General features: G+C 39.3%; 1 protein-coding gene and 1 long non-coding RNA gene across 6 annotated transcripts; both read left to right on the top strand.

Moving 5' to 3' along the window:
• The first annotated feature begins 36,639 nt into the window (after positions 1-36,639).
• SLC36A4 (solute carrier family 36 member 4) lies at positions 36,640-119,402 on the top strand. Of its 5 annotated transcripts, XM_084507246.1 has the most exons (12): positions 44,275-45,676; positions 46,898-47,010; positions 50,090-50,213; positions 50,934-51,024; positions 52,256-52,344; positions 53,277-53,372; positions 55,728-55,812; positions 62,999-63,226; positions 64,361-64,459; positions 75,655-75,824; positions 81,232-81,401; positions 115,244-119,402. In XM_084507246.1, the coding sequence occupies exons 3-12, from the start codon at positions 50,101-50,103 to the stop codon at positions 115,543-115,545; spliced, it is 1,443 nt and encodes a 480-aa protein (XP_084363372.1). In that variant the 5' UTR covers positions 44,275-45,676; positions 46,898-47,010; positions 50,090-50,100; the 3' UTR covers positions 115,546-119,402. The 5 variants fall into 5 exon arrangements, with proteins under 5 accessions (XP_084363373.1, XP_084363370.1, XP_084363372.1 ...); XM_084507247.1 differs by lacking the exons at positions 44,275-45,676; positions 46,898-47,010 and adding an exon at positions 36,640-36,669; XM_084507244.1 differs by lacking the exons at positions 44,275-45,676; positions 46,898-47,010 and adding an exon at positions 36,924-37,419.
• LOC311430548 lies at positions 39,759-43,356 on the top strand. The gene is made up of 2 exons (XR_014688867.1): positions 39,759-41,473; positions 43,223-43,356. It is a non-coding gene; the product is annotated as an uncharacterized lncRNA (long non-coding RNA).
• Positions 119,403-144,179: the final 24,777 nt, after the last annotated feature.

The raw sequence follows: 144,179 nt of genomic DNA, 5'->3' as shown, positions 1-144,179 counted from the left end.
CCCTCTCCATGTCTGTTCTTTTGCTTTAAGATCTTTTCATGTTGCCTTTTGCTTATTTATTGATGCCGTGTTTTCAGCAAATCTGAATCCCTACACAAGACAAAAGGAAATAAAATTGACTACTATGGTACAGTAAACAGCTTGATAGGACAAGCTATCATAAGCTTACCTCAAGGGAAATAAAATAGGTAATATCTGGCCTGTTAAAGCCTCTCAGAAGGGCAGCTACTTGCTTTTCAGTAGGAACTCAAAAGAGCATTTCAGACATCAAATGTGACGTTTTTAGTAGAGCTTGCACCACTGAAGCACAGCTGTGCTCAACAGGCAGAGCAGCCAGGCTTGGTTCTTTCATTAAGTCTGCTTCTTTGCACTACTTGCTGAGCAGATGAGTTGGTCAGATCAAAGGTCCATGGCGCTCAGTATCCTTCCTCATAACATTTCCAGAAGTACATCCACAGGGAGTGGAGAAAGCACGATGATTATTTGCCGAAATATTCTTCTGGTCGACAGCAGTTTGCAGCTTGGGGACTTCCTGAGCCAGCAATGATATCTAAGTTTTAAGTCATCCTCTAAGGCTTCTTTTCCATAATTGTATCCGTCAAGTCCATGTAAGCCTTCAAAAATATTCTAGAAAGGAATTTTGCAGTGAAACAATTTTTTTTTGTTTTGAACCTGCTACCTGCATTTGATATTTATTGGCTCTAATATTATCAGAATCAGAGGACAACTGAACCCAGTTCACAACCTCCATTTTACTCCTCATTTTGCAGAAACCTGTATCACTCACTTTTTTTTTTTTTTTTTTTTTTTTTGCCAGGGCCCCTTCTTACAAGAAGGACATGGAGGTGCTCAACTGAGTCCAGAGAAGGGCGATGAAGCTGGTGAGGGGCCTGGAGAACAAGTCTTACAAGGAGCGGCTGAGGGAGCTGGGTTTGTTCAGCCTGGAGAAGAGGAGGCTCAGGGGTGACCTTATTGCTCTCTTTAAGTACATTAAAGAGGCTGTAGCGAGGTGGGGGTTGGTCTATTCTCCCATGTGCCTGGTGACAGGATGAGGGGGAACGGGCTAAAGTTGTGCCAGGGGTGTTTTAGGTTGGATATTAGGAAGAACTTCTTTACTGAGAGGGTTGTGAGGCATTGGAATGGGCTGCCCAGGGAAGTGGTGGAGTCACCATCCCTGGAGGTCTTTAAAAGACGTTTAGAGGTTGAACTTAGCGATATGGTTTAGTGGAGGACTTGTTAGTGTTAGGTCAGAGGTTGGACTAGGTGATCTTAGAGGTCTCTTCCAACTAGATGATTCTGTGATTCTATGCAGCAGATCCAGTAGGTAGATACTGGCCACTTTTTTCTCTGAGGATTAGAAACTTTGTGAAAATAGAAAATTTCAGTTAAGCAAACTGTGAGGTCACATCAAATCTGATAAATAGTTGCGACTGGGAGAGAAAAAAAAAAAAAAGGATAAATTCTGGAAATGCCAAAACATTTTGTTTTAACATCATCAGAATTAAATATTGTGTATTGCTGAAATACTCTGTTTTGACATTATCTATCTGAAACCTACAAAGTTTTGGATTTTTTAAATGGCATTAAAAAAGTCCTTCTTTTTCCAAACAAGAGCTTATGAAAAGTAGATAACAAGACCTATAAAAAGACTTAATAATAATAAAAAATAATAAAAAATAATCAAATTAAACACTTCATTTAATTCATAATTAATTACGAATAATTAATTCATAATTAACCAAATTATGAATTAATTTGATTAATTCATAATCAAATTAAACACTTCTTTAATAAGATTCCCACTTAGACCAAAACTTTTCTTCCCATTTTATGTAGTAAAACCAGTTGGACAGAAATGCTGTTATATTTTGTTTCAGACTAAATTATAGTTGTGATTTTTCCATATGGCTCCGGAACAGAGAAGTTTGCCATATGCCCATCTCTATTTACAGGGCTCTCGGTGGCTTTCCTTTTTTCCCAGTAACTCTGATCCTTATTTTCAACTATCATTTTTTATGTCTGATTTATGTGTGTGCAATGGAAGGTAAGTACATTCTGGTTTTATATTACTAATGGAGAAAGATGTGGTAAGACTGAAGAATTTGGGTTCTTTAATCTTATAAACCAAAGGTCAACAAGAAATGCAATTACTGTGTATAAGTACATCAGGACAAACATGTGAGAGAAGGGAGAAATATTCACTGAGTGCAGATGATTTAAACTGAAAGACAAACTTGACAAAATAAAAAAAACCAACAAACCAACGAACATAATATGAAATAATTTAGGGAGGAAAGTTTCTAAGTATTGGAGAAGCAAATTTATGGAAACTAAAGGGAACAGAGAGAAGTGAATTTAGGATGGAAGCTGACCAGTTTATGAAAGATTTAGGATTTATGATATAGCAGCCCAAAAAGCTGTTATATGATACATAGCAGAATTAGATATATCTAATGATATATATATAACTTTATATATATAATATATATATAAAAGCAGAATTTGGTAACTTTTTTGTGCCTTGTACCCATTTCAAGGAGGTGTAAGGGTTCAATTCTCTCGGTGCTCAACATTTGCTACAAAGCCAGCATTGAATGGGTCAAATGATCATAGCAGTACTGCCATGCAGCATGTCAGTAATGGTATGTATGAGTATTTTGCTGAAATGTATATTTATGCTGGACTGAATCCCTGATGAATTGAATCCAGGACAAATATGAAGCAGAAAAGCTGTTCTGGTCTACTTGCACACGTTGGCTGATGTCCAGAAAAGATCTTCATGCAATTTTCAGTCCTTAAAACCATGTTTTCTTCTTCAGTAGTGGCAATATATAATAAATAATAGTATCAAAAGTCTAAAAACCAGAATCATTATTAAATAATAATAATAATAATAATAATAATAATAATAATTGCTAATTCACAGATTTGGGGTGAATGTAACTCTTGTAGCACACAGAAACCAGCCAGGCAGGTCTCCACATGGTACAAACGAGCAGAGAAGTTGCACTCTGCACGAATAAGGTGAGGTAGCAGAAATCCATGTGCCCAGAGGGAGACAAAGAAGATGAAACACTTGGTACTGCTGGTTCGAGCGCCCATGAACACGTTGCTGCAAAGCAGCTCAGCTTCAACCCACCACCATCACCCCACAGCTGCTCCTAGACTGACACCAGATGGCTATCTCAATCTATAGGCAATTTTAGGTGTGTTCATACGTACACATAAGGAATGACCCTCCCGACTTGAACTTCTCTCTGATGATGACACCCTTTGCCCTTAGGTGCAGCGTTTCTGGCGAGCTGGATTCAACATCAGCCACAAAGGACATCTGCTGACTGCACCCTGCGGGGTCTCCATTCTTAGAACCACTGTCCCACAACTGAGGCTGGGTAAGGGTGATGAGTTCTGAGCCTTCACGTTTGCTCTGATTTCCACTTGATGGCAGCAGAGCCCGCAGCACGGGAACGGCTGGGGCCGCTCCGGTGGGCATCCCACAGCTCTCCTCTATTACACACGCTCAGAATTATCTTAATTTTGATACTACAGTTTTCTGTTCATTACTGATGACAGAATGGAAACAAATTAGGCCTCACAGCGATGAAATGGCTTTTAAGAAGAATAATATAGTGTAAATATATTTCAGGCTCAAGCACCAGAGTCCTGTTTCCCAGACTGGGACACACAAATATAATGCCTTTTACAGGTGATGAAATCTCCACCACTGACACATGAGACCAGATTTATGCTAACTCAAGCCCATGTTCTTAAAAAAAAAAAAAATGGCTTGAGGAAATATTTCAGATTTCAGGTGAATTTTGCCTGTTTTCAGTACAAATGATATGTACAAATGATTCAGTACAAATGATTTGCTTTGAATTCCTATATGCTATTGTAAATAGAGAATAGCCAAATGTTTATCATTTCTGAGAGAATAAACAGAGAAGTGCAGAAGCAGTGTTTTCTGAAAGATAATCACTGCTCTGTATGCAAGCCGGTGCTTTGATTAGGTCTATATTTGCAGGTGTTTCCTAAGAGACAAGTCAGCTTTTGGAAGAAAACATTATCTGTTGTAAACCAGAGCAGTTCTACCAGCTGCCGTGACTTTTTCAGCCCCATCTCCTGCTCAGCACCTGCAGGTCACCCGGCAGCCATGGTGTGGACAGAACTGACCTGGCACGCTGCAAGAGCTGCAGTGGAGGCTGCCCTTCTGCCTTTGTTCCAAGGTTTTGGTAAGAGAAGTAGTGTAAGTGTTTTCAAGTCTTGTCAGACACCCATCTGAAAATGGGACTTACATGTAAGCATTAGTGTCATCTTCTTGGAAATGTTTGCTCTTGCTAATTAGGTGCTCTCTGTTTTCTTGCCAGGTTAAAGGATAGTTTTTAAAAAGATGGACTTAGTCTTCATTGTAAATATGTCTATTCTTGTGAACTGAAAGAAAAGGACAAAATGTCAGCTGCACTGGTCTCTGCTTGACGCACTCTGATGTCACCTTTTCAGGACAGAAACATCCTGGTGGACAAAATCAGCCCTTCCCAGAAAGCCCATCTACTGTTTTCCATGGCAAGCCAATCACAGAATCACAGAATCACAGAATTTTCTAGGTTGGAAGAGACCTCAAGGTCATCGAGTCCAACCTCCAACCTAACGCTAACAGCCCTCCACTAAACCATATCCCTAAGCTCTACATCTAAACGTCTTTTGAAGACTTCCAAGGATGGTGACTCCACCACTTCCCTGGGCAGCCTGTTCCAGTGCCTCACAACCCTTTCAGTGAAGAAGTTCTTCCTAACATCTAGCCTAAAACTCCCCTGGCTCAACTTAAACCCATTCCCCCTCGTCCTGTCACCAGGCACGTGGGAGAACAGGCCAACCCCCACCTCGCTACAGCCTCCCTTGAGGTACCTAAAAAGAGCGATAAGGTCGCCCCTGAGCCTCCTCTTCTCCAGGCTGAACAAGCCCAGCTCCCTCAGCCGCTCCTCGTAGGAGTTGTTCTCCAGGCCCCTCACCAGCTTCGTCGCCCTTCTCTGCACCCGCTCAAGCACCTCGATGTCCTTCTTGTAGCGAGGGGCCCAAAACTGAACACAGTACTCGAGGTGCGGCCTCACCAGAGCCGAGTACAGGGGGACGATCACCTCCCTAGCCCTGCTGGTCACGCTGTTCCTAATACAAGCCAGGATGCCGTTGGCCTTCTTGGCCACCTGAGCACACTGCTGGCTCATATTCAGCCGACTGTCCACCATCACTCCCAGGTCCTTCTCTGCCTGGCAGCTTTCCAACCATTCCTCTCCCAGCCTGTAGCTCTGCTTGGGGTTATTGCGCCCCAGGTGCAGGACCCGGCACTTGGCCTTGTTAAACTTCATGCAGTTGACCTCAGCCCATCGGTCCAGCCTATCCAGATCCTCCTGCAGAGCTTTCCTACCCTCAAGCAGATCGACACACGCACCTAACTTGGTGTCATCTGCGAACTTACTGAGGGTGCACTCGATGCCCTCGTCCAGATCATCGATGAAGATATTAAAGAGGACCGGCCCCAGCACCGAGCCCTGGGGGACGCCACTAGTGACTGGCCTCCAACTGGACTTGGCTCCATTCACCACGACTCTTTGGGCCCGGCTATCCAGCCAGTTTCTAACCCAACGAAGCGTGCGCCAGTCCAAGCCAAGAGCAGCCAGTTTCTTGAGGAGAATGCTGTGGGAGACGGTGTCAAAAGCCTTGCTGAAGTCAAGGTAGACCACATCCACAGCCTTTCCCTCACCACCCAGCGCGTCACTCTGTCATAGAAGGAGATCAGGTTCGTCAGGCATGACCTGCCTTTCATAAAGCCATGCTGACTGGGCCTGATCGCCTGCTTCCCCTTCAAGTGCTGAATGATGACTCTCAGGAGGATCTGCTCCATGAGCTTTCCTGGCACTGAGGTCAAACTGACAGGCCTGTAGTTTCCCGGGTCTGCCCTCCGGCCCTTCTTGTAGATGGGCGTCACGTTTGCTAGCCGCCAGTCGATTGGGACCTCCCCCGATAGCCAGGACTGTTGATAAATGATGGACAGTGGCTTGGCCAGCTCCTCTGCCAGTTCCCTCAGTACCCTTGGGTGGATCCCATCCGGCCCCATCGACTTGTGCACATCTAAGTGCCGTAGTAGGTCACCAACCAGTTCTTCATGGATAATGAGGGCCACATCCTGCTCCCCATCCCCTTCCACCAGCTCAGGGTACTGGGTATCCAGAGAACATCCGGTATTGCCGCTAAAGACTGAGGCAAAGAAGGCATTGAGCACCTCCGCCTTTTCCTCATCTCTTGTAACTAAGTTTCCCCCCGCATCCAGTAAAGGATGGAGATTCTCCTTAGTCCTCCTTTTTGTGTTGATGTATTTATAGAAACGTTTTTTGTTATCTTTAACGGCAGTAGCCAGATTGAGCTCCAGATGAGCTTTGGCCTTCCTAATTTTGTCCCTGCACAGCCTCGCTACTTCTTTAAAGTCCTCCTTAGTGGCCTGCCCACTTTTCCAAAGCTTATAAACCCTCTTTTTCCTCCTAAGATCAAGCCACAATTCTCTGTTGAGCCAGGCCGGTCTTCTTCCCCGCCAGCTCGTCTTTGGGCACGTGGGAACAGACCGTTCCTGCGCCATTAAGACTTCCCTCTTGAAGAGCGCCCAGCCTTCCTGGACCCCTCTGCCCTTCAGAACCGCCTCCCAAGGGACTCCACCAACCAGTGTCCTGAGCAGCTCAAAGTCAGCCCTCCGAAAGTCCAATACAGCGGTTTTACTGGTCCCCTTCCTGGCCTCGCCAAGAATAGTGAACTCCACCATTGCGTGGTCACTCTGCCCTAGACAGCTCCCGACGATCACGTCCTCCACCAGTCCTTCTCTGTTTGTGAAGAGAAGGTCTAGCGGGGCACCTCCCCTGGTAGGCTCACTAACCAGCTGCGTCAGGAAGCTATCTTCCACGCTCTCCAGAAACCTCCTAGACTGCTTTCTCAGGGCTGTGTTGTGCTTCCAGGATATGTCAGGGAAGTTGAAGTCCCCCACGAGTACAAGAGCTGATGATTTTGCAACCTCTGTCAGCTGCCTGTAGAATTCCTCATCCGTCTCCTCATCCTGGTTCGGCGGTCTATAGCAGACCCCGACCAGGACACTAGCCTTGTTGTCCCTGCCGATCCTAACCCAAAGGGACTCGACCTTGTCATTCCCAATTTCCTCGAGTTCTACAACCTCCAAAGACTCTCTAATATAGAGAGCCACACCACCACCCCTTCTATGCTGCCTGTCCCTTCTATAGAGCTTATAGCCAGGCATTGCAGCACTCCAGTCATGAGACTGGTCCCACCACGTCTCCGTGATGGCAACCAAGTCGTAGCCTGCCTGCCGCACGATGGCTTCCAGCTCCTCCTGTTTGTTACCCATGCTGCGTGCATTGGTGTAGATGCACTTCAGCTGGGCCATTGCCTTATCCTCCGGCCTTGCCATTGTTCCCCCTGGCACAGCCCCAACAATCCTAGCCTCAGCCCCATCCCCCTTCCTACCTAGTTTAAAGCCCTCTCAATGAGCCCTGCCAGTTCCTGGCCCAGGATCCTTTTTCCCCTAAAAGATAGGGACCCGTCTGCGGCCATCAGGCCAGGTGCTGAGTAAAGTGCCCCATGATCAAAAAACCCAAGATTTCTGCGTTGGCACCAGCCCCGGAGCCACGTGTTTAACAGGTGGGCTTTCCGTGTCCTCTCTGAACTCCTCCCTGCCACCATAGGGATGGACGAAAACACCACCTGCACTCCCGCTCCATCCACTAACCGACCCAGCCCCCTAAAGTCCCTTTTGATAGCCTTGAGGCTTCTCTCTTCGATGTTATCACTGCCCGCCTGGACTATCAAAAGGGGGTAATAGTCAGAGGGGCGTACCAGGTTAGGAAGCTTCCTGGCAACGTCCCTGACCCTGGCCCCAGGGAGACAGCAGACTTCCCTATGGGTAGGGTCCGGCCGACAAATAGGGCCCTCTGTTCCCCTAAGAATCGAGTCACCAACAACAATAACCCTCCTGTCTTTTTTGGTGGAGGCAGTCCTGAGGCGCGGAGTCGACCTCCTCGCTCCAGGCATCCTCCTGGGAACATTTGCTACCTCTTCCTCACACACCGGCCTCTCAATCTCTAGGGCCTCAAACCTGTTGTGTAAGGGCACCTGGGAAGGTGGGGCCGGAAGGGAAGAGCATCGCCTGCGATGTCGAGCAGGGACCTGTTTCCATTCCTCCTCAGCTCCCAGATCCCCTCCCTCTGCCCGACGGGGACAGGGCAGGGGGTCCGCCCCCATTTGGGGAGTCTCACCTCGGCACCTCCCCTTGAGGCCCTGCAGGGAGTTACTCCAGAAGTCTATCTCCCGCTCACACTCCCTGATGGCCCTCAACCTCTCCACCTCCTCCTTGAGCTCCGCCACCATGCGGACCAGGTCATCCACCTGCTCGCACCTCACGCACGCAGTTTCTCTGCCTCCCGCCGATGGCAGCAACAGGCTCAGACACTCCTTGCATCCGGTGACCTGAACTGCGGCATTTTTTAACGGGTAGTCGGTCTGCGTGTGCACCGACTTTCTGGAGAGCGCGCTGTGCCTGGTGGCGACCATTATCGCCTAGTTACGGCTGAATTTTTGAAGATGCTTACTCCTTGTGAAGTTAGATTCAATATGCCTCTCTATTATCTTGCATTTTTTCAAAAACACCCAAAACCTAGGAAATAAAGCTAAAATAAAAAGGACTTTCTTAAGGAAATCAATGAAGTAAATAGATGGGCATATAACTCCTTGTCCAGTTATACCTCTGTTTGTAGCAGGTCTTTGGTGTTTCACCTGTTGTAAGGGCCACAGAGGGAATTAACAGGAATAGCAGTGACATTCAGGACTGTGAATTATTTGCTTTTAAGGTCTTTATTTTTAAAATTATTTTTACTTTTATTTTTTTTAATGTTTATTTGTGGTTTAGTAACTTCAGCACTCTGAAGGTACCTGCTGTGCTAGTCACCAGTAACTCTGAATTGCTTATTCACTCCGTTGAGACAGGGTTATGAATAGGTTTCTGTGTGAGAAAATCTGTCCGTGGTCTCTTGGACACAGTTTTTTGACCTAAAAGTATTCTATGACTGCAGCGCACGATGAATTTTTAAAATTCCATGAATCATGATTTATTTCAGTCTTTGGGGAATCTGGAAAATATGTTACAAGCCTTTGGCGTGACTATCATAGCCAAGAGTGTCTGAGTTTTAAACTTGCCTAGGGCTTCAGATTCTCTTAATTGAGGGCTTATTAAAGGGTTAATACATTATTAATTGCTACAAATATATTACAGCTGTAAATCGAGCACAGGCACATCAAAATTGCTTATATCCTGTAGTCATGGACAAGCTGTTCACCTACTGGAGTCACAAAACCCCCTCCCTTTTGGCTGAAATAACCAGTTATTGGGAAATTTATTACACACGTAGTAACTTTTACAGCCATGCTTTGCAGGCAAGTTTGATCCAGGTTTAGCTTTTAAAGCCTGAACTTTCTTGGTAACAGCTGCTGTGAAACTTTGCATGAGGAAGTATTAATACAAGAAGTATTAACAAAATTAATGTGAGACTGCAGAAGGCTGTGCTCGTTAGGCAGCTGTGCTGGCTGTAGAGTAATGGGTTTTTCTAACAAACTATCCCCTGGAGCAGTGAGAGGCGTTCACCTTTGAAGGAAAGCTGGTGGTGTGTTCCAAAGGGTTATACCTGGAAAAGACATGTTTTTCTCCTCTGCTCCACTGCCTGGCTTGGTCTGTTGTATATAAATGATTTTTTAATGCTGCTGGCTCTATTGAAGTGTTCCTCTCACATGAATATCTCTTGCTAATTGGTGAATACCATCCTATTGTTATAAGTTTAATTACGCGTTAAGGCATTTAAGAGTTTTTCCTGGGAATAATCTGACTGTTATTTAAATCAAAAGAATGATATATTAAAGCTTCCCTTTGTTATTTAGAACAGGGTGCTTTAAACATAATTATTTCTCCTTATATATTATTGCAGTCATTAATTTAATTAGACCCTTCTGTATCTTCATTCAGGCATTTATGTGATCTTTGATATTATTTATAGAGTGGCAGCAGTCAGTAGCATGGCTAGATTTTAGTTACTGTTACTCACAAAGATTTGAAATTCTGGCATGAATTGGAAATGCCGAGGCATTCAGGTTAGATGCTGCTCTTCTAATGACTAAAGAAAATCTTATATATATATTTTAAATACATACAATAAATCCACAACTTTTTTTTTCCACATTAAACACTCAGGTCTCTTAAACCTTGTACGGTGTTTTATGGTTTTCAAATTTGCAAAAATATATTGAGAGGTTTTTTTGTTTGTTTGTTTTTCCCTAAATTCAGTAGAGGAATTTAAATTCAGCTCGGGAACTGGGAGAGGCTGCCCTGGATCTCTGGGTCCAAGTTCTCATAGCACAGGAAGCCATCAAGCATCATCCTGGTTGTACCTGGCAAAACCAAAGGCTCGTTTTCCTTTCCTTCCATTATTAATCCTAACTGTGGGTTTTTACAGCCTCCAACATTCTTTCAATCTGAAGACTAAAACTTATTCACAACCAGTTACAGCTACACATCCTTTCTTTACCTTAAATATTTCTTCTGCTCTGCAGTTTAACTTCTAAGCCAGCTCTGTCTTATCTCATTGTGTTAATTAAGCAAGCTGAGGGCAAAACAAATTCTCTTTCCCTCTGAGTGAACTGAACAGAAATAAGGAGTCTTGAGGAGTTGGAAGAAGAATATAGTGTATGAAAATGTGGCAATCTCAAACTATCAGTCACACAATTCAGCTTTACTGCTAGAGCAATTCAAGAATAAAAGGGGAAGAGACTCTTTACCTCCTCAGTTGCTCGATAGGACCTGTAAATGGTTGATAAATAGAGCAATACAAACACCAATGCCTAATGCAGACTGAAATCCAGACTGTATATCCCTGCTGTCTCAGGGAACAAGCAATGAAATGGGACAAGGCAAGATGAGAGTAGCTCTGACTAATGGCAATAGTTCTTATCCAGGGCTCTGACAGGCTGTTTTCTCATAGATGGGCAAGATCTGGACCTCACTGTCTCACAAAATTATATACTTCATGGCTTTCAAAACATTACATATGACATTCAGCTTTTCAGAACCATTCAGCAAGGCAAGCCTTGTATTTTTTAAGTCTTTCTTTGCCAAGTAAGCAATTTTCTTGTCAGATGGGAGTCTTCTTCATGCACACACACTTAGAAATCTCCTGCTGTGGGGTTACTTTCTGGAAAGAATTCTTGTTCTGTTTTCAGGAATAGCCTAAGTAGCCTAAACACTTTATGACTTACTTATTGTTATGTGGGAAGTATTAATCATCTACCAATTCCAGCATATAGGGCTGAAAAGATTTTGAGGTGGCTTTACAATGAATAACTGAGATATGAGAAACACCTAAGTTACGGCTAGGAAGTTTTTGAAACTAAATTTCTTTTATTTGACTGCTATATGGGTTTTTATGCTCAAAGCCAGTATTTAATAATTTCTTGGTAGATTAAATGTTGAAGCTACAATTAAACACAATATAGACTATTTTCTGCTGATTGAAAGTCCTTTGCAAAGTGACTTATCTTTATATTACTCTAGCCAGAGAAACAGAAAGACTGCAAAGAATCCCTATATCAGCCTAATTTCTTATGGAAATTCTCAGCTGGATTCCTTCAGATCAGGGTGCTCTATCTCTCCTCAGGCACACTTCTATTGATATTTTAAATGAAGCAGACACTTATTTGTCCAACTTTTAAAAACAGACCGTGTTAGTAGTTATAATAGCTTGGATAGTATTTTCTTTCTGTCCTTCCCCTCTTTTGGCATTAGATCCAATAGAATGAAACTTTACAAGTTTTCAGTTTTCTCTTTTGCACTTTTTAACTTCAAAGAAAATAGAAGGAAAACAAAACAAAACACCAAAGCTTGGCAAGAGGGAAAGAAAGTACTGTGTGCTCTTCCAAGTACAGAGATTATAAAGTTATATAAATGAAAAAGAGAACAAGGAGAAAGAAAAACATTAAGAAATCCTGCACAGCTTTATTTCACTGGATCTTTTGGCCAGAAAACCAAAAATCTTGTCTTTCCCCACCTTCCCATGAGTTAAAAATGCTGGAAAAGAGAGTAAGGAAAAAAAAAAGGCAGATAAATTAAAAAAATACTTGTTCAGAAACCAGATATCATAAATGAATATTATCTTTCCATGAATAGTTAGATCTCACTTATGTCATTGGAAATCAGAAGGTGCTTAACTGAAGTCTTGTACACTGCCACAAATATTTTGTAGCACAGTTAATCTTGAGATCAGAGATCATTCAAAGATATTTGTCCCATCGTCAGTGTCTGGATTTTCTGTTAGGACCTAGGCTTTGTCTGCTAGAAGTAAAAGCTGAAATTCTCAGTGTGCATCTCAGTCTTTTTTCTACCTGTCGTAACTTCCAGATTTTTGTTTCATACATAAAGGGTCTCCAATCAACACACAAGAAACAGGACTCAGAAGGAATCTCTGTCCTACTTTTAGTGAGAAAGCAGGAACCCAGGGCTTCCAATGGTCTCAAACTTTCAAAACTGGGATATCCTTCTGACCTCCAGCTGCACTCATGAAAAGCAGGAGAGCCAGAGGATAAGATCCTTTGCCACTAGGTTAAAAAAGCTACACATGTCAAGAGATGTCCTGAGAAAATTATTCTCAGGCAATTCTAATTACCTACATTTTTAGATCATTATTAGCTTTTAAATCTTAATTGGTGCCTGATGTGTCCATCATGTTGCCTGTAATATCATCATGATGACAATTTAAAAGTAACATAATGGGGCATAAAAGCCTAAGATTAGAGAATACTTAATGGTACTTACTGTATTGATCTAAAAATAAGAAATCACAAGGAAGAAATAGTACTAGATGGGCTAGTTCATAAAAGACCTGTACTATCCACCATGGATATGTCTAGCAAATTGCTGTACTTCTACAAATGGATGAAAGCAGCAGCTGGTGTACATTAGGACAGGTCCAATTACTTCAGGGGAATGAATGGAGCTTTCCAATGGCACAGAATCTGACCCTGGAAACTTCACCAAAAACAAAATGAGAGGTGATTGCTACTTAGCTTTATTCATAAATGATACATTAAATCAGTAAAAGTAAAGGGTGCTACTCTCAATGTTTTATTTAGTTTATGTAATGCTACTTTTGATCTTAGAGTCCTCTCTCCAAACATAACCAAAACAATCCTCTTTGCTCTAGAGAGCTCTACCACCTGAATAAGGAATAGGTTTGAAAATAAAAGCAGTTAAACAGTGCAGAACTCCAAAACTGAAGCTGCAACCTTAACTTGGCAGTTTTATCATGCTTTATGATTCAATTGTTGTAGATCTTGCTCCTGCATTTCTTTTTTCCAAGTACTAACTAGAGAGTACACATCAAAGATGTCCTCAGGCTGTGAATAAAGCTGAAGTCTCCAGACCTAAATCTTGATGCCATCCAGACTGAGTGGTGATATCACATCTACGTGATTAGATGAGAGTGGGCCTTGACCTTGGGCCAAGTCCACACAGCTTGAGGCAAATTCTCCATCTGCATCCACACTCCCATGCATTTGGGCACAGTCTCCTCTGAATGCTATTTGGTGCCCCTCCAGCCCTCCCTAGAGGTTGATTTTCTGTTTATACAGACACCTTTTGTGTCTGTAATGTTGTAAGAGCTGTTTCTGAGCCCACTGGTGTGTGTTTTTTTTATTCTTGGGAAGACACTTGGGAGGTGTTTCGTCATTCTGCAATAGTGCTGGGCAAAGGCAGAACTGGTGTAGTCTCACCCATGCTGTGTTTTGGGAGCTGCCCTGTGAGTGAGGTCGTCCCCAGAACAGACTCGAGTCTTGCATTGGAGAGAGCTAGCTGAGATTTTTCTGAATGTTTTTGGCAGCCCAGAATTAGCTCCATAATCAGAGAAATAACACTTAAAGCTTTGATCTGCAGGAAAGACATGAAAATAAACAGAAAGATTCAAAAAACCTCTGCACTTGAGATGCACCCAAAAATACCTGAATATGTATTTTGAGCTTAAAGGGAAGTTAAGTTATTTTGAAAGTCTGGTCTTGTGTGCTAGATAATGTGTAAGTTTTGTGTGCTGGTCTTGTGTACTAGATACTACACAAAACAAAAACTGTTGGGTATTCACACTTAGAGTGACCACTATGACATTAAAATGTACGTTTTTTGGAAACTCCAAACCTCTCATACTCAAACTGTCTTCTTATCTATTTACTTGCTCTGCCTTTTGTTATTCCAGGCACTGGTGACTGAAAACCAGAAAATTGTTATTGATCCTGGGAGAGTTAGGTCCCATCATATTCTAATGGGAACTGATTTTAAAATTGCCATTAATTGTATTTACTAATTGGGTGACTTTAGTTAAAAGTGAAATTGATATTTCTAATTGTGTTGGTTCCAGTCTTAAAATGAAGTTTCTTAAACAGTTTTGTTAGGATAATAAATGAGGAGAAGAGAACTGCAATAATTAAAAAGACAGTCACTATGTAGCAGATGAGTCTCATTATCATTCTTAGTATGAACTTGACCACATATTTGCATCTGGAAATATTGCAGCTATCTTCATTGCATTTATCTTCTGATAATCAGCAAGATAACCCTTTTCCAGAACCAATGTTGGAAGAGTTTTAACCAAAAAAGAAGTATTAAAACCAGGTTATTTGCCAAGGTAATTAGGTGCTAATGGCTGTCCATTCTGGGATGATGCTCTGTGGAAACAGCAGCAGTAGACCCATCTAGCCAAAGCCAGGTGAAAAAATATAACAAATTTGCCTGTGGTATTTGTGCTATGCAGTTTCACTGTTGCGTAGCCTACAGTAATTCCAGGTTCAAATGGGCTTAACGTGCCAGAAACCTAAATCTCAAAGCACATTTTCAGGTGCCTGAAAACAGAAGCAAATAACTATTGGGATCTTCAGCTGCTCTCAAATTCCTTATGCCTCTTTATTGACATGATAGCTGCAAATAGCTAGATGATATGTAGATGTATCTGTACCATATGGAATATTTAGTGTAGTGCAAAGTATACATTATATAGTATATATAATGTAGATATACTATACAGTATATAACACATATATAGTATGTATTATACACATGCAAATATATGCTACATATGTATATATAAAAATATAGAATCATAGAGTGGTTTGGGTTGGAAGGGACCTTAAAGATCATCTAATTCCACCCTCCTGCAGGGACACCTTCCACTAGATCAGGTGGAAATATATATGTATATAATCTAAACTGTTATATGATCTATATATGTATATATATACAAATCTCTCTATATTATAAAAGTAAGAGAATGGTTGCTAAGACAAGTAGCAATGCACTTGCATTTGAGCATGGAAGATTGACACTGAAGTTAAAAAGAAGTATTTTGCTGGTGAGGAGGGTGAAGCACTGGGTGGGCTGGCAAATTGCCTTTACTCAAAGCCTGTAAGAACGAGACAGGTGAGCCCCAGGACTATCTTCCAACTGCATGATTCTGTGTTACTATAAATGGATGCTTTTGAGTTTGATTTTATGATACTAAATTGCATACAAATCATTTTTGATCGATTTACTCTAAAATATACTGCTAAAGTACAAATGTATTGAAATAGAAATTTTGCCAAAAGTGTTCACATAAGCAAAACCAATCTTTAAAATAACCCAACAGTTTCTGACTCAAAGTTAAATTTGCTGTGTTGTGAGAATTTTTGAATGCTTGATAGGATCCATTTTTTAGTGGTTATTACTGAGGGAATATGTTATTTATGCCCTTCATTTTTGTGGATGGGTTTTCAACATCATATGGTGAATAATAACATAAATATTAATTGCAATAGGAATATTAGGTATATTTTTGTTTCTTTTTGGCACGTGTATAGCATGGTTAACCATAGGCAAGGTTGGATTATTCTTATATACATATATACATATACATACTTATATACATACAAGATAAGTACAATTTTTGTCTTTTTAACAAGTCTAAATCTGACCAGGATAGTCATATTGGTGCTTTTCCTCAATGTAATTCTTTCTTCGCTAAAGATGATCTCTTGCATCTCTTTCTATGATATTGCATACATTTTTTAGTATTATTTATTGACTTACAGAAGTGTTTGTAAGCAAACAAACATGCTGTGCTGAAGAGGGTGGGACTGTGAGACAGAAGTGAATAAAAGGCGCTCTGGAAAGAAGTACAGCTGCGAGTGGGGAGGGTAAGCAGCTCCTGCTCTCTACAGACACGAAATCTCACCCAGCTGACATTTTTATAGCTGTGCTAGGCAGACTAACATAGTTTCTGGCAATCGTTTATTGTGTAGGAGGCCACGTGCTAAAAAGGGCTGTGACGTTCAGAGGGTCTGAACAAAACAACTGACGTCGATGTTCAGGCGAGCCAAGGGAATTCTGCTGATGGATGTTGGTTCTGCCATGAGAAACTGAGCTCGCTTAATGGATGGGCTGGGAACTGATTATAGTTATGGCTCTGCAAGCCATCAGGAACCACTGCCTGCAGCTGACACAAAGAGCAGAAGGCATCACACTGACTGTGGAGTGCCCGTTGGTACAGGCTGTACTCGTGTCACAGCGCCTGGGAAATGCCAGGTATCTCAGAGGGCTTTCCAGGCCATCCCTTGCGGGCAGTCTTCCACAAAATGCCTGCTAGCTTTTTGTTTATGCAGCGATTTGTGGTAAGAACAACTTGCAGCCTCTCGCAGTGCTCTGGGGTGCTGCAGGCAGCCCCAGGTCATCCGGGGTGAAATGCACAGGACCCTGTGGAGACGGGGCTCAGCCTTCCCACACTTGACTCTGACACTGTGAGCCTTTATTGTCGGCCAATTTCTGCCATTCATCCGCACTAGCCAGGTATTGGCTTTGGTCAATCAGACTATTTTTGTACAGCTTTTTATTACAGAATAGATATCAGAATTCTTTACGGCCTGTTAGGCTATTATGAGATATATTTAGAAACACAATTAGTGATCCTAATTCTCCATTCCTCTATCCCCAGGGAAACTCCATTGAAATTGTTTCAGGTTTAAGCCTGTGCAGCAAAATAATATGGCTTATCATATGAGAAAAACATTTTGTGAAAATAAACAGAAATTTAAATATTTCCAGTGAAAACTGCATTCTTCTTGGGTACAGAAAGAGAGATGATTATGTGGCAGGTGTTGTAATAAATGCATTGTTCTCCATAAATGAGGCAAGAACAGAACAGAGTTAAGCTACATGAGTACTTGTTTCCCATTCCACATAACTGAAAAATTATATTTTAAAAATAATTTCTGTCCAACTGGTCTTTCACCTAATTTCTAAGGAGTGTTTTGACTACTTCTAACATATAAGTAGTTTCCAAACATAATGCTGAGTGCTGAGTAGCACAGTGCACCACTTCAGTCCTCTATTATCAGTAATCTCTGACTTGTCCCCTCTGCCCTCTTTAACTCCAAATTGAGTCACAGAACAGAGGCAAAAGCTAGGTTATCAGGACCGATCTACTGCAGATCTGTTGGTGGACAACAAATTCTGTCATAAACCCAAGATTTATTTGTCCCATTTAATTTGGAATGACCGTTCCTGCTATTGAGAGTAGATTGGCGGAGTAGATTTCATTTTCTGTCTCTACAAAGTGTGTGAAAGACCCACCAGGGAAACATTTTTTCCAAAAGAATTTTTCTGTGTCAGATTTACCACAATTACAGCTCCTGGAAAGTTCTTTTGGAAACACAGAAGAGGTGGGATGAGCTCCATGAAGAAAGGCAGCACAGGAGCAACCTCTTCCCTCACAGCAGAGATGTTGGAGACATTTGTGATGCCTTAGACTGGAGAGCTCAAGATGGAACTAGGGACCTCCACCTGTAAAAATTCAGGAGCACTTGGGAACTGGGAGATTATAAGTGGTGGCATTTTTTCACAAATTTTTCATATTTTGAATGATCTTGAGGTCTCTTCCAACCTAGAAATTCTGTGATTCTGTGATTCTGTGTGTTGCATTGCTGCAAGGTTGCCGGGTAAGAGTAATATAAAACATTATCTCTGGAAAGCCAGCTGGGATTTGTCACCTATTATGAAGTCCCTTACACAGCAGTGGCATGTGAAAGCCAAGTATGTAAAAAGTCTAAAATTAGTTGATTAAAGTATCCAGCTAATATCCCAGTCATAAAGCTATGACTTGAGCTGGTCATATGGGCTGGTGTATGTGTTACGCAAATTGCAAATTAGTTGAATGTTTGAAGGATAGACAGTTCCTGTGGATCATTCCTCAACAATATTTAACTTACCTCTTGTGTTTGAAATTCAGCCGTGTAATAGCTGTTTCTTGATTACAACAGCTAGCTTATCCTTACAGGACAGACTTTAACCATCTCCACACACAACCGTACACACATCTTACATATACGAAATCTCTCACAGGACATACTGCCTGCAAACACAAATGTTAAAGTTGATAATTGATGAAAAGAACTGTTTTTAAACAACAGGGTTCTGTTTTTATTTTGTTGTGTTTTGTTTTTAATGACTACTTAAATCCACCCCTCAGCTGCTTTTCCCAGTCATCTGAGGACAACTATTTATAGTGAAGCTGACTCTGGATGTGAGGACATGAAAACTGTAGATTAATTGAAATCACATAAATGACTGAAACTAATTATTAAATGACTTAACATCCTCTCCTAGTGTGAGGATGTGCATGCCAGGAAAGCATTCTATGGAAAACTATCTTTGCCACAGAGAGTGCTGTGCCTGTCCAGGGTGGGCTAGGCTGGCCAGAGCACTGGGCAGGAGCATAAATCAAACCATAACTAATATAAGTGACTTTGCAAGAGTGAAGCAAACTGAGGAGGGACCATAAGTTTTGAGATGTTATATGTTTGAGAAATTGAGGCTTTCTATTGAAAATTACTAATTAGCCATGTTTCTATTTAATGATCTGTTCCAGCAGGAAGGCAAGGATAAACAAAACTTCTGCTTAAAGGTTAGAAGGGAGAAAGGTGCTACATGAATGCAGAGGGATGAGATGAATTTGTATTTCTTGCTAGCTAAAAATACTAGATTAGTCCTGGCATTCCAAACACGAGCCACTCAGAAGTACTTTGCAGGCAGTAGTACTTTGCAGTCTGAAGACAGGGAATAGTCTGTATAAATCCTTGCACTCTGCACCTGTGCATGTGGAAGGCACCCATGGAGATCCTGACATTACTGTGAGTATGTGAGAGAAAAATGCGCAAAGTTAATGGAATTCAGAGTCAGGAAGAGTTCTTTCTAGTCTGCATGCTAAATATACCATCTTCACATTTATGGAGGAGATATTTTGATTTAAAAGTAGATTCTTCTACATTTTCATGAAAAAAAAATGCACAAACGCTTTTCCTTAATGAAATAATATATATATATATAAACATGTATATATATATATATATTTTCAGTACACTAAGTATGAAGCTGAAAAGATGTTATCTTACCGTGGGTATTGTTTCTTTCTCTATTTCTGCTGATTTCACTGATGTAAGAGATAAGTTCCTTTCATTGATTTATTTGATTTTAGGGATCAGATCCTTGGAAAAGTTGAGGATCCTTTTAGACACTTTTAAGTAAAAATTCTGAAGTTGTGCAATGCTTCTATGCTCTCACACATGCAGTAAGATTTCCTTCATCACTGAAGTTTGCTAAAGCCTAGTGGAGCAATCCTCCCGTGGGACTAGGGAGGAGAAGAAATCTAACCAGTTTATGACTGAAAATGATGATTTTGGGAATGGCATTAAATGATATGTTTGTCCCATGATTGCAGGCAGCCCAAATGTCCTGCTGGGTCCCCTAATCCATAAATAAATAAATAAATAAATAATCTAGAAACAGGAAAAAAAACGCATCTTCTATTGACTGGGGTAAGTTTTGTTACGTTTTGCCACCTGCATCCCGTTAGCACTTCAGAATAAACTTGCGTGTACACTGATGATACCACTGCAATTACGTTGGCTGGCTGACAAGGGAATGGGGCCCTCAGTAACTCAGTTTACTGCTGTCACCAAATGTTATCGCAGAGCAATGCTGTTAGCAGCTGTTTTCTTCCACATGAGACGTTTGCCATTGTGCTCTAATTTGTACAGTTTAACTCCTGCAATGGGAGCAATTACAGTATTTCATTAGTAGTACTCCTTAACAATCAACTCCTCCAGGAGCAGAAGATTACCAAGCAGCCATAGCTAAGATCATAAAGTCCTACCTACTTCTTTGTACAGAGAATAAACCCATCAGGGTATCACTGGAGAACTGGCCTAGCCAAAGAGTGAACATTAATACAAAGCATGACGAACCACAGAATAAATCTTTACCTTTAAATAAATGCAAACTCATTTTATTTAAGCAAATACCATCAGAACCTCCGATTAATTTACTTCCAAAAAAGTAACACAGGCTTTGGAAACACTGTTGGCTTATATTAAAATGTGTGCTGTTACTATCCTGCCCCATTATATCTCAGCAGTATTTGGGCTCTACCTAGGAGTACTTAAGCTTTTTTTTTTTCTCTCTGTTTAGAAATGACCTCCATATTCTGTGCCCAGCAATTCTCTGAGATAGATAAAGACATAATGGGATTTTTATTGTTTATTAAATGGTAAGCCAACCATGTCTCACAAGCCCGAGAGTGTCTGTAACATCTCTGCGAGGTGTGAGCTGGCATAATTACTTCTAATACTGAGAGCTAGCTGCTCAATGGAAACTAATTCCAAGAGTAGGCAAGGCCTGATTTTTTTTTTTTTTATTTTTTTTTTCAGGGCTGCTTAAAATGAACTGGATGGATATGCATGTACGTAGCAAAAGGATCTTTCTGTGTGACAGAAGAAAATATTTTATAAGGGATATAGCTAATTAATGCTGTTACTTGTCTACATAAAAACTCTATCTACTGCTCTGACTGTCCTTAGTTTGCAATGGAGCAGCTCAAGATGCAGAAGTGTACAGGTCCTTGATGTAGATGTTCTTTGCATAATGTGTGCATCCGAAGAAGGCTTCTTTCAGCAGAATAAAGGCACTAAGAAGGGCATGTCCGTACTTCTTCACACACTGCCTACCAAACCTATATTTGTATTTGCCACAGAATCATTGCAGGTAAGCTCCGTGTTTGCAAACAACACTGATAAGAACTATGTTTTGGTGCAAAGTCCTGTCTTTTATGGGTAAAGCCTAAATCTCTGTAACATAGCAGAGGTGGCTGATGTAGCTGTACAAGACTTAATAATTATTCTGCAGCAGAAATCAGAATTTTGTTTTAGGGCTTCTCCTTCTCACTGGGATACTTACCCAGACTTGTGGTTTAACACATCTTGTGTCTACATCAAAATCTTGAGCTCACCCGAACTTGATTTCCTGAGCTTGATTTCTGGCTGTGAAGATGCTGGGCTGGTGCTCAGGAACTGAGTTCTGGTTTCCTGCATATCGCTACATGAATATGAAAAACAGCTGATGAAACAGCAGTTAATGATGCTGAGTTCACATAAAAATCAGTTCTGGAAACCACTCTTCTGTAAGGAAAATATTTTACTACATTGCCCAAACTCTGGATCACTTGTATATGACACAAAGTCTCAGATTCTAGAGGTTTCCCAGATTTCTGCTTTTTCTTCTCAGTTTGTTAGTCTCTAGCTTTAACATCTAAAGGTTAAAGGTTTAATTTTAAGTTTATAACAAGGTTTAACACCTAAAGGTGACGATTGTTTTGCTTGCTTATTCCAGGTGGAGCCTAAATCCATGAAAGCCTACGAACATCTCAATATTTATGCCAGAGAAACCAGGTAGTTTCCTGTGCCAACAATGCCAGTGACTCCCGGGAATGCAATGTGAATTAATTGACAAAAGGAATCAAAAAGTCTTTTGAACTAATTGCTTAGAGGTTGCTAGAAAGGATAGCAGTATAACATAGTGATATATTTCCTCTTTCTCAGTGGGAATAGCATTGCTTGTCTATATTTACACTGCAGTGCACATCAGCACAAAACCATTATCGTCACTGGAAAATCAAGTACCATTCAGACAGGCATCAACACATAACAGACTGTGTGGTTTGGAGAGAAACTCAGTGGGCTTGATGTAAAATAAGCCTGATGGGTGCATGCTAGCCTTGTGTAGACATCACGGTAAAAACACTATTTTGCTGAAAACTGCAAGGATTTTGTATTTTCAAATCATTCTGAACACAAAACTACTGCCAGGGACAATGGGACAGCTGGGGCTTAGCAGGCAATAATGCTTCAAACTGTATCTTGTCACAGCATTGATCACACCACGGCCACCACTGTAGCATGTTGTCTAGAAGAACTCATTTTCTAGGAGAACAGATGGTTTCAGTGCAGAAAGGAAAGTTTACCACAGCCATTTTTAACAGGCTGTTGAAATTTCTTCCAAGCACCATCTTTTCCTCACCCCTAGATCTGGCTTTGGATTACTACACAGATTACCGACTTGTTTTTATTAGTGGAAACCTGATTCAAGAGTCTCGGGGCTCTAAGGACATTTTATTTAGGGGACTCTTCATGGAGTATCATTTATTAAACAAATCTGGTTGGCATGTGTTATAGCAGTATGCTATTTCCCCAAACTTGCCTGATTACACGTCTGTCTTGGATCAGCGATGATGATATTTATTCCAACAGGATCTCATTAGTTGCAATGCAGGAAATTATTGCTAAATTAAATGGCTCAAAATATTACTTCAGTACATATTTACTCCTAGAGCTATTTTAAAAAATAGGTGGGCTCAATAAGGATAAAATTCTTCCTGAATTAAGTGATGCACCCATATTAGTAGCTCAGTCCTTTGGGTCTTCCACTATTTAGGGCCCAACACTCAACCTATTGAAGTTGTAGGAAAGTTCCTGTTATCTTAGATGAGCTTTGGATCAGACTGCTGCTGATCCTTTGGATAATGTTATATGTAAAAGAGAATAAGGGTTGTAAGAGACTAAGGGTTAGTTTTATCCATTTACAAAGCTACCATTGAGCGTTGAAAGCAGAAATAGATCATGCAAGATTTGCAGAATGAAAAGAATGGCTGATTTTGGAATAAAATTTAACTAGGTAACTTCTTACAGAGTTTTAGAAATTTCAAAACAGCATTTTCAGCACTTTTGGTTCTTTTCTAGCCAACTCTACTTCAGGTGGTATTTTTAAAAGGATACTTGGTGCATTGAAGTGCAAATAAATAGACGACTTTGCAAATTTCCAACTCTTCTTATGTTCATTTATAATTGTCTGTTATTAGTTATTTATACATCTATGACACAACATTCACTGCTGCAATTCTCTGGGCAATAAGCCTGTTATTTTTACTGTGTATGGTCTTTATGAGGTATATAGCCTTTGCTATTTGAATTATTTTCTGCAGAAGGACTGGTTAAATATGTTGGACACATTCTCAGAGTTATTATTTAAACATCTTTGGAATTAAATTAACTGAATTGAACTGAACTGTTGGCCTTATAAAAGAAATACATCCCCATATCCAGAACAGGGCTCCTTACTGCAGAGTACTCACTGCCAAGGGATTTCTTGTCTTTTTTGTAAAGAATATCAATACAAATAAGAAATTAAATCTATATTTAAGTTTAACTATTTCCTTACATTCTCAGGAAAGAGGAGGACATTTACATGCAACAGCTCCAAATGTTGGTAACAATTTTGGGCTCTGCGGGCAGCTTGTTTCAGCAAAAAAAATCAAATTTCTGCAATCCATGATGAGAAGAAGCTCTCAAAACTCTGCATTTATGTACGTAAAATGATATTATTTAATTTTTCAGTCTGCGTCTTTTATGTCCCAGCAGTATGGATGTAGCCAAGGGCAATGTCTGGTGTACCACATTAAATGCATCCTCCTGCACTGGGGCCAACTTCCAAACTCTTTTTCCCTCCCAAATCAAGTGACTGTTTAATTGAGAATGGTGCATGGCCTGTGCCAAGTACTAAATTATGTCTGGGAGTTGTTTAGGAAACTTTGAGCATAAAAATACCCTAGACACTACCCTAACAATTAAGTAGGATAAACTATAATTTGTTAGTGCCCTGGCATTGTTTAATTTACTGTTCTTGCTCATAGTGGTACATACTGGTGATACAAAGTATCTCAGATGATATCAATTCTGAGCCATGCTTAGATGCTGAATATAATTCAGCAGTGGATTAGGTCCTACATTGGAATAAACCCCAAAAGAGTTATTTCCTATTTAAGAATGAGAAACAGTTATTTATTAGCTATCATATTCTCACATGGGATAATTCCCTGTTTTGCATTCTGCCTGCTACACTCCTCAAGAGGGCGAATGCTTACTCTTTATAGATGTCTGATGAAAGTTGCATTCATTTGGGTCGTTTTCCCAAGCAGATGAGCGCCCAGATGAAGTCTGGCAGCCAGGTCCCTGTATGCATGCAGCTACTTTCCAGGAGCATCCTTCCTGTGACATCTTCACCGTGGATACGGACTCAGGTCGGGCCTCAGCCATGGCACTTACGTGTTCAGATGCTGTAGCTGCATCTCTCTCCTTGGGACAGAGCTTGTGACTGCCAGTGTTGGAGGGAAAGATGCAAAGTTGAGAATTTTTGTGCACTTAAGCTTTAACTGTAGGTGTTTTAATCCCTTAGGTATTTTTTACACTCTTCTGGAGTGAATTTTCTTGACAAGATTTCAACTTTGCATCTTAAGATGAAAAGCAAGCTTTCTTTTTCAATGGTAGCAATGCAGAGTTTGTGAACACAGCTTGCTTAGAAGGCTCAAAATCCTGGAAGCAACAGAAGAAATCTACATTTATAATATATATATATGTATATATATTTAAATCTCCTCACTTTCCCTCTCCTGCAAAGATGTATGGAAGAAACAACAATATCTGAATAATTGGGTTTATTGACACATAGCAAAGTTCTTTATAAAATTCTGAGAAATGGGGCTATTACACTGCCCACTGAAGTTATCCTATTTCATTTAGTTATTCATTGCATGCTCATTTAGTTATAGAAAAACAATCTAATTGTCACTTCTGCTTAAAATCACTTGGCCTACAGACAAAGTACTTGTTCAGCAAATTAATTAAAAAAAAAAAAAAATCAGAGTGAAATATTTGGTGTGTGAATGTAGCCACTAGATGGGAGGCAAGGGCTGGTTAGGAACTGGGAGCATCAGCTTGGATGTGCTTCAGGAGCTCTCATCAGCTGCCACCGCCAGCTGCAACATGCACACTAATACATCTGGGACCACTTCTGTAAGTGTACACAAGTAGCTTATTCACTGAACTGGAAAGCTTATTTATTTATTTATTTATTTATTATTAATAATAATAATTATTCTTTAAATGAATCGGCAGTGGTGGTGATGCATTGTTGAGGCAGTAAGGTATTTCAGAAATAACTGTGATAATTCTTTGCCTCCAAATGGCTTTGCCGTAGGAAATTCTCCACTTTCATCAGCCATGCTGGTTGATGTGAACATCCTTCACATTATCTCATCTACATGATGACTATTAAAGATACATCTGCCAAAAGCTTTTACGGAGCAAGAGTGGCATTAGTCTACGTGTTAAGAGAGGAGTTCAAGTCCCTATAGCATCACAGATTTCAGTGTAGCATCAGGCAAGCTGCTTTTTTCCTTTTTTTCCTCTGTATTTCAGTTCTTCCTATGCTTCTCTATTATTTTTCCACTATCTTTTTAAGTGGCATATAATGGAATTTTCTTTCTTCCCCAGTGGAGATAGATAGTTTAGAGATTGCACTTTCATAATGCTGTAAAACACAGAAATGTCTTTGAGTAATTCATGGATGTATTCTTAATAAGAAAACATCTGATTATTTATATATTTATTTGGTGTTGTGTGGCACCTTATATTTTAACTTTAACCAGGATGAAATAAATTTGGCCCAGGCTGTTGCAGCAGATTAAAAGGCAGATTTAGTCCAAACCCTTTGCTGAAGTTTTAAATATACAGAGACAGACAGAAAGACGTGTAATCTCTGACAAATGACTTCTGTAGAGTCCCAATAGGACCTTGAAACACATTGAGTGTGCATTCACAGTCCCAATTTTGGGAATAACAGTAGTATCACAGAGACAGAAAGAGGGAACAGAAGGATCCCTCAACTCCCCCTTTGCCAACTTTGGCAGTGTCTTGACATTGGACTGGAAAGATTGAAATTTCACAAATCTTGGATTCCTGCTGTTGGAGTTATGATTTAAATACGATACATGGGCGAGAAGGGTTGTACCTTGGAGAAGCAGGAGCATGTTTCTGGCAGACCAGAAACAAACCTGGGCTTCTAAAGTTCAGTCCCCCATGATGACACAGTCTTTGGACGAGCAGTTTCCCTTTTGCTTTGGCTCTAACCTCTCTAACAGACAATGAAACATAACGCTGTAGGTTCGTTGCAGAGATTGACTACAGGCTGGTTTTTAGCATGATGTTTTAGTTGTGTAATGTGTTAGCTATACTGCAACCATCAGGTAGGTCAACCAAATCTGAACCAGAAGGTTGGCGACCTCAAAGACATGAACTTTATTCCAAAAGAGGAGGCATTGATAACATTGTCTGCGTTTTCAAAGCTTATCTTCTGCATCATACCGAGAGTTAGAGGCTAGCCAGCTCTGGTGTAGCAGACGGACACAGAAACAAAGGTCAGAGTTTCCTGCATCCAGTTCTCCCTGCCAGTACTCAGTAACAGTGGCTGTAATGCCTCCTTTTTTTTTGGTAATAGCTTGTTCCATGGCACCTGACTTGGCAGTAGCCAGACAATGGCAGTCACTGGTGAAAATAGGTCACGGTTATTTTTATGTTGGTCTGTTCAGACAAATTAAGGTGGTATGGGAATAAAAATATTGGCAGCAGACACTTATCAGCTGCTGGTTCTGGTAGCACAGCAGTGGGAGGCTCTGAGGAAAGCACGGATGTGATTCCTGCTGATTTCATCCGATCTGGGTCAATCTCTCCACCCCTACAGAGTTATAATTACCAGCCGTTCAATAGCATTTCACAAATGAAAGTGTTTAGCAATTTTCTCCCCTATTCAGCACAGAACTTTTGCTCTTAAGGGACAATCCCAGCCACGAAACAACCTGAGGCTCCATGAAGAAAGGCTGTCACTCCTTGGGGAACAGAGGGGGGAGAACCAAAGAAGCAAGGTCTCATTTGTATATTTGTATTCTAGGTATGCAGTAGTTTGTGGCATTTTGGCCTGAAGCCAATAAAAGGTTGATAACATGGGACAGGGAGGGCAGAATCAGAGGAGACAAAATATGGCTGGGCTAAGAGATGGTCCTGGACAAATCATTCCTATAGGGTGTAATGAAGCTGGTTTAGAAACCAGAAGGAGAAACAAAAGGGTATCTTCCTTCCTAGTAGCAGTATACGAGGGGTTTATGTGCTATTTAGTCCTTCATGAACACTTTGAATGAACCTCTGTACTGATAAGAGGGCACAAAAGGGTTTTCAATGTGGGTAAGGCTCCTGTGTTAGCGGCACAGTGGTCATGTAACAGAGTTGACTGCCTCCTCTCTGGATTTCACAGGCTCTGCAGGGGACATCAGCTCCTTTGGGACATTTCTGTATCCCATTGACCCAGCTACATGGGAGAGGAGGTGGTCACCGCACTGGTAAAGACAATGCCATGCAAGGTCAGTATTCCAGAAAACAACTGTTAGTGCATTCTTCTGCTCCTCTGAAGGCTTTGCTTATGGGGTTTGGGACACACAGTTTTATGCAACTGATATCCAGAAGTAAGCATTACACCAAGAATTAGAGCTTTAGGTTCAAAAATATCTGTGACAGGACGTAGGAAGATTTATTTCTAATTATAGTGCAGCACTACTTTGTGAATAGAAGACACCACTTCATTGTGTTTACACTGAAAGCTGAGATGATGGCAGCTCACCTGTAACACTGGCATTTCGTGAATCAAATGGGATCGCTATAACATGAAAAGTGCGTGAATTTTCTACTGCTCTCCTTCTCCCTGTCCCTTGTGCACTTCCATTCATCCTGTTCTGGCTACCAGTATTTCTTACATACCTTGGATGTCTTTTGATTATTTTTTTTGATAATGTTTGCTTCAGTGCAGCTTTATTGATTCCGTGAGGTTTACCTTCATCTCATGAAGGTAATGAGTGAATGTAGGTGGGCACATCAAACTGGTCAGCATGCCAGTGAGAGAGGCTTCTACAAGTAGCTCCAGTTTTTGAAAACAGGATCAATACATGAGTAAAATCTTGGATTAAGGTCAGCATAAGGGAAAGGGATTGATTTGGTTGGCAGTTGCAGGAACTAAGTTAGAAGAGTAAAAAACATTAATAAATTTCCATAGCCTATTCTCCCTTCCTACCTCCACAGAACCACAGAATGGTTGAGGTTGGGAGGGACCTCTGGGTCCATCTGGACCAACCCCTGCTCAAGCAGGGACACCCAGCAGGTTGTCCAGGACCATGTCCAGGCATCTTTTGAAGGTTTCCAAGGAGAGAAGACTCCACAACCTCTCTGGACAACCTGTGCCAGCGCCCTGTCAGAGCACTCCTTCAGGCATTCTCGTTTGAGTGGTGGATATTATGAAAATTTCTGAGCACACCAGGTGTGTGGACTCAGCACTACCTACACCATGTGAAGCAGAACAGCCCAAAACCTGACCTCCAGAGGTTCCTTCCAACAGGAATGAAAAAGGAATGGAACCCGAATCAGTGCTTATGCACTGACAAACAGGAGTGTGCATGCAAGGAGAAGAAGTGGTGGCTATTCTTGATTATATTGCAGTGGTACAGATGGCCTATTGCTTGCTCGCAGATTTAATACATTATGCAGGCAGAAACAGGTCATCAATCATTTTCTGAATTACTCACACTGGGTCTGGCTATAAAGACAATGTGTGTGATTGATTTTTACCCTGTTTAATAGAAAAGAAATTTAATAGAAATTCTGTGGATAGAAGTACAGCTTCTAAATGCTTCCTGATGTGTTGCTGAACCTGAATTTCTAAAATAAATGCCAAATGGTAGATTTCTTAGTTTTCATTGAACATTAAATAAATCTAAGAGCAGATAAAAAAGAGTTGGATCACCATGTTCACTGAACAAACCAGTGCTACTGCAAGTCTTGTACATACAGACCAATTTCAGAACAGGGAATGCTGATCCTGGAAAAATTCTATAGATGTGCTCAGTGCAGTGCTCAGTGTCTGATTACAGATTTCCTAGGATTTTCCTGGCTCTTTCCAGATTGCACTAAATAGTTGTTTGATTGTTTTGTTGTTTGATTGGATTAATTTCTTCCTCTGAATTAAATGGAAATGATTTACATAGCCTTTTTTTTTTTAATTTCTTTTATTTGCATTTCCTGCAGCTTTAAAAATATTTCCAGTAACATCTTTTAATCATTAACAGGCTATGATTTTATAGTGTTCTCCAACTAGTTTTTCTCCAGGAAGCTCAATAAGGCAGATAATCCTCTCTCCCTTCACACTCCACTTTGAACACTACTTCAGAGGAATACAAGGGCCATGAAAGCTGAAGAGAGAATTCCCACAAGATGCATGAAAGGAGTCCCCGCAGCGCACGTGGCGGTGTGGATTTTCAGTTGCTTTGAGCTGTGGTTCTCTGGAGGTTTTCTAAAATTAGAGCAGACTCTGAGAGTAATGCTCCGTGCCATAGGCTATGCTAGTTCTCAAAGCAGACGCGAATCATAGGAGCACGAGGGTGGCTGACAGCCACCCTGGGGCTCTGCTGCTGGACCACGTCTTCTTGTGATATCACAGCCGGCGCCTACAAAAGAGTTCTGGGCTTATGTATTGTCTGGCTCTGAAAACTAGGAATAGTGGAATTCCCTTTTAAAAAGGGAGAGATTTGTCATACAACACCGTGATTCCTCTTCTTTCTTTTGTCATCTATTTTCCATTTTTGTATATGTATTAAATGCTCAGGGAACACTGCATGAAGATGTGTTTGAAGGTACAAAGGCTGCTGGAGTAGTGTTGGGGGACTGTGGAAATGGGGATTATTGCCCACAGTGCTTTTTGGGAGCAGGCTAGAAGAGAACTGTCCCTTGGTCAGTGCCTGGACATAGTCTTCCAGAAATCTGATTAGAGGTCCAGAACAAGACCACAAAATAAGACCTTCCTGACCACTTTTATTAAGGAGCATGGATGCTCCCAAGGTTAGAGTAGTACAAGACATAACCTACCACAATTTGGAGACTGATGTCAAGGCCTAAAGTGTCTCTAGTTACATACAAGATTTTAGATGCTTACATAATTTCTCAAGCATTAAGGTAGGTCCATACAGATGTTCAGACTAAACGGTGTTATACTTCTAGGACACCTGCAGAGCTCAAGCACTCCTCTTCAGATTGTAACAAAGGCAAACTTAGCAGGATAGTGTGGAAAAGCATTGCAAATCTGAGAAACTACCCAAAATTATCATATGATCTCCTTTAGTGTGACTTAGTAAGTTTGTCATGCACTGTATCTGGTTATTGTCGTGGTTTAACCCGACCGGCAGCTAAACACCACGCAGCCGTTCGCTCACCCTCCCCCCTCCCTCTCTGGGACGGGGGAGAGAAATGGAAAGTGAAGCCCGTGAGTTGAGATAAAGACAGTTTAATAAGACAGGAAAAAAAAATAACAAAATAATAATAACAATAATAATAATGATGATACAATGGTGATAATACGAAAGTAATAATAGTATGTACAAACAAGTGATGCACAATGCAATTGCTCACCACCCGCTGACCGATGCCCAGCCTAACCCCGAGCAGTCTGGCCCCCTCCCCCCGGCTAGCCACCCCTATATATTGTTTAGCATGACGTCAGATGGTATGGAATACCCCTTTGGCTAGTTTGGGTCACCTGTCCTGGGTCTGTCCCCTCCCAGCTCTTACTGCACCCCCCAGCCTGCCCGTTGGCAGGACAGAGCAAAGGCTGAGATGTCCTTGGCTTAGTATAAGCACTGCTCTGCAACAATTAAAGCATCGGGGTGTTATCAGCACTCTTCTCATTCTAAGCCAAAACACAGCATTCCACCAGCTACTAGGAAGAAAATTAATTCTGTGCTAACTGAAACCAGGACAGTTATCTTTATTTAAAGTATTTAAGATGAATGATATAAGAACTTAGAAAGATTCACAAGCATCTAAATATCTGTGGTATTTTCCCAAGTGATCTACTTTCTTCTCAGAAAGAGCAGTCAGGCACTGGGACAGGTTGCCCAGGGAGGTGGTGGAGTCACCGTCCCTGGGGGTGTTCAAGGAAAGGTTGGACGTGGTGCTTGGGGTTTAGTGGGTGACACTGGTGATAGGGGGATGGTTGGACCAGATGATCTTGGAGGTCTTTTCCAACCCTAATGATTCTGTGATTTTATGATACTTATTGAAGGGATGCTGCACTTTGGCTTTGAACAGTACGGAAAGGAAATTGACAGTGGCAGCCCATTAAGTTAAACAAGAAAAGAGAACCTTGATGCTGGCAACGCTTGACTGATAAGTCCCAGTATATACAGATCCATATGCAAATATAGATCTTTTATTTTCATTAAGTGACAGAAAAATATGTTACTTAGGCCACATGATGATGATTCACATTGGGATAAATCCTGGTGGCTTTCTCATATGTTCCTGATATTTGAACTGTGCTGAGAATTTCTATTTGAAGTGTGAACCACCAACAGCACTTTTGACAGCTGCAGCATCTTCTGTAATCATATTTATTCTTCATCAAAGCTCAAAGAGAATCAACACACACCAGGCTTTTAACAATTTGTTAATCAACAGCTGTATTTTACAGATTCCAGTGGGCTTCATCTAAAATGTTGTGTTCATCTCAGCTGTAGCAATCAAATATGAACAGTAGTTTGGGAGTTTTAAGCATAGCTGTTGACCACAGTGGTTCCTTTAAGATTTGTGTTGTTAATTGGTGACACTGACAACGTGACTGCAATCTGCAGCTACAAAGTACTTCTTGTACTACTCCTCAGTACAAGAGAGACCTGGATATGATGGAGAGAATCCATCAGAGGGCAACCAAGATGATGCCTGGAGCACCTCTGCTGTGAGGAGAGGCCGTGGGAGCTGGGGCTGTTCAGCTTGGAGAAGAGGAGGCTTGGGGGGGATCTCATCAGTGTCTGTAAAAACCTGCAGGAGGGTGGAAAGAGGACGGAGCCAAGCTCTTGTCAGTGGTGCTCTTTGCCAGGACAAGAGGTAGTGGGCACCAACTGGAGGACAAGAGGTTCTGTCTGAACATCAGGACACTTTTTTACTGTGAGGGTGACCAAGCACTGGCACAGGCTGCCCAGAGAGGTTGTGGAGTCTCCCTCCTAGGACATACTCAAACGCAGTCTAGATGCAGTCCTGGGCAATTGGCTCCAAGTGGCCCTGCTTGTGCAGGGTGGTTGGACCAGATGACCCTAGAGGTCCCTTCCCACCTCAACCACCTTGTGATTCCATGAATCTATTAAATGCAATGGAAAATCAACCTCCAGACTTTCTTCCAAAAACCTTTTCATGTTGAAGAAAGGCAAGCTGCTCCATGCATAGCATGAAACTTCATAGCAAGAAGGTGTAACAAAGCAGTCCTTGAGGCAATACACATCAAACTAACTTCCCCTATAAACTTCAGTCTGCTATATATTCCTTTTTTTTTTTTTTTTTTTTTTTTGAGTAATACTGACCTTTAAGATGATGACATTTTCAGACAGTTTAGGATTTTCAGTGCTTGATATTTGTACTGAGAAAAAACAAAAATAGGAATCCTTGGAAATGGGCCTTTAAAGACCAGAACACAGAAAAAAATAAATTTATGAAAGGAAGCTCACGTTTGTGAGCAGGGAATTTGAAAGAGGTAACTCTTTCTAAAAAATATATGTATACATATATTTTTTCAGATCAGTGGTAAAATGACCACTGATTCCACTGTATCAAAATACTGATTTTTGATACATGGGTAAGCAATAGGCTATTTGGGATCTGATGAAATGGGGATGCAGTATTCATATTCAAGGTGATTTCACAGTGTGCTCTTAAATATGAAACAGTATATGAACCTTGGAGCAATGCCAACCATTTGCCAGTCAGACAGGATTATAGTCGACTGGCAAACAGATGGCAACATAATAGAAGGCCACCAATGGCTCATTAAAACATCATACAAAGTAATCACCTTGTAAGTTAGCACCTGAGCAAAAGTTAAAATGTGAACTGTCATAAAAAGAAGTAAGAAACAGTCAGGTGCAGGTGGAAAGCTTTTTAGTCTGTTTGTATGTCTGCGCTTTTAACGTCCCCAAATGAAAATGAACACAGAAGATCTAGAAAAGACAGAAGAAAGGGACAAGAATAATCAAAACCACTATATGGCTTCTTTGTGAGAGATTAAATAGACTAGGAGTCTGTCTGAAAAAGAGATAGCAGAGAGTACATGATAGTGATCTGTAAAACCAAGAATGACTTGAAGATAAACAAATAATTATTTTTTATATTACAAAACTACAGGTGGACTGTTAAATACCAGGTAGCAGGTTACCTGATATTTATGGGAGAAAAGTCCAAGACTTAAGAAGTCTCTAACCTAAAGCTAGTTGACATTTGTGTGAAGGGATTGCATACAAAAACAATACATTTCTGTCTACTTGTTCTGTTCTTATATTTTTTTCCCCTAAAAATTTTGGAAGTTCAGCCAAAAATTAAATGTGGGTTTAGAAAGACCTAGCAGAGCAACTATTCTAATAAAGAGCATTTTGTAGCCAAAATTTTTCCTGAAAAGAGACTTTGAGGATTTCAGGGTTAACTTTGAATAAAAATAAATAAAAATAAATTAAATGCCAAGAAGCTGCATATCCTACTCCACCCAGCCTTGTTCTGAACCAACAAAAATGACATGAACGGAATCCGTGATTTCTAATAGGCAAGTTTCATAAGCTAGGGTAAATAAGCATTTGGTGGCTGCAATATTCACATCATGAAGTAAATTTGCACTGATGGATGAATTACTAGAAATAAACCAGATGTTTTCATTAAAGCAAATCTTCCTGTCCTTTCTAAAGAGGAACAAGACAAATATTATAAATTCACGAATATCCATCACAGCATAGACTCGTGAATTTTCTGAATGTTTATTGATCACCATTGGCTACTCAGGTACTTGATGCATTTATTGGAGCATACTACAGAAATCTCCCTAAACAGATTACAAACCTTTTCCCTGAGGAGTGATCTCTGATGCAAATAGTGGCAAGTAGTAGAAACAAATGGTTTTCCACTGGCTAGGATGTGAAATAATGATGTATTGTGTCCTTAAATTGTTTCAACGCATATGAAGGATTTATTGTGTTCCAAGTCCTGAAATGCAATGACAAAGTAGAAGGAATGAAAACTCTTATCTGAATACACATTTTTAATATAGATTAATGATTGGATACACTTTTCTGCAGGCAACAAACTTTGGTGGTGTTAGAAACAGCAGAGAATATAGAATATCCATGAATATAAACAAAAAAATATATAGTAAGTAAGTGATTGACTCCAATACTGTAATTAGCAAGCCAGTTCCTTAAATCAATAACGTGCAGTCACAGACTGCCTACAGAGACCCCTTTTCCAAAATAAATTTGAGGAAGCCAATAGCTCACATGCACAGCTCATTTTTGTAATGAAACTTTGGAGAAGCATGATACTATGAAATAAACATAAAACTGAAAAAAGGAAAGTCAATATTTTCCCTACTGAAAGGTATACTTTGTAGATAATTGAATTAATGATGCTTGTATGAAGACATTTGAAGCTTCCAAGAAGCTTCAGAAGATTCTTGCATTTCTCCTAGGTAGGAAAGAAAAAATACTAATTATTTCGTTGTACACTCCCATTGCAAAAATAGTGCTTTGTTTTAGGAAACCAGCAGCTGGAAACTTTATTACTTAAATCATATCAGGCATAGATACAGGCAGAACTTTAGAAGTTGTGATGAAAAAAATACTGATGGGTTATTCTGGGAGCAACTGGCATGAAGATGCTAGTTAAAGTATGGGAGCCAGGTTAGTGGGAAATCAGTCTCCATGTGTTGAAAAGTAGCAAAAGAGTAAGCTTGGCTGGAGAAAGTTTTATCAAAGGCTGTTCTTTTTAGTCTAGATGGTATAATTTCAGCTGAACATCACTTGGAGTTTTATGGTTTTTTTTTTTTTTTTTTTTTTTAAAGGTAAAACACCATACCTTCCTTTCCCTTCTTCTCTTATCTCTGTATTCTCAAACAGCATTATATTAAGGCCTTCAAATAAAAATTAATGGAATTATAGAAGCTTTTATTGTACACTGCTTAAAGTGCATAATTTCAGAGTAAAGGTTCAGGGAGCAAGAATTCTGAATGTTACTTCAGAGTGACCTGGAGTTCTGATTATATCTTTGATTACAGACTATGGTTGAAATCTGTTTTAAAACCTTGAAAAACTTGTTTTCCAATGATTAAAAAAAAAAAAAAAAGAAAGAAAAAAGGAAAAAAAAAGCTATTTTGTTTGGACAATAATAAATATTACAGAAAATACTGTTTTCTTCTAATATGGCTAGAAACATTTAATATTTTCCTAAAGTGTGCTGCTTCAAATTGTTTCACTCTCTACGTTTTCCTGAAGTTTACTTTACTTATTGGTAAAGCTGTTAGGAAATCATACTCTTATCTACAAGAGTGCACAGAGAACATGTACTATTCATGTATTCAAGAAACAATTGCTTTTAAATAACACATCATATCAGAAACTCTTTCCTTGTTCCAGCTGTTGATGCATGATTAACAATGATTATTCCAAATGTCCTTCTTTGGAATAATTTATTGTTTTCATATAGGGAAAACTATTTGAAATTTTTGGAGCGGGTGTGCTTTCAGGAAGCCAGATCACAAATTACCAACAGATCTGTTAAGCATTACTGAGTTCTTGACTCCCACCTTGTGTTCAGTCTTTGCTTATTAATTTCAGCTGGGTCATGACAGTGCCTTGTCTGAAACTGGGCTCCCCCGCCTCACAGAGAGTGGCAGATGTCACCATCCCTGGGGTGTTCAAGGAAAGGCTGGATGTGGTGCTTAGGGACATGGTTCAGTGGGTGACACTGGTGGTGGGGGAATGGTTGGACCTGATGATCTTGGAGGTCTTTTCCAACCCTAGTGATTTTATGATTCTGTGCCAGCAGGACTTCATGGGGCCACCAGACCTGGGACTGGGGCAGACACAAGAACAATCAGGCAGCCTGTGCTGGCCTAAGAACAGCTAACTCCTTAAAGACTATGAAGGAGATTAAAATGGATGCAAGTTAATTTTGAAGCATTGGAAGGGAAAGCAGTGCTTTTAAGTGTACAAGGCATTGTGTACACAAGGGGCGAGCTTCACCTCAGGTTGTGCCGCCCTGAGGGCTGATTACAAGGTGGAGACAGGAGTGTGGGGACTGAGAGGCCAGGGAGGCTGAGGGAAAGGCTGGGCCAGCTGTGAGGGCCATAAGGAGGACTACAGCAGCACTGACCCCTGCTGCAGCTGACCTGCAGCCCAGCCCACACAGGGACAAGCCCCGCTTGTGCAGATTGAAGAAACTTGGGTATTTTAAAGGGCAGGAGCTTAGCACTCAGGGCAGGACTGGTGTGCTGGGGGGGGGGGGGGGGGGGGGGGGGGGGGGGGGGGGAACAGAGACGACAAGCACGGGGCGGGTGCTTAGCAGGGCACTCGGTGGTAGGACCTCATCAATGTGTATAAATATCTGGGGGAAGGGTGTTGAGAGGATAGGGTCAGTCTCTTTTCAGCTGTGCCCAGTGACAGGATGAGAAGCAACAGGCACAACCTGAAGCCCAGGAGGTTCTGGCTGAATATGAGGGGGCACTTCTGTACTGTGAGGTGACAGAGCGCTGGGACAGGCTGCCCAGAGAGGCTGTGGGGTCTCCATCTCTGGAGATATCCCAAACCCGCCTGGCTGCCATCCTGCACAACGTGCTATAGGTGATCCTGCTCGGCAGGGGTTGGACTGGGTGATCTCCAGAGGTCCCTTCCAACCCCGGCCATTCTGTGACTGTGTGACTGATGTCGTGTTGGGGCACAGTGACAAGTGCAGGTGCTTAGCAGGGCACTCTGTGGCAGCCCTGGCGCTGTGTTTAGCCACAGCCACAAGCCGAAGGCTGAGGAGGCGCCATCCCCACTCTCCCCCCCTCAGCTCTCGCCCTTCCGCCGGCTCTCCGCGGCTCGCCCCCGCCAACCGGGCGCATGCGCAGCGGCTGTGGGCGCCGGCCGGCTCCACCGTGGCGGAAGGAGAGGAGAACCGGCACCGAGATGGAAGCCGCCGGCAAGGAGGAGCTGGGTGAGCCGCGCCGCGCCGCCCGCCGCTGGGACCGGCCTCGGAGCAGCGGGGCGGCAGCGGGCGGCGGGACGGAGCGGGGAGGGCTGCGAGGAGCCGCCGGCCGCTTTCCTCCCCGCTCCCCCCGGGGGCGGAATGGTTCGGCCCGCGGGGGGCTGCGCTCGGCGCGGCGGGGCGGGCGGGTCGAACCATCCCACCCGCGGCGGGGGCGGGAAGGGGCTGAGGGGAGCGGAGCGGGGCTGTGGGGGCTGTGGGGGCTTTGGGGGCTCGGGCGACTTTGGGGCTCGGTTCCCGCAGCCAGCAGCCGGGCTGAGCCGGTGGGAAGGAGCTTGTGGGGGTGTTAGGGGAGCAGGCGAAGGGGTTGGGAGCCACTGGAGGGGTGGGAAGACCCCAGAGCTTCCTATCCCCTAAAAAACCCCTCCCCAAAGCCTCCCCCCCCCCCCAAAGTCTCCCCTCCAAAGCCGGCTTCCCCCTCAAAGCCCGACTCCCCCCCAGCCTCCCCCAGCTGGTTTTGGAGTTCTTTGAGAGGTTATGATCTCGGCTAAAAGTTTATGGGAACCCTTTCCGTTCACTGCTTTAATTTTTTCATGAAAAATTCTTGTGTCTCGCGTGTCCGTGTGTGGGTATTTTAGCTGTATGCCTTGCAGGTTGCTCCCCAGACCCACTCTCAGTGTGTGTGGGTACCTGTACCTTCACCTTTTTACTTCTATATTCATAGATGGAGCTGGTTTAGTGCCTGGTATTGCTGAATTTCGGCTGGAGTGGGCATGCTGGAGGTCTCACCTCAAGTGTTTCACAGTAATCCGTAGAGTGCCTGGAGACTGACCAGATTTTATGTACCCTCAGGCTGATCCGTCTTGCAGCGAGGGATTGCTGCCTAGGGACTAAAGCGAAAGGAGGAAATTTTAGCTTCCCTGCCAGCTGCTCAGGTTCACAGACCCACCGGAGGTCGTGGAATACCCAGAACCAGATTATTTTTATTTTACAGGAGTACCTGTTTAAAAAATGGAGATAAACACCTGATAAGAATTCAGAAGCTTTTTACATGGTTCTGTCTTATTGAGGGCTTAATAGAATTTAAGTTCCTGCTGATAAACTATCAGTGAACGCACTCCATCAGACTGCCAGTTATCAATTGGCAGTGTGTTAATCATGTAGAAATGTGTAGTTTGGTCTGGGCAGGACAGTGGATTATTTAAGACTAGGCTTTTTCCAAATAAATGATCCATTGTAGATGTGTTTCTCTAAGAGAGGAGAGAGCATAATAAGCTATGAAGGCCTTTGGCTTTATAATTCGTGTCTTTTTCTAGTCTTCTGGATTTTGGGGGTTATGATGCAAAAGCAGACAGTTCTTCCTGCCTACTGAGTGACATTATTGACTTCTCAACATTTATTGACGTTGATAACTTTTAGTCACAAACAAATGCTATCATAAAGTTGGATAAATTGACTTTATTACATTGCAGTCTGCCGTAATAAAACATTGCAATAGCTTTAGAGTTCATGGCAAACAAACAAAGCCAAGGAACGGTAATGTGAAATGTTATTCTTCTGGAAAATGTATCTAGTGGTACTTTATTGCAATTAAAAAAAAAAAAAAAGTTTATTTTAACACAGATGAGATTTCCTTTTTAATTTTCATTCTGGAAAATGCCTTTTCTTTTTTTTTTGAAAATAAGAGGGAGATGATTTGTGTGGTTGAATGGGATTATCTGTTAGCTGCCCCTTGAGCTAGAAATAGACCCAAAATACTTCCAATCCAGGCAGTCATGCCCCTGGCATTGCTGTTCACCGTCACTTCATGTTGATCAGGAGTTTCTGTGTCTGCTGTGGGAGCACATGACTGAGTAACTGGCTACATCCCATGGGAGTCCAGTGTTTGGGGAGTACTTTACAGCTTGGCTTCTGCAAGAAGTGTTGCGAAGGTCCTTCATACATGTAGGTTGAAGTTTGGGGAGTAGAGGAAAGTATTTGTGGTTAAAGGATTAACTGAGGGTTATATTGTGAGTTGCTTACTGAACCAGCTGCAGTTTCTGGAAATAATGGATGTTTGTAACTAAATCTTGAGAGCCTTGGTTCAGACTGCTGAAAATTGAAGAGCTCTTCCACAGCTTTTAGATGATGAATTTACCATCTATAAACTGAATGGAGTTGCTGAGCAAGCCAAGTGCCTCATCTTTTCACGATGGTGGCTGTTCCCTGATGTTGATCTGTCTTCTGTGTTACAGACCAGGGGAGCTCACTGCAGGGCATCAGCTGCTCAGAGACTTGGTCATGAATCTTACCCTGTAGAAGCCTGCAGGTTTGGTTAGGTGACAGCACCTCTAGGCACGCGTGTAAGTTACGAGTATGGCACTCTATGCTACGAGAAAATACCAGCATAAAGCCCTGTTGGAGCTAGTATAAGGCTTAAGTGGCTCTGATTTTCACTTCTGTGCAGCAGTCAAGGCAACAGCAAATTAAATTGGGTCTGTATCCCTCTTAGAGAGGTAATAAACCTTTCATGGGACTGAATCTTCTGTCGTGTTTCTGGCCGTGTTAGCATGTTCTCGTGTAGAAGCTGTGACTAACTGAATTATCTACCAGCCCCCCTTTGATTAATGCTGTAGCAAAACCTTTTGCACATTCAAAGTGCTGCTCCAGCAAGATCTGTCTTCCTTCTCCCTTAAACGAAACAAAACCAGCTGGTGTAAGTGATGATAAGCTGTATCCTGTCCCCCAAGCACTTTATACTTATATGTCAAATCCAGTTCTTCGTAAAATCATACTGACTTCAAAAGCCCTCAAGGGAAAAAAAAGAAAACAAATTGCTAAACTGGATTTGGAAACCAGGTTTTAGACAGGAATTTGCCTAGGAGGTGACCTTCTCGGAAGGAACAATGGCGGATTGTATTTGACTGGTTTTAGTATTTCCTGTGTCTTTAACTTGTGAGGCAGTGGTGGCAAACTGCTTCATCCTTTCATTTCAGCCCAAAATGACCGAACCTAGTTTTTTCCCTTGTGATAATAGGTTCAGATAACTTTTGAAGTGCTAATTGCTTGAGCAGTACAGAAAAAACGAAGTTCTCAGTGAAAATTAATTTGCTTGCAGAGCTTTCCAACCAAGGGGTTACTTGAGTATGCTATGGCCAGCTTTAGAAGTAAGTACGTTTAGTTACAGTTCAACAATTTCTTTGTCAATATGTCCATAAAAAGGTTGGCAAGGTGCTGTCAAATTCTAGGGGGCAGGAAAATATACTTGAAGATAGGAAACTGGAAATATTGGTCAGAACAACTTAAACATTATAGCTTAATCTCCAACTATATAACTAGGGATTGACTCATGACTGAACTTCCACAAGACGTCCTTGAGTGTTGTGTGATTGTAGTGTGACACGTATTTGTAATGGATCAGTGATTTCTCCAGCGTGTTAAGGAGTCAGTGTAATGTTGCAGTGCTAATTTGTGGAGAAGTTGATATGCATTTTGTTGCCTCGCTGATAGTAGTGGTACTCGTAGAGGTTTTTTAGCATCCTTCTTAGGTGGGTGTTTGCAGAAGAAAGCAGAAACAATAACAGATATTCAAATAACCGGTAAGGACAATCTGGATGGATGATTTTGTCTGAAAAGAATTTTGTGGTAGCACAAGGAGAAAATAGATTTGTATGGGGTGAAGGAGAGATGGGGTTGAAAATTGCTTCGTGCTTTGGCTAAGTAAAAACAAAAGTATGCATGCATGTGAATTGCCTCATTCTGAGTTGTGGTGAATCACAAAAGATGATGCACATCATGAAATCATAGAATGGTTTGGGTTGGAGAGGACATTAAAAATCATTTATTTCCACTGCCATGGGCAGGGACACCTCCCACCAGACCAGGTTGCTCAAAACCCCATCCAGCCTGGCCTTGAACACCTCCAGGGATGGTCCACAACTTATCTGGGCAAAATTTTCAGTGAATACCATAACTCGACTGGATCTTTAATAGTGCTGTTTGTATACGTTTGGGACAGCTTGGTGGAGCATGGACCTAAGGTGTGTGCTTTGTGAGACAACAGCCAGCTTCACCTCCGATTCAGGTATGGCATGCTTGTGCTGCTCTTGTGGAGTGTAATAGCCTATTTATGCGTACTGGACCTTTCTAGGAAGAAACCTAAGTGAATGTGTGTATTCCATGCTGATTTTCTGGCTGTGGACTTCTCATAACAGAAAGTTTCGGGCTAGATCCAAGGATGCAAAGCACTTGCTCTTCTCCTTTGTGGGTACGTACCTCCTTTATGGGGCAGAGAAGCCTTAAGCTTTCTTAGCTGGCATGCTCTGGACCACAAGGTTGAATTCATTAAATCTGGATGTTATGCAACTCTGGATGTGAGTGGGAGTACAGATTGTGCAGCTGGGACACAGCTGCAGTATCCCAACAGTTGAAATCTAAGCAAATGAAACCCATGCTCAGAAGTTGCATGATTCCAAATTTATATAATGTCCCACCACTGTTACTGTTAACTGGTTCACTTACTTAGGTCCAGGGTATATGCTAGTCATGGGATAAAGGACTAATGATGGGGGAGAAGAGGTAATTCAGGAACATTTATATTGTATAGAACAGCGGCCAAATATTTTTGGCGTGCTTTATGTAACATAATATTTGCGGGAAACCTGTAGTAGGTGTCGTCACCACAATGTGAGTTGGTGTCTATTGCTGTTACCTGGGTTTTAAATCTCCTCCAGTGGAATTTATCCTCAAAGGGGTTATTATATTAGAATAGGACATGAACTGTCAGCCTGGGTGTACAGATCAGAAACAGATGTTGTGAGTTCTCAATTCAGCTATTTATGAGAACGTGGATGAATAATTGACTTGATCTTCTGCAGTTCCCTCAGTATCTGCTGCCCAGTAGTATGTTAAGGGATGTTTGAAGACACTTCAGCGTACTGTTATCATGGTTATGAATGGGTCCCACAAGACAAAAAATGTACATAACTAAATGTGCACAAAGATGTAGATTTGAAAGTGCTAATTCTTCTGTTGAGTTTTACAGATGGTGTTTTAGTTGGTGCTCTCTCTAAAATCTGATTCTTCTACTCTAGATTATATTTTCAGAGGCTAAACTTTATATTCTGGATTTTTACTGTTCTTTTCCTCTCACATGTAGATATATGTGAGAGATTTCTGTAGCTGTACACAATTTCTCAAGACTTCCTATGAGCTATATGCATAAAGGACACAGCTCTGTCTTGTGTGGGGAGGGCCATTTAACGATAGTAACATTTTTCTTGGTTGTCTACATTGCCAATGTCAAATTTGTTGCTTTTAACTTCTTTTTAAGAAAAGATTCTCTGTTTCCAGGCATGTGCTCAGGCTAATAAATGTCTGGATAATTGGGTTAAAATATCTTGCCTCTGGTAAAGGAAAGCCAGTCATAGATGGTAATTAGTTAAAGCCTCCTACTGTGCTCCAGTTGTGTGCAATCTTCTTGTGACCAGCCACCAGCTGATGGCAGTGGCCGTGGAACTTTGAAAAGCTTAGTTTTATTTTTGAGATGCATTAAATGAACTTCTTTTTAGGATTACCAGTTTAATCTGCATTTAAGAAGTTTTGTTTAGTACTGCAGTGTGGTAAACTAATATCCAAATTAGTTGCAGAACACAAATAGTATGAAATCTATCAGCAGATATTATCTGCAGGAAAGAAACATGTACAGATGTTTGTTTGAATTTAATAAAGCTTTACATTTTTTTAGTGGGATATTTGGGAGATTATCATCTCCTTTCTGTGGTCAACTAAACTGATTTTCAACGTTCAAGGTGAAATCTCTTCCTTTCTCTAGAACAGCTGGTGCTATATTCTTCAGATAAAGAAAACCTCCGTAAGAATACTGCTTTGACACTTATCAGCTTGGAACGTGAATGTTGGCCGGCTTCTGGTGGTGGGATGTGTTTGGAAGAAGCACGTTTAACAAAATATTTATCATCCCATCATTCTATTAGCTTTTATTGACATTCAAGTCTTCCTTCATATCATCTTCTAGGCTGGTGACGGTGGACAGGTTAGCATGAGGAGCACTGGAGGCAGAATGTAGGTGATGTATTATGTAGCAGGATGTGCTACGTGTGCAGAAAAGGACTTTTTTTTTTTTGTCATCTTGTGACTGTAGAAGAGCAACTGCTCCTTGCAAACCAGGTTCTGCGCTATTGGGACTCAAGTTTTATGTGAAACTCTTTGCACTGTACATCCAGACACTTTCCCAATAAAACTTTAATGTGTTTTTCAAGGTAAATATTTTTTTTTATGATGCATTTCTTTTCTGTTATCAGCAATAGTTCACAGCCTTCGGTTGAGAATGCGACAGACTATGAAATTGGGGTGTTCTGTTGCGTAAATGACGTGAATAAAATAGCACAATAATGTGGGAGAACAGGTTCTAAAAAAAGATGTTGTTTATACCTCCCTAGGATTTGGAAATAAATAGTGAAGTCACCATGATAAGTCACTGTGATAACTGTATTTACACATGTTTACACACCATGTTTTCCCTGAAAGGATGGTCACGTTCTTTCCCTAGCTAGTTAAAATCTGGGGGCTGTACAGTACAAATACAGTACAAATTCAGGAAAAGAAAATTGTTCAGAAAAATAGTGCTTCTGAAGCTGAGGAGAAATACAGGGGCTTGGAGGCAAGTGTACAAAGGTGAAAACAATCTAGGGACTGGCATGGAACTGAGGCAGGGGAGGGTCAGGCTGGGGGTTAGGGAAAGGTTCTGCACCCAGAGGGTGGTCGGGCACTGGGACAGGCACTGAGCCTGACAGAGTTCAAGAAGCATTTGGACAATGCTCTCAGCCATGGGGTCTGATTTTTTTTTTTGGGTGGTGCTGTGTGGAGCCAGGAGTTGGACTCAATGATTCTTGTGGATCTCTTTCAAGTTGGGATATTGTATGATCCTGTGAATCAAATCTGAAGTATTTGTGTTATTTTGACTTGGAGATAATTTAATGGATCCACAAGAGAATGCTTGCAAGAGAAAAAGAACATGTTGTAAAAGTTGTCTATGCTTGAAGATCGATAATATGGAAAATCTTTTCATTAAAAGATTAAGAAATAGCACAATAAGGAAATAATCCATAGCAAGAATTCAGCCCCAGAGGCTCTCTGCTGCGCCATCCCGAAGACAAGGGCTGTACAGCCACATCTCTCCTTTTTGGACAGCACGACGCCTCCACCTCGCCTGCCCTGCCTGTCCCTCCTAGCACTCCAGGACTCATCCCACCAAGTCCCACTGATAGCAATGGTATCGTAGCTCTGGGAAATGACCAAAGCTTCCCATTTGTTCCTCATACTGCATGTGTTGGTATACGAGTATTTTGGGTGTGCTCCTGAACCCTCAGCCCTCCCTGGAGCATCATAAATGCTCCCATTAGCCTTGCCACCCTCAGGCAGTGCTGCACCAGCCCTTGGCTTAACCTCGGTGTTCCCGATGGTGTCCCCTTCCCCATCTATCCTAGTTTCAAGCTCTCTCAATCAGTCTTGCCAGGTTATGAGCCAAGAAACTTTTCCCTACTGAGACAGGTGGGTCCTCTCAGGCCCCAGCAGACCTTGAAGTCTTGAAGACTCATCCATGATTATGAAACCCCAAATTCTGGTGGAGACACCAGTCTTGGAGCCAGGCATTGACGACCTGGGCTCACCTGTTTATTTCCCCATTGCTGGAAGGGTTGAGGAAAACGCTCTTCTGAACCCTTTAGTCATCTTCCCAGGGCTCCAAAATTTCTTGATAGGCCTCAGGCTTCCTGTAGCTACATCCCTGGTACCGATATGAAAAAGGAGGAGAAATGGGTAATACTCCAAAGGATGTTTAATGCTCACAAGGTTCCTGGTAACGTCCCTGATCCGAGCCCCAGGGAGGCAGCAAACTTCTCTGTAAAGAGGCCAGACCTGCAGGTGGGAGCCTCCGTTCCCTCCAGGAGGGAGTCCCCTATGGCTACAACTGTGCATCCTGGAAAGCACAATGGTTTCCAACCTTCCAAATGGCAAAGGATTTTTTTTCCCCTAAGAACTACTGTATTGGGGGTGGCGGTGCATGAACAGACTTAAACATGGAAATACGTGAGGGCAATGTGAATGGTGTGAAGGATGGAGAGGCAGGAACAGGATCCTCAGCTGGGAGAGGCTGATGTTTTGGAGTGGGTCATTGGTGTGAACTTCACAGTGTGAGCTTTCTCCCTGCCTCTTTCAGAATGCTTACCTTCTCGTTACTGCCATAGGACCAGTCCTGAATGGAGGTGAGGTAAGTCAGACAAAGAAAAGATGGATTAATCTGCAAAATGGAGGTGCTGGCTCTCCAGAATATCTGACATCCTGTTCTTCTGGGGCTTCCATGACAAATACAGTGAATTTAAATAAAAGGAGAAGGTATATTTTGTATGACCTGCATATATCTTCCTTCTATTCTGTTAATTCTTACATCTAAAAAGCTTTGCTTTTTGTCAATATCAGTCAACTGTGGCATGGGACAAATGGGTTTGTGAGCAAACCTGGGGAATAGGAAGAGTGGCTGGGACACAGGAGCTTAGGGCTCAAGAGGTTGACCAGGGGAACAGAAGGGTCGGTGACTGCTACAAAGCACCAGGTGAGGAAGAAGATGCAGGTGAAGCTGCCTTTAAACAGCTGGAAGAAGCCTTCTGCTCATAGGTCCTGGTCATCATGGGGGCCTTAACCATCTAATACCTCCTGGGGAGGCGATGTGGCAGGGCCCAAGGCACTGAGGATTTATCTGGAGTGCTTGTGTTGCTTGTTGATAAAGATTTTGATACTGAAATCTTACTCTGCAGTACTTTAAAAATGTTTTAAGATGTTTCTGGTATGAATTAGATTACCAGTTGTTGCAAATATGTGTATCTTGCCCTGGGCTTATTTTGTGTGGTATTTCCTATGTTTTTGTGGAACGTACTGAAATAACCATGACTTTTTTTTTTTTTTTTTTTTTTTTTTTTAACATAGATGATGAAATAAAATGTAAAAAACACTCAAGGATTTTTTTTTCTTTATTTTTGGAGCATCCTTCAGTAAGGATAACTGCATCACACACGCAGTTAATGATGGTTAAGAAAAAATCCTAGCTAGACTGGAATTAATTAGATTCTAAACTCTTTAAGGCAAAGGCTTTTTTCTTTGTGTTTCTGTGGAGCGGTTGCTGGCCCGCAGTTAGCAGTCAGTTAAGCAATTATCAGGGCTTTGATAGCGATAACATCGACTCTGAGATTGCTTTAGGCAGGGACAAATGAATTTTCAAGGGAAAAGCTTGTTTTAGAAACATACTCATTTAAAAAATGAGGGGAACACTGGAGTATGTCTAAATCTGTTCTTAATAAGTGTTTGCAACCAGGAAAAAAAAATAAGAAAGTTGGGAGAAAAGTGAAATGGGATGTTTATAAAATTTGCAGTCATCTGGGAGGGATCAGGTCCCAGAGAAAGTTACGTGGTGAACTCTGTGCGTTCATCTCTCAAGTTTCAGTGTCGGACTGGAATGGAAGAAGAGAAATTCACTTTCTTCCCCTGACTGAGCAGTTACTGACATTCACCTGTGCTGTCGGTCCTAAAAGTCATGCTGGCATCTGGAAGGTAAAGAGGCAGAGCTGCTTACACCAAGGGCATGAAAGATGCTTGACAATACCTGAGCATAAGAAATGTATTTATATTTTCATTGGCATACAATACAGGATGTGACCAAAGGTTAAAAATACAACTATAATTCATGCAGATTGAAGTGGTCCTAGCTGCAAGGGGATATCCGAGAGTTTTGTGTTGTCTCAACACCAAGATTAAAACATTGCTTTGTGCTCTCCTGCCTTACTCGTGGGGGATCCCTTTATCACCGTTTGGCAGGCACAGAGGATGTAAATGAGCTTTTGGTTGCCAGAGGTGTTTCTTTCAGGATTACTGTGAAGGAGTGGGCTTCTGAAAGTACAAAAATACTGTTAATTAATTACAAGTCGGGTGAGCTTTCTATCAACTAGAAGTGTTTCCTCAAGAAGGGTGGTTGTGGCAGCATTGTTCCTGAGAAAAAAAGCATTAATGGAAGCCTCCAATTCTGGAGGGCTCCCTGTTGAATACTCACGTATTTCCCACCTGTGGACCTTTGTCCCGGTCAGCCAGAGAGGGAAGCAGGATGAGACTGGTGCTTTTTGTATTTTTTCCTGTGCAGTCAGCCATGTGCACGTGAATACGTGTACAGTCTCCATTTTTCCACACCGCAGGTTGTGGAATCACATCCTCAGCATTGCCACGTCCTCCTAGGAAACGTGGAACCTGCACCGAAGCTACCAAACTCCAGGTATCACCAGAAGTCAATAGCAGCAGTGTTCCCCATCAGTAGTTTTGCTAGATTTCCTCCAGGCACCTGCTTTAATTGTATTGTATAGGAGCACACCACAGGCTGTTAGGCTACATCCTTGGAAGTGGTGTAGCAGGCAGCGCTGGGAGGCTGCTGTTTGCCTCCTCCCTTGCTGCAGTGCTTGGAGGAGCAGTCCCCAGGGAGGCTACCCCCAAAAACGGGCAGGCAGTGGAGGGGGAGAGGCAAAAGAGACGTGGCGAGACGACAGCGTTGCAGCACAGGCTTCTTGATGAAAGCAGGTATGCAGCTGGACCAAAGAGATGATCAAAAGCAAGAAATTCTTGGAGGAGATCCCAGGGGTGATGATAGAGTTTGATGCCATCTGGAGCTGCTAGAAAGAAAGTGAAAAAAAGGCTTTACAAACACTTTTATCATTTTTTGGTTTTATCCAACCAATTCTTAGTTACATCTCTTTTAAGAAGCAAGGTAGCGAAATGTTCTCATGATCTGGCTTGTGAGTTTAAGACGTCTTCCGTGTATTTCTGGGGTGCTTGATTTAAAGAAGAAAATGAAAGCAATTCTATCTCAACACTGTTAGGTCCATCGTACTCCCAGATAGGAACCTTACCTGTTGCACAAGCTGTCACTGTTGCTTAACTTTGCAAACACTGCTACGAAATGGAAAAGTAAAATTAATTAATGCTGATTTCTTCTATAGGTTGTTGAACCTCATGTGATCACAGACTTTGCACACTTTTAGTTCATTCTGTTCCACGTCAAAACATTTAATCTATCTCAATTTGTGTAATTGGAATATTGCTGGGAGTAAACTTGACTTACGCTGGACTTTCTGGTTGGGTCTCTGACCTTTGATGTTGTATTCCACTGGGCACCTCTTGCTTCTGTCAAAGGCTTTCAGCTTTATCAAAACTTAATTCAGATGATTTGTTCCTGTCTTAGAATAGTTTTATCTGTCTTCTGGATAAGCCTTCTTCTGTTTTATAGCATATAAAATGCTTATTTTGTGGTTGTTTTGAAGTTCCTATTGCTTATGGCTATTCAGTGTCCTGCTGCTGCATTAGACATCGTTAAGGTTTCAGTGTGTCCTGTATTTCTGATCAGGTTTTGTGCACGTATATTGTTTCCACAATAAGTAGTAATTTTATTAGATTGAACATGAAAAGTCTGCAAATAAGCAGTGTCTGCTTCTGTCTTTTAAACGCTTCTGCAGTCTCACTGGTGTTACAAATTTCACACCTGGGAAGTGAGCATCCCTATTTTTCTTATGAAATGGATAAGCTTAGCATGACTAAGGTATTTAAAGTTCACTCAAACTGTTTTTTTTTTTATTTCTTCAGTGAAGCATGTTTTAATACAATTAATGCTTATTTAATGTTTTCAGAGTTCTGTGATAATTAATGTGATAAATCAGTAAGATGTGCTGTTGCCTTCTTAGAAATTCTCAGTAATTTTTAAAAATAGGTAGAAAAAGTTAGAAAGGCAGCATAAAATCATGTAAAAATAGGATTTTCTTGTGTGTGTGAAGACCACAGAGGTTGAGATTTTTCAATTGATTTTATGAATGGCTACTGCAGAAGGCAGGTAATCTTTTTGGTTTTGGCAGGATTTGTTTTCCTCAACTGTAGTCATTTAAAAATTCTTATAATTTAATCAACATTAAACTGCAAAAGCTGCTAGCTTTGCCTGAAAGCCGGTTTTGTTCACTGCTGGCTGTTGCTTAGCTCTCTTATTTAGCTGGATAGCAAGGCTGCATTTGTTGATGGCAGAGGCAGTTTATGCGACTTTAAAAAGTTCATGAAATTGCAGCTCAAGCATGTAGCATAAATCAGTTGTCTTGGTTTTCTCACCAGTAATGGGAGACATCTTCTGTTGTAGCTCTCAGTTTTAGGATGGGATGGCTCTGGGGGGTGCCCTTGCTCTCCACTGGTAATAGACAAGTGCTCAGCATTGAAACAGCTAATGGCATCTAAGATGAATCTAATCCTTTCCTAACACTGAATGACTTTTCCGTTTGACATTGTATTAGCTTGCAAAATGGTCTAAACCATCAACATTTTGATCTTTTTTTTCCTTAGTTGTGTTTTTCCTAAGTTGTTTTCCTTAATGAAAAGCTTTAGGGTTTGACCATAAACGAGTCTGGTTTGAATAATGCGAATGTGTGCCCCCGGAAAGCGAGGCAGAATTTCTTGTGCAGGCTTCTGCTGTAACTATCTGTGTGTTTAAATCAGCTTTCTACTTAGTAACACAAATAAATCTCATGAAATGGCAAATTAATTCAAAATCACCTTTTACTTCTAAACTGTACGTTTGTTTCTAACACTAAGTTGTGTTAACTCTATTGTATAGATTTGGAAGTAATGAAGCCTTTGATTGATGAACAGAATTCAGAAGGCGTCTCAGATGAGGAGCATGAAAATGATATCCTGCCAGTTGAGAAGCATTACCAACTTGAAAATGAAGAAGGCATTACGTATGTATTACTCTTAAGTATGAGCTTGTTAAAATTCCTCGCCTCCAACTTGTTTTTCATGAGTAGTTTACTGAACTCTTAGGGGGTTACATGCAACCATGGTCATAGGGCTTTGTGTAGTTCTATTTTAGGGCTTTGCATACTTCTACCAAAAAGCAGCACATTTTGAGTAGGTTCTTTGGTTTTTGGAAGCTAACAGTATACTGGCTGTAAAATATTCCAAGGTGACCATTTTTAAAGTGGTTGGATCAGTCAGAATCCAGGCATTGTTTACAAAGGGGTTTGATTGATTTTTTATTTTTTAATAAAGGAACTTAAAAAGACTTTGGAAATAGATTGTTACAGTTGTACTTGAAAGAGTTTTTTTTATTTTTTTTTAGGGGGGGTAAAGCTTTAGCTGTCAGCATTGTGTTTTGTAATTGGTAATTGTTTTGAATGTTATTGATTCTAAAATAGCATTGATGAATCTTTGACATTTTCTGAGGCCAAAAGACAATAACATTGCACAGAAAGTAGCCTTTCACAAGCAGGGAAAAGAAGATGAAGATCAATCAGACCTGTATGTTCCATCTGATGGAAATCATATCTAGAGGTTAATAAGAACGTCCTGTAAATGTGCGGGACCACTTCAAAGTTGTTACTGCTCACAAATTGTTCCTGTGTGTTAGTGAATTATAGAGGGTGTGCTTTTAATGGGACTTTTCCTGTTTTTATTGTCAGGTTTATACAAACACTTACCCACCTCCTCAAAGGAAACATTGGAACTGGGCTTCTTGGTCTTCCACTTGCAATAAAAAATGCTGGCATTGTGGTAAGAATGCAATTATTTTTCTTAGTTTAGAAAAGTTACCTGGAAAGATATATAGATACGTGACTGAACCTGAAAAACTAAAATCTTGATACCTGCTGGTTGTACCTACCTACCTTGAATTGTGTTCAATTTTTTCTTTTCAGTCTGGTGAAGTTATTGCTGAAGGTTGAGACAAATTAAAAAAAACAACCAAACATTTTTTTTTTTTTTTAACTGTGTCATTCTGAAGACTTTATAGCATGTTTTGTATTTTTGCTTAGCCAGAACGTTTTTCTGTGAAAAACATTTTTTTTTTTTTTCTGAAAACAGAAAGATTTTGATTCATTCAGACTCCTATGATGGCTCATGGGATTCTTTTGTGGGTTTATTTTATCTTTGTCCAGACTTCACTATAGCTGGATCATGTCGTAGGATGCACTGTCATCTTCTTAAATCAGTCTTTTGTTTCTGGGGGAACAGGGTATAGAACAGTCTAATAAACAAATAATGTTTATAAAGTTTATTTATATTTATTTATATATTTTAAGTATTTAAGTAATAAACAAAGCATTTCCTAAGGCAATGTAAATTTCATTAACTGAACTTTTAAATTTAAGACTAAATAAATTTGATTCTTTATTACAAGATGTTTAGTTTAAGGATGAAAGTGACAATGTAAAAAGCAAGTACTTTCTGTGAAAAACTTTTGGTTTAACTTCTATTCTAAAACAAATGATTTAATTCGAAGATTATCTGTTAACTTGTAAAAATAGGGTAATGATTATTTATTTTTTTATTTTTATATGTTTTTTTTACTATACTGAACATTTTCAAGTATTCTAATGTAATGGAAAGAAGCCTTTAAAATGACAGTGTTGATGACAACAAAGGGATCCAAACCATTGCTTAGAAATGTGCGGTCTTCTGTCATGACAATTTTTTGGCAAATATCATAACGAAAATGTTCTGAGAGTGAAATTATTTCATGCCCACTTGCTATTTACTGCTCCATCACCCTTGAGAAACCTTCAGTTGAGCAATCAATTAGAAGTAAGGAATGCAGCAGAAATCTGCAGCAAATCTTCCTCCCAGGGGAAGAAAAAGTTTCATAAAATTTTAATTCCTATAATTTATGTATACGCTAAAATATGAAATTTTTGCATGTAAAGATTTTTCCCCAGCAAGTTTTCATGAAAAAAAAAATGTTTATATGACTTCAGTTGCTTTGTTCTCCCTTTTTTCTCCACACCAGATTGGACCAATCAGCCTTGTGTTCATAGGAATTATATCTGTCCATTGTATGCACATCTTGGTACGTTGCAGCCACTGTCTATGTCAGAGGTAAATGTGGAACTACTCATTTTGTTGCTGAGATTTTTTTTCTGAGTTTTGGCCTTCAGAATGACACAATGCTGTAGCAGTTGCTTCAGGTCAGAATCTTGTACTTCAAAGAAGGAATACATGTTCTTATGGTGCAGCTAGAAATGATAGCTGTGCTTTGAGTAACAGTATGTTAATACAATGAAAAAATATTTCTTCTCTGGTCCTACAAAAAAAATAAGTTAGTTTAACTTGTGTTGTCCAATATCCCATTCCCTGTTGTAACTGAGAAATAATCAGGTCTTTCTCACTGCAGTTTTGGTTGTTTATCTTTGGTCCTTAAGTACTTTTATATCTTCATAGCTTCTGAATCTTCATAGCTTTGAAAAGCATTCAGTTTATAAATTGCCAGTTTGTAAGTACTTTATAGGGCTACAGAAACAACCAAGAATTGTTGTTAATGTCTTTTGTGATTGTCTCTTTGGATTGTGACAACTCGATTCTTAAAAATTATGGTGCTAAGGAATGTGGTAAGATGATAATAGTGAGCAGATTAATGCTAGATAGTCTTTCAAGTAAGATGTACAATAAAGTGCAATAAAAGTTCTTTAAAAGTGCAGTAAAGTTTCTGAACTGAACAGTAACATGAAGCTGTTAGTGTCCCTGTAGCTGGAAAAACTATTATTAAAAACAAAACCAAAACCAGACCTGATTTAGTACTGTTGAATTAGTGAGCAGCAATTGTGGTTTACATGCTTGTAGAGTGCTGAATATCCCTTCCTCCAAGAAAGAAGCTCAAGAAGCCTAAACTATACCTCTAAAATTCAGCAACTGTGGAATGGTGTCACAGATGATTCCTTATAAGCCTGTGAGGCCAGCAGCATTTTCAGGATAGAGATGTAGGCTCTGATAGTTTCTAGTAACTCCATTCTTTCTTCACTCTTTGATTTCAGGTTGAAAAAATCCTCACTGGGTTATAGTGATACAGTTAGTTATGCCATGGAAGTGGGGCCTCTGACTGCTCTTCAGAAAAGATCTTCCTGGGGAAGGTAAGTCTGCAGTCTAGTTTTACAGTTCATTAGTAAAAATTATGTCTACACTTGGAATGGTTAGGACATTTACTTTTTAGTAAGATATTACTAGTTTTCAGAGGATATTCTCTGTGCTTGAAATAACAAGTAGCACCACATAAAAATATTTCCTGGGGTCAACTAGTGACGCTGGGGAGGACTGGGGAGTGTGTGTCTCGGTCAGGAACATCAATTTTCAGGTCTACAGGAGCTGTGAAGAAAAGAATTCTCTTCTATAATATAGAAAGAGATGTTGTATAACCAGAAGTGCAGTCTGTATTGTGTAATATCAGTTTTTGTCAGCTTTTACCACAAACACATTTCACTGCATCAGAGTGTAATAAATGGCTCAGTCTTCAAAATAGGACTATAATCAAAGTTTATGATTTATTAAAGGAATAGAGGTAAGCAAACAGCGCTGGGTGCACCAGGAGTCTCTGCTCCACCAAGACGCACACCAGTTACATCAAGCAGCTGATTTTTATGCTCCTAGGCTGATACATACTCATTACTACTTCTAAAAAAAACAGGGTTATTTTAATTAGTTTCTGGAATCCAAACCCTTCTACTGGAGCATGCGCATCAGTCTCCGGTGGTCCCTCTGGGCGTCTCTTGTGCTGAAGGCTTCCTCCCTCTTGTCCTTCTCCTTTGTCCAACTTGGCTGTATGTCAGAGACTTGTGCAACATCCCCTGCAAGCTTTTTCTTTTAGTTGTTCTTCAGCTCTCCCCGTCTCCTTAATCTCCTGGCCAGATATTAGAGACTGGCATGGTGTCCCATGCAATAGTCATAATAGCTAGCAGTTATTCTGAAATCCCCCAGATATCAGAGACTTCAAGGAAAAACCTACAAATACATTTCCCTTGAAGCTCTCTATTGACATGAATTGCTAAACCATTCCTTTGCAAGATACAAGAATTACGTACGTTAGCCACTCTGTTTTTCTTAGACTTGTGGTTATACAAGGGTATGTAAGACAGAAGGTCACATTCATCATACCATGCGGCCCTAGCATTGTTCCATACTGACACGAATCAGATGAACATATCTCACAAGAGTTCACTCTCTAAGCAGACTGATACTGCAAACATAAATGATTTTTTTTTTTTTTTTCTGAAAGGAAGCAAAGCATTTTTTGATTTGTTGAAATATCAAGTACAGATCATGGAGAAATACTTACTAGATTTTTGCAATAATGACCTGCAGATATTAATAGCTTGTTGTAGCTCTTAAGTGCTTTATCCATCTTTTAAAAAAGACTATTATGTATTTTTTGCCATCTGTTGCTGTATAGCGTTTATGGAGCTTACAGTATGACTGCATAGTGATGAAACTGAAAACCTGAGATGTTGTTCAATGTTAACTTTAAAGTTTTTTTTTTCCTCTCTTGAGGAAGAGAGTATTTTTGCCCTGTTATTTTCAAGGATACAGCATCTTGTGTCATTTGTTTGTGGCTATCATTTGGTTTCAGATAAGAAAAAGATGAGCTAGTATTTTAAGATATTTTCTGATGACTGTGTAGGAATGGTCTGGAGCTGTACTAGAGGGAAAATTTTTTGTTTGTAGGAAAGTAGAATGAAAATACTGTAATGCACCAAAGAGTTATAAGCCATAAACAGCAATTCTATTTCCTGAGGCATTGTGCTACAGCAAGATTGTTCTCTGGGGCAGTTCTCTGCTGAATGTTGGACTAGCGAGAGGGTTTCATTATGATGCATCTTCAGGTCACCATCATGTGTATTATTTATCAAAAACAATATGAACCATACTTCAGAATTTTTTTTTTCCAAGAGATACAGTGTCTGAATGTGTATTTGGATACATTCACATAGAGCCAGTTAGCTGTGAAATGGTTTTTGTCTTGAATTGCTGGAACTTAACTTAAACTGTGTGAGACATTTCATCTCTGGTCTCAGTGGAAAATGGCTATACTAAAGTGCTAAATTATTGCAGCAGAAGTTATTTGCACATTGAGTATATATGTCTGTTGTTTATAGCTGTTTCACATTGCTGTCTTTGAATTTCATTTTATGCGACTTTAAATGTGATATACCTTTGTTTTGGAGAAACTTTCATACCTATATACTGTTACCTTAAAAAAACACCACTACCACCACCATCACCAAAAAAAAAAACCACCAACCCACAAAAAACATAAAATCACCTTATTTTGACAGAAGAGCAACTTTCATTCCAGTGTTCATGAGATTAATGTGATATTTGAATCTAACATCATGACTAGTATGAAAAAGAGTTTCAATTGTGTATTAGGTAGAAATGGATTAATCATTTGTATCCTAAGTATAATGTACGTTTGTTTATTTTTTCTTCCTCAGGTATATTGTGGACTTTTTCCTAGTGATAACGCAGCTGGGATTTTGTAGTGTTTATGTTGTGTTCTTGGCAGAAAATGTCAAACAAGTGAGTAAAGATACTGTATGGAAACAGTTATGGTTTTAGATTTGTTTTTCCTTACTTTTTTGCTTCCTTGTGAAGTGCCAAAGAACCTGTAGAACATGAAGTTGAGAGATGCACAGCATAGGTTCTGCCATGGTTTACACAATACAGCTCTTGGAAAAAGGAGCAATGTGCAAGGTGATCTAAACTCACATCTTGAGGAAGTGTTTATAGTTTCATTGCCTTCTCATTTGTTCATTGAACTTAAAAATTAATTACAGAAATTATAGGAAACAAGGTTGAAACTGGTCTGGGATCCAGTTGTCAATGAACATTTCTTTTTGCCAGGACTTGCTGCTGACTTATTTATTCCCTGACCTTCTGAGAATTATTTTACCCTTTTTGTGTCACAGGAATCTTTTGAATCTGTTCTTGTTTAGCCTCTTCCATTTTTCAGAATTGTCTCACAGTTACTCATCAGTGATGGGTCTCTTGGGCCCCCAGAGTACTGTGTGCAGTTTTGGGTGCCACAGAATAAAAAGGATGTAAAACCACTAGAGAGTGTCCAAAGGAGGGCTACAAAGATGGTGAAGGGTCTGGAGGGGGAGATGCACAAGGAGTGGCTGAGGTCCCTTGGTTTGCTCAGCCCAGAGCAGAGCAGGCTGAGGGGAGGCCTCATGGCGGCCTGCAGCTCCCTCACGAGGGGAGCGGAGGGGCAGGCGCTGAGCTCTGCTCTCTGGGGACAGCGACAGGACCCAAGGGAACGGCATGGAGCTGGGACAGGGCAGGGTCAGGCTGGGAGTTAGGGAAAGGTTCTGCACCCAGAGGGTGGTCGGGCACTGGGACAGGCTCCCTAGGGTCATGGCACTGTACCTGCCAGTGTTCAAGAAGGTTTTGGACAACTCACAAACATATGGTCTGATTTCTGGGTGGTCCTTTGGGGACCCAGGAGTTGGACTCAATGATCCTTGTGGGTCCCTTCTGACTAAAGATAATCTGTGCCGTTCTGTTTAGTTTTGATGATGAATATGGACCTCTGTCTGAAAACATGTTTCTGTAATTAGTGAGACAGGTGAGGAATAAGGTATGGCATGTTACCAAGCATTAATCATCCATATGGACTTCTGACCAAAAGATAGAATAAAGGTGTCTTTGAATAGCTTAATTTATGTTATTGAGGAAGAAGTTTCCCCATGGACAGTCAATATGTAGTGGGCACATTTTTTTTTTTTCTCCGTGTGAAGTGAGTTTTTGTATTATGTTTAAAAAGTATTCTGAGTTACAAAAATGTCAAAGTGAGAAGAAACTGTGTATAGAGAAGCTGGATACTCTGTAATTTGTGTACTGGGAGGTTATGACAGTCCCACTGTCTACCTCAGTACCTGAAAATCCTATTTTCTATATGATGTCCTTTTGCTGGCCTTCTGAAGCAGGAATTTTTATGGCATCCTTTGTAATAAAAGTTTGAATCAAAACCTTTCCCATTGAACAAATATATGACCAACTAGTCATTATATATATGTTTTGACCTTAAGAAAAAGCAAAGACTTGTTTGCCTTGGCTTTTATAAATTTCAAAAAAAGTGAAACCTATTCAGAAAACCCACTGCTGCTTTCTTGAAGAATTGAAAGCTGGGAGCAGAACTTATAGAGAAAACAACTTCTACAAAAGTAGTAGCTGCAGAGACCCATGGCATGTACCCTGTGAATGAATTGAAGTCATTAGCAATTCAGAAGAGAAGTCCTATTTGCAAGTGTATTTGATTTACATTGCCCTGTGCACTTTGCTCTGGGAGGGAGGTTGTTTCCATCTGGGCAACCTTATAATGCAGAAATCTGTCCCGTAGAGGGCACCAAAGAACACAAGTTGGTACAGCTTTAAATCTGTTTTGGGCAGTGGAAGGATGAGGCGTATGAACGGAGGGAATGAGGGAGTGGAGAACTAAGATAAAGGAAAATCATGGTAATAATGTTAGTAAGCTTTTCCAAAGGAATACTTTCCTGGCCCACCAAAGAAACTCAGGTTTGTGTAGTTCTGGATATGGGGTCTTATTTATACATATATGTACGTATATATATGTATATATATATAAAAGGGGTTTTACAGGTAAAAATGACTAGAATTGGAGAAGAATGATGAAACTGAAACAAAAATCTGAAGTTTGGCTGCAACAAGTGGGACAGACAAACAAATCTGCCCAGAAGATGGTCCCCTTTCTTGTCATAATTACTTCACTTTTCTTGCATGAGGAGTAGAAGATCTTAAGTCAAGAGTCCTGGCAGCTATCTATTTATTCATGAATATTTGCTGAGTTCTCTGAAAATGTGTCCTTTTCTCATTGTTTGCTGATAAAGCTAAAATATGAAAACATACTCTTGCTGTGTTGTACTTTATTAGATCTTTGACACTTTGAATGACCCATCAACTGGTTGAGCCATAGTGGATATAATGGAATTCTTATTTTTATATTTTTTGGAAAAAGAGAGGGGGGAAACACCTCTAGAAAAAAACCCTAGGCCACCACTTAGGCAGTTGTACTCAGACACAGAAGTGTTACAAATTTGTAGTTTGCAAAGTTGAGTACTGAGTAATAATGAAATACCAGAAATAAACTAATGAAACATATTTTGGGCCTTTTCTTTATAAATTACAGGATTACAGTATAGTCACATATACCTGATCACACACAGTTTTGGTGCTCGATTGGTCCCTGTGTATTGTATTGTATGTTGCTCTGAGTTGAATAAGGAAGGAATTACAGGAGCTGATCAGCTCAAGGACTGCTATTTTGATCCTACTAGATAAAAAGTTTGCAGACTGACAGATAGAGTTTGGGATGTAGGCAAGAGTGGTCTTGGTTAAAGAGACTAAGGAAACTATTCCTTATTGCTTCTGATGCATTTCTTAAATGAAACACGTTCATCCATTAAACAATTTTCTGGGTGCCTGATATCAAGAATCTAATAACCATATTTACACAAATGTGTGATCTTCATGGATACAGCTGAAGGCGGTGGATGCTGTGCTTGGGGTATGTAAATGAGACATTGAGTGAAGCACTCCTGTAAAAGAAGCAGTTTCAGACATCACACCGTCATGTGAATTAGTGCTTGAATAACGAAAATGACTTCTGCTGAAGTCACTCCGTGAATTCACTAGTCTTTGTAGTCAATATGCAAGTAGTAGTCACTACTTGCTTTCTAAAACTGTAGTGATATTTCCTTGTGGTTTAGGGAAATGTTTGTGGAACTTGCAGCTACAGTCATGGTAGGCACAGAAAAAAATGCATGTAGTGTATTTAGATTAGAAGTTGCTCAATGTGCACTGAGCCCTGTTACACACAGAAAGAACAAAATACTGTGTAGCAGCTCATGGAGTCCTACACAGACTTTATTACATCAGGTCTTTTGTCTCTTTTGTAGTCAGAGTGAGTACAGGCATAGTAAAATTTAATGACTGTTCTCTACAAATCAGAATTACTTTTATAGGAAGACATTCTCCGTTATGGGTAAGAGAGGAAGCCGTGATTCTTAAATGGCAAATGTACATTTCCATGTCTCAGATCTTTAGTGGGAGGATCTGAATTATGATTGTTTATAGAATGCGTTTTTCAAGCACAGATGTATTGATTGAGTAAGTGAAAACATTTGTCTAAGTTATCTGATATTCAGATAGTATTTCAGACTGCTTTGCTTTCTTTAGAGGAGAGAGAAACAGCATGAGAAACAGCTTTTTATTTTTTATTTTTAAAGACACTTTGGCTGCTTTACATTGTTACTTGTTAGAATGGTTTTCAACCTGTTTACTAGGTTTTTTTAACCTAGTAAAATACTTCAAAAGTGATAGCAATGTTAGTTTGCATCTGAACAAATGAGTGTAATTTCATCTTCATTAGATTTTTCCTTTTCTACTCTTTAGCATCAATCCTCACAGAGCCAATTGATCTATCACAGGCAGAATTGTAATTTTGGGGGGTTAATTTTTGTATTTTACTTTCAGACTTAGTTTTCTTCCACTCACCGGCCTCTCTTGCCTGTTATTTAGCTCTCCCATAAGATTACTGTATCTTGTTTGATGTGCCTCTTCTGAGCCAATGTACAGAATCACTCTTCTGTCATGCCACAAAATCCACTTGTGTAATGTAGAAGTTCCCTGTGGTCTTGCCCAAACCCTTAAGTGGTGCTTGACACAGTGGTTAGATTGTTAACCAATCTAATGTGGATGCTGCTTTCTTGGTACAGAATTGATTTATAAGTGTATATATATCCAGAAAAGGGAATAAACTGTCTTTCTGTGCTTTTATATCTGTATAACTGTATCCATTATATCAATTACATGGTGTGTATATGTACATGTATATGTAAAATTCACCCCCAAACACAGTGTTTGATAATGCAGAAACCTGTGCATAATGAACGTAATAAAAATGGCTTGGCAGTCAACAGTTGAACTGAAATGTTAAAAAGTTGTTGTTTTTTTTTTTTTTCTTTTTTCCTCCCCCCATAAAATCATAGAACAGTTTGGGTTGGAAGGGACCTTAAAGATCATCTAGTTCCAACCTCCAATTATTTTTCTTAAGTAACAGCAGTTTCAGACCTGAGACAAAGCAAAACTTTAGGCCAGTCGAATATTGGAACAGTTTGCCCATAGGGGTTATGCAGTCCCCATTCTTAGAGGTTTTCAGGAGAAACAGCCTCATTTGACCTCATATTGATGGAGCTTTGAGTAAGCTGTTGAGTAAGTCATGAGGTCGCTTCTAACCTGAATTATTCTATGGTTCAGTGAATCCCAACCTCCATTTTTGGATAATGTAATGGAGAATATATCAGGAATATAATGTTTCTCTTAGATAAGAGATGACAAGGTAAAGTGACTCAAATGAGAAATGGTGTGGAAGAGGAGCTTTTGAGTTAAAAATGTACCAGAAATAGGTGCTTTTTGTAACTGGGACTGAGACAGCTGTGACTGCAAATCTGTTTACTCAAAACATAAATCTGAGTGGAGCAGGTTCAGAATTGCCTTTTAAAATTTTTTGTCCTTCCAGCTGGAATCTTTTTGCCCTGGCTTCTGCCTTTCAACTGTATTTCACAAAACAGGATCTGATGAGACTCTTATGAGTAATAACATTTTAGAGAATCCATTTAGCCTCTGTTTCCTTCCCCTGGTGAATACTGGGGCAGGGAAGAGTGTGGCAAGAAAGGGTACCATATTCACTGTGTTGTAAAGTGGCCTACAGTGTTGTAGTTTGTTACAGAAATACAACTCGTGTTTGAAGCACGCAAATGGGAATTGAGAACCCAGGGTAGGGGAGTCATATTTTGATAATTTTAGCTGACTGCTTTTTACAGATGTCTGTCACCTGATGTTGGTGGTGCAGAGTTTGTGAACAGTCATAGTGTGTCCTTTCTCAGTGCCTTCCTCAGTATTTTTGCGAAAATAAAACATAATTTTAAAGGCTACGTATGACCACTCTTTACTTAACACAACCTGGAGGTGTGATGTGGTCGTCGTGGCAGCTGTAGAAATCACAGTAGATCTGAACTCAAATAGAATTGTGTCCACAGAATTTTTTTAATAACTCCCTCTACCTCCTGGAAGTCTCAGTCCAAGTGATCCCTTGATTGCCTACTGTATCTCCAACCTGTCCCCTTCTCTTGTTCCTCAAGCTGGAAAATTAATATCATATTAATACCACAATAATTTTGTGCTGTTTGCTCAGGACTCTTGTGTCTACATTTAAACTTGTATGTAATAGTAATACTTGGCCTTTTTATTGAAGCAGCTTCATGTGTTTGACTTTTAAAAAGAGGATCTATGATCTTGTTATTTTCACTTGCACAGATAACTGGACATTCTAGAGAGCAAACCACATTGAAATAATTGCCCATAAATTAACCAGTGTCAGTATTAGGGTCAGAATATCATCTTAAGTTGCTTTGATATATATTGATTTCTCATTTTAATTTAACCTCTTTATACTGTAAGGAAGCATTGTTTTTTTCCACTGTCTAGGTATCTTTTCTCATCAAGCCAAAGGCTTTCTGTAGTGTGAATGAATTAAACAGTCATATACTGATTTATAAGATGGCAAATAGGATCAAAGAGGAAAAGAGAGTATACCTTCCTAGGGAAAAGGCATAAGATTTATAACAAGTGGGTCTGAACTGTTCTCATTTTGTAGCAAGCAGTATAACTACTAACTCTTCATGTGTTGGTCATGGTGTACACACGGCACGTAATATATTTGCATAAAACAGATTTTGGCAGTTACAGAATCATAGAATATTCTGAGTTGGAAGGGGATTGACAAGGATCATCGAATTCAACGCCTGGGTCTACAAAGGGCCACCCAAATAAACAGACCCTGTGTCTGAGAGCGTTGTCCAAACACTTTTTGAACTCCAGCAGGCTCAGTGCTGTGATCACTGCCCTGGGGACCCTTTCCCAGTGCCCAACCAATTTTAACCACATGAACATTTTTCCAAAAGATGTAGTGAGAGTTGTGAATAGTCCCAAGCTCAGTCTTCTGAATTGCACCATGGGCAATTATGGTAATATTATATACAAGATATTTAGTACTTTTACACATTGTGTACTACTATTTATCTACCAGTATGAATTTGTATTGATTTAATGGATAGAGCTCTATGCAAACTCTCTTTAGAGCTCATGGTTTTAAAGTTGAGTTAAAGGTGATTAATGGAAAAGTGAGGTTAAGAATAAAATCATTTGAACTAAAATAAAGACAGGTTCTTATTTTACCACCATTTCTGTGTTTATGTTGACATGATGTGGATTGCAAAGGCGTTATTAGGCACTGAACCTTCAGAGAATAGTACTTGGTCATCTGAACCCATTCCTTACTTTTAGGAAAATTCACACTCCAGTGTTTAGGCCTAGATCCATCTCGCCCACATTCGTTTGACTGAATGCTTGCTTTCTAAAAGGCAGGTATCTAATCGAAACTGATCGTGGGGATTTCCTCCTTAGTCAATGGATTAAAGACAAGGTCTTTTAGGGCCCAATTTCATCATTTCACAAGGAACACTTGCCCTGTGCCTTGTCTTCCTCTCTGCATTGAGACCATAGGTAAACCAAAATGCCTGACATTCAGCAGGTAAAGTGAAGAGGTAAATTCCACCGTAGAGAAACAGCAGTGTGACCATATCCAGACACTCAGTGCTACCAGTATTTATTTATTTTTCTACAGGTCCATGAAGGATTCTTGGAAATCAAGTCTGCTTCTATAAATGTCAGTGCCGCCAGCAATTCTTCCGAGAAAAGGAGTACGGATTTACGAGTGTACATGCTGTGTTTCCTGCCGTTTATGATCCTCCTGGTCTTTATTCGTGACCTTAAGAGCCTGTCCGTGCTTTCACTGCTTGCCAATCTGTCCATGGCTGTCAGCCTTGTGATCATTTACCAGTATATTGTTAGAGTGAGTATAGCAAGTTTATAATTTGTTTTGATCTGACATCTTAGTGGTTGCTTGGGGTAGTTTTGGGGTCTCTGAAACATACTGATTGACAATTGCTGAAAGTCAGAATTATCTTGTAATGTGAGGTAAGGAGATGTCTTAATACTTGAGACATGCTTTAAAGAGACCTCTATGGTATTTTTTGAAAAAAATGGCAATATTACTGCGCTTAAGATACAGAGCATACAAATTTTGAAGTCTCTGAATCCTTGAGTGAGTAGAAGTTGCACCCAGAAGTTCAAAGGCTTCATCCGTGACCAGTCATTTCATTGCAACAGAAGAACAGTTTCAACAACGTTTGTTTATAGCATTTTTCCAGTACAATCAGGAAAAAAAAATAAATATATTTATCTTACGTATTTAAGAATAGATATTGCATACTTCTGTCTCCTGAGAAGTTGAATAGTTTTTACGTTTTCTGGGTTGCTGCTGTTTTTAACAGTTGGAGGCATTTCAGAACAGAACAAATTGAACTGAAAGCTGAAAAAAAACCCACGTACAGAAACTTCTACATTTTTTCATTCTTACAATTTTTGAAAAGTATAAATGGCAAACTGTTGTGTGCACAGTATCTAGATACATGGTCACTACTGATATTACTGATATTATTTAGAGGTATTGGCTATGGGAGGAGGTAAAAGTTACACAAAACACATTATGGGAGTTGAAGACTGATTAATTGTTCTGCAGGAATTCAGCTTGTGTTAAAAATACTTTTTTTTTTTTTTTTTTTTTTTAACTATCCCTTATGGTTATGAAGAATATTTATAATTTTTAGAAGGTTACGCTTGAGTTTTCCCTTTCATTTTAATTTATGCTCACTTATATATGCCAGAGTAACACTTTAAATATGAAAATTTCTAATGTCAGTAACGAGAACCTAGAATAAATACATCTGCAAGTGTCTGAGTGAGTGGGAAGGAAGCTATAATTGTGTGTGAGGGACTGTAAGCTTGTGGGGAAAACCATGAAGTGTAACTAGCAGTGTATACTCTGTTGTCAACACCTACAGATTTTTCTTTCCTAGACGGCAATTAAAACTGTAAGAACAGCTGACATTCTTTACATAGCACTGTTTTGCTTTGATTTCTTTAGGATATAGCAGATCCTCAAAAACTGCCTCGTGTGGTTGGCTGGAAGAAATATCCCCTGTTTTTTGGGACAGCAATATTTGCTTTTGAAGGAATCGGTGTGGTAAGTCTTTATCATTGACTCTTCAGAATACCTGGGTTTGTGACAGATGATGAAATGTAGGCAGTTTTAAGTTTGTTGGTATTTACTTTTTTCTTGGTGAAGCACTAATCTCCCAGTCATGAAATGTGTTACTTCATCTAAGGCAAAAGCTGAGGACAGAACATCCTTGTCAAAGGGTATTCTAGTGAATACTGATTGCTCCTTGAACACTTAGCACCTTCCCTATTACAAGGATGTCTGTAGTTCATCGAAACAGATTAAAAATAGTTTTAAAATAGATTAAAATCATAATTCATTATTCAGCTAATAATATGATGATTCTGTAATTATGATGATTCAGCAGCTCAGTTTGAAGTGATTAGTGAAGAAAAAAAGAAACTTATTCAGCATCTTTCTTTTCCTTTGGGATCACAGAGGACAAAAATGATTTATCAAAAAAGTATTGTTCTTCCTGCCTCAAACTTTTCTATAGAGATGGCTTCATAGCAATGGTGATAAGAAAAAGGCTTGAAATTCCAGAATATTGTTTTGATTCGTAGATTTCAGATAATGAACTTCCATTCCTCATTGTTTCCTGAAATAAGTCAGTAGTTATTTATCGCTTGTAAAATGTTTTTTTTTTTTTTTTTTTTTTTTTTTTTTTTTTTTTTTTAAGTGAATCTTGTTTTAATCTCTTATATTCATATCCTACTCCATCTAGGGGTTTTCTGATTGCATCTCATAGTAGCAAAGTTTGCAAATTAGTTACCACTTTTGTTTCACGTTACAATTTTAAAAGCAGCCAAAGAAGCATCTGGGAATGGTAGGTCATAATGTCTTTAAACTGTTGGGAAATAACTATATATACACTTTATTTTGTACTAATGTAACCACATACTTCAGCAGGTGTTATGTGCCTAAAACTAAAGCTAAAGAAACACAACAAAAACAAATAAAACAAAACAAATCAACCCTTTCCTTGCACACCAAAATGCAATATCCCCAAACCAGCATGCACTTCATCTGAAGCAATTATTATCTTTCATTGTCATAACATGTTTTGAGATTTCAAATATCTTTTCATTTCTGGAACTGTCAGCTCTGAATCAAGGCAGTGTATTTGATCCAGCTGCTGTATTACCACTGCCAGAAGAGCTGAAAAGCAAAAGGCCTAACTCCTAGTATGTTACGAAACTGTTTTCACAGACAGGATGTGTGGGTCTAGTGGCAGTGAATCTCCATTTATCAAATTGTTTGCACTGGTTTCTCAGACTGTAAACTGTAGGTGATGTAGTGTTTAAGCTACCATATATTTGGTAGTTATCTGGAAGTGTGTGTGTGTGTATACATATATATATATATATATATATATGTATACGTATATATGGCAGCATATTTGCTCGTCATTTTCCTGTGAAAGAATTTCACATGGGCTGTTTGATGCCTGTAGCTCTTGGGCAAAAACAAAACAACCCAAACCATGCTCAGTGAATCTGACAGGTCGGGCTATGTTAAATTTGTTGCTCTTAAATTGTATGGTCTGTCTGTATACCCTGTTTCCCAGACTGCACATACTGTGTGTGGCTGAATGCAAGGCATATACAGTAGGTCTGATAAATTTATATCCTGGTTGTATTGAATCTGTTGTTGAAGATTTGCGTGGGATGTGGGTATATAATTGTAGCCAGGAAATGTGTAAGTCCTTGCGAATCTCAGAAAAATGTGGAAGGCTTATTATTTGGTAGCTGTAGCTTACTGAATTACAGATAGCGAATTGATTTATGGTAATTATTTTTTGGCAAGTTAGATTCCATGTTTGTCAGCTCCTTAAATTTACATCAATAGTAATAACACTGATTACTAATGTAAACCTTTAAGGAACTTTAAGGAATGCCTGGAGCATTGCACTTGATTGAATCCCTGGTTGTTACCAATGACATTCTTAAGAACTGAAGACCTTTTTCCTTTGTTTATTCAAGAGCAGGATTCATTCTTACTGTACTTCTAAAACATGAAAATATTGCTCAATATTATTAAATATTAGCATTGCATAGTTTTTGAGTATATTTCTGTATGATCCATCTCAATTACTTGATGATAATTTACTTTTCAAAGCAAACAAATAGTGCATTTTAGTTCTTTCACTTTGTTACTGATACTTAGAAACTAATGTTTATGTTCATTTTGGTTTGATATTCTGTGCGTGTACATCACACACAAGACCACTGAAAAAACATGCATGTGTTTACAAATTAGAATTAATGTCAAGGTCCCTCTGGATGGCAGCACGGCCTGCTGGTTCACCAAAGGGCCATGCTGCCTTCCAGAGGGACCTTGAGAGGCTGGAGAGGTGAGCTGACAAGAATCTATTGAAGTTCAGCAATGAGAAGTCTGAAGCCCAGCACCTGGGGAGGAACAACCCAGACACCAGGGCATGCTGGAGAGCAGCTCTGCAGAAAAGAACCTGGAGGTCCTGGTGGATACCAAGTGGAAGACGAGTCAGCAATGTGCCCGTGCTGAGAAGAAGACTACTTTTGTTTAAGAACCTGGATGTTTTAGGCCAAGTATCAACAGCAGGTCAAGAGAGGTTCCCCTCTGGTCAGCATCAGTGAAGCTGCACCTGGAGTCCTGTGTCTGATTCTGAGCCACACAATACAAGAGAGACCTGAACATACTGGAAAGAGTTCAATGGAAGGCTACCAAGATGATTGTGAGACTGGAGCACCTCTCCTCTGAGGAAAGGCTGAGAAAGCTTGAACTGTTCAGCCCGGAGAAGAGAAGGCTCAGGGGGGATCTCATCAATGTCTGTAAATACCTGAAGTGAGGCTGCAATGAAGACAGAGCTGGGCTTTTTTCAGTGGTGTCCAGTGACAGGACAAGAGGCAGTTGGCACAAACTGGAACACAAGAGGTTCTGTCTAAACACTTTACTGTGTGGGTGTCAGAGCACTGGCACATGTTGTGGAGTCTTCTCCTTGGAGAACTTCAAAAACCACCTGGATGTGCTAATGGGTAACCTTCTCTGTCCCTGCCTGAGCAAGGGCTGGATCCAGATTACCTCTGGAGGTCCAATCCAACCTCAACCATTCTGTGGGTGTTTGGATGTAAAACTGAAAATCTAGAGTGTAAAGTATTTATTTCTTATATGCAGAATGATACTAATATGTCTGTGTTTCTCAGGGATATTTTGAATGTGCATAATGTGTACTGTACATTCCTATACTGTAGTTGCATGCACCATAGCGAAGATTTGAAAAAAAAAAAAAAAAAAGATTTTATGTATGTGAACAGCTAGCACTTCATTTAGTACTAGACAAGTTGTTTAAGCATGAAATCAAAAAGATGAGCAAAGCAAATCGACACATTTCCACTTAACATAGTTAATATTTCATACAATTCTTGGTCATTGATTTAATTAGCAATTTGTTATTACAGCTCAATAAGTCACCGTCAGAGATGAACTGTGATTTGTATGTGTGTTTGTGACCTCTTGCATATGTGAAGTGAAAAATGTTAGCTTAAAATTCTTTTACTGAGATCTAAGATAATGAATTTTGCTCCAGTTTGCAGTGGATTAAGAATACTCACATAGTCAGTTGCTGTAGTATAGTTGATGTGTGATAGATAACCTGTTACTCTGTGTCTTAATTACTGGCCTTCTGATACTCAGATACTGATATGGTTGAATTGTTCTGTTAAGGAAAAAGCAAAAAACAGACCAAAACATTTATTAAATTGTCTCTTCTGATTGCAGGCAATCAAGATTCCTTGATACTGGTTTTTATTTTAGAGACATATTAGATTTTATTCTGGAATGTCTTGCAAGTAATATTTAGTTCTGTGAAATTACCTGAACATTGCATTATAAACAGAAGCCTTAGTGTCTTAGTTTCATCAGATAAGTTTACTATGGTTGATTCCTGTTATGGAATAAATTAGTCTTAAACAGTTCTGAGGCCATAATTGTTTTTTTCTTTTCCTTGGCTTGAAATATGCATAACGCTAATTTTTACTGTATTCATTGGAGAGCAGCCAGATTATTAATGGTATGAATATTGAAGCAAAATAATTTATTTATTTTTTTTTTTGGCAAGTTCAGTCATCTTAAGTAGAACCTGACAGGAGAGGAAACATGCCCTCCGTGTGGTTTCTCTACCACTGTCTTTCTCTGTAGAATGGTCTTCCTTCTAGGAATACATAATGATAAACTTTTGAATAGAGGAATAAATAATCTATAAGGTTATAGAAAATAAAGTTAGGAGGATTTATTGTTAAAGACACTTGATTTATTCTGCTCTTAGTAGCAGGGAAGTGGCTAATGTAGAAAGAGAATAGTTGTAAATTCATAATGACAATACACAGTGTGGAAAGTTCTGTTTGTGTGGTTTCTTTGAAACAAGTAATAGACCGTAGGGGAAATATTCTAACACTGATTTGATTGAAATTGGGGTCACATCAACTGGGGACCAAGGAGTTGGACGCAGTGATCCTTGTGGGTCCCTTCCAGCTTGGGATATTCTATGGTTCTAACTCTCAGTGAACCTCTTTGTGGACAGTGTCCTGCTGGGGATGGGAGAGCATATGCTGCTGCTGCCTTCCATCTGTGCTTTAGCTTCTCTCAGGCTGTGGTTCCCTGTGCTGGATGAAGCTACCCGACAAGTCACAGGGTTGGTGCGCAGATCACAGAAGAGAAGAGAGTACTAACCATACATATTAAATACTGGGCCTGCAGGTGATGCATACAATGAATGTGTTCACAGAATGTGTAAAACTGTTTTTAAAGAGCTGTGTTTGAGAGCCTCTTTCATATTCCACTGGTGAATAGGTCTTTTTATAAAGAATGTGAGATTTTTGTGATTGAATTAAAAAGTAGCTTCAGACTGTGCTGCTGAGTGGGCCTATCATGCAGTTAAAACTTTTGGACAAACTTTTCAGAAGAGTATGAAAATGGAGGCTTCAGGCTTGGATATGTCTGTAGCATTACTGTGTGTAGGTGATTACTTTGCATAATGTTTTATCTATTCAATCACAGTTATAATTAATAATTATTTTGCTATGAAATTCCATTTGACTTGCTTACTCGAGGTATAAAAAACAGATCCAAAAGTGGAAGTGATATTTTAATACAAGCTTTGGGGGAAGGAGGATAAATTAGAGACATAAGGTTTTAACAAGGTATATAATTTGTCTTCTGTATTGCATATAAACTTGCTCAGTTAAGTAAAATCATAGGATTCAGTACATTCATTTTTCCTGTTGAGTGCTGCAGACTGATTACCCTAGCAGAGAGAAAATGTTACTTAACATTAACATAACTTAACAATTACTTAACATTAATTTCAGGTTTGTAATGTAAGGCTTCTGATATTTTAGCCTTTTTCTTGAAGACATCTATTAAAACCACTTTTAAACTTGGATATCAGAGCTTTGCAGTAGGAGGTAGGGTTGTATTTGTATACCAAAAGACAGGCTCTAGAATCCCATTAGGCAGCATCTAACCAATTCCAGGAGATTTAAAGTGAGAAAACTAAGTGGATTATCATTTTTAAAATGTCACTATTTGGACTTTGAATGTGATGCAGAGGAGCTTGTTAGGTCTGTGGTTTTGAGATAAAAGCATCTCATTGTCAAAAATTCTTTTGCCAGATTATTATTCTTTTAAAAAGTTAATGAAATCTAATGACACTCTTCTGTTGTCATTAAGACCAGGCTGCTTTCGACAGAAACAGACATTTAATGGGTAACATGACATCATCTAAATCTACTTGGGGCATCTCTAGATTGGGGTGCATAAATTTAATTGCTGTTCTTTTGAGACATTTCAGATGCAAAGGCTGTATCATCAGAGGATGTTTTTACATTTGGGCACCCAAATGTAGGCAAATGGATTTGTTGACTGTGAAAATGACCTGTTTGTAAATTTACACGGTAATTCTGGTCTTTAAATGTCAGTGAGAGGTATGTATGCCTCCTGCTCCTGCGTGGGCTCCTCTCCACGGGCTGCAGCTCTGGCCCGGGGCCTGCTCCTGCGGGGGCTCTCCATGGGCCGCAGCATCCTCCAGGCCACATCCACCTGCTCCACCAGGGGCTCTTCCACAGGCTGCAGCGTGGAAATATGCTCTGTACATATAACAATAAATAAAAATGAAATTAAAAACAGTTAAAAACAACAGTTTAAAAAAAAAAAGTATGTGATTTTACTATATGGCTCATAACATGCGGTTTTGTCAAAGTATTTCTAAATTCAGTGATCTTCTTGAATGTTCACTGAAGAATAGAGCTCCTAAATCCAGAACTTTTTATCAATACATGTTTTGCTGGAATACGAAAGAGCCCTAATCATCCACTGTTGAACACTTTGTCATGCTTTGGCATTGGCTCTCTTATAAACTTTCTGCCTTAAAAGTTACATACTGGGAGAGGAGATTTGTCGGGAGCAGTAGAAGAAAATTGTAAGGGGATGTGGAAAAGAAAAGAGTCATAATGCCGAAGGCATTTGAAAATTATACTAGAAAGTTGAGTGTTGTGTATTCCTAAACTTGTATTTGAGCTGTTTCAGTGCTTCACAGAAAAAAACAACTAAGTAGTTTAGATGTCAAGGTGCTGTGCCATCATTTCAAATGGAGGCGTATGATGCTCTCTGTTCTTCTGAGAAAAAAAAAAGGGTCAGTGTCTTCTCTTCCTTCTCCTATTTCAGGTGTATTGATTTTTCAGAATAGGATCATTACTCCTTTTGATGATTATCATGTTAAAATGTCAGGTGTGATTCACAAAAACGTTTATATTGCTAGGGCTTCTGTGCTGGGGTCCTGTCAGTTTTTAACTGTCTCAGTCCTGGAGCCTGCACAGCTGTTTTTCATGCTCCTTATCCCTTTTTACCTGCAATACTTATTAAAAAAATATAAAGGAGGAGGACTGCTTCATTCTTGTCATTTTAGTGGCAATTTGTGAATGAAGGGAAGATGAGCATATATATTTAAACATTGAGCACATCTGTTACTGAGTTATCCATTAAAAGATTAGTTTTCAGCTGCAGTGACAATTCAATGAATGTGCTTATCTGCAGGCTGAGTTATCTTGTGCTTGTAATTTTGGGTCTGGCAATAAAAAATGTATAGTAGATATTTCTAATTAGAATTAAACAGTCCCCTGGAGCTTACGTCTAAAAAGCAGTCTAATTGTAACCAGGATATTCAAGGCAAGTAATGAGGAGACAGCATTGTTACCGGGGGGTGGTCCCAGGTACTGCAAGCAGCTTGAAATGAAAGGGGTGGTACTTTAAATGATTTGTGATGGCAGAGAAGCCAGGTTATTTCAAAGATTAGACTATGCTGCTTTGCCAGTGAATTACGGGCAGTTTTGAGTGGATTAAGGGGAGATGGATTTCTTCTAAACTTACTTTCTGTTAAATTCAGAAACCAAAGGTTGATGGTTACTGAAGGAATCAAGTATTAAGGTCTAAGGAAGATGATAGTAGCAGCATGTGCCCATGTCTCAGAAATGATAGGAATATCTCACTGAAACAGGTGACAGAAAAAGATGGAAAATTTATCAGCTGAGGAGAGAGAAAAATGATGAAAAAAAAAAGAATTTTTGAAAATGATCAGGTTTTGGTTTAAAAACTAATTTCATAGGTGTTTAGAGCTATGACAGAGAACTAGTGTGGACTGGGGGAGAAAGAGCATGAAGGAAGCAGACAGAGCGTGGAAATCATAGGCAGAGAAAAATCCGCTCAAAATAAATCCCCCAAACTCTGAAACTTAACTCTTCTTCTGGACCTCAAGGTTCTGTGTTCTGCCTCTGGTGACCTTGCTTGGGAGAGAACATTATTCACTGCAGTTATCCCTCAACGTAGTATTTCACATCACTAGGTTGTGCAGTGGTTATATATTTGGTGATTTTTTATACGTCTGAAGAGTGGAAGGCATTGGACTAGGCTGATGATGCTGCCTGTTAGAGCAGAGGTGGTTGTTTGAATGAGCAAAGAGCAGCATCGAAATCTTGGTGTGAGATACTGGATTAATGCAACATCTCTCTTGAGAGAATATTTTCCAATGCCAGTTTTGGACAGAATTTTGGAGGTGTGTTTGTGTTCTTTCAAAGCCATTCAGTCATCTAATTAGGCTTTTAGCTCATTAAGAAAATATTTTAAAATAATTGAAGAATTAAATTAATTTCTGGCTCCAGAAAAAAAGGACAAGAAAAGTGTTCAGCTTTGGTGGTCCAAAAAGAAAGCAAAAAAAAAAACCTGGAAAGCATTTGCAAACAGAGCCATACCTCTACTGCTGTCAGTTAAAAGGTTAGGCTACATGAAGTCATTGCAACTGGGGCTATACAGGCACTGAAAGGAAATTCGGAATGAAAAATCTCTCCAGCAGCTGCCCAACAGTGGCATAGAAAGAACAAGCCTTAGCTCATGTCACACCTCCTTCAGCTTCTGCCTGCTTTGGAATCACTTCATGCACCTTCCTCACACTCTTTTCTCTGGACAGGGAATGGAAGATATTCTACAATTTAATGTAAAGTGCTATATATGTGTGAAATGTTATTACTAATGATAGTTATTAAAATCTGTTGTCTTGGACTGCTCAGTCATGTAAATGTCTTTTATTCTTTTAATATTCTTCATAATGGCCATAGCCAGTGTTTGCCATAAACATACAATATTGTGCTATTTTATTGAAGGTATAGCCAAAAAGTAAGACGTTTATTTGTTTCTTGTATTTTTTTTATGAGTAGCCTACCAAAAAATCAGCATGGCTTTTTTTTTTTTTTTGGTCTGAACGAAGGCATCATAATGAACAGTCCAGTGGTGCCAGTAAAAGGTCTTTGATTTGAGCTCCCTCTGACAGTGAAGCCACAGGATTTTTTTTTTTCCCTCCATTAGTAGTCTCCTACAGATTGCTTTTGCTGCCTTTCCTGCCAGCAGTCTTGGTGGGAAACCACCAGGTTTTTCATGCCTGGCATATGTATCGGAGTTCAGTGCCCTCCTGCCAGGAACATAGGAAACGAATGCTGGAACCCCTGGAAATTAAATCTCAGGGCCTGAGAACTTATTAAGAGTCTCCTCATATTTGTAAGCTGGGCAAGGATTTGCCATTAAAGCTCTTCAGGGATGATATAGCTTGGAATAAAGTCTGACTGTAACAATTTATGCTATTGGGACTCCTGGAAGCTGTAGGACATGGCAGAACTTAGGCAGAAGATATTTATAAATTGCATTTATAACCACCAGAGAATTAACAGGTATGCACTAAACGAGATTTTTTACTACTTGTTCAGGCCCAAATGCAGCCTGTTGATTCTTTGTTTCAGAATGTTTTGTGGGAAGTCAAGAACGGGAAATTTCCAAATTAAGGGGAAATTTCCTGTAATTTGAATTCTTCAAAGTTCTTAATAAGGTGATATGCTAAAACAATGTAATCCCAACTGAGGACAAAAGAATCTGTCTGTCCTGCCTGGCAGTAAATTTAATACTTATAGCCACATCTCCTCCTTTTGTGTTTTTCCTGCTGCACACCACTGTCATTTACAGCACAAGCACATCCTGCTTACTGGAGGAGAAACTTCAGCAGCGGAAGCTCTGAATTATAAAGAAGATTCTCAGTTAAGGTGTTTTAACTAACCGAGGATGAACAGAAAATTTGGAAATGCCTCCAAATGGGCATGTTTTTAGAGATGTGTTCATTCCTAAATGAAATGACTTCTTCAGTTTATGACTTCCAGTTTATGAGAAATACAGGATGAGAACATACAGGATGGAAAAGCAGTGGTGATACTCAGTGATAGGTCAGGAAGTGTCAATGGGTGAACATGAGGAATGGATTGCCCTGGAGCCATATGGGGGTAATTCAAATATAATTTGTTTGTTTAATTGTGGATGAAACTTGCTGGTTTTTTTCATTATTTATTAAATTGGAAACAGTAAAGATTCAGTCATTTCAAAAGCAGTTTGGGGTGAAATGGAGAGTGGCGTTTATAGGGCAGCCCTGTTGCACTGAAACTGTTTTGTCTGCATTAAATCTCACTTCAGTGGAAGCCAGAGGTTAAAAACTAGTTTCATTACAGTGCCATACTGTTCACAGAATATAAGCTATATGTCCACTTAAAGTTAAGCTGAACTGCAGTCTTAATTCCACTGACTATACCAACTAGATCTTCATTACCAAGCTTAATTACAGAAGCTTAGATGTTTTACTCACAGGCAGACATAGAGGATTAGCTGTTGTACTCTGGGACTGTATCCCATATTAACTGGTTGAGATGAGTGTATGGTTCTGAATGACATGGGGAAAGTGTGCTTGTCTAGGAAAGTCTGCATACCTTTGGTCTGCATCTTCATTAAGACATTAAAGCCTCCGTTACATTGATGAAACTCAAGGTGAGAGTAGCAGCACTATTTGCTTCTTATTGTGACCTTGCTGTCCTGCCTTGAAATTCTATGTTGGTGACTACCAGGTTATGTTGGAGCTTACTACACACATTTTTCTATGCCCTTTATAATACACGTAAAAGGAATTTCTCTAACAAGAGGCACACAGTAATGGTTGCAGTGCCTATTTCTTTGAAGTGATGGCAAGCCCAGCAAGCTCGCTTGGCTACAGTTCAGGTTCAAAGCACCCACTCTACATTTAGGAAAAGCACTGCTTAGTATGCCTGGGCACACCTGTGTCAGCAAAATGAATAAGAGCACTAAGAGCACAGCTCCATATTCTAGGAGCTCATGCACTCAAGCTTCCCCTCCAGGGAGAGCTAACTGCTCAGCATCAGCTTGTGTGTTAACCACCTGCATGATAGGTTTGTGATGGAGACTGACAGCACAGACCTTCCTAATAAAAACTGGGGAATTACTCTGGGATCCTGAGCATAATCCATTACAAAAACTTAATGGTACTCATATTGTGTATGTGTTTTCATCCAGGCACCATAAGTTTCTCTTGTTAGTTTTCCTAACCCATAAATATGGCTTCATATCTTCAAAACGATGCTGTTTTCCAACCATTTCTTGGTTGGTGCTCTTCAGTAATTGACTGAGCATTTCTATATGGCTTATAAAACACGGTGATCTTCCAGGCTGTAAAACATTATTGTAGAGTAATCTTATTTATTAATAACAACCCCTTAAATTTCAGAAATTAACTTTGAAAGGAAGAAGAAAAATATTCTTGTTCTGTACCGTGAGGACATAAAATGTGACTGCTCTCCCTCTGTTTCCAGGTACTGCCACTGGAGAACAGAATGAAGGACACCACGCGGTTCCCCCAGGCACTGAACATCGGCATGGGGATAGTTATGACCTTGTATATCTCACTAGCCACTCTGGGGTATCTGCGCTTTGGGGATGAAATCAAAGGCAGCATCACTTTAAACCTGCCACAAGATAAATGGTAAGTGAGAATGTGACTTTCAAATCCTTAATCTAGAAGGCAAAATGAAAAATAATAATAATAAAAAAATGCATGTGGTGAAGGGTTTATTCAATGCATCCCTGCTTAGCACTGATAGGTGCTTAGACTTTTAAAATTGCACTGTGTGTACTATCTCTGTGCCTTCCAAGGCTTAGCAGTGACCATAGTCAGCAATTGCTTGCACATTAGAAGGAATTGAGAATGATCAGGTCGATTGTTGTAGTAGAGGATTCCATCTCCAGCAGGAGCTAGTTCCCAGGGTACAGAAGGATGATGCATACAGTTTGCATATACAGTATATTATATTTCTGAAACCAGCTAGTTTTAATGTGGATATCCTGGTGATATAGTGGCCTTTTTTTAGAGGAATGACTGAGTTTAGAAGGCAAACAACTGGAATAGAAGACATCAAAGCTGAACAGGTTCATAGTTTAGACACAAGTTTGTGTATAAAGTATTAAAACAGCTTCCTATCAGGAAAATGAAGCTTATACTTGCCTGTGTCTTGGGGTTATAATTTTTATTTACCTTTTTTAAAAATGCTATGGGAGCTCCACATGTCACATGGTGAACTGCTAAAGACTTCCATCTGCTTAGCATTTTTTGTTCTGTATCCATCTACAGATGCATGCATATGGTAGGTATTAAAGTCACTGTGCTATTTTAGTGTTTTTCAAAAGTTTTGTTCAATTGCCTGATTCCAGTAATAAATACATGAAATGATAAGAAAATGTGTCTTAAAAATTTTTTTTTGCTTTTTTTTTTTTTTTCCAGTTTGCTAGGATTCCTATTAATAGTTTGTTTTGTGTTTGGTTGGGTTTTTACTTTATTTTGTTAGAGTTGTTCTGTTTTGAGGTGTATTGCTTATAATACATATTTAATTGTGACCTTTAATTCAGCATACATAAACATTAAAAAAAAAAAAAACAATCAAACAAAAAAAATACAAACAGAAGTCTTCAAACACTTACTGCATGCCTTTATGTCTATGTGATGCATCTGAAAGGGAAAATACTTCCAGTTATGATGTTACATGGTATTGCTCATTATTGATAAAATTAGTAAAAAGTTTGTTTTAAATGGTAGCTGTGGGTTCCTGTGTCACAGCCCGAGGCAGCAGGCAGGTCCCTTCGATAGCTCAGCTGGTAGAGCGGAGGACTGTAGAGGCACTGCCTGTGGGAATCCTTAGGTCGCTGGTTCGATTCCGGCTCGAAGGAGACATCATAATTTTAAAGGTTTGGACCTGGTGCTTAGGGACATGGTTTAGTGGGTGACATTGGTGGTAGGGGGATGGTTGGACCAGATGATCCTGGAGGTCATTTCCAACCCTAATGATTCGATGATCGTATATGCTGCGAGAAGAGGAATGCAGAATAAAGTTGCTCACCATCTTTCTCAGTTGCATTTTGTTGAGCTCATGCAAACAGGGTGAGGTTTATGAGCTGCTGTCTAAATTCAAATATGAATTTTCAAAGAGCTGTTGGCTACAGTGCAGATGTGATGATAGGATGGCATTTATCCCGATGCCTTTATAGACCTAATGCAAAGAAAGGGATAATAAAAGAGATGGAAACTGGTGCTCTATAAGGTGGGGAATTGGCATTATAAGTTAATAACCTCAGAGCAGTTGCTCAGTACACATATGTAGAGATAACAAATAGTCTGTTTTCCTCTCGCCCTGGATGGGACCCCAGAGCCCCACCCAGGATTAGGAGCAGCAGCTCAGTGGTACACCCGTGGGTTATGATGCACGACGCCATCTACAGCTTTGCGGTACTGAGGGTCTACTTGAAACAGTATTGCTGAGCAAATGTGTGCAATTAGCTGTGCTATCAAAACAAATTTCCAGTCAACTGTGTGTCAGTATTTTGTTGTTTGTTCCTCACATAAAAAGCCAGTAAATGGCAGGATTGGATTAAAGAAATGCAAGGAGCAGACAAGTTTTCAGAAGAAAGTGATTGTGCAAGAGAGCCTGGGATGTAGCTAAGCAATGAAATTTGGCTTCTGTGTTTATTTCCAGATGGACAATCCCTGTTTTACAAATAAGTCTTTCCTCATAAAGAAAAATAAAGTTCTGCTGCTGTGCTTTTTTTTTTTTTTTCCCCATAAAAGAATTGATCAGAAGGCATATACAGGCCCTAGACCAGTTAAGTCCTTAAGTTTCATTTAAATAGAGGACTGCTCCTCCTGCAAAAATAATAAAGTCAGAGCATTGGGATAAGAGATTTGCTCCGGTTCTAATTTAGAAAGTGTTTTGCAGAACAAACTGTTGGTTAGCATAATATCTTAATTAGAATATGTTGAAAATTGGCTTAATGAAAAGAGAGTAGTGTTCAACTCTTTTTGTTTTTTCTCCTCATCTTTAACAACAATAACTTTATCAAAGCATTCTATTTTACTATATCAAATATTTTTTCTTTCTTGCATCCAGTTATTTATCTGGTTTGTAACATATTTGTAATAGTTTTGCATATCCTTATAATTATGCAGAGGACCTAGTTTCCAATTTTCGCATTAAGAGGTTCAACAAAATCTAAAATGTAGACTTAGGAGGGGAGGACCTTTTTTTAACTTCTTCTAGCACATATAAATGATTTAAAAATTTTAAAGGAGCTATCTTTTCCTGATTGGAATATAATAGCAAATTATCAGTGAGGTCAATTTAATAATGTAAACAAAGATTTCTTAATTTGAGCCTTAATTTGAATCTTTGTAGAGCTAAAAAATTAGTGTCATGGAATCACTTGCTTTGAACTACAGTGTTTTAAAGCTTTGAATCCTGTATTTGAATTTCTGCCATTATTATTATTATTATTGTAAAGTTTTGGGGTGATGTGAAGCCTGAGGATTAAAGGCTAGCTGGGGGTAGCTGGTAAGGTTTTTTTATTGTTAACTGGCCAATATTCATCCAAGCTTATGGAATCTGGACAGTGAGGCAGAGCTGATAGAAAAGTGACTCTGTTTTGTCCTGTAAATTACTTAGAGCTGCTGAGCAACCAAAAAGAAGTGAATTACAAAAGCAGTGGCTCCTAAATTATCTATATTGCTTTATATGGGAACTTAATGGTGCAGTTGTTTTTTCAATCCATTTTAAATATACCTTTGGGACTTTATGGAGCTGTGTACAGTGATGGTCAAATTTTTGGTACAAATAGTGCAGGACCTGTTAGTCAAAATAATGTGTATTTTTCTTCTTTCCTTTATTTTTTTTTTTAGATTAATATTTTTCCTCTTTTAATTGCTTCTCTATTTTTGTTCAGCTAATTTAAAAAGAACCTTTTTTTTTTTTTTTTTCTTTTTCTTTTATTTTCTTGTTAGAAGTCTTTTGGTATTGTCAAAAATCAAAAGAAAACTTGACCTGTTCTGTAAGTGTGAGGGGAGAAGCACAGAAATTTGGGCTGTCAGAGCTATTAAAGCTCATCAGCTACATTCCTTGCTCAAAACCATGCCAGTGTACCAAAAGCATTCCTGTGTTTAGCACATACGTTAAAATGCTGAATGATGGAGACTGTAACCCTGCAGGTAGTCATCTGTGACAGCATTTCACTGTTCTCTTCTCTTTGAGGGCCATTTCCAATACTGAACTAAGCCTCACTTGCTGCTATTTAATCCTGCTGTTATTTCTTTTGTTTGGACATGGAGGACAGTGTGCCAACCTTGTAAAGCAATCTTTTAAGTATCTGAAGATCTTTGTTATAACTTACCTCAGTGTCACCTTTTCTAGACTAAACACTCCTCATCTACAAACTTTCCCAATAGGTCACATTCTCTAAACCTCTGTTTAGGCTCATTATTGTTCTCAAATACTCTACATATTTTTAAGTGAGGTTTCATCAAACCAGGACATTCTAAGTGCTGAACATTTCACATGTATTTTGGGTATTATTCCTTACAAAAATTATGAGATATTGCGAGTAAGGTGAATATAACAGCAGCAGCGTTTGTTATCCACCCACCTTTTCTGAAGGTTTTATTTCAAGTTAAGGATAAAGACTTACACATCTCCTTATGGAATCAATCTTTTTTTTTTTTTTTTTTTTTTTTTTTTTTCCTCAGACTTTTTCTCTGATTTTTGAAGGTCATTCTGAATTTGAAGCCCATCTGTTCATAGGTGTGCTGACAGCTGTGTATGGTTACTACCCAGAGATGTGTGATACATATTCTTTGTCATGGGTTTCATTACTAAAAGAGTTGATTAGTAACAACTGCAATGCAGATCTGGGAGGAAAAACATTGCAGTTTTCCACTTCTGATACTGAACCTCGTATTATAGCTTAGAACAAGCTCTAATTGTATCAAAGATGCAGTTACCTTGCATATGGCTCACTGTATACATATAAGGTGTTGATTTCCAGTCCCAGTAAAGTTTATTTTATTAATGCATGCAAGGTTCCTGATTAGTTATTGGGTTTGCAGACAGGTTACAATACAAGCATAGAAATCTCTAGGTCACAAGGTACCTGGGGAGGTTTTTATTAAAAAAAAAAATATAAAACATTTAATTTGATCAAACTAATTTTCTTTTCCATAGTAACATATACTGTTAATCCACTACTGGCGTAAGTTTGACACCGCTTGGAGCAGTAGAACTTGGTACTCCTTTGTGTTGCTATAAACCCTATGAAATCCTGTGACAGATGATACTCTGATACAAAACTTTTTTTTTTTCCTACATTATTGACTCTCAATATCAGGGCCATTTCTTACACTTGCACCAACTCATAATATATGACACAATACTAAGCCAAGCTTCCTCAGTGTTATTTCTCTTTTCTGCCATGGCACGATAATTTAATAGCGTTCTGTATCTAGTGTGTTTGAAGAGGAGGTTGTAGACAACAAGAAAATTACATTTACAGATATTTTCCAGCTTTAGAAGGTACTTCTTCAAATCTTAATAAGTAACATTTCCTGAGATGTCCTCTCTCCGGTGTGAAAAGTCTTTTTAGAAACAATCTGTCTACAACTTCCATCTGTTTGGAGGGGGTTGTTTTATTTGTCGTGTATTTTTTTTGATATATACTTTGAGAAAAAGCTACCATCATTAGTCAAGAATAGCCCTGGGGAAGTAAATTATAGTCACTTTACCAGTGCTTTTAGTTAACAACTTAACAACCGTGGAGACTTTTTTGTAAAACTTACAGAGAAGAGAAAAAAATTCATTGAGTACATTTTGTTAGGCCTTAAAGCTTGTTAAATATACGGAACTTAAATATGAGATAAAGAATCTGGATGTAATTAAAAATATGAGGGTTTACTTACTTAACTATTAATGAATTCTCAAATTCATATGTTAGAAAATTACCTAAAAGAAAAAAAAAAAAAGTGAGATATTTTTAATGAAGAATTTTCAACTTACCTGAATGTGTATAAATGTTTTGAACAGGTTGTATCAGTCTGTAAAAATTCTGTACTCCTTCGGGATTTTTGTGACCTATTCGATCCAGTACTACGTTCCTGCAGAGATCCTCATTCCAGCCATCACCTCCAAAGTGGAACAGAAGTGGAAGTTACCCTGTGAACTTGCGGTGAGAACACTGTTAGTCTGCTCAACCTGTAAGTATGTACAGAACACCCATAAAAAGCTTGCTATTGTGTGTTGCTGAGGCCTGCTTGTTTTTTACATATTTTGCTGGAGGCTAGCAAATATGATTTTTTTTTTCAATGATTCAGTATGTTTTTCATGAACTTGTGAATCTAATGGTGTATTATGTTTTAAGCACATTTTTCTTAGTAGGTGTGACGTATCTTCCATCAATAATACTCTGCCAATAATTGTTGCCAATAGGAAAATATTTTTTTAGAATAACATTTTTGAAGAAATACATATTGCTATTTCGTGTCAACATTTCTTTATGTGATTTTGTATGTGCTGCTCACAAAGAAAACCTTTTTCTGTTTTGTCAGCCTCAGGATTAAGCCTGTGGTGTGCTGCCCTGTGCCCATAAACTAGCACTGGCAAGTATAGATATTTGATCAGAGTTCATGGAGGGCCAGTTACTTTCAATGACAGTGCTCTAAAGTAGTTTTGCATCTCTGCCCTCAGTGTCTGTTACTTCTTTCTACTTCTTCCCATCCCTCCTGTTGCACCTGGGCTTCTCTCACACCTAGTGTAAACACTGGAGACAGCAGTAGCCATGCTGAGCATGAATGGTGAGCATGGTCTCATTCATGTCAACCTTCCTGAAGGTGATGAACTGAGGAGGAAGTCAGTTCTCTACAGCTCTCATCAAAAGTGCTGAATAACATTTGAAGCTTTTCTCAGAAGTGATATAAAAAATTGTTTCCAGTAAAAGTTCATGACTCCACCATTTTTACTAAAACCAGATGCTTGTTTCAAAAAGAATCAAAAGCTACAGTTAAGCAAAAAATGCTAAATAATTTTTTTTCAGGGAAGAAAATATTGATGTAAAAGGCAAATACAGATTTTCATTCAGTTCTCTTGGTGAACACTAAGCAGTGGTTAACGCACTGGGCAGCATTGAATAATTCTGTTGTCTAAGGAACCTGAACATCCAGTGAGACCTTCTTACAGTCAAGCCTGTTGAGAGAAGCTGTTTAATGTTGGTGCAATTTAATTACTGCAGTAAGCAAAGGGAAATGTCATTGTTTTAATAACCTGCTGTTCTGAAAACGCATCTGCTATGGGCAATACATTAAAAAAAAAAAAGAAGTGAAAACTTTCTTGAATAAGGAACTGTAGATTTCCTTAAGCATGATGTAGCCTATATGATACTTAGTGTTCATGGTGTGTAGTGGAACTCTTAAGGTTTTAAGATCGAGGATGGATGAACAGCTCTTGTAACACTTCAGAGACACCTTGATCAAAATGCTTCAAGCTCCAAAATGTTTTCTAGTGTCTTTCCACCCCAATAAACTCCCCAGCCATAACTATATCTTGGTGTCCTGCAGCCCTCCACTTCCACTCATTCTCTATTGCCCTTTATGTGTCCCTTATAGCTTTGCTTGATAAAAATAGGATGGTGTATTTGAAAAGCTAAAATACTTGCAGATCCAGACAGTTGTTTACAGCTGTAGGTTTTGAGTGTTTGTAGGTGAAGGATGCTCTCTGAGGTGCAAGCAAAGCCTGTGGTGAATAGGTTTGTACATTTGTCTGTTCGACTTGGGGAAAATTATAAATGACTCCATGATAGTCAGCCCTATTTTTTTTCCAAGTTTATTATTGAGCTCTGTTATTAATGCGTAATCTGGGAAGGCAAAACTGGGGAACAATCTTAAAAGGAAGTAAAAAAAGAAAATGAATTCACTTTAAAATCTGGAAGAGGACTCTGTGAAAGGTGAGAAGAAATAGAAGCAAATAAGCGTGGGGTAACCTTATGAGCTAGACTTGAAAATTGAGTGGTTGCCTTTGGGTATAATTAACTACAGTTGGGTGAATCGTGACAGGAAGAATCCAATAAAGCATGGATTGTGGTGGGTCCCTTTCTCCCAGAAGTATGTAGGTATCCTTTTTCTCTTCTTATTTTTATTTTCAGACAATTGTCCATTGTGATTTTTTCAGGTACTTGATTGTTTCATTACAAGGCAGCAGCTAATAGTCTTTCTTTTTTGAGATCAAAATGAATACTTAAAAATGATTTAATATAATGTGGGTGCTATATCTTTATTTCTTTAAAAAAAAAAAAAAAGAAAAAGAAAAAAAAGTATGCAAAATTGGACCCAATTTGTGTAATTGAAACTTATCTGTGATGCCATTCTGTAAAACGGACCTGCTACAGATGTTACTGGGATATCTGAAAGTATTGAAGTGTTCACTGCAAGGCACAGAAATGTACAAATGAAAGCTTACTCTTACATGTTTAATATTTACCAGGCTGTTGTAGGGTCTGTTGTGTTTATCCTAGCTGGCATTTCATTTTTTACCAAGTGGTTTATACAGATTCTACTATTCTGTTTCCCCCAACAACATTGTGTGTAAGCTCCCGTGCTTACACTCCCCTTCTGCTTCTCATTTCTCTCTGAATTTCATTTTCATTGAATTCTGGTTATAAACCAAAACTGATTTAAATAATGCTTCACTTTCACTAAATGCAGAACATGGTTCCTAATAAGGTTCAGGAAGTGTTTCTTTATTTAAAAAGCAAACAAACAAAAAACCCTTTGAAATTGAATTTTAGAAGAGAATTCAGTGATACATCAGTTTCATGTTGGTGACAGAAGATGTTGTAATGTCTGGACTATTCAGAGGTCATGCACTGATGAAAGGGACTCTGCCTGCTTAAAATATACAAATTTATTTCTAAATAGAGAAACTGTAGCTGCATTACTAATAACACACTAGCCTATAAAAAGAAGATTTGAAAAATCAGTTGATATTTATTGCTAATTTTTTTTTTGGGGGGGCTGCATTTTTCAAATAAAAATCAGTGAGGTCATGGTTTTATTATTGCAGTATGTCATAACATTTTCTAGGAAAAATCATGCTCTGAAGGTTTTTTTCTTTGTTCTGGTAAGGTTTATTAGAAAGAAAGGACTTGACAAATTGCTAGAGAGGCAGTGTGCATCCAAAAATTTTCCTTTTGCTTATAGTTTTCCATTATTTAGTTGATCATTTCTTGACACCTAGTACTGCAGGAGGATGGTCACAAACATGCTTTGTGTTTTTAGGTTTGTTCATTGTGTTTCCTCTGCTTGTGCTTCACAAAAGAGATCTTATCTGAAGTGTGCAACATACACTTCACCCCTAATGTGGTCCATCTGAACCAAACCTTCAAGCTTGGGACAGGGGAAGAATGCACCCAGCTGCTGGGAAGTGCCTGGCTGGGTTGGATGCTGGTCACTCTGGGAGCAGGTCAGCCTTGCTCTTTGCAAACTGAGCAGCTCCTGATGAACAGTGAGATCACCTTGACTCTTTCTAGACAGAATTGGTAATTAAAGCTGTTTAATAAAAGTCTTTTTTTTTATTTTTTTTACCTTTTCAGAAAGGAAGTTATAAATAGATTTAAAAACAATGTTATCTGTAGCTATCTGAAATTTCAGATCTGTTCTTAGCAGCATTTTTGAGATTGACGCTATTATTCAAGATAAAAGCAAATACTAAGGAGTATTTTTCCTGGGAGAGTGTCAAAGGCATACTTCTCCTTTGGTTAAAATCCCTTATTTTGCTTTTTGAATGATGACACAGGAGTGCAAGCGACTTGACAGACCTTGTTCTCTACTGCTTTTGTCCTTTCTTCCAACTTAGTTTAGTGTGAAAATAGTATCTAACTGCATGGGTAAAAATGTAAGTCAGATACTTCTGAATTTAAATAATTTAAAGATTTCCACTTCATTTGATATTGAACTCTTCTCTCCATTTCATTTGCAAGAGACGTACGTCTCCTCATTCACCATGTATGCTGTCACAAGTTGAAGGATCACACCACGCTTCATAAATCATAATACTAAGGTGCTCTTTTACAAACTCAAATGAGCACCTTGTGCATTGGCAGGCTCTGGAGGGATGAGCTAGACTTCGGGTGAAAGTCCTGAGTGGAGATGGAAACTAGATTTGGTCGCTGTTGAAAGCAGGTGAGAGCTGGGCGTGTGGATAGGCAGGCAGAAATATGACTGAAAGGTGGGCTATGCATCACTGCAGTGGGGTGAAGTTAGAAGTTAAGAACAAATACAAACAGAGGTAGTGGGATGAGAGCCCACACAGGACTGGAAAGCACTGAGAGCAAACAGGGGGGCACAGTGTTGTGTGGATTGCCCTCATCTCATGCCTGGAAGGTCATCACGTGCCTGAGGATCTCCAAAAGCTGCCTGCATTGCAGCCCCTGCCTGGAGACTGGCCAGCTGTTGTCCTTTGGTGAGTCAGTTCAGCTCATCCCTGATAGTTCAGGGACACATCTTGTAAGACATAAAAGGACAGAAAATCTATCTGATCGTATTCTGATCGTACAACTGCACCCATCTAGTTTCAGGAGGTTCTGTTGCTGTTTCATTTGTATTTTTATTTGAAGTGTAAATGCTTTTTATTCATTTTTCTCTTTGAAATATTTGCTGGGGTGGAACTTTTATAACGTGAAAGTGCTCCTGGTGATTTTACATCTTTAAAATGCATCACGAAGACAGCTTGGGTCTGTGTTTGCTGTATCTGCTTGGATAAAAGTTGGGCTCCCTGCCCAAATCTTGCCATAGTTTTGCTGAGCTTCTTGCGTGATGGGATTGCTGCTACTGGACATTGGGATTGATTGTATGAGTGTGAAGCCTTTCCGTTTGTTTCTGAAAAATCTGGACTATCCTGGCTGAATTTTAAAAAGCTCTATAATTCCTTTTAGTATCTTTACATAGAGTTGTAAAAGTTTTGACAGACCAGTTTGTCTGGAAGAACAAGACAAAAACCTTTTACCCAAATGAGTCCTGTGTAGTGAATGGCTTGAAATGAGTTGCTGTTATATCATGAAAGTATTGAACTCTTCCATTCTTACCTGGTGCTAAAATCATGGTAATTTTGGCAGGGGGGCAGTTTGGAGAAGTTTTGTGGAACCTTACCAGGAACCTTACGTTTCTCTTGTATTAATAACTAGAAAATAAGCTGAGCTCAGAGATGGGAGACCTTGAGATCATCTGCTTCAATTCCTAAGCGTTAGTCAATATTGATGATAAGAGCATCAAACTTATTGATTTTAAAGACTTTTTTTGATACCGTCAAGACTTTTATTGATACATCTCTGTTGAAATTGTGATTAATAAATTTAGGATAGAGCAAACATACACATTTTTTTGATTAATGTAAATGTAAATTTGTTGCCTGATGTCTAGGAAAGTTTTAATTCTGTGTTACCTGGGAAGGGTATTAAAGATTAAACTGTGCTTGCTGGAGGTGCTGGAAGAATTACAAAAAAATGAAGTATTGAGAAAATAGTTTTCATCTGGATCATAGTATTACAGAATATCTTGAGTTGGAAGAGACCCACAAGGATCATGGAGTCCAACTCCTGGCTCTACACAGCACCACCCAAAAATCAGACCATTTGCTCAGAGCATTGTCCAAGTGCTTCTTGAACTGCATCAGGCTCTGTGCTGTGGCCACTGCTCTGCAGAGCCTGTCCCAGTGCCTGACCACCCTCTTGGTTAAGAACGTTTTCCTAACATCCAGCCTGAACCTCCCTTGTTGTAGTTTCATGTTGGTCCCTTGGTCAGTGGTGGCAGCAAATCCATGAAGAAGTGAAGGAATAAAATAGAGAAGAACAATTTAAGTAGTACTTAGTTTTTAAAGAATAAGTTGCTCTTGATTTATTTTTAGGTAGTAGTGATATATATATATATATATATATATATATATATATATATATATATATATATGTATGTATGTATATATATAGTGATTTGATAAAAGCTGCTGAAAAGCATCACCAAATAGAATGGATAAAGCTGGAATTGAGAGGTAATAATATCTCTCTTTCATAGAAAAAATAAAGATATTTCTTGTATGTCCGGCTTAATTTAGGGCTATATTCCAGAAGCCATGGTGCTCCTGTAAAAATGAAGAAATACTGCATGTGAATATGGATGTGGAGATATCGGTGAAATTGTCAGCTGTTTTGATTGTTAGCTTGAAATGAAACAAATTTGAATGGCTGATCCAGCTGAGTATGAACTAAGCTGTTAGAGAGCTTTTTCCATTAAAAAAATTTGCCTGAGCTTGCTGTGTAATTTTAATAGGAATATAAGTCAATTATTCACTTGAATTTATCAGTCGTGCCTGTCTAAATATTTCCCAATTTTAACTCCACTTGGCTTTAGAAAAGAGCAATTCTAGATGCAAAACAGCTAGGCACAAGATAACGTGATGGTTACCAGATCTGTTACACTGTTTAATGGCATGGTGCCAATAAAATATTTAGAGTAGCTGAAGCGTAAGTAAAATGGAAGAATTTTAAGATCTATATATACATATTAATTTAAAATATTTGTAGTTACTTATGCTACAGTAACACTTAGTGTGAAGTGCTGGTTGAAGATCCTTAATGCCATTTTTACAACATAAAACTAAGTGATGGTCTGTGCTCTAAAGTTTTTAGGTGATACATGGCTTAAGGTGCAAGGCGCTACATGAGTTGAGTCATCTTTTTTTAACATAAAATAATAAAATGCTCTGGCTTGCAAGGGACCCTTAAAGATAATCTTGTTCCAGCCCCACTGCCACAGGCAGGGACATTGTTCACTAGCTCAGGTTGCCCAAAGCCCCATCCAGCCTGGCCTTGAGCACCTCCAGGGATGGGGCATCCACAGCTTCTCTGGGCAGCCTGGGACAGGGCCTCACATCTGTTCTCTAGACCTGAAATGGTCATCCTAGCTAGACTCCTTATAAGCAAGGAAGGGCACAATTCGTTTGATCTATTTTAGATATTTCCTTTTGGATGAGTTGAATTGGGCCAAAGGAGTGCTTCTTTCTTTCTTTCATTGGTTTGTTGAAAGATGAGAAATATATCTAGCATTTGTTGTGATGAATCTTTCTCAGGATGACAGAGGAACAATGCCAAATATTATGCTCAATTACTGGCAGTTCAATCCCGTTTTCCCTGTCTAGCAATAATTTTAAAATGCATTGAGCCTGCTTTTGTCTTTTGTTCCACTTCATCATTTCCCACCTGTATGTTTACAAATAAAATGAAATGGTGATATGTCCTAATAACAAATACACATATATAAAAGTTCTTTAGCAGGAACTGCGGATCAAAACTCAACTTTTTAAAGTATTCATTACTTTGTTATTTTGGCCCATCGTATTAATATGTGTAGTATGATTCAGAAGGGAATTTAGTTTATGAGGTGCCTTCTTCAACAGGAGCCAGTGATTTTCTGTCATGTTCATTGAGTGGAGTGGCTATTTCTCCATGTATTCCTTGCCTGTTTCACATCTGTCCAGCAGGTCACAGACTTGAAATCTCCGTAAGATACAATTCCTCAGGGTGAAAACAGGGAAAAGGCAGTTGGAAAAGCATCCCTTTCCTAGCACTCAGATCAGAGACAATAGGTAAAGGTGCTTGACATTGTCAAAAATCTCCCCATTATTTTCAGGAAACTGACATGTTTTTCTTCCCCCCTTTTGATATGCAACAACACACAGTTGACAAGGTGTATTTTGTTAATTGGAACACCAAAATGTTCCACAGTGTAGATACTGTGATAACAAGCCATGTTTAAGTACAGTTTAAGAGCTGTATCACAAGTGATATCCCATTTACTTTTTAATCCTTCTGTTTTCAAAATGATGTTCAAGGATTTATCTGTTTGATGTTCTTTCCTGTTGCTGTGCATCAAAAAAAATCTGAATAATCCCTAATGTAGGAGTATAAAGCTGCAGAGTTTGGGAGGCGCTTGAACATGGAACAAATGTAATGAATAATTTTGAGTCATTGCTTTATTCTTACTGTTAATTGCTTATGGCTTTGAGGCATTAAGTACATCTGCAGTGACATGAAGCAGACTTGAAGGGTTGTGAACTTACTTGCTCACAGAGCTGAACTTGTGAATCGGAAGGAAAAATAACATCAATGAGGCTGCTGATTGACAAGTTACTCCCTTAACTGCAAGTGCACTGTATGGATTCCTCCCCGCTTGTACCTATAGCTGGCATATCCATTGGCAGTGTTGTTGCTTTGCTGGCATAACTGCTCATGGATCATGCTGTGAAATAGTTCAGGGAACTGATCTGGCCTAAAAGTATCCTCATTTTTTTTCCCCGTTTCTCTGCATTTTTTCTTCTTAATCTGGAACTTTTCCTACACGTGATGTGCATTGTGGCACTCAGACCTTCATGCAGGTACAATCAGAGGAGCAGTATTTTATGGTTCAGGAGATGGAAAGAAGAACAGGAATATCCTTATAGTATGATTTTATGATACATGAATCAAATTAACAGCTTACTACTTACAAATACAGGATATCTTACTCTTTTCTCTGTCCTACTGTGGCATGAAGTGCTTCCATCTTCTTCCTTGTGCTGGCTCTGGCATTTCATCAGAAAAGAACAGATTGGATTGACTGATCAGCACAAAACCACACATTTTGTATTTAAATATTTTGCATATTTTGTGTTTCAGCAATTGATGGAGTGTATTGTGTTTTGACTTGCAGTAATTACTGATCCTAGCTATTCTGCAACACATCAAAATACAAATTCTGTGTCTTGTTCTGCAGAGTTAAATTGCTTTTTCATGTTATGTAGGCTTTTCCGGTAAGGTTATCGAGGCTGTATTTCTTAGTGAAGTGAAAAATACATTGACTCATGTTACTGTTGTGTAAACTGGTAACTCATTAGCAAGTCATTTCTCTGGAAGAATAAAGTGTGCATAGGCAATGATTAACCCATAATTATACGACATTAGGCAGTCCATTCTTAATTGTGTGCTTGAAAATTGCAACAGGCTCCTTTTGAAGTTTAGTATATTCCACAGTGTTTCAGCTGAGTGACCTACTTACTGATACCTCATCTTATCAGAGGTCAGTTTTGTCTGAGGACAGAGCACCTGCAGATCGGATGTCTGAAGCACTAGAGGATTCCAAAAGATGCTTTTCTGTAAATTTCTGCTTTGATTCTGCATTTGAGGTTCAGGTGCCTTAAATTTTGTACCATTTTGGTTGATTTTGGGGGTAATGTTTCACAGAGACTCTGTTAATGGAGCTTAAATGAAAACCAGATCAGAAGGGGAAGTTGCTCTATGCAATGGAGGGGCTGGACTGTACAGAGCCTGCAGTTAGCAGTGACATAGTTGAGAGACTCTGGGTAAGGATTAAGGGACAAGCAAATAAAGAGGATATCATTGTGGGAGACTACTAAAGGCCACCCAGACAGCATGACGACACCGATGAATTATTCTTTAAGGAACTAAGAGATAACCTCTAGATCAGCTGTCCTGGTCCTTATGGTCACCTTTTGGTGACTGGTAGTGTCCATCTTGGCCACAGAGACCATGAAGTAGTCAAGTTTAAAATCTTTGGTGACAGAAGGAAAATTTTGCCCCTGGGTATGGTGAGAGCAGACTTAAAGCTGCTCAGGGAACTAGTTAGGAAGGTTCCCCTGGAAAACTACTTTTGAAGGTGTTGGGGTCCATCAGTGCTGGTCACTTTTTAAGTACCACCTCTTAAAAGCACAGGAACGGTCAATTCCAAAATACTGGAACTCAAGCAGGTGGGGCAGAAGGCTGGTTTGGCTGAGCAGGGGTCTTTTAGTAGAGCTCAGGTGGAAAAGAAATGTGTACGGATGTTGGAAGCAAGGCACAGGAGGACTACAGAGATGTTGTTTACCACTGTAGGGAGAAAGTTAATGTGGCCAAAGCTCAGTTAGAGTTGAAACTGGCCAATACCATGGGGGATGATGAGAAGGGCTTTTTAAAGTGTGTTAGCAGCAAAAGGAGGACCGGGGGAGACATTGGTCTGTTACTTGATCAAGTTGGTCAGCTTACAAACAGGAACATGAAGTAGACACATTTAAGGCCTTCTTTACTTCTGTCTTTTAATGCCAATGATGGGCCCTGGGACCCCTGGAGCCCTGAGCTGGAGGACTGTGACTGTGGGAACGATAAACTCCCAGCCAGTTCCAAACGTGTGCAGGATTTGCTGCTCTAGCTGGATGCACATAAGTCTATGGGGCCCAATGGAATTTGACTCAGGGTGCTCAGAGAGCTGGCTGATGTCATTACAAGACCTCTCTCAATTATTTTCAATGTTTTTGGGAATCTGGAGAGGTCCCAGTAGACTGGAAGTTGACAAATGTTCCAATTTTCCAGAAGACTGAGAAAGGAGACTGTGGTAGTTACAGGGCTGTCAGTCTCACTTCAATCCCTGGTAAAATTGTGGAGATTAGTCTGGGAGTTACTGAAAAACACTTGAAAGACAATGCAGTCGTTGGTCACAGAGTTGTTGGTTCATGAGGTGAAGGTCATGTTTAGAAAACTTAATTTGCTTTCATGACAAGGCCACCCACCTAGTTGACCAAGGAAGACAGTTGATATAATCTTCTTGGATTTCAGCAAAACTTTTGATATTGTCTCTCACGGTGTCCTTCTGGACAAAATGCCCAACATACATGTCCAAAACATGACACAATGGGTGAACAATTGGCTGATGGGTTGGGCTCAAAGGGTTATGAATTTTAAGAACCTCTTCCATCTGAATCAGTATAGATGTAATGGTAATGCTTTTTAGATGTAACGGTAATGTTTTAAGGAATTTTTAGAAATAATTTATAACAGGCAAAGAGGTGAAAATTCCATGTAAAATAAGTGTTATTTATTGCATATAATCCAATACCTGTGTAAAATTAGAGATGAGTAAGTGTGCTGTACGTATTATTTCTCTTGAGTTATTTCAGCTGTCTGCTGTCCTTTTCAGTTGCATGTACACATGTGCGTTATTGTACCACTGCAATACAATTAATAGATGAATCGGTATATTTGTATAAATACTCTCTTTCTGGATAATAAAATCTTTCATTACAATGCTATGCTCTGAATATAAGAGGAATTATGTGTGGATTACCATGATTCCATGAAATATTTATTGGTATTACCCACTTGGAATTTTTGAAATAAAATTGGAGACATTTAGTTTCAAAATGTCTTTTAAGAATTTTCTAGGTGTCACCTGGTTTCTTTTGTATGACTGTGGAGTGGCTTTTTAGAAACACTACACAATTTCTGTGTATCAGCTTACTACTTTTTTTGACATGCTATAAAGAAGAAAATTCAACTTGTTCAGGGATAGAAAAGGAAACATACTTGGAAGAATTATAGAATCATAGAATATCCCGAGCTGGAAGGGACCCACAAGGATCATCAAGTCCAACTCCTGGCTCCACACAGGTCTACCAAAAATGAGAATTCAGACCATATGATGCATTTTTTTGTTTGGTTTCATGATTTTGTGGAACTTGACAACCAGTTAAGATATTTGCAGTAACATGACAATTGTGGGATGTAAAAGGAGTTGTATGTCTAGATCTGTAAATACTTGTGCTTAAGTTTTGAGAGGATAACCAGCTTTTTTAGTGTTAGAATCGGTATCTTAAGTTTTCTTATTAAACTAACTCTTCCATTTATCTTCTTCTTTTTTTTCTTGAATTTTGAACTTTGTAATCTTGTAAATGTAAATGATTTGCAGAGGTGATGACTTCCTGCCAGTTGCATTTAACTTAAAGTGTCAGATATTAAGTTCCTGCTTATTAGAAGCTTATAAAAATAGTGAAGAAGTAGAAGGATGTATTAAATGCCAAAGTTGTTTTGTACTGTAAAGAAGAATCCAGGACAGATAAACTGCTAAGCAATTATTTGCTGTAGAATCACTTGCCTCAATTCTAATGAGCTATTTCTATTTTAGTTTGCTTCACTCTGTGAAACAATTTAATAAAAAATAATCTTTTTTTTTTTTTTTTTTGTCATTTTTCAAGGAGAATATGTCAAATAAGATTTAGCTACAGGTATGGACTGATTAGTTTGAGACATAATTTCATACTGTTGAAGACTAGTGGGTGTAAAGGTAGGTTTCCTAAGGAATTAAGTGCATAAAATTATTCCACCTATGTACCCCCTGTAAGCAGCATTTAAAATCATAGATTAATAGATAAAATTAAGGTTAGAAGGGACCACTGAAAGTCACATAGTTCAGCCTTGTGCTCAAAGTTAGACTAACTTCAGAGTTTTCAGCCACTTCTGAAAGAAGGATGCTGGTCTGAATAATGAAGAAATTAATGCAAACTTTTCATAAAATTTGTCTTAAGGCTGGAGAAGTGTGTGCTTCCAGTGCAGGAAAGACAGGTGGAATTTGATGCTGTGTGCTCTGTTCAGCATTAGCAGTGCTTATTTTTGTAGCTTATTTTTGCTTTTTAAGCTTATTTTTTGCATTTTTAGCTTATTTTTGTGATACCACATTCTGAATCAGGGTATCTCAACAGACAGGGGTGGTGCCTCATTAGCAGGGAGGTATTGCATATAGGCCGCTTACTGCAGCTGCCATTTCTGAGATCAGGGAAGAGCAGGATCTTCATGCATCTTTTTAACCTTTTAACAGTTCTGTGAGTGTGGCAGGTCAGGAGCACTGGCTAAATCTACAGAGCTACCTCATTACCTTTTTGGTTACTCTTCCACCTCTATAATCTGATGACAGCTGCTTCTAGTAGGAGTGCATCTTGTGCAGCTGGGACTTACTAGATCTTTTTCGAACAGTTACAGCCTAGGGAGTGTGTGTGTATTTATACATATATATATACATACATAATGTATATGTAATGCATATATTTATGTGTTATATATAAAAATACATATTAAAAATAGAATATAGCCATTCACAGAATGAAAGCAATACTCTGCAATATCATAACTAGCACATATATATATATTATATTGTGTTATATGCATTGTGGTATGTATTCAGATTTTTGTTCTTCCTTTGCTAATTTTCAGCCTCTTGTTTTGTATAGATGTGATTTCAGATATATCACAAAAAGTCTAATTGCCCTCTTGTTAGGAATAAATCCTTTTTTTTTTTTTTTTTTTTTTTTTTTTTGTATTATGATGTCATACTGACAGCTCTTCCAGCTCTTCTTCCTTGGTTTCCAATGATGCTTCTCTTGCAGTAGGTTAGGAGAAATCTTGTCTTGTCATGCGTCTTCCTTTGTAGCCTCTGCTAGATCCATCTGTCTTTGCAGGTTTAAGTTCAGATGCTACATTTTTGTTCTTCCGCATATCTCAGCAGTATTTCTGTCACCTACTGTTTTTTCACTCTCCTGGTACTGCTTATGGTCTTTTTTGTAGCATTCTCCTTGAGCTTTCAGATCTCCACCTACATTTTTTGCAACTTGTTGGAAAAGCCACTCCATCTATTCTGTATTAATCTACTGCTCATAGAGTAACTGGAATCCTTTTGTAACTTTCCTGGGTTTAACTTATTTTTTTCATCTTTATTCTTATGCCTTTTCCTTTATGCTTGTCTGTACTTTAATTGGATGTCATAATTCATTGCAATATCAGACAAGGGGCCAGGGGATTATTAGTTTGAATGCATGGAACGAGCCATTATTATTATTATGTGACATGTAGGCAGCTTGACAGAATATATTACAGATCTGAAGTCGAAGTGGCTTGTCTAAGAGCACTACAGTTACGTGGTTTGTGTTTCCTTTAATTACCCCTACTTGATAGTTGCAGAATATATTTCTTACTGAAATATGGAGGCAAAATGATTGTAAATACTTGCTGCAAGTGCACCACTGAGACTATGGTAACCGTTTAATTTTAGGACATGGTGCTTAGAAATATAAGCTAGGCTAAAAGAATTTACTTTTCAGTTAAATGTAAAATGATAACTGTATTTGAGGTCTGAGTTAAAATTTTGATCTTCTTTCTAGGTTGTCACCTAGAAGTTGGATATTCTCTGGACATATCCAGTAGAATGAAAATGCTGCTTAGAGACCTTAATGAGTTTTGATTGTATAAGTACATATTCCAGATTTGTTACTCTTAGTAACAAATGTTAGTCATTTTTTAAACAAATTAAATCTGAAATAATAGTTACTGGACTAAAATTGGCAGGCAGCTAACTGAGGTTAAGGAGAAGTTAAAGTGTTATGAACGAAAACTAAAATAATTCAGTTTTGTGACTTTGTTGAGCTGGATGTCTTAGATCTAATTCTTACTCAATTTTATGCTGAATTATCTATGGATAATAATTATCTACTGATAAAAAACCTGCCTCCCGGGGGTAGAGCAGCCTGATGTGGCACTATTGGAAACTGAATTGTTTGGCAATGTTAACAGTTGTTCAGCAGAGAAAAGGTGACCAGGATCCTTCGTGTTTTGGCTCTTGTGCACATTTCGATGAATCAATAAGTGTTTTAGAAAGGCCTTTTTTTCTTTATAGCTCTTTCAGTATTATCAATAGAAGGAGCCAACGTCCTGTGTGACTCTGGTCTGTTTCAGTGCAGGGAAGAAGAGTTGAAGTGTCAAGTATATCAATCTCAACTAAAAAGATAATTCTAGTGGCTTATTACCCTCACTGTTTTGTTTGTATATTTAAAATCTTTTATTTGCTTGTGTTACATTTATTGAGCTTCAACTTTTAGTCACTGTGTCTGTTTATCTTTTATCTGCTAGACTTCAGCATCCTTTTTTAACATTCTTTCCCCACTTGTTAATGGGAACAGACTACAATTAGTTTATACTTTTTGGTAAAGTAAATAGACTGATTGTAGGAAGCATTTTCCCATCCTTATTTAAGAGGTTCCTTTTTGTGCAGGCTATAGGAGAATTCTTTTTTAACACTCACACAATCTCTTTCACATCTGCCAGATCAGAAACAATTTTCAGTACAGTGCAATAACCTCCCTATTTTAATAATGTTCTCCCATACTTATGGCTACATTATCACTTTGGGTTGTAATATTGGCCTCACGTTCACCTGTGTAGCTGCCCAGGTTCTCAAGGCAGTAAAGCAAAGTCATTCATTCCAGCCCCACGTAGCTAGTTTATGGGTAGTATGTCCAGCAACAAATTGTACTTCTAACCCATAAATGCATGTTTGTCAGGAGTACTGACCTGAGACATGTCTCACATAAATGCGGGTAAGAATTGTGCATCTCTCACCATATTTTGTCCTGAGAATAAATTCTCTTATGCATTCCAGATATATTCTCAAATAATGCCCACTGTCAATGTTTCTTAATTAATCAGTGGCATAAATAATCATTACCAAACATCTATTGGTGACAATTACTTAAGAGTATCAGGTGTGGTTACTAATTTATAGTGTGAAAAAGAATTACTGGTGAGTTAGATGTGTTACTGCTTTCCAGAAATTTCATCCTATCAGTGGAACTTAATGACAACTCTGATTTACTCTGACTGTTGCTGTGCTGTATTATTGTGTTTAAGACTCACGTCAAGTCTGTTTTGTCCTGTCAGATGTTCCAAACTGGTTTTATGCTGCCCCTAGGAAAATGTAAATTATTAGATGTGGCTTCTCAGCTCCGACATCTGCTAATACATTTATAAATTTAATTCTTGCACAGAGGCCTATCTTTACAGCTCAATTTTATGAGATGCTAGGGCAGAATAATAAGAATAATCCTATTGTCTTTTTAAAAATGGTATTTTTATTCCTATTTTATTCTTTTTGTTTATGATGCATTTAATAATACATACTGCAGAATATGGATAAGATAATGTACTGCTTGCCCGTCTTGCAACTATAGCTGTTGCCTTTAGCTTCCAATAAGCAAGTTAGTAAAAGCCATGCCCTATGCCAGACTTCTGTGGTCTTTCTGGTAAACAGACCTGGGTAAACATTTTACTTCTGTTGCATGGGTAGACTCAGTCATCTCTGATTCTACATAGGTACCTTTATTTAACACAGCTACTTTTAACTTCCTTTCATCACTCTTGGAATTTTGACATCAGAGTTTTCCACAGAATATTTCCTTCTTCTGGAGAATAATGTGGATGGAGCTTTATTAACAAGCTGCAAATCCATTTCACATTAAAATGTAGTCTGGAAACTAAATCATTTTCAAGGTCTTTCTATTTACATTAGTTTTTAAATACATTGTGATGTGTATTCAGAATTTAGTATAGGGAAAGTGAATGATGGGAGTTAAAGTAGAAAACAATATTCTGTGGTTGTAAGTGCCTAATTTTAAACATGTAAGATATGATTTTTCAGAATACTTAGCATTGTATAGTGGAATAGAGTTCCTCATGTAGGTTCAAAGCAGATTCCACTGGCATCAACTGCATCAGAAGCTGCTCTGAACTTGTGTGATCTCCCCCCTTTCTCTTGAAGTGCTTTTGTTGTTTGTTTGGCAAGTTCTCATGGGCAGTGTCTGTATCATCTTGTGCATGGGTGCAACACTTAAGCTCCATCTTAATTCATAAGAGACTAAAGTCACAAGGGGAGGATCATATATAATGATATACATTACAGTGGCACCCTGAGTACCAAGTAGAAACATTATCTGTCCCGTTTGCCTAAGGATGGCATTGTTAAGTTCCATGTCCCAGCAAGTAAGAATGCCAATACTCAGCATTGTGAATTGCTTTGAACTCACTCCCTGAATGTTACTAGTTTCGTGGCTTTCAGATGCAAGAACCTGCAATAGTCTGCTGCACCAAGTGCCACATGGCCCATCATAGTTTTTTTTTTGTTTTTTTTTTTTTGCAAAAACATATCACACGATGTTTTATTATATTCAGCCCTTTGTTACAAATAACATGAAGATTGATAATCTTTAGTGAACGTAAAATGCTACCCTGCTACTTTGGTAACCGAATCAGTAGCAATGTTGCTTTATTTTGCTATCAAGCACTTTGTTCATATTTAATCACAGCAATTACTTCTATTGTGCTTACCCCCTGTTATTTTATATTATGTAGGATGACAGTTATTTGCACTAAAACAATTGCTCAAAATATTTTCTGTGTTTACTCTTATTGTGATTACTGTCATTCTGGCTCTCTCACTGCAAGAGCAAAGCATTCAAAAGTATTCATGTACAGACCATCTAATACCTAAGCTGTACTTTTTCTTGGGATTCAACCATCTACATAAGAAAAAACAAAAACACACTGTGCAAAAAATGAAAAAGCAAACCTCTCCTACTTGCCAATAAAAATTATAATAGGACCTTGAAAAATGTTGCCATATTCTCCATATCTCCATATTCTTTTTTTTCCTTGGAAGTATCAGGCCTTTTTTTTTTTTTTAATATCTTAAATATATTAATATATTTAAGAATATCTTTTAATCACAGAGCTGAACCTGGGCTGAAATCTACCCTTTTCTGTACTGTCTCTCACTCCAGAACATTCTTCTCAAAACATAGAGACCAGAAATGCACCAGAAATTAAATTGTGGGGAAATGAGTTTTACGTGACAGCAAAATGATGCCTTGTTTTCTGACATTTTAATTGGCCTTTTTGTTGCCAGTACCCCAGTTTTTGTTGCCAGTACCCCAGTTTTTGTTGCCAGTATGGTTTCAGAAGCCTGTTGACAATGTCTCCAAGATCCCTTCTCATGTTTTAAGGGGTACTTCGAAGTCCAGCACTATGAAAGTGCTACTGAATTATCTTCCCCATGATGCATTACCTAACGTTTATCTAAAATGCATTCAATCTGCCAACTATTTGCCAGCTTCTCATCTTAGTAAGGTCCTTTTACGATTCCCCACCAGTGACATGGCATTCAATTACCCTCAAGGTCTGATTTCCATCTTCATCCCTACTAGACCCTTTCTATACATGTAAGTTCTATTGACAGCTGGCCAGACCAAAGACACACAAGCAGTTTGGCACTAGTTTACACACAAAATGAAATGGTTTTGCATTTTAGCACTAAGATTCCTCAGGATTATTGGGTGCATAGAGTGAATAGGGAAAGACAGGTCTACAGAAAGAAGCTAGTTCACCTCATCCCATAGAGTAAACCTTAGGTAAATACCTTTAATAAGAATTGTACCATTCTCGCCAAAATCCGGATGCCTAAAAACAAGCTAGTTGTGTAGACTCCATTATATAAGGCAAAGATCTAGTCAACATTGTAAATTAAGTTTTGGGCTAAATTCAGCTAATCAAATACAGAATTAATCTTCAGAAAGCAAGACACAATTCCCTCATACTCCACTGACAGGATATTTTCACAGTTTTTGATTGCCACCGTCCTGCAACTGCTACATCACACATTGCATTCCTCATGGTTAAGACATAACTAAGCAGGCTTAACATGTTGATTACACCTTGTCAAGCATTTCAGGCTGCTCCTCTATACTTAACTAAAGTAGATGTTTTCTAGAAGTATGGGTCTTCAGCAACAGCACTGAATTTCGGACTGTGTTAGGTTTTATTTCATAACATCTTTGACAGTAGTATTATACAGGAAAAGATTTTCTTTAAGTTGATTTTTGCTTGCTTGGATGGAGAAATGTAATTGTTTTGGATCCTTTTCAATGTCATCTCTCAAAGGTTTCATTTTTAATGTACCGTTTTATGGGCAGCTGAATAATAATGTAGAATAGACTGCCTTTTTACTTCTGGCACTGTAATGCAAGTCTAACAAAATGTAAAAATGCTTAGCGTTAAAGCAGGCAGTTATTTTTGTCCTGATGTGCTACTACGGCATTGTATTTTACCTACATATGTTTGGTTATAAAAGATTCTCCATCGATTTTATCCAGTGATAACATTAATAATGCAATTGGCTCCTTCTTGCAGTCGTCCCATGTTTCTCAGATATCTATTTAGAAGCAAATTGTTCTGAAGTCAAAAGGGAGATTCTCATTCACCTCAAGGCACAAGATATTTGCTGAAAGGAAATAGTCTGTATGAAATAAAATCGATTGTGTTTTTATCTGGCACTTAGCAGAGCAAGCTCCTGCCATAGTTAATATTACAGACGTCCAAATATTAATCATCACAGTGTCTTACCTTACTATTGCATTCATTATTACTCTGATATTTCCTTTCCCTGAGAATCATTACTTTTTCTTCTGTTTCACCTCTATCCATCTCCATTTCTTTTACTGAAGCTAATTCAGAAAAGCTGCATTAGAGCCAAGTACCAGAATCAGTCAGCGCACTGTTGTTTTCCACTACTCATAGTGATATAGCTTTGTATCTCTTTGATTTAGAACATTGAACTGAGAGTGAGAAGTTTGTAAGTATTAAAAGTTGTGTCAATTCAGATGAAAAAGTGAAATAATGTCTCTCTACTAGCACTGAGGAAAATTTGAGCAGAAAGCTATTTAAACTGCAATAGAGCTGTATGATTCAGTGCTCGACTGGCTCTCTGGGTGCATCATCTTTCTGCCTCTGTAACTCCCCTCAGATGTTTTCTCCTTGCATCTTCTTTTGATTGCATATTGCCTAGGGAGGACATTCAACCATGGCTTTTATCACATTCCCTTAAATTTTCTTCAGAGAATTTAAGCGGGCTGCTCAAAGACATATTGTTGCCCACCTGTAGCTTAAGTGGATGTGCTTGGTTTTGGAAATCTGGCTGCTGTGTTAGAAGCCTAGTGCAACTTTTATGGCCTATTTAAAGATTTAAGTTGTCAGTGATTTAGTCTGTAAGAAGAACTCTTTTATCTGTGTCTCCAATTGAAAAGTTGTAATTCTGTTTGCAGTGTGACAAATAAGAATAAGATGTTCAGTCACTTTGAATAAGTATCTGACAGAGTCTATTGAGGTCCCTGCTTGAGACCCATACCTGTTTATTAAGAACCTCTGAACTCTTCCCATGACATAGCTTTTGAGTAATTGTGTAACTCATTATTTCCTTTATTAAAGCCTGGGCCAGTAGGTCACAGTTTGTGTCACCTGTATGTACTTCTCAGGGTCACTGCGCTCCTGCACTGTGTCTATTCTTTTATAGGTGTTCTGGGTTAAATATTTGGGCTTATCTAGGAACAGAAAGTAATAGGTTTAAAAAAAACCAAAAACACAACCAAGAACAAAGCATGGAAAAAACATATAGGATTTGTAGTTTTTTTGTTGTTGTTTGTTTGTTTGTTTTTGTTTATATTTGTTAGTTTAAGTCTACCAGAGTTATAAGTTGGTAATTGTTCAGCAGTAAGTTGTCATTAATTAGAAGAAATAAATATTGTAGCAAGAGTTAAAGCCATTCCAGGGCAAAAACTTGCTCTGTCATGTTTAGCAGAGCTAAAGCACATGGCTCAAGGGGAAGTTGTGCTGAACTGTTTGATGTGGGCATTAAAGATGAAAATGTAAGACTTTAGTTTTCTAATGCAGAGGTTTTGAAGAAATGCTAACATTTGGAGAAAATTAAACTGTCATTAATAAGGATAAAAATACCATAATAATGGAAACAAAAAGCCAATGAAAGAAGTGTAATCTGAATATAAAGATATCATTGTGGTAATATGTCTTACATAGTAACACCTTACTTTTAGTATTTGAGCAGCAGCCAGCTAAAATGATAGCTTGTCCATGACAGAAGTCCTCCTTTAAACTTTGTTTTGTTTTGCTTTGTTACCCATTCCCAACTGCTTCATTATTCTTTTGGTGGAAGTTTACATTTCAGAAATTCTTAAAAATTCATTTGCCTTTGACTGAAAATAGATTTTCACGGAATGTGCCCATTTCTTTGTAGAGGCCAGTTTATAAGAAATGACCAAATGAGCCTGTTGCCTATAAGGTGACTTCTCTGTTTTAGAGCTGTAAATGAAATAAGGCTGCTTTTTTAAAAGGTGTCTTGTTAAAGAAAACATACTTTTTTATTATTATTAATTCTCTGCATAGCAGAAAAGTTTAAAGAGTTAGTTTCCCAAAGTTACGGTAATTTTAGGGATAAATACCCTGCCAGGGGCTGGTTTATCTCATATACCTTTACTCTTTCTGACTTGTGCTGCTGAGTTGAGCTGTGGTTCTTGCAGAATCTCCTTACAAGCATGGCTTAAGAAAAGGGAAACACAACTTTCATGTCGTTCCCTCGTTCCATTGGGATTTATCATATTTTCTTCCCTTAATTATGAAGTTACATTTGCATCCTGAATAGCATCCAGTCAGTCTGCTGCAAAATATTCAGCAAAACCAGCCACCCAGTATTTGCTCAAATAAATTCCTCTGACTAATTGACAATGAAGTTTAGCAAGACTCAGCAGGGAGTCTTAAGATGTTATTTAATATACTTTTGAAGGTCACTTAGGTACAATTCCAAGTTGTTTCCTGATACATGTTATAAATAAGACCTAGTAAGCATGCTGCTAAGCAAAGGAAGTAATATGACTGGGGAGCAAAGTAATTCTATGTGGAAAAGAAACTGAAATGTACTATCAAAAACATGGAAGGTATTTATGTTTCCCCTCAGGAATATATAAAACGCGGGGCAAAATGCTAGGAGATACCATTGCTACCAGTCTTTGCACTTACATATAAAAACCATTTCTGCTTTGGAGTAGTGCTACTTCAAACAACGAAAAAAAGAGGAAAAGGGACCGATAAAGCACCTCTTGTCTATGGGGTTTCATTTCTCTTTGGATGTGCTATCCTCACAATAGGCTTGTGAAAGAAAATGAACAGTAATGCTAATGGATGAGTGAAATGCTTCAAGCTATGATGTGCAGCACATGGAACAAATTTACTGCAAGGCAAGAAAAAGCTGACTCTACTCAACATACCTAGGTTTATCTTCGGTTTACAAATTATTGGCAGTTTGTTTTAGCTTTCTAGTGGTACTTATTTTTCCAACCTGTGAGAAGACCAGCGGCAGTTCCAGTAGGGGCAGTGTGGTCCAGTGAATTCCCTGCTATGGACTCTACACAGAGCTTACTGAAGAACCGACATTCATCTATGCATACAAGCATGTGGCATTCTGGATATCACTCAAATGACAGCATTTAAGTAAGATCTTATTCAAATGGAAGAGTGGCAGGGAGCAGCAGTACTTGGTACAGAGAAAGCACATTCCCAATCAGCATCTCAAGTTGATTGCAGTCTTGTGTGAGTTCATGTAAAATGAGTGAGAACTCTTCTTCACCATCAGTATTGCTAGGTTAACAAGAAAGAGCATTTAAAATTTAAATAGCAAAATAGCACATCTAATAAATATATATATATATAAAAATAAATTGATTGTCAATCACTTAAAATGAGCCCCAGCATGATATCTGTTGCTAAGAATGGGGTGGTTTAGCAAAACAGTTGCAACTAGCAGGAGGTCCTGAATGCAGATTTCTAATTAGAAAAGCCCTTTATTTTCAAAATAATTTCCTAATTTAGAGATAAGGAAAAAACATTTATATGCACCTGTTTAGAGAGCCAAAAGTGAGGAGTTTTTCTTTCAAAGTGCTAGAAATTATAGGCAGATAGGAGGTAAGCCTTTGAAGACTGTAAAAGATAAAGGCATCAACAGTGTATCTTGAAAATATTTGAGAGCTTTTTCACTTTATACTGAAAACAATTGGCAATAAAGAAAATACTCAAGGCCACCAAACTATGGCTTTTCTGCCATTTAATGTACTGGCATCATAGTGCTGCTTTTTATTTTCAACAGAAGTGAAACATTGCTTTGAATTCTTTGCTTTTAAATTCTTTCTTAAAACTTTTTCATAACTGGAATTAGTCACTCCAGGCATTTTCTTTGCTGGTGCTTCAAATAAGCATAAGAGCTAAAATATTAATGATCCCTCAATGTTATTCATGATTAGTGGCTTGATAAGCTGATCCTCACAACAGGCTTTCAAATGTCTTTCTAATGTTTTATAAAGGTTTGAAGAGGAAATGGCTTGGTGGTGGTAGTTTGTTGTTTCTTCTGAACTGCTTTAGGTCAAAATTAGCAGTTTTATAAGTTTTATTTGTTTCATTTCCTATGCCCCCAACATGTACAATGAGAAGCAAAATTGACTTTGAGTCTTGAGATCCGTATGGAACCGTTTGAGAATGAAGTCCTCCATGACTTAACTATAATGTCTTCAGTAGCCTGCAGGAGATTTAGGACTTTGAAGATCTGTTGTCATAATGAAGTTGTGTTGCTTTAACACATCAGAGTAACCAGCGTGAAACTACCGTTTGTTAATAAAATTATGAAAAAATTTATAGCATGTTTTAATCTGCTACATCCCTGTGATGTTACTTTTTCAGATGAATGTTTTATTTTCATTTTACATGATTTTTCTTTCTCTGCCATATTTAAATTTTTTGAAGTATTCCTGAAAAGGAAAATGCTCACAAGTGACTGTATCATCTGCTCAGATGGATGTACTTGATAAATTCATGCTATAAATGGAAGGGATGGATAAGACTTTGTCATTTAATTAACTGGTTGAAGCTGTGCTCCAAGTACTGTGCCATGACTGAGGAAAGGACATAGTCATTATGCTTTTCAGGCAGAGGAATGTTCATCTTAATAACAATATACAGTATAAAAAAGTGATGAAAAATATCTTTGATAGAAGGAGAATTATGAAGTTCAGTGTGTTATGTGTAGTGAATAGTTAGGGGACTTCTGCTAGTGGTTAGAGCTTTGATCATCAAAAACAGATACCAAGTGTTACTTGTCTTTAAGCTGAAATCACACTAATTCATATTAAAATATTGGAAAATGCAAATTTTCATTGATGAGGGTAATTGAGCTGGCTCACCTGTGGAGGCAGCACATCCTCTCAGCAGGGGTAGCATTCAGCACTGTATGAGCCTCTTAAATTCTTGCTGAATCAGGTATCGGTGCTCTCACACACAGTTTTGCATGAATGAGTGTGTGGAGTAATTCCATTTGTGCTGCATCTGCCAGTGCCAGGTCAGCATCCAACATGCAGCCTCGGACATCAGGGGACTCACCTTGGAAGTCACTTTGTATTTTGTATTTTCATGATATGTATAAAAAGAAGGAAGATGATACTTCTTTCTCAGCCTGGCCTGATGCTTGGCAGTCTCCTAGGGAAAGGGAGCTGGCAAGCTTGACCTCTCTGAGACATGGATATTGTGCTGGACTCAGCAATATAGGAAAATGTTAAGCACCATCAAAATAAATCTTTCTTTCAGAGTCTGGACAGGGCACAAACATGGAGATGACTGAATTCAGAATCCTAAATCCCCCTGAGAAACCAGATTGTAAGTGCTCAGGTCAGTTACACTTGTGGCTTTGTGTGGTGGAAAAACAGCTGCTCTTTTGGGATTTTGTCCCAGCTGACTAGGATTTCACGCTGAGCGATGCTGTCCCTTGGTATCACCATCACAGAACTTTTGGGTAACAGTACTTTATGTGATGAAGAATGGTTGTCTTTAATTGTCTGTTTATTTCTTCATTATGCAACTAAGTAAAAACATGCTACCTGATTTAAAGCTTATTTAATTATTTTATCTGAAATTGCCTCCCTTTGATGCCTATTTTTTGAGAATGAAAGGAAGATTGACTGATTAACCCAACAGCAATAGGTAGGGAAAAATAAGAATAAGAGCTTTTTTTTTTCCTTTTTTTTTTTTTTTTTTCCCATGTGGGAAGTTAAATAATGATTAGACATCAATACCATGCTTAACTCTCATCTTGGATAAGCTGTAACTGGAGGCATGCTTGCTAGACTTGCCAGGTTTTCATATCTTTATTTGGAAGGCTACCAGCAGGCACCATTTCTGCTTTGTGTAACTGATACTTTCAAGGACGATGGCAGCAGAGATTGCAATACCTGCAGATTAAAAGATGGTGTTGTAATACAGTAATATCTTAGTATTGCCTTTTATCCTGTGGGAGTCCGTACTGCTTTACAAAGTGTATTTACTCACAGCTGTTTCATTGTCCACATTAAAGCATTACAAGAGCATTATGGTAGAGTTTGGAAAATGCAATCCCTAAAATTGAATGCAAAGCATCTGAGGATAGCCAAGGAAGGTGTCTGATTCATGTAACAGGAGCTCAGTTCCTTATAAACCATGTAGGCACATGGACAAATAGGAGTAATTCTCTTTGATGTTAGAGTTCCAGGGGAAGCATTAAAGCTCTAATAGCTACTGCAATGATATTAAAGTTCATTACTTTCATATTGTTTTTTATCTGTCACTGTCAGGGTACCTTACAAAGGAGCTCACTATCCTTACTGCCATCTTGCAGATAAGAAAGCCAAGGGGTATGCCCAAAGCTACTAAACAGACCTGTGCAAGTGAAATATGCTGAAAACAGGTTTACTAAGCACAGATTTAAAGCTTTAAGGGCTACAGTGCCTTCCCTTTGCTTATGGAGCCACAAAATTCCAGGAGGTACAATCCTGAGCCATGGGGGATTTAGAAGCTGTTTGAGAGATTATGTTCTGGTACTTTTATAGTGTTGAAAATCACTTTCATTGACTGTTTCTTTAGACCAGTTGCATTCCTTGTCTCCTCAGAGACTGAGAATATTCATTTTCCTGTCTAGGGGCTTTCTGGTTCTTTGCTGTCTTTTCAGATAACAGAGCACCAAACAAGCCCTTATTTCTGAACAACCTGACCATATCTTACACAGATCTGTCACATCACTGGCTCTTACAAGGACTTTCTTCAGGAAAGATATTTAACTCATCTCCAGACAATTTATGGCAGAAGTAACAGTGAGGAAACTAGGGATGGTTTAAATTTTAAACTTAAATAAAAAAGGTCTCATTTAAACAATCTTCTCTTTTCTTTCTTTTTTTTTTTTTTTTTTTTTTTTTTTTTTTTTTTTTTTTTACAAACATGATAATGTTTTTGAAACCTGCTCTATTTACACAAGAATAAATGGTAAAGGAACAGTTACCTTGAATACTGTTACATACCTTAGGACCAAGACTAACACAATATAAAGTCTGTAAAATTTGTCATTAGAAATTGGATTATTTTTTTTTTTCATCAGCCTTAGTGAATTTATATTTTTCCCTATCATTCTGAAGTTCCAAAACTGAGTTAATGGATATTTTTCTTTGAAAAGTTGTGGTGTTTAACAGCACCTATGTTTTTCGTAAGAGATGATGGAAGTTGCCATAAAGAGAAAGAATTCAGGATTAAAATGTTGTCTTGATGCATTCAATTCACTTTCATGAAATATACAGCTAAAGGAATTTTTTTTTTTAAATATAGATAATGAGAACATTATGCTTCAGTGACCTTGCTGCTTGTTTGTTTCCAAGTGTAAATGAAGTTGGCCAGTTACAGAATAGGTGTATATATTTAAGGTGCATTTGAGTAGTATAATTGTGTATTTTCAGCGTAACCCCTTAGATTTTTTTAATGAAATGAAATATTAGAATTCACCTTAATGCAAATAATTAAGTGAATATAGACTTCAAAAGAAATTACCTAAAATAAGATGACATACCAATGATGTTGTACCTGTTAGCTGTTTGTCACATGATAGGTCATTGGCATTGTCAGCTTAGTAGGCATTTTCTTCTTAAACACTGATTATACTGGAAAAATGGAGGAGTCTTTGCCTGGCTTTTGAAGTAAGTAAGAAGAGATAATTTTGTGAGAAAGATAGTAACTATTAAAGCACAACGTAGATAATTAATATATTCAAGGATTTATATATATGATTATCTTTTATTTCATAGGATACATTCTATCTTTTTGTATTCTTCTGTCTTAATGCTAGAATTTCTATCTGTGAAATTTTGAAATGGGGAAATGCAAGTACCTAAAATGTCAGTAGTCATGAATTAGACACTGATTATTAAAAAGCAAACAAACCACAAAACAAAACAGCAAAGCAAACACACAGACAACACACAGAAACTCTGTTTGTTTGTTCTCTGTTCTGATGATGATAACCGGAATATGCTGAAGTTAGGGGAGGTGAGGGAGGAATCATAAAAAAATCCAAAGGAAACACCAAATCTCAGGAGGTTATAAATGCTGATAGGTTACTCTGATGCCAGTCCATTTCTCAAGGCTTCCAAGGTCTGTGAAGAGTAACGTTTGCATTTCCATGGAGAAAAGATTAATTATATTCCTAAATGCTTATGAATTTATTTTTTTTTTATAAATAGTTTTTTGGTTAATACTTCTGTTATTGTGATTTTCTATTCAAGTCCTAACAGATGATACAATTTTCTTTAAGAAATTTCTAACTGTTACTAAATATGAGTCACTTAAGACAACTGTCTGGAAATTTATTGTAAAATAGAAATTAAGTTTACCTCTCTTTACATCACAAAACTGTAGAGCTTTGCACAGCCTCTATGTTGGAAGGGCAGCGTCTGGGAACAGCAAACTCCCTTTGCCTTACCAAGACCAGGAAACTGTGGTGGTTCCTTGTGCAGTCCCTTATCTGTTGGAGGTTTGAATATATGAATTAGCTGCATGTGCAGTGAGAGGAGATGTACTGTAAGGCCCTCAACATGCAGGTGTACTGCTCTGGCCATGCCTATGCAGAGATTGTTTGATTCAGAGGTGTCTGCTCAAACACAGCACTGCCTCTACCTTTGGCCATTTTTACAAGGGGTGGGTGATCAGAGTGGAAGGTGATGATAATTTTGATTTTTCTTTGAATTACCATTGTATTATTATTGAAAATCCTACTGGGAACTCCAAATGAGACTGTAAAAGTGAAATTCACCTCACCAAACCTCAACCATCTGAAATTCGGGTACCAGATCCAAATAACTTCAAGAAACAGATCATCCTTCTTCAACTCTGGAGGAGGACAGAGCTGCAGACACAGTGTCTGTGTTTTGGTGTGGGGGCAGCCATGCATTTGGCAGCCAGGTTTCCTCACATGATGAAGCAAGCTGTTCTCTGAACTTCACCTTGTGAGGTGAAATGTCAACAAATTAGGATTAAAAGCATCTGTAGACGACTGCATTATGGCCTGTAAGCCATAATTTAGTACTTCATCTGCCTAAGCCTGTGATCACAGAGAGCTGAACCTGCACGTGGTTCTCCCTGTGAGGCCAGGGCACTTGGCAGCTCGGTCTTTCTGCATCATCAATCTACGCAGCAGGCTGTAACTGGCTTGTGCCTGTGACACCAGCTGTTGCAAAGCATTGTTTTAGAAATACGTTGGTTGATGGTTGTCTTTTTATGGCTGTAATTCTCGAATTTAGTTTTAATATGCAGCCATGAATTCACAAGCTATTTATGTGCATGTCAGTAATAATGCAGTGCACTCATGCACAGTGGATACTGATTGTACCAAAAAAAATTCAGTTTTCATACCCCCCAAATAAGCAGGCAAATAAGCAGGTTGTTTTTTGGATACTTAAAAAACAACATGAAAATCCAATCATTTGCTTCATTACTGCAGCACCGCTGATGTCCACACCGCTAGGTGAACACATCTTCTTCCCTGTAAAAATGAGCTGAAGTGATGTAACAATTCCACAGAAGCTCTACATGAGGAAGGACAGCTGTGTCTGTTCCCATGATGACATTCCCAAATCCTACTGAATGTCAGAGGTTACCACAAAGAACTGTATTTTGTTAGTTTTAAGGCTTTGGTCTAGAAACTTAGTCTGTACTGGAATGAAACAGATACCTCTGAACCTGGGGGGGAGGAGAAAGAAAAATCAGGAGAGTGAACACTTTGTGCCTCAGAACATCTCTGTGATGATCCCTTTTGCCATCCTCCGTATGAATTTCTCACTCAGCCTTTCTGGCATCCAATGTGTTTGGTCTCACACGTGTCCTGTAATCATACACTGAAAACCGGGTTCTGAAGACAGCTATCAGAAACTTGAAAGCAAATACCAGCTTTTGCTCAGTTCATGCAGTAATTGGAAGGTATATAGTAACATTATTATTTTCAAGGGTGAAGGCAAGAAAAGCTGCTTTTTATACAAAATGCTTTTAACGTATTGCATCCCAGGTCTTGTTTTTGGCATAGATGGCAAAGTAGCCATGTGTCACAGCCCACCTGCGGGGAAGGGGGGAGCGACCCTGATTCACAAATCCCCTTGATATATATGTAGTGCAGCCAAGAAAAGACTGGGGAATACAGAGTGATGGCAGTGAGGGGAGGGAAATACAATTTTCCAGCACCATTGGAAGCAGCATGACTGATTCTTCAAGGCTTTGCTGCTGCTTCCAACTCACTTCTTTACCTCTGCTTCCCATGACAAAAACATGTCTTGTCCTTGAATGAGCAACATTAATTTTTGCTTGCACTGTTGGGAGCCCTTCAGCTGTCTCAGAGTAGCAATTTATTTTAAGAGACTGAAGTAGAGGGGACAGTTTAATAGCAAATTTATTTCTAGTGGATCTATAGGATCAGATGCCTGAAAGAGACTGATCGGCAGTAAGAGCAGCGTCAGGACTGTAATTGTATCAGATCATCCATTTGGAGCTCAGTATTAGTATTCTGCTGCATGCTTTACACTCATTTGTTGAATCTAGCTGCACATTATACTTGTTTAAATTGTTGTGCTAAAGTGCATCTGAAGAGATTTGTAAGTAGCAGTAGCAAAGCTGAAGTAAATTTACTGCAGAGACAAATGAATAAATGCAGCATCTCAAATCTAACAGTCTAGCCAGGTGTCGTTTGTGGGCCCACGGGTTATTCTTCGCTGAACATTGAAATACTTTTGCAGGTAATTCAGTGTGCTGTGCCAAGCACCTGTGCACGTTGGCTTTAGGAAGACCACTTGGTGTTGCAGTTCTGTGCAAATTGCAGCATGAGGGATTTGTAGGGCCTCACAGCCTGGTTTGCTTTCCATGCTGGCATCCAAAAGGGTGAATAAAAGATGAATTCCACACCTTTGAGATAAGGATGTGGAGGGCTGGGGGAAGGAAGGGATCCCCTGCACTGAGCAGGTTGCTGGGGCTCTGCTCTTTGCCAGGGCAGTGTCCTTTATTACCTCTCATTGTGAAGGGCACTGTTATTCAGCCCATCCTCACTTGAATGACTCTAGGCCTTCCAAGTAGCATAAACCAAAGCAATCATAAACAGGGAGTTGTAGTGAGAGGGCAAAGGGAAGGTTAAATGAGAAGGACCTTATCATTAGTGATAATGGTCGTGCTTTTCACTCTAAAGGGACTAAAGCCCAACCACACAATGTATGTGATTCTCCTGCATGCGAGCTGCCTCTTTTTTTTCTCCAGTGTGAAAATAGAATTTGACGCTTTGTAGTACAACTACAATTTATTTTCTCCTTTGTTTTGTTTGATTTTGGTTTTGAGATTGAACTGTTGTTTATAACCATGCATTTAAAGAACTTGTGTTATGCAAATTACTTTTTTTGTTGTTGTTGTTGTTGTGAAAATGCAATCAATGTTTAAAAAAAATCATTTTCTGTATGTCTCACAGTCTTCTAATGTCTCAAAGAACAGCTAGGACAAAGAGCACCTCAAACCCTATGTTAATTAACTTTTTTACCCAGAAAAAAATAATTTTCTAATTCATGATTATGTAATAGCAGGATCTTTATCTAAATCCTTTTTTCTTAAACTTCACCCACCAATGTGTACATTTTTGCTAACTGTGTGCAAAGCCCTGAAAATTATTCACAAAAGCTTTAATTATTTGCGTTAGACAGTTTCTCTTCAGATTAATAACAGGTTTCTACTTGGTTTTGTATTCCTTTGTATATACATATCAAAACAGTTTCATTTCCATTGTGGAGCTCTCGAGGAAGGCATTCTTCGTATGAGGGGGGAGCACAGGCTGGGATATTAAAATAGCAAGGAGGATTCAGGCTGGTATTTTACAGTGTGTTTTTGCCTGCAGACATAATTCTTTGGCAGACATTTAATTGTAGGCATTTTTTTTTCCTCCTGAAAGGGACTCATTCCTTGACATATCATAGGTTCCTGTCTTGTTAAAAAACACAGTTTTGTTTTATGTTTTTAGGGCAATTTATTTTGGACAATTGTCCTGAAAACGTATGTCAAGCACCCATTTCTAGTACATCAATTCTCTTGGAAAAGCAGTAGTAAAGAGGTGGTAAAACTTTTTATTCCCCACAGAGATCACACTGAAATTAGTTCAGCATGCAAGTCTGCCTAGTAGTATACTGACTCTGTAATGGAAATTAGTAAAAGAAGAAGCACTATAAAATGAACAGAATAAAATTAATGCTATCTTTCCACTGGCTTGATATGTCCCTTAAGAAAATAGAAACATTCTGCTATATTTCCCCTGGGTCCCCAAAAGCCCCAGCTGACACAAATATGTTACTACATGATAGAGACACGCTAGAGAATTCATTAATACTAGTTTTTGTGAAATTAGGAGAGTTTAAATTAGAAGTAATGTGTTGCAGTCCTTTATATGTCTGTGAGATGCTGTGTAAAGAGCATCTTAAAAAGTATGAAAAATATCCACGTTATTTGTAATAAAGCAGAATGTTTCAAAGCAAACAACTATAAATTAATCAGTACCTTCTAAATTCTGGACAGATGTAGACTTGTAGGTCTATTTTGTCTATTACAAAAGTTGAAAATCTATGTTTGATGAATACACCAGCAACTCAAATTGGCAAGATAATAAATGTGTAGCCCTCCCCTATACTTCAGAAGATCATATTAAGCATATTCATTACCTGAGAGTCATTGCAAACGTACTTCAACTGGTTTTCAGTTACCTGTTGTGCATTTCTGTGCACCAGAGTGATGGCCTGAGCAGAGGTATTGGCCACAAAAGTTATAGAGGTTGTTACTGCATGACTTCTGCTAACTCTGATGTAATTCCTTTGTCGTTCTATTCAGCTTTGTCCTAGATAAGGTGTAAGCATTTGATATTTCCAGTCTATTAGTGTCATACTCATGCAGTGGAAGAAACTGTTTTTGAGTAGGTCTATCATAACAGTGGGGTAAAAATTTTGGCTCATCAATTTTTGAGTGTTGCGGTGTTCTTAAGGGTTCCCAAAGGACACCTCCATCTCTACCCAAGCTCATTGCGTCTCTCAGATCTCTGTGGAATCACAAAGTGTTCATGAACTATAGTCAAGGCAAGCAAGAGCAGAGAAGGGCGATGAAGCTGGTGAGGGGCCTGGAGAACAAGTCCTACGAGGAGCGGCTGAGGGAGCTGGGCTTGTTCAGCCTGGAGAAGAGGAGGCTCAGGGGCGACCTTATCGCTCTTTACAGATACCTTAAAGGAGGCTGTAGCGAGGTGGGGGTTGGCCTGTTCTCCCACGTGCCTGGTGACAGGACGAGGGGGAATGGGCTTAAGTTGAGCCAGGGGAGTTTTAGGTTAGATGTTAGGAAGAACTTCTTCACTGAAAGGGTTGTGAGGCATTGGAACAGGCTGCCCAGGGAAGTGGTGGAGTCACCATCCCTGGAGGTCTTCAAAAGACGTTTAGATGTAGAGCTTAGGGATATGGTTTAGTGGGGACTGTTAGCGTTAGGTCAGAGGTTGGACTCGATGATCTTGAGGTCTCTTCCAACCTAGAAATTCTGTGATTCTGTGATTCTGTGAAGAGCAAGTTAATAGGGTTTTCTTGCCAGATCTGTGCATGACACAGTTCTTTCAAATAGGATGGGATGGAGAATCCTTAATCCCTCTGTGGTCTTTTACCTTCAGCCATGCCTCTTTTTTAAGCGCTACCTCTGTAGGAAAATATGTAGCAAATGGTGCCTTGTGGCAGCTACCTGGTAGCAGCAGGTAACTGTTGTGTTGTGCAAGTGAAATTTTATTATATTTTCGCCAGACAGGACTGAACTCCTTCTGCTCATGATCATTTCAAAATTGGAAGTGCAGAGAAGTTTGGTACGCTCTTAGCAAAATAAGTGGGATGATGTGTTGTACCACATCTGGAGCCAAAATAGTTGCTACTGCACTGCAGTATGAGCATTTACTAACCCGTGTCTCTGTTGTCACAAGTATATTTGCCATTGCAGATTTCCTCAAGTTGGATGTTCTCAATGGAGAACGTTAGCAATAACATAATTTGGCTGTGTTGCCTTCCATAATCAGATTTCTCAGAATTTCAGGTTGTCAGTGGCAATCAGCCCCCAGTGAAGATGCTCTGCAAATGGAAAGTTCAGCCCCAGAAATTATGAAGCCAATACACACTTTCTGGTTTACATCCCTACATGTTATATGAGGATTTCCTACCTGCTTGGGCCATTTGCTTATTACCGTAAATGTTATTTCCAGAATATTTAGTTATTGGAGGAGTTGCTCTAAAGCCAAACATGTTTTTGTTATGGCTTAAGTATTAAGAAGGGAGGTAAAAAACATATTATATGCTATTTTTGGTATTTTGGTGTTTACAGCAGTTTTCCCCACTCCCCTTTTTTCCAATTGCTTCCTTCTCCCGATCATACTGGAGTCTGTGCTCAGCTGGCCTTTGAAAGCTATTTTCTAACAGAGAAACAAAAACATTACATGCATTACATGACAAACTGGCATAGTGGGCCTTGGTTTCAAAGTTGTGTCTTGGCAGAACTAAATTCTCATTCAGCTAACTGTGCAACTAGTACGGTGGCATTTCTTACATTGAATGCAGTATAGGCCAAGATTTTTCAAGAGACAAGTCTGTAGATAGGTGATGGAAATGTTTGAGACTGCTGAGTGTCCAGTTGGTTTTGTGTCCTTTTTGAAGAACTTTATGTAATTTTATGTTATTAATAGTGATGTATTTTTTACCAGTATCTCCTGAGCACCATGCACCACCTCCTTCTACTGTTTTGCCTGAACTTTATTCTTTTGGCTTAAAAAAAAGCATAAAAGAGTAAAAATGTCTCTTTACAATTTCATATTTCTCATTTCTCTGTAATTTGCAGGCTGAGTTTACATACCATGTAAGTACAAGAAAACTTTAAATTAGAGCTATGCCAACTCATACAGAAATCAAAAATTAAAACCGAGTATCTCACATGAGCACGAAAAGGTACCGTGCTCAGAAATACATACATTAATCTACACAGTGCACACCACTCGTATCTGGAAAAATAGTGAATGACAGAACTTTTTTAAAAGCACGAGTCCCTAGGTTATGTGTTTGTCACAGTTTTATTTTTCATAAGGATGTTGAATCTGCAGCCAATATTGCTCTTCTTGTGTTTTAGGTGCTGTAGCAGTTCTGATCCCTCGCCTGGACCTGGTGATTTCTTTCGTTGGAGCAGTCAGCAGCAGCACTCTGGCACTGATTCTGCCCCCTCTGGTTGAAATCCTCACTTTCTACAAGGAAAACTTAAGTTTGTGGACGATATTCAAAGACCTTTTCATAGCTGTCATTGGAGTCGTTGGCTTTTTAACAGGGACGTATGTGACGGTTGAAGAAATCATTTACCCTGCATCCACGGCTCTAACTAACACAACTGAGAGCATCCCTGCTGATTTAAATGCTACAAACTTGGTGGTTGGCTAAAAGAAATTACCAGATGCCATGAACTATTTTGTTCCTTAACGAGAATCCAGGATGGATGGCAGACCTGCACATGGGTCAAATTCCAGTGGATTTTAAATGAATTCTTGAAAAAATGCATGCAGCCCTTTCTCACTCTGTTATTTGTTCATTCTCTCATTACTTCAGATCTGCTACCTGAATTAACCTCTTTGCTCTCAATCTTCTGTGCTCATCTAGTGAAAAACTGAATTGGTGTCAGGATTTAAAATACATAGAATGATACAGGAAGGTGAAGTGATCTTAGATTATTTGCAAAACAGAAGAAGGGTTTCCTAAGGAAGTTAAGTTGCTTTCCTCCTCAGAAAAGGTGTAAGTTAGTCCATCCATCAGATCTCTACACAAAACCTAGGCACTACTGTTTTCCCTCCAGCTCTGTTTTAAGGGCTTGTGTGGGAGTTCAGTGATGCACAGACCTTCTCTTGGCTGTCTCTAGTGGGTTGCACCCCAGTGAGCCAGAGACACTAGTTATAGAAATGAAGACCTGTGTTTTCTATTTCCATTCTGGGGACTGTGATGTTTGCCTTGGCAATACTTTTGGGTGATTACAGTTGTGTAGCTCTGGTCCCTGGGAGCTGGTTTGACTGGAATCACGGTGCATTGTGCAGAATGACACCCACTCTTCTTCAGTCTTTCCACTCCAAGGGGAGCTCTTCAAGCAACTGGAAGCACCAAGCCCTCCTAATACAGTTTGGTAGAGCAGACTGTGGTTGGTGGGTTACATGACAGTGAGCATAAAGGCACTTTTTCATGCTGACAGTCTGACTATTTAAGCTGAAAAATATACAAGACTGATAGAGGGACAAGGCTTAAAGACTAAATCCTTTATTAGAGCAAAAATGAGCCAGGTAGGAGTGCTTTTGACATCTTGCATGGTCTGTTACTATCTGTTTCTGTACCATAAGCTGCTCAGCATGGCCAGACCCTTGCTCCAGGGAAATGGCATCCATGGAGCTCTGCAGAGCCATGGGGGTAGGGCTATCCCAAGCAGCTTCAGGTTTCTTGATGGTAACTTTTTTTTTGAGAAAGAAAAGGACGAAAGACTACTTTCTAGAATGGAGCTTATGCCATGCTTTCACGCATATAAGCTGTGGGTTATCTGTGAAGGAACTTGTAATTCACAGCACTGTGAATTGCAGGGGGGCCCAGAGGGTGTCCGCTTTGAAGCCTATTTTCCCTAGAGTGCCCCACCTGCCTGCAGGCTATCTGAAGGTGTGGGTTGTCTCAGGACTTGCTTTCGACTACTGGTACTGTGTAGAGAAGTACAGCTTATATGAGATATAGGGCATACATGTGAAAATGATATTTTTTTAGCAAGTAATTATTTATCTCCTTTGGATTTTGAAGGAAATGTTACAAAATGTTGTTTATTAGAGCAATATTACTTTCTTCAATGAAGCAAAAAAACACTTAACACCACAAAAGATAAGCAGTTTATTTTTGTACATTTTGGTAGCTGCTGCCCTAACCCATTTTTACACTATTACTTTATCCTTAATTTCAACTGTACAAATGTATAAAATGGTATTTTTTCCTTTACATATTGCTATGTACATATTGCTAAGTCTGTAGACTAACTATATTTCTACTGGAGCATATAATAATTATTTTTGCATGCTTATGTTCTGCCTTAAATAGGATCTAACATGCCCTTTACTAATTTTTGCTTCTTTTGTCCATTTTGCAAGGAAAAAAAGAACATGTTGATAAGTTGGTAATTGGGTAGAAACAAGTTCTGTTCAGCAAGCCTGCGTGCTGAGTCCCCAGCCAGAGTCCTGATTTTCAGGGCTCATATTTGACTTTTTGGCTCACACTGCAAAGATGACTTTCACTCCAAATGCCAAAGCTATATTTTTGGTCTTGTTTCCTAAAAACACTCTATATTTTGTAAAATAATAGAACTCTGTTTATCATAGTCCTTTCTGTTATGAAGAAATTCCTTTTTCTAAGGAATATATTTAATTATAATGTTCCTCCAAGACATATGGTATGCCAAAACCTCTTTATTATATTCATACAAATGAAGATAAGAATATATATAGTGTTTTGGTTGCTTTCTGTATATTCCTCAGAAATTTACCCTTTGGCAATCTATCATTTTGCATTACAGTGCTAAAATAATATAGAGATAGATGTATCTGCATTTATATTTTCTCTTCAGAATATTTCTCCAGTCATCTGCAGTGTGGTGACTGCATATGAGCACTTTCATCTCCACTGAAGGCATTTCTGATAGGGATTTGTTACAGCATGCAGTTTGAACTGCGTGTCCTTGTTCAAGCAATAGTTCTGAGCAATGTTCTTATTTTAATTTTAGTGTGGACGAAGTTAAATACTTCACAGGCGCTTTGAAGGGCTGAGTCTCAGCCGGTTTAATGCTATGGTATTAACCTGTTGTATGAAAGTGCCACTGAGGAGCAAACACAGGTAATTATCGAAGAGGCAAAAGGTAACTTCAGCTTTTTGTCTTCAAGGCTTTTCAGTCTTTAAGCCGTTTTGAAACACATTGAAGATAAATGTTTCAGTCTGCTTGGTAATACACCTGCTGTGTACATAAACCATACACTACGCACTGATAGCGTTTCTGCGCAGCATATTTTACATGATACTAAATATTTCTACATGGAACATTTTTAGTGGGACCAATAGGATTTAAATTAAAGCTATTTTTTCCAATTTGCATCTGTCTACCCACATGTGTTTGGAAAATAAGGGATGGTCAAGTCCGTTCGTATCATCTGTTCTTCAGTGATTGTGTCCTAGTGAACACCTCTGAGAAAGTCTTTCTGCCTGGGTGCAGAAGTTGGCCAGCTCAGAGTTTGGTGGTAATTTTTGACAGGTGCAAGTGAATACTGACATGAAGATTTGCTGAGATGGGTCCCTATAGCACAGGTGAATGCAGCAGCTTTTTGAAATTCAGGCCACCTGTTTAGAAGCTTGATAGGTTTGAGGAATCTAATCTGAGCTGTCAAATTTAGGATAAGCTGGCCTGAATACAAAGCCTTACAGATCTTTCTACCATGTCTGACTATGGAACAGCCTGTCAAGGGGCAGATTTTCAGGCAGATGTATTGCCATTCATTGACTGACCAGGTATGAAGTAGTGTTTTTATGCAGTGGGTCACTGTTGCCATATCTAATGGTGTATCTTTTGCATCTTTAAAATGTTTATTAATATATTTTATACAATGTTGATTTTCTCCTACAATGTAGGATTTTCATTATTTTAACACTCATACAGGGCTTTGTGTGGCCTGCTCTTTCAAATGGAAAGAGTGAGGAATCAGAATATCTTGCTCTTGATGCAACTAAAATGTCGCTAATAGAACTAGAAAAGAACTACTATGTCTGAATAATAAGAGTGTTCCTGTGAAACATTGCCAAAGATTTAAAAGATGGGAAATCTGACAGAAACCTCTTCTGAATAATAAAGAGTGTTCATTCAGCTTTTAAAGTACTGTAATAAAGTTCGAGTTAAGATGCAAGGAGTGAAACTCCAGATTTAATGGGTATGGTTTACATTAATATATATTTAAGAAAGAAATGTACTTTAGCACAAGGTAAATTAAACTGAAGAATGTGATTGGCTTATGTTCTTGGCAAGGAACAGAAAGCTATTGTATTTATATACTGAACATGCACTTATATTTTACAGCATGATATTGTTAACCATTTTAATGTAATCATTAGCTGCACTATAAGTAACTGGATCATTTCTTGTCTGTAGCTGTTCATCTTCAAATAGCGGGCGAGGAAGAGGGTGGCTTCACCTAATGTTCTGTAACTTAAATCTTCTGTATCAATAAAGAAAACAATAATAATCCTCTGCTAACTTACTCTTTTCTGGGATATCGCCACATTACATCATTACAAGAAATAGCTGCCTTAATGCAGAATTTACCTTTGTTTTTATTTTGAAGTTATCCAAGGCAGGCAATTGACATGGGACTGTCAGGCATGCTCAAGAGGTGAAGGTTCATTGATAATAAATTGCACTTCAAAGTAATGTGGGTGCTCCTTAGAAATCCCACTTCTGCGCCAAGGTTGTTCACGAGACAACACTTAAAGTTAGGTTTCTGCGTCTGTTCAGAAGTGCTTTAGTAAATGAGATGATTTCTAACTAGAGAAAGGCAGCCAGGAGTTTCCACTGAAATTCCAGTTCATTTCTGAAAACTGCAAAGAAAAAGCTTTTTTTTAAAAAAAAAAAAAAAAAAGGCTGAACCCTTATCACAGTTGGGTATGTACTTGGCCTTAACTGCAGTATTAGCCTTGCTTAAGTATTGAGTTTTGGATAATTGGGTATAGAAGAAATCAATCTGAAAGTTTTGTACTTTCTAAATAAAACTGAAATTACTAGTTGGAAACAAAACCGAAGTATAAGCTTTCATGTGCTCTCCAATTGTCAGATTCAAATCTGGAGATCTGATTTTGCAAATATACTTACGTTCCCCATTATTATACAAGGCATTTCAAAGATGTGCTCAGTTAGGCATCCAGAGTCATTCAACCTATTAATGACTTGCCTGAATAAACACAATTTAGACAGAAACTGTGTACAAATGTCCCTGGGAGTCATCCACCAAAAATAAACAAATTGTTTTATGAGAAAGACATCTGGAATATTCTGAAGCTCCCTTCACACCAGCAGAGAGACTGGAAAGACGGATTTCAAACTCCCTGCAGTGAGGAAGAATTTGAATCCCTGTCTCCCTAAAGGATAAGCAAAAATTCTCTCCTGGGTCTAGCTGTTAGTGATGTGTATTTGTAGAAGTTGACTTTCAGCAACACTCCTACCTTTGAGAGTCCAGAACTTTTAGTTCAGAACTAGTCAGGACTTTAGCCTGAGTTTTCAGTTAAGTTTTATTAGCACTTACAATAATTATGTCTGTTTATTTCTTAAAAATATTGGCCCTAGATGACTAGTTATTGAAAACACAAAATTCCTTTATTCTCCTCTAAGATGTGGAGAACAAGTAATTCCAAAGAAATGCACTTTATAGCCATCAACTATTGGATGATTTTGGATTGTTTGGTATACCTCAGATACGTGAGACAAAACCATTGTTTCACAAGTGTAAAACATGAGGTGAATCCAAGAATGCAGATTTCCTTTTTCAAGAGTTATTTATTAAGATGAAAATCAATATATACTAACTTCACTATGTGGGAGGAAAATTAATTTCCAAGATATGAAAGTCCTCTGAGTTTATTTATTTATTTTTTGCATGTAACTGAAGCAAAATCGATGGACTTGATGCTCTTGAGGTCTCTTCCAACCTAGACAATTCTGTGAAAATCCAAAAGGAATAAAATCATTTAATAATTTTCCTCTCTCTCCAGTTTGAAGCCCTAATCTTGCAATGAGCTTGATGCATAGAGACAAAGTAGTGAAAAATTGTTGAACAGGACTTAAGAAGTATCAATACAAATATTCAAACATAGGATCTTTTGCCCACACATGGCATGGCCCATTTTTTCCAGGACAGATGCCAATAGTGAATCTCCTCTAATGTTCACACAGGGGTAGTGCCATGGTACTGCACACATACCTGTTCTTGCACTCAGCAAGGAGAGCAAGCACAATCTTTAACTCCTGGTTTGATTAATCTGTTTATGAGGGCATGAATTCAAATTACTGAAGCCAATTAACTCCTTTCTGCTCTGTTATAGCACATGCACACAGAAACAAAGTGTCATTTTGGGAACACCCCTATATGTATTTGCCTTTTTTAATGCTTGATGCACAGATGTTTAGGGAAAATTGAGTGTTCTGCATCCTAGCAGCTTTCCAAAATGGTATTGCAAGCACCTCAAAGTTCAAGTAAAACATATTTTAAAAGTATCTTTTCCACTGAATGTTGGCATAAAAACACATTGGAATGTTCAGAGTTTAGTGATCCTTTTACCACTTTCATATCTAATACATTTGCTTTGCAGAACAGAACTGTTTGTTTTTGTTGTTGTTTCTTCCAATTGCCAGACCTGAGAAATCAGAGTCTTGGGAAGCCAAGGGCAGTTCTCTGCTTTTCAAACTTCATCATGGTTAATAAACTTGTTGCAAGGATTCGGTAGTCTCTTAGCATTGTTTGTGCTACACCATCTTCTTCAAAGCCCATGACACTATTGCTGTTAATGAGTTCATGTTGATGCAATTTAATGGAGTGACTCTCTTGGTTCATGAGGGAAAGGATCAGCCCATTCCCATAACTGGGCAGGCTCTGGAGGATGTCAGCCTGGCTTCAGCAGACTTATTGTCACTGAAGTGATTAAATATGATGCAGCTGTATGTAGGGAATAAGTCTGCCAAGGAAGAGCTTGACCTCCTTCATCTCATCAGTCTTACAAACCACACTTGAAAGGGTACCCGGTATGTGGCTTTTCCTGTGTATGCATTAGGTTTTACAACACAGGCACTACTTTACTTTCATCTCTATAACTTCTATCAGACTTCTCAAAATATGGTTATATTTTAAAATATATATTATAAAATATGGATATATATGGATAGTTGGATCAGATTCAGGTACTTGCTTTTCTCTCTCACTTTACAGCTCTTTGCTATCCCAAGCTTCTATCAGAGCAGGTGGTGCATAAGCTATCACTGCAGGGTTATTGCATAAGAGCGCTTGCACTCCTGAGTCCCATGAGTCCACAGATACTTTTGTGATTTCCCATCACAGTGCTTCAACTGTCAATTAGCTATCCCTTATTTCACTAATTTTTAGCTTGAATTCTCTGCTTTTCAAAGTTCCTTATTTCTATTGTTATTGCTGAACTCCTGTTGGCTCGCATGAAAGGTTAAGCCAACATGGGTTCACTAGGGGAAAGTCCTGTTTAAATAACTTAATTTGCTTTTATGACAAGGCCACTCACCTAGTTGACCAAGGAAGCCAGTTGATGTAATCTTTTTGGATTTCAGCAAAGCTTTTAATACTGTTTCTCAAAGTATCCTTCCGGACAAAACATCCAACATACTGCTAGACAATTGCAAAGTATGATGGGTGAACAACCGGCTAATGGGTCAGGCTGAAAGGGCTATGGTAAATGGGGTGACATCAAGCTGTCAGCCCATCACTGGTACAGCTCCTCAGGGGTCCATTTTAGGTCCAGCTCTCTTAAATGTTTTCATAAATGACTTGGATGCAGGACTCAAAGGTTTACAAAGTAAGTTTGCAGACAATGCTAAACTAGGAGGAGCTGTTGACTCTGCCAAGGGTAGAGAGGCCTTGCAAAGCCATCTTGACAAATTAGAAAGATGGCAAAATCACCAATATCGTGAAGCTGAACAAGAGCAACTGCCAGATTATGCACCTGGCATTGGGCAACGCTGTTTGTATGTACAGATAGGGGCACAAGAGGTTGGAGAACAGACCCACAGAAAGGGATCTGGAGGTTCTGGACAATGGCAAGTTGAAAATGAGTCAACGTTTTGCCCCGGCAGCCAGGAGGACCAACTGTATTCTGGGGTGCATCAAGCACGGTGTTGCCATCTGGTCAAGGGAAGGAACTGTCCTGCTCTGCTCTGCACTGCTGCAACCTCACCTCAAGCGCTCTGCACAGTTTTGGATGCAACAATGTAAGAAAGACATAAAACTACTAAAGAGTGTCCAAAGAAGGGCTATGAAAATGGTGAAGAGTCTGGAGGGGAAGGTGTATGAGGAGCGGCTGAGGTCCCTTGGTTTGTTCAGCCCAGAGCAGAGCAGGCTGAGGGGAGGCCTCATGGCGGCCTGCAGCTCCCTCACGAGGGGAGCGGAGGGGCAGGCGCTGAGCTCTGCTCTCTGGGGACAGCGACAGGACCCAAGGGAACGGCATGGAGCTGGGACAGGGCAGGGTCAGGCTGGGGGTTAGGGACAGGTTCTGTACCCAGAGGGTGGTCGGGCACTGGGACAGGCTCCCCAGGGCAGTGGTCACAGCACCAAGCCTGCTGGAGTTCAAGAAGTGGACAACGCTCTCAGACATAGGGTCTGATTTTTGGGTGGTGCTGTGTGGAGACAGGAGTTGACTTGATGATCCTTGTGGTTCTCTTCCAACTCAGGATATTCTCTGGTTCTAAGAGTTTAATTTATATATGTTTATATATATATATATATATAAAAATATATGTATATAAATCTTTCATATGTATTTACTAAATTTCTACATTTTCTTCCTGTCAAAGCAATTTTCTTGCAAGTCACTGCTATGTCTGCATCCAGTGCTATTTCCTGGTTTAAAATGCAAGGCTTGCTCTGTCCCTGGCTCTCAATTTTAAACTGTCATGCTGCTTGTCATCCTGCTGTGTGCTGTTATTTATGCTCTGCTTTGTTCATTCAAAACACCGATATATCATAAGTCCATATCTGAATTAAATGTCTTGCAGAATCTCAAATTTCTGTATATTTTGTTGAACTCAGTTAGTGCAGCTGATTTTAGAAGATGAGAATCAGAGGAAGTTTGGCAGTGATGCTAATAAAAGAACGTGCTCACATTTGGTGGAGCTATCTAAGAAACAGGGTATGTTCAATTGTTGTTGTGGTCCTGAACCACACTTACCCTTTCAGTTACAGTGGTGCCAAAGATTACACTAGCAATGGTGTTGCAAAAATCATGAGAAGAGCATCTCATTGGTCAGTGCTCACAGTCTCGGGCATTAATGGCTGAGGTCCCCAGGCATTCCCCAATATTTGTCTCCTTTCATTTACTCCATCTTCAGGATTTTCCCCACTTTCAGGATCATATCTCCTGCCTGGGTCTTCACCTTCTTCTGTAATCTTATCTGTTATCAAGATTTACATCCAGCCAACTTGCAGCAATCATGTTGCAGGCTTCTGCTTCAGAGCTCAGAAGCTCAGTTTTGCATATCCCTCCCCCCCCCCCCCCCCCCCCCCCAACACACATAGATACATGCCTAATTATCACAGAATCACAGAATTTTCTAGGTTGGAAGAGACCTCAAGATCATCGAGTCCAACCTCTGACCTAACGCTAACAGTCCCCACTAAACCATATCCCTAAGCTCTACATCTAAACGTCTTTTGAAGACTTCCAGGGATGGTGACTCCACCACTTCCCTGGGCAGCCTGCTCCAATGCCTAACAACCCTTTTGATAAAGAAGTTCTTCCTAACATCCAACCTAAAACTCCCCTGGCTCAACTTAAGCCCATTCCCCCTCGTCCTGTCACCAGGCACGTGGGAGAATAGACCAACCCCCACCTCGCTACAGGCTCCTTTAAGGTATCTGTAAAGAGCGATAAGGTCGCCCCTGAGCCTCCTCTTCTCCAGGCTGAACAAGCCCAGCTCCCTCAGCCGCTCCTCGTAGGACTTCCTAATTATCTTCTCCCTGTATTCACAACTAAGCTACTAAATGTCCTACCAAGTCCTAAAGTGTTGCACAAGGCACTGGACAGGAAAGATAACATCCTGGCATGCCCTGAAATAGCCTGAACTGAGCCACTAATAGAAAGTTTGGCTTGGACAGCCTGGAGCTCTTCACCATTCTTTTGATGCAGTTAAAATGCATGGTGACAGTGCATAAAGACTGTACATTGCAAGACCTGATTTGCTGCTGAGAATACCCTATAGCAATAAGGAGGTGCCCCAGCTCTTCCCTAAAGTGTTTACAAGCTGTTTTTGGACTCCCTGTCTTTCCCACCTTTTTTTTTTTTTTTTTTTTTTTTTTTTTTTCAGTCTCAGAATACACAGTTTTGCTGCTGCAAACTCATTTTCCCATTTTGAATCTTGCTTCATCCACAGAAATCTGCATTGAGCAGTTAAACTCTTGTTCTTCCTGTGATTTCCTTCCCTATCTATTCAGCACACATCTTATGTTTTCATCGGTTTTAGCCAGTTTGGCTGATTATCTTTTCTCTTTATAAATGTATTTCTGCCATGTTACATTTTATTTATGTAACATGCCTTGCCTTGGACTATCGCATGCAATGCCAGATGATATCTACAGCCTCTATGCTTTTGTCCTATAAATGTTGGCATTTGCTTGTTTTGGAAGAAATATTATAGTTAGTAAGAAGCTTGTCAAACATTTTATTAGAGTCCTGGACCTTTACATTGGAGATGTTTTATGCATAATATGGAACCGTTTTCCATTGTTAAATTGTAAGTGCTACATTTCTTAATTAAAATACAGCTGGGTGACCTTTCTCAGTGTCCTGAATTATAATGCTCATCATTTCTTTGTACAGAACAGAGGTATGACTTTTGGAACTGCTGGAGACAGCCATGTTGTCCAACTCAATAAGAAATAAACCCTCACAGACATTGCAATGCCAGCAAAAGTTGTTGATATTTGTACCTCTTCTAAAGTCTTGACTATTCTCGTCTATAAACAGCTTTAGTTCCCTGTGAATTATCTTGAAATCTCTGTAAAATGAATGTCCAGGATGCTGTTATTGCAGGATTCAGATTTGTACTTGCTTCAGTGAGGGTTTGGCTTACTGTGGCAGTTAAATAGTTAAGAACAACCAATATCTTTCCCCTTCCTTCCCTTCTTTGCTGCTGAAGGAAGACAAGAATAATAATACAATATGTTCCTTTCAGAAGATCAGGGGTAAAGGGCAATTACCTAGAACTGTCTGAAGCAGAGTCTCTTTTTTTTGCAAAGTCTCAAGTCAGGCACCCAAGCAAGATGCTCAAGTCCTCTAGTTACTTTTGAAAATTTTTGTCTCATACTGACACAGTTTTAGTTTGGAAGGGATAGTCCAGCACATAATTATGGCAGATGTTCAGTGCTCTACATACACAGATGCAGATATGTGTGGCTCACTTCAGGCAATCTTTGCCGTAAACTGCAGGTATTTATTTGCTTTTCCTTTCCTTACACAACAAAATTTCCCAGTAAAAGTTAACATGAGCAGTTAACTGGGCTTGCTGTCTACTTAACTCAAGAATAATCAGTGCTCTCTTCAGCCATATGAAGAGCTCTGGCTTAATTAGAAGAGCTCCTCACAGACGATGACGTAGGCAAAGCAGAGACGCTTAATGCCTTCTTTGCCTCTGTCTTCAATGCCGATGATGGGCTTCGGGACCCAGGGTGCCCTGAGCTGGAGGACCGGGACGGTGGGGATGACAAACTCCCAACTGACCCTGAACGTGTGCGGGATTTGCTACTCCACCTGGATCCCTACAAGTCCATGGGTCCGGATGGGATTCATCCCCGGGTGCTGAAAGAGCTAGCGGATGTCATCGCGGAACCTCTATCAATTATTTTTCAACGATCCTGGGAATTTGGAGAGGTCCCGGTAGACTGGAAGCTGGCAAATGTTGTGCCAATTTTCAAGAAGGGTCAGAAAGAAGACCCTAGCAATTACAGGCCTGTCAGTCTCACGTCAGTGCCTGGTAAAATCATGGAGAAGTTGGTTCTCGGACTTATTGAGGCGCACCTGGGGGACAAAGCAGTCATTGGTCCCAGCCAGCATGGGTTTGTGAAGGGTAGGTCCTGCCTAACTAACCTGATTTCCTTTTATGATAAGATCACCCGTATGGTGGACCAAGGGAAAGCAGCTGATGTGATTTTTTTGGACTTCAGCAAGGCTTTTGACACGGTTTCCCATAGGATCCTACTGGACAAAATGTCCACCATACAGCTAAATAAAAACATCATACGATGGGTGAGCAATTGGCTAACGGGCAGGGCCCAAAGGGTTATGGTAAATGGAGCTGCGTCAGGCTGGCGGGCGGTCACCAGTGGGATCCCTCAAGGCTCCATTTTAGGGCCGGTACTTTTCAATATTTTTATAAACGATCTGGATGTAGGAATAGAGGGTATTTTGAGCAAGTTTGCTGATGACACCAAACTTGGAGGAGTTGTGGACTCAAATGAGGGCGTAAAGGCCTTGCAGAGGGATCTGGACAGGTTGGAGAGCTGGGCAATCACCAACCGCATGAAGTTCAATAAGAGCAAGTGCCGGGTCCTGCACCTGGGACGGGGAAACCCTGGCTGCATGTACAGACTGGGCGATGAGACGCTGGAGAGCAGCCTAGAAGAGAGGGATCTGGGGGTCGTGGTAGACAGCAAGTTGAATATGAGCCAGCAGTGTGCCCTGGCAGCCAGGAGGGCCAATCGTGTCCTGGGGTGCATCAAACACGGCATCGCTAGTAGGTCAAGGGAGGTGATTGTCCCGCTCTACTCTGCGCTGGTGCGGCCTCACCTCGAGTACTGTGTGCAGTTCTGGGCACCACAGTATAAAAAGGACATGAAACTGTTGGAAAGTGTCCAGAGGAGGGCTACGAAGATGGTGAAAGGCCTGGAGGGGAAGACGTACGAGGAACGGCTGAGGTCACTGGGCCTGTTCAGCCTGGAGAAGAGGAGGCTGAGGGGAGACCTCATCACAGTCTACAACTTCCTCGTCAGGGGTTGTCAAGAGGCAGGAGACCTTTTCTCCATTAACACTAGTGACAGGACCCACGGGAACGGGGTTAAGCTGAGGCAGGGGAAATTTAGGCTGGACGTCAGGAGGGGGTTCTTCACAGAGAGGGTGGTTGCACACTGGAACAGGCTCCCCAGGGAAGTGGTCACTGCACCGAGCCTGTCTGAATTTAAGAAGAGATTGGACTGTGAACTTAGGCACATGGTCTGAACTTTTGGGTAGACCTGTGCGGTGTCAAGAGTTGGACTTGATGATCCTTAAGGGTCCCTTCCAACTCAGGATATTCTATGATTCTATGAATTATAGATTTTGAAATGTGTAGAACTTCAACATGTGCTGCAAAAATAGTGCACTACAACACCATGGGCTCTAAGCACAGCCCTCAGCATATATGGGCCAAATACCTGCAGAGCTTAGCCTGTCCCTTTCTCTTTTTCTCTGTACAACATACATGGCAGACGCAAATACATGCATTAGGAAACAAAACTTCCAGCTAGATCATCCTGAGGAACCATCACCTTATGTTTCCATGTGTCAAACATTCCCTTCTGCTGGCTTGATTAGTCTTCATAATCCCAGCCAGGACTCAGAACTTTTCACCTCGTTTTATTGCAATGAACAGAGGTAATGCAAGAAGGGCACTGTATCTTTCTAACTTACAGGTACTTGGGTAAGTAGGTGCTTTGTTTAGAACAGTTGCACTTTAAAACATTTTAAATCAAGAAAGCTCTCCTGTAGCATATTGCAGGACACTCCACACCATGAAGTATTGGTCAAATGCTGGAAGAATGAAAAATCTAGTCTATGTATCATTTCTTGGCTATGTGGGCTTTATGTTCTGCGAAGACATGGAGAGAAGACTCTGGAATTGAAAGGTAATATCTGAAGGGTAGAAAAGTGTAACAGTCACAAGCAGTTAGTTATATTGTTCATTATCCATTACTGCCAAAGAACAAATTACAAATTTTGCTTTTTTCTCTTTTCTATTTTTCTTTCTCCTTTCTCATAAATATGTATGGCCTCCTAAGCTATTAATTTTGAGCAAAGTAAATTTATTACCTATGGGTGAGTTAAACTTTCTTTTATTTTGCAATTATCTATGAGTAATAGCTGTTTAGATGCATTCACTGGGTTCTCAAATACTGTCTTTCCATGTGGCTATTCCTGGCCTTGTTTGGCAAAAAGTATACACCTTTGTGGTTTATTCAACTGTTTAGGATACGGCTGCTTCAGAACTGTAGTATTTTCAGCATAATCTCTACATAGGATATTACAAAATCCTTAGCAGAAAGGTGGCTCCATGATGCATTGATGGCTTTCTTTGCCTTATGTTCCTGGCAAGAAGTAGTTCCTGTGTGAAAAAAAAAAAAAATGGTGTAAATATAGGAGAAATAAATTACAGAGGAAGAAATGGGGTACCCAAGAAGCAGTTTCTGGGCCTGGATTGTGCAAGCAAAAATTAGGTGCAGACACAGGTGTCTGATAATGTCATTAGTATGCTGCCCTCCACCTGTGCTATGTGCTCTGCAGAGGTTTTGTGTTCTATTTTCTCCACCTAGGTAGGATTTCTTCTTGTTTCAGATCCAATGCAAAGCCTGCACATTAAATTAAATCTTATTTTTAGGGCTTAATTCTTAGCAAGATCACAGGTTATTTGGGGACACTGCATTGTGTTTTGGCAATGCCTCACCTTTCTTTACCTCACCACAGAGAGATCTTTTCTGTTTAGTGTGGTCATTTTTCTGGACTCTGCTGTCACCTTGGAGACATTTGAAGGCTTTTGTGGAGCTTTTTCCTGCCCCAGCTGAAGAAAGTATTGGGCATAAGTTTATGAACCTACGCAATCCCATGTCTTCAACATGATCTATTAATCTCTGCTCCTGAGATGCTGTTTTTTCCTCCTCAGATCTCCTTTTTTCCTGTTTTCACCAAATGAACTAGTAATGTCATATGTGTATCCAAATATTGTTTGAAAGAAGAAAGAGAAGGAACATAAGGCATCTAGCTTAACCGTGCCAGCAGTTAAATGTTGCTTGTATTTACCCCCACTTTGATTATTTTAATATTAAATATCTGGAAGCTGAAAGTTTGGAAGCTCTTACATGTATTCAGTCCTATACATTTTTTCTGTCAGCTGCTCCTGATTAGGGTTGGTTGAGTTGATCGTTGGGAATATATTCTGCTTTTGAGTTAAACCTTCTTTTTCCACCTCCCTGATTGTGAATCTCCCAGCACCTCGCTGAGCACTGCTGCTATCATCTGCCTTGTAAATCATGTCTTTAATTGGAGCTTGAGAAAGAGGAATGTATTCAGATTCCCCAGTAATAACAGTATTACCTTCATCTTGCAAATGTAATCTTTTTTTTTTTTTTTTTTTTTTTTTTTTAATTATTATTTTATTTTAAATTCTTCTGTTAAGGCTATTTTGATTGGTATCACAATACTTTTACATACAAATACCTGCAAGAAATAATGCTGTTCAGGATAATGACGTGCTGCTGTAAAGCCTCCCAGGCAATATAAAAACAAACAAACAGCAACAACAAATTGTGAAATATATTTGTGAAAATGCTGTATAAATATACAAAATAAACTTCTGTTTACTTGGTTTCACTTCATACTTTGCAGACTTTAACTGGTATGTGAAAAAAAAAATATGGAAAAGTGCATACCCAGGAGTAGAATTAAGGAACTAAGCCCACTTCTTTTGTTCATTACTGGAGAACTTGACTGTTGCAGCAGAAATAGATGTATTAATAGATTTATTAATAGAATATTAATAAAATAAGCACTGCTCATAGTAAGGCTAGGCAAGAGGTTTTGGATTTCTCAGTTTGTCTAGAGACTGGAACAAGAAAAGGAGCAGCTACAAAAGTGTAAAGGCAACAATATTCACATATTCATAGAGCTGAGAGATGAAAAATGGATCAGATCAGCATACCTGAGGCTCATGCATTACAGAGTGTTACTTGACACCCAGTAACTTCAGCCCTTAAACAAAAAGGCATCAGTCATTATGTGAGAACATCAAAAGGATGAAAATTCAATATTTCCTGTGGCATTATGTTCAAGAGTTTAGTCTCCCTCACTGCTAACATTTTGGCAGTAGCTTCATATTTTTGTTTGTCTCTTTTGTGGTTCCAGGCATCTTTTTTTTGTTGTTTTGTTTTTCCTTTCTTATTCCCTTCTGTACTAAAGAGCCATTCAGGACTTAAGACATTGTATTTTCTCCTAAAGTAGTATTACTACATTTGAATCAAATGGTTTATTGATTATTTTTGAAAACAGATTGAACTCTTACGTCTCTCAATGAACCTTTGGTGATCTTTTATTTATGCAGCTTTTCACAACAGATCTGCGGTGTGTGCTCCCCTGTCCTCTCTAACCCTCACAGATTGTACTGTTTCCCCTTGGTGCATCACTGCATTTCCTTTTCTCAGACATACAAGTTTGCAGTTACCTCACAGAGTCACAGAATGGCTGAGGTTGGAAGGCACCTCTGGAGGAGGCCTTCTGATCTAACAACCTGATAAAGCAGGGACACCCAGAGCAGATTGCCCAGCATAATATCCATGTGGCTTTTCATTTGAATGAAATCACCTCCCCAACACCAGCTTGCTCTAAGTGATGCCCTTTCTCCACTACTATTTTTCACATTTTTTTCCCCCCACCATCAGCTTCATGAAAATTATCTGCAGTGATTTGATATTTACTTTTCGATCATTGTTGAAAATGTTGAATAGTGTCAGGTCTAATATTCATCCCCAGCTGTCACAGCTAAAGCACTTTTATGCTGACAAGGCAGCGAGAAGCTCTGGATTGTTTGCAATAAGGCCCCAGTCAGGAGATTTTGGGGTATGTATGAAGAAGCCAGTGAGAAGCAGCCTTGGGGCAGTGTTACAGGATGATACTGCTGCCAAAAATCAGGGAGTATTGCTGCATGGACATTAAGGTCTTTGGTGCTCTCCCAGAGCCACCATTACAGACAGAAGGTCTAAAGGATTTCCAGCAAATATCCTACCAGAAAAGGAGTCCAGAGAATGTGATTAATCCTCAAATCCAATACTGATCTGTGAGGGAACTTTGGATAAATTTCCTATATCCCTTGTTCCTTAGGTTTCCTGTAGGAAAAAAAAAAAAAAAAAGAGGATATCCACACAGATACTCAAAGTGCTTTGAGTTCATAGTCAGAGTGCCTTTGACTATGGCCACCACAGGAGAATTTTGAACCACTGTAAGGTCAAAGTAGAGTAAACTGGCTTTGTGTTGGCACCATTTTAAGCCTTGAATGTTTACATGGACAAGTGCAATGACACAGAATACCTTGTGAATATGAGCTCTTTGAGAGAAATATATATATATATATATTATGTTTTATTTTTTTGTATTTCTAGATGTGAAGGCCAAAATACAGCCTTATTACAGTCAAAATGACATTTAGCATAACATGGAAGGTCATGCATACCCAGTAATTCCCACAGCTGGCCCTGGGAACAGTAATGATTCTTGGTTTAAAGCTGTGTTAGAGAGCTGCCTTCTCAGCACTTCATCTGCTATGAGTGCCATGTCAATTGCTGTTTTTAAGCTATTTCTCACTGCTTAAAAGCTGCATTTTATTTCCAACATAATAATCCTTGCTTCAGGCCATATCCTTTGTGTCTTGCTACAGTGTTCATCAGTCATAGAGAGAACGCTTTGCGTCCATTCCTCAAGGAGGTGTGAAATAATCATGTCTGGATCATCACTTAATTTTCTTTGATACATAAATATATAAAGTTTCTGTTCTCTCTCTGTAGATTATATATAGACTTCACTATTTTCTCTCTGGTGAAATTTTCATCTGCAAATTTTGAGATTTTTAGTCTGTTATGCCAAGACAATGACTTACACAGTTGCACATGTGGATATTTGCTTGCCTTATCACTTTTGACTAACCTTGACACCTTCTGGCTAATTCACCAGTCTGGCAGAGGGCATAGCCATCACTAGTTTGACAGTCTAAATTGTTGTCAAAACTGTGACTCTGGGAAGGGGACTCAAATGAATCCTGTGTGGGCATGATCATCACCTACTCTGACAAACCCACTTCCCCACGAAGTGTGATGGTCCAATGGCTCTGCTCCCAAACCTTGTAAGCAGCTACAGCTTAAGGCATCTCTTGCTTCTTCAATTTTGGGAGATGAATGGGGAATTTTGCTAAAGAAAGAAGGAAGCAAGAGGCCATGAGTGTCATTAAGCACAGACCTGAGTGATATCAGGCTTCCTTAGATTTGGTCTCCATGAAGAAACCTGCTCACATGGCAAACACCAGCTGTGATCAACTAAGGGGATGAGGTGGATTGTTAGTTTACTAATTAGTTTAGCTGGTGTTTTTTATTGTTCTCACATCTCACTCCAGAGTTCTTCTGCATTTATAGTCTTTCATCTGAAAAGAGGGAACGGCTATTCTATAAAATAGAAAAGTGTTTTTTCAGAGAAAAAAAAAAATGCCTGGAAAGACATGAAGGCACCTCATTATTCTTAACCTGGTTTTGAAAATAGAAGGAATACTGATGTTGGTAATGTCAGGGTTTTATCTTATTACCACAAAACCAGAAGAGAAATGTGGAGAAATTTGTCAGTGGGCTGCAGCTGTTGAAGTAAAAGTGACTGGTTTGTGCCATTAGTTTCACACATGCGGAACAAATTGTTGGTGGTCTTTCTTCTATTGGCTGATATAAAGTCTAGAAAGTCTTCTGCAAGTCTAGTGATGTTTGCAGCACAAAGTGCTGGAATGTCTTTGGAATGTTGCTCTTAATGGGAAGGCCAGAGGCTGGCAAGTCTTGTAGGCTTGTCATTAGTTAATTGCAGAGCAGGCTTCATGTTTATTGATTGGTTTTCTATGAATTAAGGTTATTTTTCAAATGATGCATGGGAATAAGGCATATTCCACAATGTGACTCAATGGCAAGAAGTATCAACTCATAAATGTAAACTCTGTGGCATAAACATTTAAATTTTATGGACAGACAAAATTAAGCTTAAAATATATCTATATATATTTCTAGCATCTGTTTTAGCAGCTTAAAAGTCATATACTTGAATTAGTTTATGGCTGTGTGTATCATATCTTTCCCTTGCTCTTCTGGATAAAAACTCTCCTCTCAGAAGGGGCTGGGAAGGTTCAGAGTAGTTTCCTCTTCCTGAGCAGAGGTCATCTGTACGGTCACCTTTTGAAGTATTTATGCAAATATCAGATGAAGAAGAGAGCTTTTGTTCTGAGATTAATGTACAGCTCCCAAAAGGTGTGTTTTGCATCAGAGCAATTATAGCTTAATTTACTGAAACATGTCTAGTCTGGATTTCATTCAAGTTTGGAAGATTTCTTTGTATTTTTGGAGTCCAAGGGTAATAGGCAATTTGAAGACAAGGATTTAGAAGACTTGTGTTGGCTGGTTAAAATGGAAGAAAAAGCACCAGGAAAAAACACACAAACTTCTTATCCTATCAAGTATAAACTAAAAATCACGACTGTTACAGTGTGTGTATTTTGCAGTCATACATGACCTACATGGCACAAAGGGGTAGATCGTATTTTGAGTAAGGCTTGTATTGCCCAAATGTTATCTTCCTCGTGTTCCGTATTTCAGTGATTTATTCTGGGATAACAGCCCACCCTGAGTCTGTGAAGGACAAAATATAGAATGATGAAAAGTGGCATTTCATGTGTTAACAACAGTAATATAACCACAGCCAAAGTATAATAATTTTCAATAGGGTAATAGAAGGGAGGAAGAAATAAATTATGTCTATGAGGCTGTTTACTGGTATGTTCTTCACTAGCACTTTATCTGAGAGTTTAATGTACAGTAACATATTTTTTCTCATAATATACCTTAATGATAGTGAAACTGTTTTGTATTTCAGGACAGTGAGTTTACACAGGAAAGAGGAAAGCTTGTATTTTAGAAAATTCGTTAGTGCTTCTGTGTATCTAAAACAAGTGAGAGTATTCTCGCAAAAGAGATACAAGATGTATCAAAATGTGTAGCCAAACTCCAAAACATGAAAATGTCAATATGGAAAATAATGGAAAATAATGGTTAAGGTCATATAAAGAATCTTTGACACAGCTGAATATTGTATCTGGAATTTCTTGGCTATAAAGAAGAAACTCTGATAAAATTTTTTGTGCAAAGTTTGCATAGTGTTATTTACTTTGATGGAAGTATTCCAGCCAAATAGAGGAATAGGTAACTAGCCTAATAGAGAAAATGTTTTGGTCTCCAGAAGAATGAGGAAAAAACTGAATATGTTTATAAAAAATAAATCTTGCTGGATTATTTTTCCCCCCACAGGATTTCTATAATAATAATTGAAAACAAAGCAGTTGATCTAGTTTATTACACTATTGAGTTATGTCAAATCGTTTCATTAAACACTAAGCATGATATACAGTGTCTCAAAATCCCACACTCAGAAAGAATTCAGATAAACCTGAATGTGAGCTCTCTTGGGATTGAAAATGAAATGAGGAACATAAAAGGTTAGGACTAAGGGTGATAGTTTTAGCAGAGCAAGATGATAAGCCAATTTCTGTCGTAAGTAATGTCTTCCTTAATGATGCAGAAGGAAAAGAAGAATGTGTGTTAATGTGATTGAACATTCTAAACTGAGAGGAGCTGGGTGAAGACAGAGGTGCTGAAGATGGAGGTCGGAGTGACAGAGCAGAAGAAAAAGTTATTGTGGACACATTGTGGGGGAGGAGGAAACGGGAAAATTATTATATTGGAAATAAAACCTGCTGAAGGCTAACGATTCAGTCTGAGGTGGTTTGAGGCAGTTTGAGGCTGACAGACTATGTGTCAGGGCACCAGTAACCGTTGTGAGAAGTTAGTCAATGAAAAGATGGTCCCTGCCTTCTGAACCCAGCTGCTGAAATACTCAGAAAATACAAAGAATGAACCCACAGAAAAATGCATACATCAAAAGATGAGCTGGTGGGGAAGAAGACCAGCCTGTCTGAACAGAGAGGTTTTGCTACAGCTCAGAAAGGAAAAGAGAGTTCATGACCTTTGGATCAATGGGTCAAGGCCCACTGTATGAGGTTCAACAAGGCTAAGTGCCGAGTCCTGCACTTGGGGCACAACAACCCCAAGCAGCGCTACATGGGAGATGGGTGGCTGGAAAGCTGCCTGCCAGAAAGGGACCTGGGGGTATCGGTCAACACCTGGCTGAATATGAGCCAGCGGTGTGCTCAGGTGGCCAAGAAAGCCAACAGCATCTTGGCTTGTATCAGAAGTAGTGTGGCCAGCAGGGCTAGGAAAGTGATCTTCCGTCTGTCCTTTTCCACAAGCTGAATACAGGGAGAAAGAAATGGGTGTCACGATTTGTGGACCAACCACATCAAGTTCCAAAGGGGAAACACAAAACATCTGCATCCCCAAAACTGCAGAATGCTTCATAAAGGGATGAAATATTTTACCATAATCGAGTGTGTAACTTGGAACAGTAGACATGTTTTATCTTTTTACAATCTTCTTATGAATTGCTAACAAACAAACAACCAACAACAACAACAAACAACATGAATAATAAATAAACCAGGACAGTTGACTTTGCTCCACTCCTTGTGTGTGTGAGCAGCCTGGAAGGAGCATTTTCTTCCATTATTACATTTATAGTCAGTGTTAAGAGGATAGTGTACAAATCAGAAGATGGAAACCTTTGACAGACAGATAGAACAGATAACCATGTGAGGCCTCTTTCAAGTTTATATTTTTTTTCTCTCTTTTGGTATTGGGGTGTTGTCCAAACGCTTCTTGAACTCTGGCAGGCTCAGTGCCATGACCACTGCCCTGGGGAGCCTGTCCCAGTGCCCGACCACCCTCTGGGTGCAGAACCTGTCCCTAGCCCCCAGCCTGACCCTCCCCTCTCCCAGCTCCATGCTGTTCCCTCGGGTCCTGTCGCTGTCCCCAGAGAGCAGAGCTCAGCGCCTGCCCCTCCGCTCCCCTCGTGAGGGAGCTGCAGGCCGCCATGAGGCCTCCCCTTGGTGTACTCTTCTCCAGGCACACATACATGTATATGCACACATCCATCCCTCCCAAGCTGCCCCATACTCATGCTCTGACCAGAGTACTCATAAAATCTCCCAAAAATGCTGTTGTAAACATTTCTCCATTCCTCCCTTCTTCCTACATTTTTTTCCCTTTCTTTTTATCTTGTCCCTTAAATATTTGAGGCTTATCATTTTCTGAATTTTCTCTTAAGTTCAAATCATCCCCAAATTCTTTTAAAATGGAATACTTGTAAAATGCTTGCTTAGAGGAATGTTTTAGAAAGCACTCCTAATTTTCTTGCTTTAATTGAACCTGACTTTTATACCAGTGTCTCTGAAACAAGGGAGAGAATGGTCATTCTACATTTGCATAGAGCTGTGACCCTGTGTTTGCAACGAATTTTGATTTGAAGCCTTTGAGAAATATAACCCAGATTTGGATCTTGCTGTCCTGTTGCAGCAGGAACCTGAATCCAGCTGTTTAAGAAATACAAATAGACCTAGATTGTGGAATAATAACTAGTTAGTGAAAAAAAAGAAAAAAAAGAAAAAAAAGAAAAAAGAAAAACAAAACAAAACAAAACAAACAAACAAACAAACAAAATAAAAACAAGAAAGCCCTGCTTTAGCTCTGGAAAAACAACATCAAGTATACACATCACCTTCCAAAATCAGATCTAAGATGTGTTTGGACTATTCTAAATCCAGTCCTTGTGGTTTCTTGGCAGAACAGTTCTTTCAGCAGTGATGTGCTCCAATAAATAACATTTCCTAAGCTTTTCTGGCATCTTCTTTTGGAGTATTGCTTTCACTGGACTTTCATTGAGGTACCATATAGATATAGTTACTCGTTAGCTAAGAAATGTTAATTCTTTATTGCATGGGCCCAGAAAGACAGACTAGCTGAAGGCTTGTGGCCAAGTAATACTGTTTCTTTTAACTACGAGAAGTAATCATTTAATCTCCCCCACCTTCTTGTGTTTTATGTCCTTTCTAACTATACTCCCTTGGTCTATCATGTCTGAAGTGTGATATTCATTGCAGCAGGGAGAAGCAAAAATAGGTGATCAGACCAGCTCCTCCCTGTACTGCCTACACCTTTCCCACACAGAAACTGAGCTCTAAGCCTCTTCTTCTGACACACTTCCAGCATCGTGCATCACCTCACGTCCTGCAAGCCAAGGGCTCTGTGGCTGTATGCTCAGCTGATGCAAAGTTGTTTATCTCTGCTGTAGCTACATAGGCTCAATGGGTGGAATCACCTGAGATCCACATATTTTTTTTTAAATCACATCTCAGACGGAAGCATTTTCTTTTTGTCATTTCAAAGATACAGTGCACAAAATATCTTAGGTGTTATCCTGCAAGCACTGTGTATTTGTGTACTAATATCTCAGTAAACTTCTGAAGGCCCTTTAGAAGATGGGAGGTTTGTGTGATGCTTTCAAGGGACAGCTTCTGGCAAAACCTCCCACATCACAGAATGATTGACGTTGGAAGGGACCTCCAACCTCATCTAGTACAACCCTCCTTCTGAATGGCAGCACAGCCCTCTGGGTTATCAGCCACTCCTCCCATTTTTGCGTCATCTGCAAAGCTGCTGAGGGTGCACTCTCTTGCATCATCCAAGTTTTAATTTAATTTAATAAGTTGAACAGAACTGGACCCTGTACTGACCCCTGGGGGACACCACTAGCTAGAGGCCTCCATCTAGACTGTGCCACTGAGCACAACCCCCGTGAGCTCAGCCATTCAGCCAGTTCTCAATCCACCTCACTGTCCTTTCATCCAGGATGCACTTCCTGAGGTTGTCTATGAGGATGTTATGGGAATGGGAGACAGTGTCAAAAGCCTTGCTGAAGTCAAGGTAGACAACATCCACTGCTCACCCCTCATCTGCCCAGCCAGTCATCCCATTATAGAAGTCTATCAGCTTGGTTAAGCATGATTTCCCTTCAGTGAATCTATGCTGACTACTCCTGATCACCTGAGCCTCCACATGTTTGGAGATTACCTCCAGGACAAGCTGTTCAATCACCTTTCTAGGGATGAAAGTGAAACTGATGGACCTGTAGTTACCTGGATCCTCCTTCTTGTCCTTTTTGAAGACTGGAGTGACATCGACCTATTCGCCAAATAATTTACTCTCTCCCTGTTGTGTTCGCTTATGGTTGGTCTTAGAAAGTTGGACTATGCAGCACTAGCAGCATGTAGAGTTTGGCTCCGGTCGTGCAACTGCACAATAACTGGCTGCCAGTCAGAATTAGGTGCAAAGATGTTAAAGAGTTCCCTTCTAAAAAAAGAAAAAAAAGAGAAAAAAAAAAAAAAGAAAGAGAAGTAGTGGGAGTCATTCTCTTTCTCCAAAAATTGCTGCCATTCAGCTTGTCTGAAATATTCCCTCCTACACCATGTATTATGTCCAACCAAGTAGGATTTAATAGTATTTCACTGATACAAGGTATTAAAGTAATTCTTATTGCTGATGACACAGCACACTCAAGAAACTTTGCTCCCACTTTCATTTTTTCCTATTTTTCCAACGTGATTCACCCTCCTACATCTTTTTTTTTTTTTTTTTTTTTTTCATTGTCTCGAATAATTTCTCTTCAAATGCCTCAACAAAATGTAATGCTGTATAAAAGCTGGAAACTGCTGCTTTTGTATTGTAGTTACTATTAATAAGACTGGTGCGAGCAGTTCTCTGATCAACGCAACCTAATTTTTCCCTTGTGAAGTGTAATGTTCAGTTTGTAAAAATTGGACAAGATACAGATCATTCATTAACAGTTTCTCATAACTTGAGCAGGGTCTCAGATATTCCCTCTGCTCTAGTCTGTCATTAGTATAAGTAGGTTCCACACGAATACCCTTTTTGAGGTAAATATCATTCCTGCTCTGCAGTGATATTGTCAGCCACGTAGTAGAAGCAGTATGAGAAGGTACAACAATCCACGTGGCATTATGTTTTCTCCCCAGTCTGGGCAATGAAATGGATACTCCTTAGAACAAGAAGGTGCAGCAGCCTGGGATCATTACAAAGACAAGTTAGTCAAGTTATGTTCAACAAAGTCTAGCAATGTCCCAGCAGTGATATAGAAAAGGGAAGGCACTTATCGGCTCATTTATTTCAGTTTGTTTAATGGCAGCCATCTGAAAATAAATCACTAGTCTCCCTTTGCTATCAGCAGAGACAAGGGCACCTTAAAAAGCCATTAATGACACCCCTAGGTGAGACAACCCTGTGGAGGTGTCTGTTTCTCTCCATTCAGTGTAGGAAAGAGAGACAACTGTGAGGAGATGCACAAAATGCAAGAGAAATTCTACTCTGCATTGTACAAAACTGAGAAATGTCAATGGGAATTTCTAGACCCTCAGATCTTACAAAGGGAAGAGCTAATCTGGTATCCAGTTTAAACAAATGCTGTACCATTGCTGGAATAACTGAATGAAGTTATGAACTCCAACAGCTTTGAGGGGAATACTATTACCATGATTTTTCCCTTTTAACCAATACTGAGTCAAGAAAGGGAGACCTAACCGATGTACACAGCTTGTAATACAGAAAAATCTACATAATAGCCAAATGCCTAGGATGCTGTAATTTTGATCAAATGTATAGGACCAAAACAGAACAAAGGCCTTCAATGATGGGAAGGAACATTTAATTATTCAATGTAAAAATGAATAAATAAATACATTTACATTTATGATTCCAAGGATTTTGTACTGAGAGAACAGAGTAAGAGGTCAAGTCAGAAGAGTAGTCAACAGCTGCCATTCCCTGTTACTGCTGCACCCTCATACTGAGTCATTCTTGCAAGGCACTGAACAATTGCTATGGGTTATGAGTTATCCTACTACTGCCATAGTTCCTAGCTAGGAACTTTTCCACCTAGTTGAAAATAACCATTATGTTTGAGCGGGATGCCCAGACCCCTTGTACAGCCAATGGTGAGAGAAAAAATCATCAGAGATGAAGGATTCATCTCACCTCTCCTACTGCCAACTCTTAGAATATAAAGAGATGCCCTCCAAAAGGCTTTTCACAGTTGTTCTCTCTGTTTGTCATGAAGAGCGGGAAAAGAGGTGCTATGTGGCTCTTTTAAATTCTTTTGACTGACTTGAAGATGACTATCTTCAAAAGCAACCCCTGTTGCCTCTCTGGAGGAAAGGACTAGTCTAAGAGGGGAAGCAGCAGTCTGAAAAAAAGCCAGCTGTTTTTGTACCAGTAAGAGAAGTACTCAATGCTGTACGTTGCATGGGCAGGAAAGAAGAATAGCTCCAGCACGCTCGTCAGGTCCTTTGCAGAGAATTAGCAATGACTGTGCTGTTGCTGTAATTCCCTTGGAAACAAAAACTAAATTGCATTGCAGAAGGTGATTTCCATGGTATGGAAAATAAATGCAACAAAAAGACTATAATTGTATGTCATAATAACAGTTGTAAATGTCAGGCTGGCGGAATGGGTTATTTGGAGGAATGCAACAACTTCATAAGCCTTAGATTTTTCTGCTTTGGACTTAACAGTGTTACTGAAACAACTTCAGAGATATTGAAGGTTCAACAATAAATTGTTATGCTGTGGAAAAGCCATCTGCTGCTGGAAAATGCAGATTATCCTTCCAAAGCTACAAGGAAAATTATTTTTATTTATTGCTCTGGACAGTTTTCAAAAGAAGTGAGCCTGTGTCTCCCAAACTAGATATGGGATGTATGAAATGACCACTGTGACGGAATGCTACTTCTGCTATGTATTTTATCCTCTGATTTCTTTTAATTTTAGTCTATTGAAGTCATGGTGACATTCCTAACATTTAAAAATGAATCTAACAAAAGCTACATAGACATGGAATTCCTAATTTAATTCCTTCTGATGAGCAAAGATTTCTTACTGTGAGTAACCACTTCCCCTCTTTGAAAGACAGCAGCCCATTTTTACCTTGAGAAGAGTATGCACATGCAATCTACTTTTACTGTTTGTCTCAGCTTTTTACATCACATCTATCTTTTGGGGAATCTGGACATCTTAGTGCTATATTAGCACTGGTGATGCAACATTTTGATGTGAAACCTTAAAATATCTGAATCTACTATTTTAATATAAGGTAACCTTTTCCATCAGAATACTGAAGTCATTCAGGTACTGAAAGATAGATTTTTAATTTCTCTTTCCATGCATATATCTCTTTGTACTTTAAAGACTTGTTGCAAATCAACAGCAGAGTTAACCTTAAGAACTTGACCTGGATGGAGGAGTTAGTGAATGGCATTAGCTCCAATGAGGATGCTAATACAGATGGAGTGCCTGATTGGTAATGAGAGATTAAATGTCAAGTGGCACTGTAATAAACAGCTGATGCTGCTGTCACTCAGATTTAGTCATCACTTCCCTAATCAAAACAACGCAAATTCAAACTTAGACTGACAGGATGGGTCAGAAGCAGGAGCAAGAGTCGTAGAGTCTCACCAGCTTTAAGTAGATGCACAAATGTGAAAAATTACATTGGATTTTGAAACCTTCAAGACCTAGTTTGCTTCAGTTTTCATAAAAAAAAAAAAAAGAATTGTGAAGAATTGTGACTAGATCCATAATGTGGCATCAACAAAACAAAGACTAGAACCTAAACTAGCAAAAGAGCGGCTGAAGGGTAATGAGACAGGTTAAACATGCCAAAGTTGTCAGTGAAATGTGATAGACAAATCAATCTGGTGAAATTTGTTGTTTGCTGATTGCTGAAGCAATCTCAGAATTTCTACTAATTAGTTTGGAGAAGTTCTGGAGGGCAAATGGAGCCAAGAAAAAAGAGAAAGCGAAAAGGTTTTGGGGAATAAATTTGAGTAGCCTCATTTCAAATCCAGAAAGATGTCAGTACAATAATGAAATTATAAATTTATCAATCTTGGAGGCGAGAAGGGAAGTAAAAGAGAGACATCACAGTTTTGTCAATGACAATTTGAGCCAAACCAAACTAATTTCTGTCCTTCCATGTAGCTGGCCTAGTGGACAGGAAGGAAGTCATCGTAATTAAATCTTCTGGTTTTGGAAACAATGTTGGCACACCCCTGTCACAGAAGACAATACAGCCTACCTTATCTTATTATAGGGTGGATAAACTGTAGTTGGCATTAACAAGAATCCACAAACTTGAAAGACTTTTAGGTAAGGTTCCCCCATGATTTTAATAATCTTTTTCAATGGCCTAAGGAGTTAATTTGAATTTGCAGATGACACTTGCCCAGGAATGACTGCAGAAACTATTGGAAACTGGGTTAGAATTCCTCAGTCTTTTTCTAAGAAAAATAGCCTGAAATCACCTGAAATCAATGATACAAAATGAAATTAAACAAAACAAAGCAAAACAACAACAACAAAACACAACCAAACAAACAAAAAGAGAGACTGCTTAGGGAAGTGAATGGACAAATAGAAAAGGTAATGCACAGAAAAGAGTTGGGAAAATAGTGAAGCACTAAGCCAGAAGAAAAGGATCTGGGACAGCATGAGACAAGTTATCACAAGCAGCTGGTGTGACAGCTGTACAGAGATATGCTCTCCCAGACACCATATGCAAGGTCTGGCAGCCGAGCAGTCTTTTCTTTTTATTCTTCTTATCTTCATCCATGCCGATTTGGCCTCAGGCAGTGTGGTCTACTTTGACATCATGTTTTCAATGTACAGATGTGCATTTTTAGAAAGAAACACACAGTATTGAAAGCCGATACGACAATGATAACAATGATGAGAGATATAGAAAGCAGAAGTGAAGGCTAAGCAGTTTGCCTTGCTGATTCCAGGAAAGCAAAGACATGACAATTGCATTTGATTAAGGTTTTTATAAGGAAGGCCTGTCTCCCTTATAGACACCCTATAGCAATATTGTAGGTGGAAGGCATTTTGCATTACTTCTACACCTTGTGCTGGATTCAAGGCTGTCAGAGTGAACTCAGAGCTTCTAAGGAAATTCACTGGTTAAAATTTGATACAGATTTTTAAGATTGCATCCTTCAATTTAGGTGCCTACTTACATTTTAGCATGGGTTTAAAAGAAGTGCCTCAATACTTTGGACCAGACTGATTTCTGATATTCAAATACCCAGTGTGCAGAAAGCACAGGATTCCAGTTAAAATTTGGGCAGTGTCTTACAAATAAATACATAGGAGATGCTGGTCAGCAGGAAAGTGGTTTCTTTTGCTTTT

This window comes from Aythya ferina (genome assembly GCF_964211825.1).
Source record: "Aythya ferina genome assembly, chromosome: 1".
Lineage (NCBI taxonomy): Eukaryota > Metazoa > Chordata > Aves > Anseriformes > Anatidae > Aythya > Aythya ferina.
Note: the sequence above shows the minus strand (reverse complement) of the source record. Positions and strands in the feature narration are given on the sequence as shown.

What these genes read in the sequence shown, in the direction of transcription:
- SLC36A4 (XM_084507244.1), top strand. Translation starts at nt 37,326, where the DNA reads ATGCGCAGCGGCTGTGGGCGCCGGCCGGCTCCACCGTGGCGGAAGGAG. An exon ending in TTTACCAGTATATTGTTAGA is followed by an intron (nt 63,227 to 64,360) that starts GTGAGTATAGCA and finishes TGATTTCTTTAG; the next exon opens with GATATAGCAGATCCTCAAAA. An exon ending in ACTGTTAGTCTGCTCAACCT is followed by an intron (nt 81,402 to 115,243) that starts GTAAGTATGTAC and finishes CTTGTGTTTTAG; the next exon opens with GTGCTGTAGCAGTTCTGATC.